Source organism: Agelaius tricolor, unplaced genomic scaffold (assembly GCF_023055355.1).
Source record: "Agelaius tricolor isolate 1412-34295 unplaced genomic scaffold, bAgeTri1.0.p SCAF_30, whole genome shotgun sequence".
Classification (NCBI taxonomy): domain Eukaryota; kingdom Metazoa; phylum Chordata; class Aves; order Passeriformes; family Icteridae; genus Agelaius; species Agelaius tricolor.
Window position 1 is genome coordinate 4,455,888 of NW_027269290.1, and position 130,115 is coordinate 4,586,002.

At 47.1% G+C, this 130,115-nt stretch overlaps 5 protein-coding genes and 1 long non-coding RNA gene across 12 annotated transcripts; 5 read left to right on the plus strand and 1 right to left on the minus strand.

The window, feature by feature from the left end:
- The first annotated feature begins 3,183 nt into the window (after nt 1–3,183).
- On the plus strand, nt 3,184–21,751 carry SLC26A9 (solute carrier family 26 member 9). Its single transcript, XM_071449941.1, has 20 exons — nt 3,184–3,464; nt 4,171–4,310; nt 4,471–4,581; nt 4,806–4,981; nt 6,566–6,730; nt 7,702–7,854; nt 8,186–8,268; nt 8,511–8,658; nt 9,319–9,432; nt 9,851–9,928; nt 10,951–11,046; nt 13,351–13,457; nt 14,908–14,977; nt 15,057–15,149; nt 15,608–15,724; nt 16,231–16,551; nt 17,135–17,189; nt 17,554–17,699; nt 18,481–18,558; nt 19,083–21,751. The coding sequence occupies exons 1-20, from the start codon at nt 3,340–3,342 to the stop codon at nt 19,128–19,130; spliced, it is 2,424 nt and encodes an 807-aa protein (XP_071306042.1). The 5' UTR covers nt 3,184–3,339; the 3' UTR covers nt 19,131–21,751.
- A 333-nt stretch (nt 21,752–22,084) lies between these two features.
- Nucleotides 22,085–38,291, plus strand: PM20D1 (peptidase M20 domain containing 1). Of its 2 annotated transcripts, XR_011682843.1 has the most exons (14): nt 22,085–22,290; nt 23,971–24,057; nt 24,617–24,849; nt 27,358–27,444; nt 28,809–28,942; nt 29,373–29,492; nt 30,251–30,326; nt 30,526–30,587; nt 30,833–30,911; nt 31,958–32,029; nt 32,478–32,646; nt 33,496–33,595; nt 35,009–36,654; nt 36,844–38,291. XR_011682843.1 is itself a non-coding variant. In XM_071450046.1 (13 exons), exons 1-13 carry the CDS (start codon nt 22,095–22,097, stop codon nt 35,136–35,138), a joined length of 1,545 nt encoding a protein of 514 aa, XP_071306147.1. In that variant the 5' UTR covers nt 22,085–22,094; the 3' UTR covers nt 35,139–38,291. The 2 variants fall into 2 exon arrangements, 1 of the variants encoding a protein (XP_071306147.1); XM_071450046.1 differs by having other exon boundaries at nt 35,009–38,291.
- Nucleotides 38,292–45,651: 7,360 nt separating this feature from the next.
- Nucleotides 45,652–64,774, plus strand: SLC41A1 (solute carrier family 41 member 1). Of its 3 annotated transcripts, none has more exons than XM_071450041.1 (11): nt 45,652–45,671; nt 47,038–48,142; nt 51,453–51,560; nt 55,737–55,808; nt 57,658–57,802; nt 57,897–58,043; nt 58,564–58,711; nt 58,784–58,863; nt 59,399–59,533; nt 60,315–60,463; nt 62,192–64,774. In XM_071450041.1, the coding sequence occupies exons 2-11, from the start codon at nt 47,807–47,809 to the stop codon at nt 62,375–62,377; spliced, it is 1,506 nt and encodes a 501-aa protein (XP_071306142.1). In that variant the 5' UTR covers nt 45,652–45,671; nt 47,038–47,806; the 3' UTR covers nt 62,378–64,774. The 3 variants fall into 3 exon arrangements, with proteins under 3 accessions (XP_071306142.1, XP_071306140.1, XP_071306141.1); XM_071450039.1 differs by lacking the exon at nt 45,652–45,671 and adding an exon at nt 46,606–46,713; XM_071450040.1 differs by lacking the exon at nt 45,652–45,671 and having other exon boundaries at nt 46,731–48,142.
- Nucleotides 64,775–66,858: 2,084 nt separating this feature from the next.
- Nucleotides 66,859–79,820, plus strand: RAB29 (RAB29, member RAS oncogene family). 2 transcript variants are annotated; one of them, XR_011682826.1, is made up of 6 exons: nt 66,859–67,096; nt 69,661–69,732; nt 71,795–71,976; nt 73,440–73,561; nt 75,082–76,863; nt 76,948–79,820. XR_011682826.1 is itself a non-coding variant. In XM_071449969.1 (5 exons), exons 1-5 carry the CDS (start codon nt 66,973–66,975, stop codon nt 75,197–75,199), a joined length of 618 nt encoding a protein of 205 aa, XP_071306070.1. In that variant the 5' UTR covers nt 66,859–66,972; the 3' UTR covers nt 75,200–79,820. The 2 variants fall into 2 exon arrangements, 1 of the variants encoding a protein (XP_071306070.1); XM_071449969.1 differs by having other exon boundaries at nt 75,082–79,820.
- Nucleotides 71,070–71,781, minus strand: LOC139601182 (uncharacterized). 2 transcript variants are annotated; one of them, XR_011682827.1, is made up of 4 exons: nt 71,486–71,781; nt 71,300–71,361; nt 71,239–71,269; nt 71,070–71,208 (listed from the first exon to the last, which is right to left on the minus strand). It is a non-coding gene; the product is annotated as an uncharacterized lncRNA (long non-coding RNA). The 2 variants fall into 2 exon arrangements; XR_011682828.1 differs by lacking the exon at nt 71,300–71,361 and having other exon boundaries at nt 71,239–71,299.
- A 4,772-nt stretch (nt 79,821–84,592) lies between the features above and the next one.
- On the plus strand, nt 84,593–116,011 carry NUCKS1 (nuclear casein kinase and cyclin dependent kinase substrate 1). 2 transcript variants are annotated; one of them, XM_071450438.1, is made up of 8 exons: nt 84,593–84,909; nt 98,386–98,435; nt 101,365–101,470; nt 103,088–103,143; nt 103,410–103,562; nt 103,792–103,944; nt 107,020–107,169; nt 108,956–116,011. In XM_071450438.1, exons 1-8 carry the CDS (start codon nt 84,893–84,895, stop codon nt 109,153–109,155), a joined length of 885 nt encoding a protein of 294 aa, XP_071306539.1. In that variant the 5' UTR covers nt 84,593–84,892; the 3' UTR covers nt 109,156–116,011. The 2 variants fall into 2 exon arrangements, with proteins under 2 accessions (XP_071306539.1, XP_071306540.1); XM_071450439.1 differs by having other exon boundaries at nt 107,023–107,169.
- The last annotated feature ends 14,104 nt before the right edge of the window (nt 116,012–130,115 follow it).

Genomic DNA, 130,115 nt, shown 5'->3' on the forward strand with positions numbered 1-130,115 from the left:
AAGCGTGGGGCAGGAGGGTGGGGGAGAGTTCAGTCAGGGGGAGCACCTGGAGCTGCAGGGCTGGCACTGGCACATCTGGCACCGCCACAGCTGGAACCGGCACATCTGGCACCAAAAGCACAGCCCCTGTGCCAGGCAGGTCTCAGGGAGGAGCTGAGGCTTCCCCTGCTGACCCTGCAGGGCCTGGGGGCCCTTTCACCCTGTTGCCCCAGGGCTCCTGTGGCACCTGAAGGCTCCAGTCCAGGGCCATGGGAGTCAAGACCTTGTCCTGGTGTTGCAACCAAACCCTTGCACCTGTGCCTGTGCTCTCCTGGTCTGGGGGACAGGGGGGAGCTGCTTTTATGGCCCTTTCTTGGGCAATGGGGCCGGGAAGGGGTGTTTTGGATGGAGATTCACACGGGGTTGGGAAGAGGCTGGACCTCTGAACCCAGTCCTGAAACAAACAGCACCGAGGGCTGGGTGTGCCTCATGCAAGGAGAAGGGGGATGAAGAGGGGGCAGGCAAAGGAGGAAGTGTTGTTTCAGAGCACTGATTTTTAATCCCTAAAGTTAAGGAGCAGCTGGCTGGATGGGACATTTGTCCATGTCCAGCACTGGGATCAGTTTGGGCCCTTGTGTCACACCTAAGGCAGGGATCAGATGGCTCTCCCACCAAATTTTGACTCATTCCTTGGACTGGAGCTGCTGTTCTGTGCCTACGTCAGTGCAGGAAAGTGGCTTTGTGCCAGGGGCTCCTATCAACACCAGCCAGGAACCTCAATGTGACTTTCCTCTTCCCAAGCACAGCTATCACCAGCACGGGGCAGCAGATAAGAGCTCAGTGAGCGTGTTTGTAGAATGAACTCTGGCAGAAAAGGTCTGTGCCTGGCATGCACAGCCTGGCCTGGGGCTGGCAGGGCTGGCATCAGCCAGGTCTGGACCGAGGGGACACCCATGTCCTGTTGGTCACCCACATCACGTTGCTGGAGCAGAGCAGCTCTGCTCCCATGTGTTGTTTGCCCTGATACCACATCCCATTTGTGTACTCAGTGAGGTCAAATCTTACATTTCTGAGCATCACTCACTGCAGGGATGGGCTGCCTGAAAACTTGTGAGCTCTTGGAGCTCTTCTCCCAGCCCTTGTCCTTTATTTCCACGCTCAAACTGGATGAGAGATCCTGAAAAACCTGGTCCCTGCAATGCAGCAGCTGTCTGGCACTCTGCTCTCCCCTCCACACTCATGGAATTGCTCCGGGGTCCTGCCCCAGCTGCAGGGTTTAAACCAGCTCTGCAGCTTGCCTCGGGCTCATCCCAGCAGCACCAGGCCCAGCTGGATTTGCCTTTTGTTCAAGGAGCAGCCACGCAGCTCCTCGTGCTCTTTACTGCCCAAATCTCTGAGGTTTCAGCTGCTGTTTGATCTGGGCAAGGCTGTGATAAGCCAAGTCAAGAACTTGACTCTGTCCGGGACGCTGACATCACGAGCCTGTTTGTTTAAGATGGAATTTAATCATGGGGATATTTTCCCCTCTATACCTGCTCTGTTGATTATTTTTTTCTGATTGCCAACACTTTCACTCAGCGGGGGAATTTCATTAAAGAGCTGGGATTTAATTGGCTGCTTGGGTCTGTCTGGTGGCAGAAGGGATGGAGATCAGAGAGACCACCAGGGATTATCAGCCCTCAGAAACTGTTGCTGAGGCTGGACATTCAAAATATTCACCAAGGAGAACTGGAAATTCCAAGCAGAGCTGTGGGGCTGGGAGGAAGGCTGGGAACAGCCACAGGATCACTGAAAACGTGGGAAAACCATGAGTGTTTATCAGACAGGCTTTTGGCATGAGGGGCTGGGAATAGCCCAGGACACGGGTTAGTGCTGTTATCCAAAGGCAAAGCTCGTCCTTGCTCTTGGAGGGGAATCTCCTGTGGAACAGGAGCAGCAGGGATGCCCTGCAGAGGGCACTGGGTCAGGCACTGGGTCGGGTTCCCCCTTTGCTCCAAAGCCATGGGCTGGGGTCCCTCCCGAGCCCCGTGGGTGCAGCTCAGGGCTGGAATCTCAAACACCCCATGGCCGGGGCAGTTTTACAGCACGGTGCTCTTGATGGCCCCTGTGATCTCTAGAGGGTTGATGACCTCCCTTTCTAGACCCATTAGCTGCTATTAGCATAATGATTCTATTGACCTAAATTCTCCCCAGAGTTTCGGCTCCCTGCATCATCCTCTCCTTCCTGCGCTGCTCTCCTCCAATCCCCTCCCGCTCCCCGCTCCGAGGCACAGCCGGGCTCTCTCCACTCCTGTGCAAGGACACTTTGCTCATCCCGCTGTGCCCCGGACTCTCAGCAGCGCCCGGAGAGGGGCGGGGAGGCTCCGGCACATCCAGATCACCCTGTAAACTCTAAACAACCTGGATGTTGCTTCTCGGTGCATTCTCCTGCCTGAATCACCAGCTTTTCCCACCCCCTCTTCTCCTCCCGTGTTGGGCAATGACCCATTTAGATATACACGCCAAAACACAAATAATTACGGAGATGCTGGGTTTATATCTGACCACTTCCTCCCTCCCTCCTCTCCCCTCCCAGGTGATTCCCTCTCTCCTGGGCACGGTAAAATCAGGGATGTCTCAAGTCCATCATCCCTTTGCTGAGACCCAGATCCCGGGCAGGACTGGTCTGCCGGGATGTTTGGGCATCTTCATCACTGCCATGAGTTAGCAACAGTTATCTCCCCGAGCATCACTTCCTAGAGGAAGCCGGGCACTCACCCACGGCCGGGAGGATCGGGAAGGTTCTGGAATGCTGGGCAGTGTGGCAGGAACAGCTCGGGAGGGATCCAGCCCTCAATCGTGCCGGTGCCAGTATCAACCAGCCTGGCAAAGCCCTGGTGGTGAAACCGAGCCATGGGAAAGGTCAAGGGCCCCGCCCGGGGCAAAAAGGCACTCCCGGAGCTGGGATTAACACCCCTAACCCTAACCCGGGATTAACCCTAACCCTAACCTGGGATTAACCCCAACCCTGCCCCTCTGCCGGGCGATCCAGGGTCCCCTGGCGCGGCACCGCTCATTAACACCGCTCATTAACACCGCTCATTAACACCGCTCATTAGCATCACCTCCGAGGAGCCGAGAAGGCTGCGGGGCTGGGGAGCAGCAGCAGCCCCTGGAGCTGGGAGAAGCCACTCCCAGGACCTGCCTCTCTGCCACGGGGAAACTATTTAGGGTGGAGGAGCTCGGGGAGGGCTCCAGAGGCTGGAGGTGTCCGCTCTGGGCCAACTCCAGCCGCATTCTTGCCTTTGCTCTTTCTTTTTTTTTTTTTAATTTTTTTTTTTCTTTTCTTTTTTTCCTTTTTAATATCCAAATGATGCAGAGATGAGCCAGGCCAGGCCTCGCTATGCCATCGAACGTGCTGCCTACTCTGTCAGCCTCTTCGACGAGGAGTTTGAGAAGAAAACCAGAGCTTACCCCGTCGGGGAGAAACTGAGAAACCTTTTCAGGTAACAGGGAGCGCTCATATTATTACACCACTCCAATTCCAGATTTAGTCAGGAATTGGAGGGGTATAATTCAGACCTGGGAATCCAGATAACATTTTTATCCTGGGGATCTGTGCTCTTCAGGGGTTTGATGGATGAAAGGTATGGGAGAAATGCAAATTGGGCTGAAGAAAATGAAATTGGTGGCTCTTTTCTCAGCAGAACAGTTTGCACTGGGTGCATTTGGGATTTGGGGTCCTATTTTCCTGTTTTTTTAATAGTGGGAAAAGCACAATTGATCAGCAGAACAGTTTGCACTGGGTGCATTGGGGATTTGGGGTCCTATTTTCCTGGTTTTTTAATAGTGGAAAAAGCACAATTGATGATGTAGGCACGTGTGCATTATTTTTTTATGCTTTCCAGCTGAGATTTCCTTTTCTCAGCTTTCTGATTAAAATCAATACCACCTTAAAGAAAGGCTAATATATATAATTATGTAAGCAAAGGTTTATAACCCTGCTGATCACTTCCTTGGAAATCTATCTCCATTCCTCAGAAGAAGGAAGATAATAGAGGAAAGAGAGAGCTCAGGATCTGGTGAGGGAGAAAAGCTGAAACATTCCTGGGAAGATCCTTCCTTACTCCCAGCTCATTCGCTCCCTCCCTTCTTTCAGTTTCAAATTCTCCACCTTTCAAATTTGCTTTCATTGTTTTATCTCCCTTTTAGATGTTCAGCTTCCAGGCTCAAGCTCACCCTCTTCCGCCTGTTCCCCATTCTGGGGTGGCTCCCCAAGTACAAAATCAAGGACTACATCCTGCCTGATGTCCTCGGGGGGCTCAGTGCAGGGACAATCCAAGTGCCACAAGGTGAGCAGCCTCCCTCTCTGGGTGTCCAGGAGGGAATGACAGCTCCAGCAAAGCCCTGCAGGCGATGCTGGTGCCCGTTTGGGAGGGATTTGTGTTTTGCTGGTGACACCAAGCTCTCCCTCCAGCCTGGAGCTCCCTGTATTTTCCTCGTGTTTTGCAGGGATGGCCTTTGCCCTCCTGGCCAATCTGCCTCCTGTCAATGGCCTCTACTCCTCCTTCTTCCCCCTGCTCCCCTACTTCTTCCTCGGGGGCATCCATCAGATGGTGCCAGGTGAGGAATTGCCTGCTCAGGACAGTGAAATGCTGCCTGGGGACGCTGGTGTGTCCCAGAGCTGGGCTGTTTGCCCTGCCAGGCATTTGTGGGGTCGCTGATTCTGTCACCCCAATGACCCCAACCCTGCCCTGGGGCTGGGGAGGGGCTGAGTGGAGCCCAGGAGCCTTCCAGGACAGGGCTCTGCCCACAGGGAGCTCCTGACCTCCCCGTGCTGCCCGCAGGGACCTTTGCTGTCATCAGCATCATTGTTGGCAACATCTGCAACGAGCTGGCTCCAGAGTCGGACTTCCAGTACTTCAACCACACCAGCAACGAGAGCAGAGTGAACAGCACAGCCCTGGAGGCAGCCAGGCTGGAGATCTCTGCCACCCTGGCCTGCCTGACAGCCATCATACAGGTGAGGGCTCTGCTGTGTCCCCGGGAGCCAAGCTTTCCGTGGAGCAGAGATGGTGGTGGCAGAGATGCTCAAAGGGGACAAACTTCTGGGTGGATGATACCTCAAAATAGAGATTTTGGGGCGTTTTTGGCCTTGGGGTGGAATTCTCCATGTGGACAATCCAAGAATGGCACTCTCAGCCCTGAATGGGGGTAGATTATGGCTCAAAATAGAGATTTTTGCATTTTTGGTCCTATGGGTAGAATTCTCTATGGGGACCATCCATTAGCCCTGAGTGGGGGTGGATGATGCCTCAAAGTAGAGATTTTTGGTCTTGGGGTGGAATTCTCCATGTGGACAACCCAAGAATGGCACTCAGTCCTGAATGGGGGTCAAAGATGCCTCAAAGTAGAGATTTTTGGTCGTGGGGTGGAATTCTCCGTGTGGACAATCCATTAGCCCTGAGTAGAGGCAGATTATGGCTCAAAATACAGATTTTTGGGGATTTTTGGCCTTGGGGTGGAATTCTCCATGGGGACAACCCAAGAATGGCATTCTTAGCCCTCAGTGGGGGCTCAAAATAGAGATTTTTTGTCTTGGGGTGGAATTCTCCATGTGGACAATCCATTGGCCCTGAGTAGGGGCAGATTATGGCTCAAAATAGAGATTTTTGGGGATTTTTGATCTTGGGGTGGAATTCTCCATGTGGACAATCCATTGGCCCTGAGTAGGGGCAGATTATGGCTCAAAATAGAGATTTTTGGGGATTTTTGATCTTGGGGTGGAATTCTCCAAGGGGACAATCCAAGAATGGCACTCTTAGTCCTGAATGCAGGGTGGATGATGCCTCCAAGTAGAGATTTTTGGCCTTGGAGTGGAATTCTCCATATGAACAATCCAAGAATGGCACTCAGCCCTGAGTAGGGGTGGGTGATGCCTAAAAATAGAGATTTTTGGGAATTTTTTGGTCTTGGGGTGGAATTCTCCATATGGACAATCCAAGACTGGCATTCTTAGCCCTGAGTGGGGGCTCAAAATAGAGATTTTTGGTCTTGGGGTGGAATTCTCCATGTGGACAATCCAAAACTGGCACTCAGTCCTGAATGGGGATCAAAGATGCCTCAAAGTAGAGATGTTTGGTCTTGGGGTGGAATTCTCCATAGGGACAATCCAAGAATGGCACTCTTAGCCCCGAGTGCAGGGTAAATGATGCCTCCAAGTAGAGATTTTTGGTCTTGGGGTGGAATTCTCCATATGAACAATCCAAGAATGGCATTCAGCCCTGAGTAGGGGTGGATGATGCCTAAAAATAGAGATTTTTGGGGATTTTTTGGTCTTGGGGTGGAATTCTCCTTGTGGACAGCCCAAGAATGGCACACTTAGCCCTGAATGTGGTTGGATGATGCCTCCAAGTAGAGATTTCTGGTCTTGGGGTGGAATTCTCTGCATGGGCAGTCCCAGAATGTCACCCTTGTCCCTGCTGTCCCCTCCCCTGCTCCGGGACACCGCTGTGTGTGTGGGAGAGCTGTGTGTGCTCCCCCAGATGATGCCCCTGCCCCACGCAGGGCTGTCCCTGCTCTGACCACAGCTCCTCTGCCTCTCTAGCTGTGCCTGGGCTTCCTGCAGTTCGGCTTCGTGGCCATCTACCTGTCAGAGTCCTTCATCAGGGGCTTCATGACGGCGGCGGGGCTGCAGATCCTCATCTCCGTGCTCAAGTACGTCTTCGGCTTGACGGTCCCGTCTTACACCGGGCCCTTAGCTATCGTCTACGTAAGTGGGGGCTCTGCACAGCCACCTTCCCCCCAACCCCGGCAGCACCACCACCCCTGCCTGGGAAACGGGGCCCAGGAGGTCAGGAAAGGGTGGGGGGAAAGGGGAATCCCTGCCCCAGCGGCGGAGGTTGGATGTTAGGAGAAAGTTTTTTACTGAAAGGGTGATAAAGTTCTGGAGTCACCGTCCCTGGGTGTGTTTAAAACAAGGCTGGGTGTCAGGGTTCAGTTGAGGTGTTGGGGATGGGTTGGACTCGATCATGAAGGTCTCCTCCAACCTGGTGATTCTGTGCTCCCCAGCCAGCATTATCCGAGCTTGGATGCGTTTAAAACAGCCTGGATGTGGCACTGGGTGTCAGGGTTCACTTGAGGTGTTGGGGATGGGTTGGACTCGATCTTGAAGGTCTTTTCCAGCCTGGTGATTCTGTGCTCCCCAGCCAGCATTATCCGAGCTTGGATGTGTTTAACAAAGCCTGGCTGTGGCACTGGGTGCCAGGGTTCACTTGAGGTGTTGGGGATGGGTTGGACTCGATGATCGTGAAGGTCTCTTCCAACCTGGTGGTTCTGTGATTCCGTGAATTCTGTGTTCCCCAGCAGCATTATCTGAGCCCTGCCTGGGGTTTTAGTGAGGAATAATGGATTGGGACTGGGATCTGGGGGTATGAGCTGTGTTGATTTGCAGCAGGAGTCTTGCAGAGTTGTCAGCAGCAGGAACGTTTTCCCTGAGCAGGTTTGGCCATTCCTGGCATTCCCTGTGTCTTCCATGGGTGCATCCTGTGCTGATGCAGCCAGAGCTGCATTAATTCACCAGCCCAGGCCCAGGGCTGGGGGCTGACCCCTCAGCAGAGGCTTTTTAGCACTGCTCACATCTCAGGGTGTTGATTGTGGTAACAAGTGCTGTCCGTTGTTCTGTCCATGTCGCCCAGAGTGTCTGGCTCACCGTGATCCCTCCTCCTGTTCTCTCCCCTTCAGACATTCATTGACATTTGTAAAGGTCTGCCCCAGACCAACCTGGCCTCCCTGGTCTATGCCTTGGTCAGCTCTGTGCTCCTGATCGTTGTCAAGGAGCTCAACCTGAAGTATATGAAGAAGATCCGGATGCCCATCCCGATGGAGATCATCATTGTAAGTGACACCTGGGCTCTCCCTGGAGCCTCCCCTGGCCTCACAGGCCCTGCTTTCAGCAGGGCCACCATGTAGAGCATCTACACAGTGGCTGTGACACGGCCCCCACATGGATTGGGCTCAGGAACTGGGCCAGCCCCATGCTCATCCCTGCACTGCATCCTGGTGATGCTGAAGGTGAAGAAAACAACTCTGCTGGGACTGTCCTCACCTTCCCCAGCCCCAGCTTGGTGCTGGTTTTATTCTGTCAGCTCTGGGAGCGTGGCAGGGTGAATGCCCTGAGCCAGCCCAGCTCTTCCTGCTCACAGCTCTTTATTCCCTGTCCCTGCAGGTGATCGTGGCCACCGCAATCTCCGGCAGCTTCAACATGCCCGACAAGTATGGGATGCCAATAGTGGGGAAAATCAGCATGGGGTAAGAGCTTGTGCTGCTCTGATTCACCTTCCAGACAGTTTTCCTTCCTCCTCCTCCTCCTCCAGCCTGGAAAACACCTCACTCTTCCCTGCAACCCCAGAGTCCCCTTCCAGGAATGTCAGCGTGCCCTGTGACACAACCACCCCCGTCCTCTGCAGTGTGGGCAGGGATTGTGCCATTCCTGAACCCTCCAGCCCCTCAGCCAGCACTGCCACAGCTTCTCCCCTGTGCTCTGAGTGCAGGTTCCCAAAGGCCACCCTGCCCCTGGTGAGCAAGTGGAAGGACATGGTGGGCACGGCTTTCTCTCTCGCCATCGTGGGCTACGTGATCAACCTGGCCATGGGGAGGACCCTGGCAGCCAAGCATGGCTACAACGTGGACCCCAACCAGGTATGGCTGGGGCTGGGGCAGCCAGGGGCTGCTGCCTTTGCTGTCAGGCGTGAAGGGAAGAGCTCACAGCGTGAAGGGAAGACGTTCAGGCGTGCTGGGCCCCGAGCAGACGTGCTGCTCCCGAGGAGGCTCCGTGGCTTTGTGCCATGCTGGGGGCAAAAGGACACGGCAGAGCCCTGTCCTGTGTACTGGAGAGAGGCTGGAAGAGGGAAAGGAGCTTTAGGCTGGGCTCTGTGCCTTGCTCTCCCTCCACACTCAGTGTTTTGGCAGCTTGAGGTGCGTGCACTGCTCAGGGAGCAGAGAAAGACCTGGATTCCTGGTGTGTCACCTAGATACTCGGAGAGGCAGGACATTAAATAATCCTCTTTTGTCATCCCTGGCACGGTGGCAGCTTTCAACAACAGCCACACATACCACATGGAGCCCTGCCCTGAGTGTGTCAACAGATGACAACGTGTTTATGTGGGATTGTGCTTCCAGGTTTCCCTGCTGCACCAGGGCCTAGCCCAGATCTTACTGGAAGGAAAGAGTCTGGGATGCACAGCAGGGAACCCAGAGCTGCCCTGGCCACATAAACCAGCCTCAGGCCCCTGCTCTCTTGCCAGTGTGTCAGCAGGAAGGGCAGCTGTCCTTTCTGATTCATTCTCCACATTTCCACAGGAAATGCTGGCCCTGGGCTGCAGCAACTTCTTCGGATCCTTCTTCAAAATCCACGTGATCTGCTGTGCCCTCTCTGTCACCCTCGCCGTGGATGGGGCAGGAGCAAAATCCCAAGTTAGTTCCTCTTCCTCCTCCTCCTCCTCCTCCTCCTCCTCTCCTCTCTCCATTCCCTGTGGATCACCAAGTGCTGTAGCAGCCACACGCTGCCAGCCTGACTGTGCAGCCCTGGAGAGGTTTAACACACAAGTGCTTCAGGCTGCTGCTGTTAAAGCAGAATTTCCTCCCTCCCCAAGCCCATTTTGGTCCCTGATTTGGGCACAGAAACAGAGCTCTCAATCTGCAGTCCCGCTCTGGACTGGGCAGCGAGGGAAGGTTGGGGTTATCTGTGAGATCTGCAAACCCCTGCCTGTTTTCAGAGGCAAACATCCTCTCCCATAAAATGCTGCAGTGCCCAGTTGTGCCCCTGACTACACCCAGGGGAGCTTTGAGAAGCCCTGATGTTTGCAGAAGTGATTTTCTTCCCTCTTTGCAGGTGGCAAGTTTCTTTGTGGCTCTGGTGGTCATGGTGACAATGCTGTCCCTGGGAATCTACCTCGAGCCTCTTCCAAAGGTAACACAAACATCTGTGCAGGCAGAGCCATTGCAACACCCGCTCTCCACACCCAAACACGGGCACAGCCTGGCTCCAAAAAAACCCTGATGCAAACAGAAGCACGGGACAGCTTGTTCCTGGCCTGGGGACCTGTCTGCAGGGCTGGCTGGAATCACACAATCACACAGCCACACAATTCCAGGCTGGTTTGGGTTGGAAGGGACCTTAAACCTCATCCCTGCCACCGGCAGTGACACCTTTTACTGTCCCAGGCTGCTCCAAGCCCTGTCCACGCTGGCCTTGGGCAGGGATGGGGCAGCCACAGCTTCTCTGAGCAAATATAAATGTAAATTATGGTGAAAGAATCATCCAAATGACCCTGCTCAGATCCAGGTGAGATCCATGTGAGCATCACCCTTGTGATAGGGCAAATATAAGTGTAAATTATGGTGAAAGAATCATCCAAATGACCCTGCTCAGATCCAGGTGAGATCCATGTGAGCATCACCCTTGTGATAGGGCAAATATAAGAGAGCAAATAAGTGTAATATATATATATATATATAATATAGATAATAAGTGTAAATTATGGTGAAAGAATCATCCAAATGACCCTGCTCTGATCCAGCTGGGAGCTTTGTCAGCATCACTCTTGTAATGGGGCAAATATAAGAGAGCAAGTAAGTGTAATATATATATATATATAATATATATATAATAAGTGTAAATTATGGTGAAAGAATCATCCAAATGACCCTGCTCTGATCCAGCTGGGAGCTTTGTCAGCATCACCCTTGTGATAGGGCAAATATAAGAGAGCAAATAAGTGTAATTTATCTATATAATATATAATATAGATAATAAGTGTAAATTATGGTGAAAGAATCATCCAAATGGCCCTGCTCAGATCCAAGTGGGAGCTTTGTGAGCATCACCCTTGTGATGGGGCTGGCCCAAGGCAGGCAGATACTGCAGAAAAGCATCCACTGCCAAACGTGGCACATCCAGGTGTGGCTGACACCATTCCCTGTCCTCCACAGTCTGTGCTGGGAGCCCTCATTGCTGTGAACCTGAAAAACTCCCTCAAGCAGCTGGCTGACCCCTTCTACCTGTGGAAGAAGAGCAAGCTGGACTGTGTGAGTGCCTGGGGCTGCTGGGAGGGATCACCTGGCCAGGCCTGGATGAGCAGGACAGACCCCAAAAAAGCCTTGAGTGGGGTTTTGGGGGTGTGAGTCCCTTGCAGGAGGTGGGTTTGGCTCTCTTGGTGAGATGGTGCTGCCTGGCCTGCCCAGCTGAGCACGCTGCAGCTCAGAGCACATATCAGAGAGGCCTGAACTCTTACCTGCTGTGTTCAAATGCCAATCAAGAGCGGAGCCTGTTTGCCCAGAACTAGCCAAACCGGCCCTGCTCAATATCTGGGAGTCATGACTTCAAAACTCACACAATGGCCCTCCAGGGTGAGGAGAGCCCTTCAGAGTGATAAGGACTCCAGGCACTGGTTGATGTATAAACCCAGGCAGGGGGTGGCGGGGGAGTGAGAACGGAATTTGGAAATGTCTGACATAAAAAGAGAGTGTTTGAACAGGGCTCCCACGGCTGAGTGCCGTGTGTGGACACGGAGCCAATATCCTGTCAGGGCCCAACAAAACCCCTTATCAGGGCAATCAGGAGGAGTCCAGAGGGGCTGGCCCGGGCCATGAAGAGCTTTCCCAAAATCCTGCTCAAACAAGTGCTGGGGAAGAGCTGGGTTATCAATTTGGGCACATCTCTGATCAGGTTTTGCTGCTGTGGGGTGAGAGGGGAGCTCTGTGGGCTCTGGCAGCTCTGTGGGCTCTGCTGCCCCTTTACCAGAGCACAGATGGACCCCAGAGGCTTCAGAGACCCTGAAACCTGGGCAGAGCCCTGAGCATGGATTGAGTGGAGATGGATGGTGCTGCCTGAGGAACATCCTGGCAGATGCCAATGGAGTGAACGGGATTCCCCTGACCTCAATCTCCTTGGAATTTGAACTAGATTCAGTGTCCTGGCCCAAAATGGGGAGCACCATTCCTGGGTGATGTCAGAGCATTGGTGTTCATCACCTTCATGCTGGTTGTGTTTCAGGGCAGCTAATTCCAACTAATTCTAATGATGGATGCATGGATGGATGCATGGATGGATGGAGGAAAGCTCTTCCTTGCCATTTATGCACAAAATGAATATAAATTAAGATATTGAAGTCATCAAAGTTACCTTTATTCATCCAAAGTCAAAGTTAGTTTTTATTCATTTTGAGGATGGGTTTAAAACAACCTGATAATGATTTTCAGAGGAGATGTTTAAATGCAGGGCAGGACTGATCTCGTATAGAGTGAGATGCTTGAGTGCTAGCACATAAAAATGAGAAATGGCAGAGCTGTGAGCTGGAGTGGGGCAGGTTTTGGTCTCCTCTGTCACATCAAATCCTCTCTGTGTTCAGAGCATTTCTAGCAGGTGCTCAGGCAGTTTTCAGAGCGACAATTTCTGATTTTTTCTGAACTGCTCTGGCTGACAGCAGGAGCTGCTCAGGGTTGGAGCAGGGAGCAGCAGATGGTGGGATCTGCAGGAGCCCCTTCCTGATCAAGCCAGGCTGATCCTTTTTGGGTGGAACGAGCAGAGCGGGCGCTCGAGCAGCCGTGGAGAAACGCCCTGGCTGCTTTTATGGCTGAAAAGGAACAGGGGCTCCTGGCAAACTGCCCAGCAAGGACGGTTCTCTCTGAAACATGCAGCAACTGCAGCATTAGAACAGCTGCAGAATTCAGGGTTTGGCCTATTCATGTTGAGCTGGGAGGGTTTGAGAGCTCAGGGTAGCAGCACAGAACCATTTTTCCCCCCCCTCCATTTTTCCCCCCCCTCCATTTTTCCCCCCCCTCCATTTTTCCCCCCCTCCATTTTTCCATCCACTTTTTCCCATCCACATTTTTCCATCAGTTTTTCCATCCATTTTCCCTCCTTTTTCCCATCCATTTTCCCCATTCATTTTCCCATGCTTTTTTTTTTTCATCCATTTTTCCCACCCAGGTTTTCCATCCGTTTTCCCTGTCCATATTTTCCCCATCCATTTTTTCCATCCACTTTTCCTATCCACTTTCCCATCCATTTTCCCCATCCATTTTCCCCATTCATTTCTTTCCATCCACGTTTCCCCTCCACGTTTCCCCTCCACGTTTCCCCTCCACGTTTCCCCTCCACGTTTCCCCTCCACGTTTCCCCTCCACGTTTCCCCTCCACGTTTCCCCTCCACGTTTCCCCTCCACGTTTCCCCTCCACGTTTCCCCTCCACGTTTCCCCTCCACGTTTCCCCTCCACGTTTCCCCTCCACTTTTCCCCTTCGTTTCCCCTCCATTTTCCCATCCCCTTTTCCCATCCATCTCCCTCCACATCCCCACGGTTCATCTCCCCTCTCCCTCCTCTCCCTGCAGCTGGTCTGGCTCGTGAGTTTCCTCTCCGCTTTCTTCCTGAGCCTCCCCTACGGCGTGGCGGTGGGCGTTGGATTCTCCGTGCTCGTGGTGGTTTTCCACACCCAGTTGTGAGTACCTCATGGCCCCCAGAGCCACGGCAGATCTGCCAGGGGCAGGAGGAGGGACAGGTGATTTTTTAGGAGCGACCTCTGGCCCGCGGAACGCGCGGCAGGAGCCCCGGGGAGTGCAGGTGTCCTGCCCGGAATGCGCAAACAGGAATGGCAGGCGCCAATTGACTGCCTGCATTCCCGCTCCCGTGCACATCCCAGGGCCAGGGGAAGCCTCAAGGGATTTGCTTCACCCCACACCGTTCCCAGCTCACACAAAGAGAGAGTCCTTGTGGGAACCCAGCACATCCCTCTGGCTGTCCAGAACAGCCAAGACCCAGCCAGGGGGCTCAGAGACCCTGGCACAGAGCCCAAAACACCTCTGGGATTGATTATGGAGCAAATCACCAACCTCAGATGAAGATCAGCAAGCCACAACAGTTTAGGTAGAATAATAGTGAAGTTATCATGGGGTGGAAAAGGAGATTTTGGGGTTTTTGGTATGGGGGTTCAGGAGGCAAGACGGAGGGAACTGGGTGTGTCCTGTCCTTCTTCTCCTTCTTCTTCTTGGCCTCCATCTTCTGCTGTGATGTTGGCACTTTTAGATTGGTTTAGAGTAGAAGCTCAGTGTCTAACACAGGTGATAGGTATTGGGAAGTAATTGTAAACATTGTACAGGTAGTTTTTAGTATAAAGAGATAACACCACCCCAAGGGCTGGAAACAATTCCCAGCTTTGTGTGAGGAGTTATAAACCACAAGAGTTTGAGTAAAATGATAGTGAATTAATCACAGGGTGAAAATGTAGAATTTTGGGGATTTAGAATGGGGGTGCATGAGGCAAGACGGAGGGAACTGGGCATGTCCTGTCCTTCTTCTCCTTCTTCTTCTTGGCCTCCATCTTCTGCTGTGATGGTGGCACTTTTGGATTGGTTCAGAGTAGAAGCTCACTGTCTAACATAGGTGATAGGTATTGGAAAGTAATTGTAAATATTGTACAGGTAGTTTTTAGTATAAAGACATAATCCTGCCCTGGGGGCAGGCAGAGTGCCTGGAACTGTCCTGCTGGATGGACCTCAGCAGGGCAGGAGAAAAATTTTTTATAGATAAGACACAATAAACAACCTTGAGACCGAGAAATGAAGAGCCCTGACTCCTTCTTTGAGCTATGGGCTGAGAAAAGAGACTTTCCAACTTTTCTTGGAGTCACTCTGACCAGTGAGAGATCCCAACAAGTCCTGTCTGTGTGCAGGGCCCTGGTGTGAGGTGTTCTCACCACTTTTAATCCATTAAAGCCCTTTCTTAATATTTCCCAGTCTGCCATCTCAAAATACTGACTCTTTTTTTTGCCCTGTAGACTCTGCAGGGGTGAAATGTAAGAGTTTTCCCCAAGCAAATGTTCAAATCCTGGGGTGGAATGTGAAGCAGAAGCAGTTTTCTTCCCCCTAATCCTGATCTCTTCTTTTCTACAGCCGCAACGGCTCTGCCCTGGGCCAGGTGACTTCCACTGACATCTACAAGAACCCCAAAACCTACAACAAGGTGAGCTGCAGATAAAACACCCTCAGAGAAAATGCTGTTCTTTGCCACTGTTTGCTCTGAGCTCCTGTCTCTGGTGCAGGTCCATGAAGTTAATGGGATTAAAATCATCACCTACTGCTCACCGCTGTATTTCGCCAACTCGGAGATATTCCGGGAGAAAATCATAGCCAAGGTGAGCAGTTCCTCAACAAATCCCTGCCTGAAGCCAATCCCAAACTGCCCCTGCTCTCTCCTGTGGTGCTGCACAGGGTTAATTCAGCTGTGGATGATCGTGGACAATGGTCATATCCACTCTCTACTCCTCAGTCCTCCTCTCCCTGATCCTCAGGGCAGTCGCAGAGCTCATTTTAAAGGTTGTGCCCAAATCATTTTAAGCTCATTTTAAAGGTTGTGCCCAAATCCTGGCAGGCTCCTCCTCCAAGCTTTGCCAAAACAGGAGCATCCTGCTATTCCAAGTCTCTCCCTGCATGTGCAGGTTCCCTGAATTCCAGGAGATGTTTGGATGTCATCAGGATCACCCCACTCCAGTGCCCAGCTGGTGCCCCAGGCTGGGAAATGCCAGGGAAGGAACAGCAGCTCCTCACTCTTGGAACTGACTTTTTAAGGAAAAGAAATATCTCTTTTCCACAGACAGGGGTGGATCCCGGCAAGGTGTACTTGACCAGGAGGAAATTTGTGAAACAGCAGGGGAAGAGCACAGCACAAGCACCAGCAAAGCTCCCAAAATTCCTGCTAAAGGAGAACAAGGTAACTCAGCTCTGAGTTCCCAAAAGGGTCCCTGTGTCCATGGGTACAGCCCCAAGTCCCCATCAGACAGCTCCTCTTGACATGGGATTTCCTGCACTGTTTTCCTGCCACATTTCCCACCTCTCACCCCCTTTCCTCTCCACCTACATCTCCATTCCTCCCCAAACCTGAAGGTGCAGGAGAAGTGGGAATGGCTGGGAGGCTGGAGAGGAGGCTGGAATGGGAACATGGGGAACAATCCGCAGAAACCAGGCAGCTTTGGCCTCTTTCTCTGGGGCTGTGTCAGTAGTTCAGCCCTTTCAAAGCCCATTGCTCAGCCACCCCAGCCCCATTTGCTTTGCAATGCTGAGAGCACTTTGGAAATAAATGAATCATGGAAATTATCCTAAGTCCAGCCCCAAGGGACAGCCAGGCTGGAGTTAGTCCAGATTCAAACCCTTCATATCATGGGTAGAGGTGCAGTCACCTGTGCCCTGCCCTGACTCTGCACCTCTGCTCTGCCTCAGACCTTGTCTTTGCAAGAGCTCCAGAAGGACTTTGAGAGCGCCTCTCCAACAGACACCAACAACAACCAGACCACTGCCAACGGTGCCAGCATCTCCTACATCACATTCCACCCTCCTGCCCCCGGGGCTGGGCCAGGGCAGAGCCCTGGGGAGCTGGGCAGCAGCAGCAGCACCCTGCAGGGCAGCACCCTCAGCGTGCTGCCCACAGCAGACACTGACCCTGTGCTGGCAGCACCGCCCTACGTCAGCTTCCACACCATCATCCTGGACATGAGTGGGGTGTGCTTTGTGGACCTGATGGGCACAAAGGCGCTGAGCAAGGTGAGTTCTGTGCAGGGACCTTCTGCTCTCTCACATGGAGGTGTTTATGTGCCTCAATTCACAGAATTCACAGAATCACCAGGTTGGAATCACCTTCAAGATCATGGAGTCCAACCCAGCCCCAACAGCTCAACTCAACCCTGGCACCCAGTGCCACATCCAGGCTTTGTTAAACACCCCCAGGGATGGGGACTCCACCACCTCCCTGGGCAGCCATTCCAGAACTTTATCACCCTTTCTGTGAAACACTTTTCCCTGCTCTCCAGCCTGTATTTCCCTTGGTGCAGCTCGAGGCTGTGTGCTCTGGTTGTGTCAGTGCCTGCAGACAGAGCCCAGCCCCAGCTGAGCACAGGCACCTTTCAGGAGCTGCAGAGCGATGGGGGCAGCCCTGAGTCTCCTTTGCTCCAGGCTGAGCACCCCCAGCTCCCTCAGGGGTCCCTCACAGGGCTTGTGTTCCAATTTTCCTTTTCTGCATCTCTGATTTTCTCCTTCAGCCCCAGCACTGATAAAAGTCTTTATGCATGAACACAAAGCTGGAGCAGCAGTGGTTTTAATCCTCTCTCTCCCATCTCATCCCTTCCAGTTGTGTTCCAGTTACCGGAAGATTGGGATCAAAGTGTTCCTGGCAAACGTGCATGGTAAGAATCCCCAAAGAACACATTTCCATGGGATCTCCCCCCATTTCTGAGCTGCTGACAAACAGCAGATCCTTTTCTGCTCTTTATTCAAACTGTGAGATATCAGAACAGATAAAAGGAGAAAACAGAAGAAAGGAAGGAGAATCACTGTTCTCTGTGTGTGAAATCAGTGCTTTCATTTGGGAAGTGACAAAGCTGGAACCCCTCCACACTCAGCATGCAGGAAAGCAGATCCCCACACTCATTTCTGCTGCAAACCTGCTTCTTCTGAGCCTTGCCTGAGCTCAGAGGACCCCAGCAGCCACACACACCTCCAGAATTCCTCCTGGGCTTTCCTCCTCGTTCAGCTGTCTCCTTTCTCCAGCCCAGGTGTACGATGACATCAGCACAGGGGGAGTCTTTGAGGAAGGAGCTCTGGACCCAAGTCACATCTTCCTGACCATCCACGATGCTGTTTTGTTTGCACTGGCCAGTATCAGAGAATTTGTCCACCCACCCATCTTGGAAGAGGTAAATGTGCTCCCCAGCCCGCAGGATTCTCCTGTTTGATTCTCCAGGGTGTGTCAGCACAATGAAAAAATAACATTTTATTGCCTAAAATAACATTTTATTACCTAAAGAAGCTTCATGTTTATCTCAAGCGGTAAAGGCCTAAATCCAGGAAATTATTTAATATTCCAGTTGTTGTGTATGGGCTGGGCACCTTGTGATGGAATGGATTTCCATGGGAAATCAATTTTTTTAGTGTCAATTTGTTTTACACAAACCCTTGGCTGAGAGATGAGTACTGTGCCAGCCTGGAGGAGCCAGAAGAGCTGTTCCAGCACTGTGCCCTCAGTTTGGTGCTGGCTGGAACAGACACAGGCAGAATTTGGCCCCCAGTGATGAAGAAATGAAGGCAAAGCTGGTGCAGCTGGAATAGTCCTGGCATCCATGAGTGCTCCACTGGTGGGAGGAGAACAGGAGGGATTCTGAGGCAGGAATGTGGCCCATGCTGGTGGCACAGCACCAGACAGGCTCTGTCCCCAAATAGAGGTTGGTTTATTGTGTTCCAGCTGGAGGTGGCACCAGTGGCACCAGTTATCTCCCCAGGAGGAGTTGAGGTATCTCCTATCAAAGCAGAGGGATTGGAAATGCAGATAAACATCTGGAGTAGGACTCCTCCTGTGCCCCTTCTCCTGGGCATTTCCCTCAGAGCATGGGTCACCTTTTAGGCCTGGCTTAATCATTGTTTTCACTCCTTTTGACCCTGCACTCTGCTAATTCGTGGACTCAACTCTTCCCTGCACAGAGGCCGACCCAGACAGAGCTCTCCATCTATGATGAGTCTGTGGATGAGGGCAGTGCAGAATACAAGAACCTGGAGGAGGTGAGTTGTAGTGCCAGGGGTCACTGCAGCCATGGGTACGAGGCAGAAATCAAAATCTCTAATTGGGATTGATTAGATGGGAAACCATCTGGAAGTACTGCAGTGCTCAGTGGAAAGTTAATTGCAAATAGAATTTTAAATCCCTGTCTTGAGGAGCTCTGGAAGGCACCAGGATGAGGAGCAGGTAGGTGACCCCACAGAGGAGTCCTTCAATCATTCTGGGCCACATGGCTCAGGTTCCGTAGGACCCGTGGGCTCCACACATTGTGGGGGAAACTCAGAGCACCAGGTTTGACTCACATCAAAGGCAGAGTCACCAGTGAAGATTTTCAGCACAGGCTTTGTAAATGCTGCAGTGATTTTCACCCACGTGTGGGCCTTGGGAGGAGCTCCCCTCCCTTCCCCGTGCTGCCCATGCCCAGCTGGAAGCTGGAGAAGGGCTGGAGCTCCTGGGGGTGTTTGTGTGACAATGACACCGAGCTGTGCCACCAACCCTGACCCTGCTCATCCTCTGTGCCCTTCAGGAGATGTTTGGGAGCATGTTCCACTCAGAGACCCAGACAGCTCTGTGAGCACAGCGAGCACCGGGCAGACCCTCCAGGGGAGACTCCTCCAGACCCTCCAGAGGAGATTCCTCTCTCCCACCCCTCCATGGAGAGCTGTGCTTCTACCTGGGGATGGAACAGGTTTGCAATGAGGCCATCACCCTCCAGAACTGCCAAATCCTCCCTGTTCTGCTTGTGCCAGACCCTCCAGAGGAGACTCCTCCAGACCCTCCAGAGGAGACTCCTCCAGACCCTCCAGAGGAGATTCCTCTCTCCCACCTCTCCATGGAGAGCTGTGCTTCTACCTGGGGTTACAACAGGTTTGCAACGAGGCCATCACCCTCCAGAACTGCCAGATCCTCCCTCCTCCATGCTCTGCTCGTGGCAAACCCTCCAGAGGAGACTCCTCCAGAGAAGAATCCTCTCTCCCCCCCCCTCTGTGGAGAGCTGTGCTACTACCTGGGGTTACAACAGGTTTGCAATGAGGCCATCACCCTCCAGAACTGCCAAATCCTCCCTGCTCTGCTGTGGCACCCAGAGCAGAGGACTCTGAGCAGGCAGAGCCAGCTGGGGCAGCAGGAGCTCAGCAGCTGCCATCTGATGGACTCTCAGCTGGAGGCAGGTGCCTGAGCTCAGGGGACGTTCAGCCACCCCTTTGTCCCTCACCATCCTTCTGCCCACCTGGAATTGCATCCCCTGGCCCTCCTGCTCCTTGCCTTTCCCTCCTCCCTGTATCCCCCCCCAGGTGAAACACAGGCAGACACTGAGAGCCTTTCAGCAGGTGTGGCAGGGCAGCTGTGCCAGCTGTGCCAGCTGCTGCTGCTCTCTGATGTGCACTGACCCCTGCAGCCCCCCGAGTTCCCCTGTGTGTCTCTGCCTCTCCTCTTCTGTGTCCCAGCAGCCCAAAAAACACTGCCTCAGACCAGTGCTGTGTTTCTGATACCCCAAAGACCTCAGGACTCTCTCATCAGGGCTAAATTCTGAAATATATATTTTTTTTTCTTACTAATCGGACACGTTTGTACTCAGAAATAAGAATTATGTGCACGTTGTCCTGCCTGCCCAGCGGGTTGAGTACGTGAAAACTATTTTAAAATGCTATTTCTATTTTAACACTCTAAAATATTACAAATATAAGCAAGCTTTAGTGTATGGTTTTGAAGTACACGGATGTTATTGAGCTGATTGCTGAAGGCTTCCTGGGGCTTTCCTGCAGCTCCCACATGTCTCATGTTTAAGGAAAATAGAGTTTCCTGAACCATCCTTGCTAGAAAGTCACTGAAGGAAACAACAGCAGCAGCCTGCCAGTTTGGTTTTATGTAACATCTCAATAACCAAGTCACCATTTCTCTACCTCAATTTCTGATTGTGTGGTGCAGGAGAGTAATAAAACCAAAGGAAGGCAGAAAACCCCACTAGCTGATCTTATTTTAATCTTAGACAACAATGGTTTCTCCAGAAATCTCCATGTATAGCTTGTTTTACAAGGTAAAAGCAAGAGATGAAGTCTCTTAAATTATCTTTGAGGGTGATTCCTCATGGCCTTTTGTACTGCCTGAGTGCTCCTTTTAAAAAGTGCTAATTTTGAACGAAAGGCAACGAAGAAATTGGTGCAGAGCAACAAGAAACTGCCCTGATCAATATTTTTGGGTCTCTGAGGCAGCATCAAATTAAAAAGTTCCAGTTCCCAGCTCTACATTCAGGATTCCTTACAGGAGGTTGATTTTTCCAGCCTGGGGTCTGACAGGAAAATGCAGGAATCCTCAGAGCAGAGGCATAAACCAGGTTGTATTTCCTGAACTTCCTACAAGAAATGGGATGGGATGTCACAAGAAATGGCTCAGAAACAGCAGAGGTGGCTCTCCTGCAAGTCATGACCCAGGCAGAAGGAAATCCCATTTCTGCAGCCAAATTCTGGGTCAGTTCTGGCAATAAATGTCACACCAGCAGGTAAATGGCACTGCTGGAGGCACAATGTGGCCAAAGTCATAATTCCCAAGTGCCTGGGCAGAGAATTAGGGGAGCTCAAAGTCATGCTGGTGAAATATTTTCAATTCCAGTAAAATATTCCTTTTATTGCTCTTAAGTAACAGTGAGGTTGATGTGGTTTGGCTCTGAAGCCTTACTTGGTAAATGCATGATGTATAACCGGCTCAGAAATGTTTGTAATTTATTTAATTTAATGTTGGTTTTGTTCTTCTTTTTTTCTTTTTTTTCTTTTTTTTTTTTTGATAATAAAGAATGTGTGAACAATCATTGTCATCTTCTGCTGACTCAGGGGCAGGATTTCCACGGCTGCTCCCATCTGGTCTTTGGCATCCCGGGACAGCTTGTGCCATGGGAAGCTGGGATAAATCTTCACATTCCATTCAGAACAGCTGTAAAGAAGGGAATAAGAAGGGTTCCATCTTGCTAGCTGGTGGTATCAAGGAAAGAAGTGAGATATTTTGAAAAGCAGGTGGATTTAAAGTTTGTCAGGAGTGGGGCTGCACAACACAGAGACTCCCTGGCATCCTTCTGCCTCCCTTGTGGCCCCAGTGAGCCTGGGGGTGGTTATTCCCCGCAGGAATTCCTTTTATCCCCATCCTTTGGGAGCAGCACCCCAAGATATTGGGAACAAATTCTTCCTTGTGAGGGTGGGCAGCCCCTGGCACAGGGTGCCCAGAGAAGCTGTGGCTGCCCCACCCCTGGAATTGTCCAAGGCCAGGTTGGAAAGGGCTTGGAGCACGCAGGGACGGTGGAAGGTGTCCCTGACAGCGCAGGGGTGGAATGAGATGGGATTTCAGAGTCTTTCCAACGCAAACCATTCCCTAAGCAGCGCTTCACTCGGCCGCCCCCACATCCGCTACAAACTACATCTCCCAGCAGCCCCCGCGAGAGCAGCGGGTTACACCCGCCCCTGCTCCACTCCTATTGGTCGCCATGCTGACGAGCCGGGTGGCGATTGGCTCCCGCTCACGCCCATCAGCCGCGGGGGCGCGGCGGTCAGTGATGGCGGGCGGGAGGCGGGCGGTGACGGTGGCGCTGCTGGCACTGGGCACGGTGGTGTTGGCGCTGGTGGCCGCCGTCCTGCTCCGCGCCTTCGTCCTGCGAGCCCCGGCCGGGGTGCCGCGGCTCTGGGCACGGAGCGCCGGCACCGTCGCCCTCAGCGCTGGCGAGCGGCAGGAGCTCAAGGAGGTGCTGCGAGGTGAGGGGGCCCGAGCGCTGTGAGCCCCCCTCGCCCCTCCTGAGGGGGGACCCAGGGCACGGGGGGCGGGTGTGGAGGCGGCCGCTCCCCGGGTGCTTTCCCTGCAAGGAACCGGGTGTTGGCTGCCAGCAGGACTAAGGAAGTGATTGAAAGTCTGTGCTGGGCACTGCTGAGGCCACGCCTCGAGCGCCCTGTCCGGTTCTGGGCGCTGCAGTTCAGGAAGGGCTGGAGCGAGTCCAGGGAGGGGAATGGAGAAACCTGAGGGAGCTGGGAAGGGTTTGGAGAATCCTGAGGGAGCTCGGAAAGGGTTTGGAGAGTCCTGAGGGAGCTGGGCAGGGGCTCAGCCTGGAGCAAAGGAGGCTCAGGGGGAATTTCTGGCTCTGCACAACTCCCTGCCAGGAGGGGACAGCCGGAGAGCTTTGGGATCTTATCCCAGGGAACAGGGACAGGAGGAGAGGGAACGGCCTCAGGCTGGGCTGGGGAGGCTCAGGTTGGACAGCAGCAGGAATTTCCTCATGGGAAGGGCTGGAAGGGGCTGCCCAGGGGGGTTTGGAGCGCCCATCCCTGGAGGTGTCACCTGGAGGTGGCACTGAGTGCTCAGGGTGGGGATCGGGCACAGCCTGGACTCGATGATCCCACAGGGATTTTCCAGCCTCGGCGATCCTGTGCTTCTCCTGAGCCAACTCTTGCCCTGTGTTGATTTTCTCCACCGTTTCCTGCTTGTACACACAGAATTTTGCCAGACAGCCGTGAAGGCGTTTCCAGACATCCCTTTGTCCACGGGATAAGTCACCGTCGGGATTTTCTCCCTCTCTTGTTCTTGCTCACCACTGCTGTCCCCAGTCCTGGGCTGTTTGTGCTGTCTGACGTAGAAGATTTGAAGGGTTTAGCTCTCAGTAGGGCTGGCACTGTGCAGGAAACCACAATCTGGCACCAAGTGATAAAACCCTGTGTGTAAACCTCATACCTTGCTGGTTTGTAGGATTTATTGCCTAGCAAATTGTGTTTGCATTCTTTTTTTAATGGGAAAACGAAGGCTCACAATAGATTTTTGTGTTAATTCATGAATCACACGACCTCAAAAGAATCCATAACCTCTGCTGGCAGCTGCTCTTTGGAAAGGCAGCTGGGGCTGAGTTACTCCCATGTTCTGCAGGACAGGGACTGGATGCTGGAGAGCCTGTTTAAATGCCAGGGCAGACCAAAAGGGCCAACAGAACCCCTGTGTGTTTATATAAATTAATTTATAAAGCAGTAGGGAGGTGTAATAACCATCACAACCTGCTTAACTCTTGAGAAAGAGCCTGGGGCTGCCAGCTCAGCTGCCAGAGGAGCCTGTGGCTCTGGGGAATCAGATCACCCAAGCAAACTGCAGCTGCTCCTGGACAGCAGCACTTCTAAGGACATCATTCAACACTTGCAGCATGAAAAGTGGAGTCAGATTGTCTGGAGAGTTGCCTTGGCTGAGCTGTTAGGAAATGCTGGTGGCTGCGTGTGCACGGCCCAGCTGAAGCACATCAGTCTCTGTTTGATCATGGCAGCTCGTGCTGTGCTGTGGAATAATGTTTAAATCCTGGAAAAACACTCAGGAACATAAAATGTGCTTCCACTTGTGAAGTGCAGTTGGGGCTGTGGTTGGTTTTGGTGCTGAGTGATTTCTGTTCTGTGTTTTCTTTGAAGGGGCCATTAAAATCCCAACTGTGTCCTGGTCTCCAGAGGATGTGAATACAACTGCCATGGCAGAATTTGGGAGTTACATCCAGAAAGGTACTGAACTTTCAGTCTTGGCAATTTCTGCTGCTCTGTTTTCATAAACAAATTGAAGGGAGCATGTATCATTCCTGAATATCAGAGATTTTTATACTTTTCCTGAAGAAATGTCCTGTCAGACATGAATGAAGGGATTTCCTGTCAGAAATGTCACATGTGTGTCCCCTCTGTAGCAGTGGTATCAATGGCCCCAAAAGGTTCAAAAGCCTTTTTGTAATGATGGTGTTTGGTCCTTGAGGTGGTTAAATGCCATTAAAAAATAAAAGAGCATTTTTCTGCTGCTGCTTCAACCTAATTTTTTGGCAGTTCCATCATTGTGCCCTGCAAAAGAGCTGCAGCACTGCTGAGCAAGAATTCTGCTTTTGTTTGGGAGGCTTTCAAATCCCAAGTGAGATGGATTGGTAGAAGTGTGAGAACTCCTGTGCCCAGTCTTATTTCCAGTTCCCCTCTGATGCTCCCTAGCTGACAACTATTCCATAATGCTAAAATTACCCCTTATTGTTAATTTTTTCCTTCACATGTCTCTTAAATTTTTTTTATTTTTTTTCTTTAACAGTCTTCCCAGCTGTATTTTCTTCCAAGTTCATCCAACATGAAATTGTTGGCAAATACAGCCACCTGTTCAGAGTGCAGGGCTCTGCCCCTGGCCTGCAGCCCTACATGCTGCTGGCACACATGGATGTGGTGCCTGCTCCCCCTGAGGGCTGGCATTTCCCTCCTTTCTCAGCTGCAGAGCACGAAGGCTTCATCTACGGACGAGGAGCGCTGGACAACAAAAACTCTGCCATGGTACTGGGCTGGGTGATGTCCTTCCACACAGACACAGCCTGCCAGAGGCACAGGGGAGTGCCCAGCCTCCTGGGATTCACTCTGGTGTCTCCTTCTCACCCCTCTTTCTGCCAGGGATAAATTCCTAGTTTGGATAAATTCCTAGTTTTTCCTAAAGATGGGGTGTTCTCACTCACTCTTCACTGTTACTGAAGAAAAGATGGCTAAAACTCACAAAGAATCAGGAGAATGATATTGCCAGATGCAGATGGATTTGGTTCAATGCCAGGTTAAAGTTTTATGGCACCAGAGAAACCATGGCTGCCCCATCCCTGGGAGTGCCCAAAGCACTTGGAATTCACTGTGGTGAATTTCTCACCCCTCTTTCTGCTAGGGATAAATTCCAAGTTTGGATAAATTCCAAGTTTTTCCTAAAGATGGGGTGTTCTCACTCACTCTTCACTGTTACTGGAGAAAAGAGGGTTAAAACTCAGAAAGAATCAGGAGAATGATATTGCCAGATATAGATGGGTTTGGTTAAATGCCAGGTTAAAGTTTTATGGCACAGGGGGCCAGAGAATCCATGGTTGCCCCATCCCTGGGAGTGCCCAAGGCACTTGGAATTCACTCTGGTGTCTCTTCCTCACCCCTCTTTCTGCTAGGGATGAATTCCAAGTTTTTCCTAAAGATGGGGTGTTCTCACTCACTCTTCACTGTTACTGATGAAAAGATGGTTAAAACTCACAAAGAATCAGGAGAGTCATATTCACAGATGCAGATGGATTTGGTTAAATGCCACTTTAAAGTTTTATGGCACAGGGGGCCAGAGAATCCATGGTTGCCCCATCCCTGGGAGTGCCCAGGGCACTTGGAATTCACTGTGGTGAATTCACTGTGGTGTCTCTTTCTCACCCCTCTTTCTGCTAGGGATAAATTCCAAGTTTTTCCTAAAGATGGGGTGTTCTCACTCACTCTTCACTGTTACTGGAGAAAAGATGGTTAAAACTCACAAAGAATCAGGAGAATGATATTGCCAGATACAGATGGATTTGGTTAAATGCCACTTTAAACTTTTGGCACAGAGGGCCAGAGAATCTGTGGCTACTTCATCCCTGGGAGTGCCCAAAGCACTTGGAATTCACTCTGGTGTCTCTTTCTCACCCCTCTTTCTGCTAGGGATAAATTCCTAGTTTGGATAAAATCCAAGTTTTTCCTAAAGATGGGGTCTTTTCACTCATTCTTCACTGTTACTGGAGAAAAGATGGTTAAAACTCACAAAGAATCAGGAGAATGATATTGCCAGATGCAGATGGATTTGGTTAAATGCCAGGTTAAAGTTTTATGGCACAGGGGGCCAGAGAGTTCATGGTTGCCCCATCCCTGGGAGTGTCCAGGGCCAGGCTGGAGCAGCCTGGGATAGTGGAAATTTCCCTTCTTGTGGCACTGGATGAGCTATAAAATCCCTTCCAACCCAAATCATTCCATAATTCTCTGTCAAATGCTGTGTTTGAAACCTTGTCCCTTTTCCCAGGTGTCACAGAGGCACTCCAAGCCAAAACTGGCCCTTTGAAAAGGCTTGAGTTTCAAATTAAACATTTTTATAGAATAAGATAGACAAACAACCCTGCATATTTTATCCAGCCTATGGCAGAACAAAGAGCTGTTGCACTGAACACATTTGGGAAGAATGGAGTCAGAAAAGATTGGGAAAGATTTCTCATGGGGAAAAATGATGGAAAAATGACTCTGGAAAATGTCCCTTTGAGACTTTGATAATGCCTTCCATGGCAGCCCGATATTTCAATTGGAACAGATGTTTAGTGTCACACAGGACACACTCCTGGAAAGTTTCAGGATGTTTAATCATCAATTTCAAAGCCTTGAAACTTGAAAGTGTAGGTTGGTGCTTCATTCTGCTGTGAACTGCACAAGTAACTGCACAAATGGCCAAAAAAAAGTCAAATAAACAATTTTAGTGAACATGGCAAAAAATGGGTGCTGACAATTTCGAGGTGATATGTGAAAAATTATTTAAATTGAAAAAGAGAGATGGAATAATAGAGCAAATGTGTGTATTTATATATACTGCCACAGCAAATGGTAGATTTGATTTTTTGATTTCTCATCCTTCAGATTAATTTTCTTGTTCTGTTTCTGTCATCTTGGCAGCTCCTTAACCCTCCTGGATTTGGTAGCTCCACAGAGAGCCATTCTGGGTGTGTGACAGGCACTGCAAGGGAGCAGTGAATTCCTGGGTAATTCTGGCTCTGGGGGCTCCTGTGCAGTTTGTCCCTGACCCAGCTGCTCTGTATTTCATGTCCCTCCCCTGGCACCTGCACAGCATTCCTGATCCAAACCACTGCAGGGTCTTTTCCAAGGAATGGGAATATCCTCGCTGGGAGCTGTAGGAATCAAAGCTCAGCAGTGAACAGCACAAACATCCCAAAATTCTCTTCACTCTGCATTCTGTTGCATTTATTCTCCTGGTCAGCAGCCAGGGATGGTTCAGCCGTTCTGCTTTTCCTGCAGGGCACTCTGCAAGCTCTGGAGCTCCTGCTCAGGAGGAATTACCGACCCCGGCGCTCCTTCTACATCGCCATTGGCCACGATGAGGAGGTATCGAATTTCCTTTCCTTGCCACACACGCTCCTCTGGGTTTTTCCTTAGAAAGCCCCAAGGACGTTTTGAGCTGAGGCTGTTTCCCACTCCCTTTGCTGTGTCTTCCTTCCCTGCTGAAGGTCCTTGACTGTAACATTTTCCCCTCTCCCTGTGATGGGAGCCCTGGGTCAGTGCAGCCTTCCCTCCTTGCAGCCCCTCATTGCATTTCATTATTGCATTTTCACTTGGGGCCTGCTGTGGGAGGGGTGCAATGGATCTCCATTTTCATTCTATTGCCAAAGCTTGCAGCCAAAGCTGACATTTCAGTGCAGGCCTAAATTGCAAACCCATTTGTGCTCTGCACAAATAATTTGGTTATTTAGAGGCATGGTTCTCTGCCCTCTCTGTTCAGTGCAGGCTGAGCTGGGTTTGCAAAGTGCAAACCCATTTGTGCTCTACACAAATAATTTGGTTATTTAGAGGCATGATCTCTGCCCTCTCTGTTCAGTGCAGGCTGAGCTGGGTTTGCAAAATGCAAACCCATTTGTGCTCTGCACAAATAATTTGGCTATTTAGGGGCATGATTCTCTGCCTTCTCTGGAATTCCAGACCCTGCCTGTCCTTCTATGTTGGCATTAACCTCAATGAGGAGGTATTTTCTTTCCTTTCCTTGCAACAACAACCTGTTTGCATTGTTCCTCTAGGTAACAGGGCTTAATTTTGAAACATTGTTTAGCTGGAAGGTCTTTCCTGTTTTTCTTGGTTCTTTGGGGAGATAATGTGTCAGGCCCCAGGTCACAGTTATGGATTGATTGTTTGGCTTGGAGTGACATTCACAAAGGGTTTGGTGTGATGAGCAAAGGGAAAAGAACATTGGAGGGTGTCACTTTTAAATTCTTTTCTGCAAGGAAGGTGCAGCAGGAATCCCCTTTTGGAGACAGGAAAAGCTGGGTTGAGATTCACATGGTTGTGCCAAATGTTCAGGAAGAAGTGGCAAATATGGTCCAGTGGTACAGAGAGACAGGGGAGGTGGGTTTGGTTAGGCACTGTCAAAATAGAAGCACAAAGAATTGTTAATAGTTGAAATAAACAGGTCTGCAGTTGCTAATCTGGGACTTTACAGCTCTGAGGTATCAAAATGAAAGCAGCAGGCAGTGACTCATCAATAAGAGCACTTCTCATCATGGCTGTAAATTCATCTGCTATCAGGCCATTAACGACCTGCAATTAATTTTCCTGGAAGAATCTTTCATGTTGCTCTGGAGCTGTTCCCCAGGGGATTTCATGCATTCTTTGTGCTGTAGCCAACAGCAAGGTGCTTTCCAGTTTTCCTCCCAGTGTTTTGGCTGGATCTGATCAGTTCCTCTGCCTGGATTGCACAGGTGTCTGGGCTGAAGGGAGCAAAGAAAATTGCAGCTCTGCTGGAAGCCAGAGGAGTGAAACTCTCCTTCCTGCTGGACGAGGGGAGCGCAGTGCTGGATGGCATCATTGCAGGGGTGGAGAAACCAGTGGCTGTGTAAGAGTGACCACCAGAATGTGACTCATTTTCAATCATTAATTAGTGATAATGACATTGGTGATATCACTACAGAACGTTTGCAGGACATTGGTGCTGCTGGAGCTGCAGCAGTGGCACAAAGTGCAAGGCAGGGACCTTCAGCCTTTGCCTGCTGTCCATCACAGTCATGCTGACAGAGGCACAATGTTCCACTGAGCATTTGAATTCTCTGCTGGAGAATTCTGCTCCCTGCACAGGCAGCCCAGCCACCAGTCCTGCAGAGATCTAAACACTGTTAATGATTTGTTGTTGCTGCTTGAGTGGTTTTTATCATACTAGAACTATGCAGAGTAGTTATTTTTATCTACAGTCTCTGTGTGTGTGTGTGTGTTTGGAATTACGTTAGTCATTTATTTGTTAATTAATTGATTAATTTATCATTGTCCAGGATTGCAGTCACAGAAAAAGGTTCAATGACACTGAACTTCACAGTGGAAAAAGAGCCAGGGCATTCATCCTTTCCCCCTAAGGAGACAAGTATTGGTATTCTGGCAGCAGCCATGTCCAGGTGAGAATTTCCCTGTCACCCAATGCCAAAAACAGTCCAAAAACCTCCTGAATCACTGATATGTGACTTTTTAAATATTTGTGTTTGGAGTCTTTTTCAAGCTGCTGTTCTATAACTGCAATTGCAGTTTGTAGCTCACTTTGAAGGGCAGAAATGAAACTCCCAGCCAAGGGACAATTGCCAGGTGTCTGCAGAGTCTTTGCACTTCAGCTGTTCCAAGTGTCAGCCAATTCTTTAAAAGCAAGACAAGTGCTGTCTGCCCTAATTTCCTCTGTAGCAACAGAGATTCCATTGTTTGGGTGCAGGATTCCTCTGGAATTTGTTCCTACCTCAGCTGGGAATTCTCCAAGCCAATGAACAGGGAGCAGAGTCATAACGTGACTGCAGGAATCTTCTCTCTACATCTCTGTGCAGATACCAAATTGGCTAAGAAATGCATATTTTAGAAAAACTGAGTATGTCCAGACCTGCTGGGATTTGTGTGCTAGTTTTCTGGATTTCCATGTATTTATAGCAGCCAGGCTTTGGGATTTTTTCTGCTGTTTCTCCAAGGAAATCTTTGCACGTGACTGGAATGCCCAGAAATCTGTGGAGCTGTGCTTGCAGTCACTTACCAGGAGAGCAGAGTGTGATTACATCTCCAATCACAGAGATACATTTCACAAATCAAATTCCTGCCATCCTTCTGGAGCAGCAACAGCCAGAGAGTTGTTTTTGAACCTTTTCAGCGTTGCAAACATGAACAATTTGTTTTGTAGGCTGGAGCAGAATCCCTTGCGCAACCTGTTTGGCCAGGGCCCAGAGCTCATGACCATGGAGCACCTGGCAGCAGAGGTGAGGACTCAGGCAGGATTTCATTCCCAAATTTCCATAAGAAATTGAAGAATTTAGTTGTGTAGAAAGGATCAAAAAAGCTGGTTTTTCACCCAGATTATTGTTGCTGCTGGGATTGTTTTGTCCATATTCAGGTGACTCCAGCACGCTCTTGACAAATGAAAAGTTTCTGATTTGTGCTTTTGTTTCTTGCCCTTAGTTCAAGTTTCCTCTCAACATCATCATGAGCAACTTGTGGCTGTTCTCACCTATTGTCAGCAGGTAAGAAAAGAGATCCTTGATAGACATCCCCAACCTCTGAGCCTTAAAAGATGAAGCCATTTCTAATCTTCCCAGGAAATCAGTTATTTTATAGTTTGGATAATTCAGTGGTTTCCTGTTAATAACCACTTTGTTAATTGAATAAGCCATCATTCAGCTTATTGCCTGTGCAATTATGGTGCTTAATTTTTAGCAATATTCAACTTATTTGAAAAATTGGGTTTGATTTGTTTCTATTTTTGTAGAGTCCTTGCCTGGAAACCTTCCACCAACGCCTTGATCCGAACAACCACTGCAGTCACCCTGTTTAATGCAGGAATCAAGGTGCTTTCATTTGGGTTTTTCTCCATGTAATTATGATGAGACAATTAGGACATTTCATTTCCACCTATTGAAATCCAGTTCTAAGATCAGTGTGGGCCCTGTGTGGTGCCACAGTCTCATTCTTACCTCAGATACAGCTTGGGTTTGAAGATCACAGTTGAAAATCTCTCTCAGAAGTATCTGATCTCTGCCCACCACTGTTAAAATTCTTAATATTTCAGCATAGAGCAGAAAATGTGGTTTCTGCATAATCCTACAGAGGCAATATTTGAAACTGTCACAGTCACCAACACTTCCCTGACCCAGACATCTGCAGCACAGGTCTGGGGTTTGCCTGAAGTGTGTTAAATGTGCACCTTGGACTGAGAGATAACAGCCAGATCCTTCCCTGATAAGGAGGTGGAGCTGTCCAAAACTCCTGGAGCCCTGGAAAACAAACAGGCTGTGTTTGGTGTGTGTCTGAAAAATCTGGGACTGAAAAGCATCCCTGGACAGGAGAAGATGCAGTGGCTGAACAGTGACACGGAGTGGCCAGGAGGGAAGTGACACCCTGGTTCCTTGGGGTTCTTTCTAAAGATTTCATGAAGATTCATAATCATAAAGATTCAACTTTTGTTTAACAAAGTTGTAAATATTCAGTCTGTAGATAAGAAGAGTTATGTGTTCAATAAAAATCAGTTGTTAAGCAACTTACATTTACCCAAATATGTAATGTGACAGTGAGGTAAAAATTACACTTAAAAAACCCCAGAGTTTCAGGATTTCTCAGTATAAATGTTCTGAAGGGAGAGAGCTTAGCTCAAGATAAAAACTTCTAGAGAAGTAACAGGTAACTTCATTTCTGTTGATTTGACAAATATTTCTTTGTGTATTTAGCTGCATTTTAGATAGGATTTACAGTGTTTTAACACAGAAAGAGACATCACACTTGGTGTTAACAGTGGAGCACCTGAGGCCTGAAGCTGTTGGAGCAGTTCTGAATTTTCAGCTGGCATTTTATTCTGATTTTCACTTCCTTTTAAACTTTGGCCTTTCCTTTTTTCCAGGTGAATGTCATCCCTTCCTCTGCCAGAGCCACAGTGAACTTCAGGATCCACTCAGCTGAGACAGCTGCTGAGGTAGCCCTGGGCAGATCCCCTCAGCCTTTGTGGCCCAGAGCACGTGGATCATCTGGGATATGGAAGGGGTTTGTGACCTGGCACAGTTGGGGACAGTTTGGGGATCTTGGACACCTCAGGATGTCTGACAGGCCTGTCCAACCCAGGGCACCTGGGAAACAAAAGCTCTTCCCTCCCCAAGCCTTTGCTGGGAGTTTCTCTCTCTGGAAGCTTTTTCTGGATTATTTGGATGCCATAATTCCCAAGAGCAGCAGGCTGAGCTCCTGCCTTCCAGGAGTGCCTTGAGACAGAGATTAAAACTGCACCTGAAGTGTCAGCCATGACTCAGAAGAGGAGCTGAACACACTTCAGCCACAACTGCCAGCTCACAGACAGAACATCTGCTGGTGTCTCTAAGGGCTGCTTTCTCATTTCTTGTGTTCCTCTTGTCTCTGTGTTTCACCCCCAGGTGCTGGAGACAGTCAGGAGCACCATTGCTGATGAGAGAGTGAAGATTGATGTGGTGGAGGCCTTTGACCCCCTGCCCATCAGCCCTTGGGATGAGCAGACATTTGCTGTCCATATTTTTCAAAAAACCATCCTGGACACTTTCCCAGCTGTTGACAGTGTGGTCCCAGGTGACAGCAGGCACATGATGATTATTGTTTCCTCTTTTTGCTTTTCCTTTCTCCAGCTCTGCCTTGTTTCCATTTGCTGTGTACTCCTCCACCCCAGCTGTTAACTGCTGGAAACAGCTGTTTTTTCCTCTTTTTATTCCCTTCCCTCTTTAGGCTTTAAAAGTTTTCATGTTGTTCTTTAGTAGTGGAAGTAAAAAAGCAAACAGGAAGCTGACAGAAACAATGAGCCTTGAATTGGGCTCTCTACACACACAAAGGAATCTCTTCAGGGAAGAAAGGAATTGTGAGGGAGAGGAGGAGTCCTCTTGCTTCAGTTCTTCTTTTATTGTTTTCATAGCTGCCAAAGCCATTCCTGCTTTTCTGTATTGTTCCTTATGATCCCAGCCCCTTCCCTTTCTTGCAGCTCTTTCCTAGCTCTGCAGTTCTTGGATTGAAGTTTGAAGTTTGCATTTTCGGATTGAAGTTTGAAGTTTGCATTTTTGGATTGAAGTTTGAAGTTTGCATTTTTTGGATTGAAGTTTGAAGTTTGCATTTTTTGGATTGAAGTTTGAAGTTTGCATTTTTTGGATTGAAGTTTGAAGTTTGCATTTTTTGGATTGAAGTTTGAAGTTTGCATTTTTGCATTGAAGTTTGAAGTTTGCATTTCTGAGTGTCAGAGCTGTTCTTGGGCTGAGTTGTGTGTTCAGCTCCATGTTCCCCAGTACCAATCACTGTTTCCAGGGATGCTTTTGCTGCAGGCAGAGCAGGACTGTTTTCCTTTGCTCTCCCTCTCTCCTGGGGAGAGGTGGGGCACTTTTTGAAGCTCAGTTGTTCCTCCCCTGCAGAACCAACCTGAGCTTTGTTTTCCAGGCACGTGCATTGGAAACACGGACAGCAGGCACTTCACCAACGTCACCAAGGCCATTTACAGGTTCAACCCCCTGCTCCTGAAACAGGATGATCTCCCCAGGTACTGAGCTCTTGGGGTGGGCCCAGGCAAAGAGGAGATCCATGAGCAGAAGGAAACCCAGCCTTGTGTACCTCCCATGCTGTCCTGCCACCATTTCCTGCAGATTTGGGGATGGAAATTGCCTTGGGACCACGTCAAGTGGCTTTTTATTCCTTCAGATTCAGCCAGAACCCATTGAGGTGTTTGATTCTGTGCTGCTTTGGGTCCTTTGTGTGCTGCAGCAGTGTGAGAGGTGCTGGTCTGGTAGTTGGCCTTGTCCTGCAGATGTATCCACATATTTGGACACTCTGAATTGATTAGAAATTTCCTGAAGTTATGTGATAACAACACCATCATGCAAGGGATTGATTGCTTATTTAAATTTCTCATTTTATTGAGGTGCAGATGATGCAGGGGTGTTCTGCTGTACAGGAAAGGCCAAGAGATGAGCCTTTAGGATTTTTTCAAGATTAGAATTTTAGATTTTTTTTCCAGACTCAGCTGTTGGGCTCTGAGCCTTTGAATCAGTACATTTGGGATGGTTACAGTGCAGGTTTTGGGCCATATTGCTGTGTTTTTCTATTGGTTACAGTGCAGGTTTTGGGCCATATTGCTGTGGTTTTCTGTTGGTTACAGTGCAGTTTTTGGGCCATATTGCTGTCTTTTTCTGTTGGTTACAATGCAGTTTTTGGGCCATATTGCTGTGTTTTTCTGCTGGTTACAGTGCAGTTTTTGGGCCATATTGCTGTGTTTTTCTGCTGTTACAGTGCAGTTTTTGGGCTATATTGCTGTGTTTTTCTGTTGGTTACAATGCAGTTTTTGGGCTATATTGCTGTGTTTTTCTGTTGGTTACAGTGCAGTATTTGGGCCATATTGCTGTGTTTTTCTGTTGGTTACAGTGCAGTTTTTGGGCTATATTGCTGTGTTTTTCTGCTGGTTACAATGCAGTATTTGGGCTGTATTGCTGTGTTTTTCTGCTGGTTACAATGCAGTTTTGGGTTATATTGCTGTGTAACCAGTGCAGGTTTTGGGCCATATTGCTGTGTTTTTCTGTTGGTTACAGTGCAGGTTTTGGGCCATATTGCTGTGTTTTTCTCTTGGTTACAGTGCAGTTTTTGGGCTATATTGCTGTGTTAACTATTGGGATATATTGCTGTGTAACCAGTGCAGTTTTTGGGCTATATTGCTGTGTTTTTCTGCTGGTTACAGTGCAGTTTTTGGGCCATATTGCTGTGTTTTTCTGTTGGTTACAATGCAGTTTTTGGGCCATATTGCTGTGTTTTTCTGCTGGTTACAGTGCAGTTTTGGGTTATATTGCTGTCTTTTTCTGTTGTGCACTGCTTTATGAAACCAACAGCCAAGCAAGGTGCTGGGTTTGATTGCAATTGGATCAGAAATTCCCCATGACCTGAAAAATGTCCTTTTTTCTTTCAGGATCCATGGGTTAAATGAGAGAATCTCTGTTGAGAATTATGAGAAGCAGGTGGAGTTCCTCTTCCAGCTGATCAAGAACTGTGACATTGAGGCACTGCCAGAGCCCCACGCCAACTCCCACGAGCTCTGAGCCACTTGTGGGAGAAGCAGCTGCAGGTGGACCCTGGGACAGGGGCTGAAGATGGAGTTTTGTCTTGAGTATTGAGCTACAGCTGGAATTTGGGTTTTTTTTATACTGTGGTTTACATACAGATGGGAGAAGTGCTGGTTGTGTGATAGGAACCTGATAGCCAAACCCAACAAATAACTCTGATTTCTGTGGTCTGATGTGCAGCCATTAATCTGGCACTAATTATTTTCAGCACTTTAAACCTCTGAAATTGATAATCACTAAAAATCTGAGCTATAACCAGCAGTCACTCACACTAGAAGCTGACTCAGCCTGTGTGCTTCTGACCAACTCCTTTTTTATGGTGAATGGATGTGTCTCAGGTGAGGACTCTGCCAGGAGCTCATGGGGAGGGTTTGTGGGGTGCTGAAAGGGTTCCTGCCACTGGTACAGCCACACTGAGAGGTTCTTGCACTGCTGCTTCCCAGGGGATGCTCCCAGGGGATGATCCATGCCAGGGGCAGTGCTCACCCCCATGGCTGCACTGATTTCTGACTCTATTTTCAGGTACTTCAAAACTTCTGTGTTGCTGTAACTGAGGAGGTGCTGAAAACTTTCCTGTCCATCGTTCTAGTGATGATTTTTGTTCCCTCCATGGCTCCTGGTGTGGCTCAGGGTGTGTTGTGCAGCTGGATGTCAGAATAAGGGACTGCAGTTTTAAATAAGGAATTAAATCCCTGTTGTCTGCTCATCTCTTTTCTCATTGAATCACTTCATGCTTCCCCTTTGCTCTTCTGAAAACTTGATTGTGAAAGATGTGAAACCTTCCAGTTTCTCCCAGTTCAGTGCTCACTCCCATGGCTGCACTGATTTCTGACTCTGTTTTCAGGTACTCCACAACTTCCACGTTGTTGTAACTGAGGAGGTGCTGAAAACTCTCCTGTCCATCATTTTAGTGATGATTTTTTCCTTCCCCAACTCAGGGTGTGTTGTGCAGCTGGGTGTCAGAATAAGGGGCTGCAGCTTTAAATAAGGAATTAAATCCCTCTTGTCTGCTCATCTCTTTTCTCATTGAATCACTTCATGCTTCCCCTTTGCTCTTCTGAAAACTTGATTGTGAAAGATGTGAAACATTCCAGTTTCTCCCAGTTCAGAGGGCTCTGAGGTTTGTTCCTTCACTCTCAGTGCAAGCAATTTCCACTTTCCTGCTGTTTTTTGGGAACCCTGGGCAAGGCAGGCATGGATGTTGATCCTGCTTCATCTTGCACTTCTTGCCTACCTATGGCAGCACTGAAGGGTCCAGCATTCCTTTGGCCTTTGCAGTTGGGGTTACCAGTATCAATTAGACAAATAATTTATTTAATTAAAATAATTCTATCAATAAATAGTTAACAAAGTGATGTTAGCCAAAGAAAAGCCTGAATCCTGAGGAAGGCAGGCCATGGATGTTGATCCTGCTTCATCTTGCACTTCTTGCCCACCTATGGCAGCACTGAAGGGTTCAGCATTCCTTTGGCCTTGGCAGTTGGGGTTACCAGTATTAATTAGACAATTTATTTAATTAAATTAATTCTATCAATAAAAGTGATGTTAGCCAAAGAAAAGCCTGGATCCTGGGGAAGGCAGGCCATGGATGTTGATCCTGCTTCATCTTGCACTTCTTGCCTACCTATGGCAGCACTGAAGGGTTCAGCATTCCTTTGGCCCTGACATTTGGGGTTACCAGTATTAATTTAGACAAATACCAGTAATTTAGACAAATAATTTATTTAATCAGTTAATTAAATTAATTCTATCAAGAAATAGTTCACCAAGTGATGTTAGCCAAAGAAAAGCCTGGATCCTGGGCAAGGCAGGCCATGGATGTTGATCCTGCTTCATCTTGCACTTCTTGCCTACCTATGGCAGAACTGAAGGGTCCTGCATTCCTTTGGCCTTTGCAGTTGGGGTTATCAGTATTAATTAGATAAATAATTTATTTAATTTAATTAATTCTATCAATAAAAGTGATGCTAGCCAAAGAAAAGCCTGGATCCTGGGGAAGGCAGGCCATGGATGTTGGCTCTGCTTCATCTTGCACTTCTTGCCTACCTATGACAGCACTGAAGGGTTCAGCATTCCTTTGGCCCTGAGAGTTGGGGTTATCAGTATTAATTAGACAAATATTTTATTTAATTAAATTAATTCTATCAAGAAATAGTTCACAAAGTGATGCTAGCCAAAGAAAAGCCTGGATCCTGGGGAAGGCAGGCCATGGATGTTGATTCTGCTTCATCTTGCACTTCTTGCCTACCTATGACAGAACTGAAGGGTCCAGCATTCCTTTGGCCTTTGCAGTTGGGGTTATCAGTATTAATTAGATAAATAATTTATTTAATTTAATTAATTCTATCAATAAAAGTGATGCTAGCCAAAGAAAAGCCTGGATCCTGGGCAAGGCAGGCCATGGATGTTGATTCTGCTTCATCTTGCACTTCTTGCCTACCTATGACAGCACTGAAGGGTTCTGCATTCCTTTGGCCCTGACAGTTGGGGTTACCAGTATTAATTTAGACAAATACCAGTAATTTAGACAAATAATTTATTTAATTAAATTAATTCTATCAATAAAAGTGATGCTAGCCAAAGAAAAGCCTGAATCCTGGGGAAGATAGGCCATGGATGTTGGCTCTGCTTCATCTTGCACTTCTTGCCTACCTATGACAGAACTGAAGGGTTCAGTATTCCTTTGGCCCTGACAGTTGGGGTTATCAGTATTAATTAGACAAATAATTTATTTAATTAAATTAATTCTATCAAGAAATAGTTCACAAAGTGATGTTAGCCAAAGAAAAGCCTGAAAGCTGCTGTGTGCCAGTGCCAGTGCCTGTGCTGCAGGGACCAGTGCAGCACCTCCTGCTGCACAGATGGGTCTGTTTATCAGAGCCTAAATCATGCACTGGAATGGGTGGATGTTCTGCTTTAAATTCACACTGTGAAATGTGCTGGAATGTACAGGAAATACCCTGAAATGCATCCTGAAAAACACTGATGGAACTGATGTGATTCCAGTTCTTTCCGTTCACTTATTTATTTGTAGTCTGATCTTATCACTGTGGCCAGAGGGCTCCAACTGTATCACTGAATAATTGAAACAAAACTGACAGTTTCATCTAATAAAATGAGGAATGTGAATTCTTTTCTGATGATTATTTCTCCTTTTTATGTAGCTGTGTAATTGCAGTGAAGTCATTTCCACACCTGAGCAATCCATGAAGTTTCCATCAAAACAAACCCACCTATTTTCCAGCCAGCTTTAATCTTGGCTGCCTTTTCTACACACAATCAGCTCACCCTGGCCAGGCATTGTTGGGCACTAAATCGTTTGCACCTTTTCTGGTTTGCTACACTTTGTGATTTGTTCAGGCACGTGGCTGTGGCTCTTTTGTGGAGGTGTCACTGCTCCTGGGAGCTCCTGTGTGCAGGCACAGCAAAAGTGATGTGTCAGGGCACAGCACTGAATGGAGCACAGCCCTGGCAGGGGGAGGTGCACAGAAGGATTTGTTGTTGTTTTTTTCTCTGGCAAATCTCTGTAAAACTGAGTTTAAAGCCTTTGCTTTGGCTGTAGAGGGGAAATATTGTTTAACAGCTGATGGTTGTGCTGCCAGTCAGAGGGAAAACAGGGAGAAAATGGGAAAAAATCCCATGAGAGAGCACAGGTTGTGAAAATGCTGACCTGGGTCATGCTGCTGAGGTGTGGAAGGAGACATTTCTTGCCTGTTGTACCAGCAAATATGTCCTAAAGACATAAAGCATCTTTATATTCTGTAATCTTCCCCCAGCCAAAACCCCCTCACTTCTGTTCTGGGGAGGATTGTTTCTTTAAAGGAAGAAAATTCATTTTGCTGCTGAAGGAGCAGTGAAGGGCAGAGGGTGCTGGGAAGGCAGGGCTGGGTTTGGCAGCTCCTGGTGAATGTGTGCCCTGAGATTTGGCTGGGGCAGCTCCTTGCAGAGCTCATGGAGTGCAGCTCCTCAGCCAGGCCTGGCATCTCGCAGGGCCTCTGCACTGGGGATGTGCTCAGCAGAGCTTTGCTGCCACCTCAGGGGCCACTAAAGTGCTTTAAACAGAGCCTGTCCTGCAGGATCCGCTGGGGAAACTGCACATTCCCATCTGTACCCATTTTCCCATCCCTTCTGATGATTATCCTTGCTTTTTCCATGGGGCAGCTTGGCCTTTGTGCTCTTTAAGCCTCTTTATTTTATCACATTTGCTGCCAGGTCGTGGTTGTGTGACACAGTCCCAGGGAGTCCCTCAGTGTTTGGTGTCTGCACAGGTCCCTTCCCACCCCATTTCCCTGTACAAGAGATGCTGCTGAAAATGCCACTTTTCCTAAGCAGAGTGTGAAATTCCCATCAATAACAACAATAATATGAACGATGCCTTTTCTGTTCATATCCCCTCCAAGCTTGCATGGTGTGAGCAGCTACTGGAGAGTGCCAAGCACATGATGAAAGCACAGAGAGTGACTCCAGGAGCTATTCTTTTTGTGCTGCAGTGAGTCACCGTGCCTGGAGCAGGGAGAGCAATTACCTCTGACTCAGAGAAGGAAGGAAGAGCCTGATTTTCTGCTCTGAACTCAGGTAACTCAGTCATGCTGACAGATGTGATTGGAGCACTGTGTTAGCCCAATTCCAGCGTGTGGTACAGCCATAACAACTCCATTTTTGCCCTGTTTTTCCCCAAATCTGCACAGCTGACATTCCTGTGCCAGCACTGACTCCAGGTGAGCTGTGTGGAGCTGTCAGGCTGCTGAGGGCCAGCTGAGCTGGGCCTGCTGCACCCTGGGGAAAAGGTCACATCCCACACCTGCATTTTCTAAAGAAAGCTTTGTTGCTGGGCTCTCTTTAACAGAACTTGCTTTATTTTCAGCCCCAAGTGGCCGTGGGGAGTTCAGGCTCAGAGCTGGAGGAACAAGGTGTTTACAGAGTTATTTCCTCCAGCTTTGCATTTGACACTTGCATCCTTGGCTCCTCTTTTGCTGTTTCATTTGCTATTTCATGGAGCTGCTGAAATCCATTTTCTCCAGCAGGTGCTGTGAAAATTTCCCTGTCTCAGTGCTGTGGGGTGAGACAGGCACTGAGAACCTGGAGGCTGCTCAGCCACACCCTGTGCTGATAGAGAGGAGCATTCCTCACCTGCAGCTCAGTCTGTCACCCTCAATTCTCGAATTTTCACTGCTCTTCCTGCTGCTGCTTGAACCCTTCACAAATTCTTGCCAATTCTCTTCACCCTTTGCTGGTGCTCTGGAACTTTCACAGAATTTTTGTCCCTTCAGTCCCTAATTCAGTCTCTTGCATCAACCCTTTGCAGATGTGCTGCTGTGAGGTGTCTGCAGCATGTGCCACCATCTCAGGGCCTGCAGTGGTGCAGAAATGCTGCCCAGGGGATGATTTTCCTGGCTGGGCAGCTCAGGGAGGGCTGTGTGACACTGGAGCAGGGGCTTGGCTCAGCTTTCCGCTCCCACAGAGATAAAGGGCTCAGCCTGCTGGGGAAGGGAGGGCCCTGCTCCCTGCAGATCCCTCTGCTGATTGCAGGGCTGAGCTCAGAGCTGTGCTGGGGGGCCCAGAGGAAGCTGCAGTCACTTCTCAGCAGGAAGGAAAATGAGCACATGGAAGGGTGGTTAGAGCAAGGGGGCAGGGGACAAAGGGAAAATGCTCTTTGGCACTCAGGGGTTGCTCACAGGGCAGGGGGTCTTACAAGTGACATTCAAACCATGCAGCTTTTCTCAGGGTGCTTCTCATGCCTCTTTTAATTGATGTTTTTAACCCAGCACAATGCTGTGGTTCATTGCAGCCCTGTACATGCTCAGATCCCTTGAACACTGTGCCTGGCCTTGCACTACACAGATGATCCCATGGAGAGGCCTGGCTCAGATATTCTGGATCTGATCTCCTCCCACTTGGATTTCTAAATGTTGGTACTGCAGGACTGCCTTGTTGTATGTAAACATGTTCATCCAAACTCCTCTTTGGGATTTTGGGAAGTGAGAGTGTCTTCATGGAGCAGGAAATAGGGGGGAATTAAGAGATTATTGTGTATTTTTTATTTTTTTTAATTTTTTTAAAATTTTTTATTATCCCATGGAGAGGCCTGGCTCAGATATTGTGGATCTGATCTCCTCCCACTTGGATTTCTAAATGTTGATTCTGCAGGACTGCCTTGTTGTATGTAAACATGTTCATCCAAAATCCTCTTTGGGATTTTGGGAAGTGAGAGTGTCTTCATGGAAATAGGGGGGAATTAAGAGATTATTGTGTATTTTTTTTTTAATTGTATTTTTTTATTATCCCATGGAGAGGCCTGGCTCAGATATTGTGGATCTGATCTCCTCCCACTTGGATTTCTAAATGTTGGTACTGCAGGACTGCCTTGTTGTATGTAAACATGTTCATCCAAACTCTTCTTTGGGATTTTGGGAAGTGAGAGTGTCTTCATGGAGCAGAAAATAGGGGGGAATTAAGAGATTATTGTGTATTTTTTTTAATTTAATTTTATTTTTTTTATTATCCCATGGAGAGGCCTGGCTCAGATATTCTGGATCTGATCTCCTCCCACTTGGATTTCTAAATGTTGATTCTGCAGGACTGCCTTGTGGTATATAAACATGTTCATCCAAAATCCTCTTTGGGATTTTGAGAAGTGAGAGTGTCTTCATGGAAATAGGGGGGAATTCAGAGATTATTGTGTATTTTTAAAATTTTTTTATTTTTTTATTATCCCATTGAGAGGCCTGGCTCAGATATTGTGGATCTGATCTCCTCCCACTTGGATTTCTAAATGTTGGTACTGCAGGACTGCCTTGTTGTATGTAAACATGTTCATCCAAACTCCTCTTTGGGATTTTGGGAAGTGAGAGTGTCTTCATGGAGCAGGAAATAGGGGGGAATTAAGAGATTATTGTGTATTTTTTATTTTTTTTAATTTTTTTAAAATTTTTTATTATCCCATGGAGAGGCCTGGCTCAGATATTGTGGATCTGATCTCCTCCCACTTGGATTTCTAAATGTTGATTCTGCAGGACTGCCTTGTTGTATGTAAACATGTTCATCCAAAATCCTCTTTGGGATTTTGGGAAGTGAGAGTGTCTTCATGGAAATAGGGGGGAATTAAGAGATTATTGTGTATTTTTTTTTTAATTGTATTTTTTTATTATCCCATGGAGAGGCCTGGCTCAGATATTGTGGATCTGATCTCCTCCCACTTGGATTTCTAAATGTTGGTACTGCAGGACTGCCTTGTGGTATATAAACATGTTCATCCAAAATCCTCTTTGGGATTTTGAGAAGTGAGAGTGTCTTCATGGAAATAGGGGGGAATTCAGAGATTATTGTGTATTTTTAAAATTTTTTTATTTTTTTATTATCCCATTGAGAGGCCTGGCTCAGATATTGTGGATCTGATCTCCTCCCACTTGGATTTCTAAATGTTGGTACTGCAGGACTGCCTTGTTGTATGTAAACATGTTCATCCAAACTCCTCTTTGGGATTTTGGGAAGTGAGAGTGTCTTCATGGAGCAGAAAATAGGGGGGAATTAAGAGATTATTGTGTATTTTTTTTAATTTAATTTTATTTTTTTTATTATCCCATGGAGAGGCCTGGCTCAGATATTCTGGATCTGATCTCCTCCCACTTGGATTTCTAAATGTTGGTACTGCAGGACTGCCTTGTGGTATATAAACATGTTCATCCAAACTCCTCTTTGGGATTTTGGGAAGTGAGAGTGTCTTCATGGAGCAGAAAATAGGGGGGAATTAAGAGATTATTGTGTATTTTTTTATTATCAGTCTCTGGCCTGGCCAGTTTGTGGTATCAGTGTTTTCTTCAGCCTAATTCTGGCTATAAAAGCATTTCCTCCCAGCCCATTAGTGGAACACAGCTGCCATGTGAGGCACATCCCCAGTGGCCCCTGGCAGGTGTCCCTGTCCCTGCTGCCCCACCGGATCCGCCGACCTTGTGGAGCACAGGAAAGCCAGGCCCAGGTGCTCTCACGTGGCCACCAGGGAGGGACCTGCCAGGGGCTGCCCCGTGTTTGTCACAGCAGCCCCAGCACGTGGGGGACCCAGGAGCACAGCTGGGACCTTGGAAAAAAGGATGGAGATGGGGTTGTTTGCTTCCAGGCTGGCAAAACAGGAATCCTGGAGCTGCATTGCTGCCCCAGCTCAGGGCCAGCTGCTGACGTGGTTCCCTGCCCTTGTGAGCTGCTTGTGCCCTGCAGTGACATCTGAAGGGGCAGGTCCTGCTCCATAACCTGCTCAGGTTTGTTTTCCTGCTGAGGTTCTTGTTTGGAAGGAATTAAGAACCCAGTTCCTGTCACACTGATTTTCTAAGATTTTCTAAGCCTTCTGATGTTGACGTTCTTGTAACAAACTTTCTCACACCCCTTCTGTAAATAACTCATTGTTTTGTGTTCTTTTATAGAAGAAGAAAAATGTAATAAACTGTTGGTTTGCCCAGTGTCATTGGAGAGGTGGCACTGTCACCCTCCAATCCACTGTCACTTTTAGAAAACTATAAATGTTGGAGTCAGAAAATAAACTTCCCTTTCCTTCACCTTGAGAGCAGCAGTGTGTGCTCTCGTGTTGTCTCGTGTCCTGCAGGGACAAGTTCCCTCAGGATCCTTGCTGAGGAGCAGCTGGGGCTCCATTGAGGCTGTGGTGAAGCCAGGACAGGGAGCAAAGGCACCTCCCAAGGCACTGACACTTCTCCATCAGGATTTTTAAAGTGATTTTGGCCAAACCCTTTTATCCTGCTGGATTCTCCTGTGAATCCCTGAGGCCATTCCTGAGTGCTGGCCCAGAGCTGGGCAGTTCAGCAGGGCCAGAATCACGTGGCTGCTGTAAAACACACGGGCACCACATTCCAGGAGACATTCCAGGATCCAGCTCAGCTCAGTGCTCAACTCCTTCCTTTCCAAACGTTTTTTGTTGCCTTTGCTACCTGCTCCCTGCAATTGGAAACCCAATTTCCTGCCCTTTCATCCTCTGCTTTTTTTGATCTCAGCCTCGCTGGGGGAGGTTTTATCTATTTCTGTTTTCTTGTCTCAGGCAGCTTTTGTCCCCACACTTCCACTTCCTGAGCCTGCAGCTGGGGAGCAGTGAGGTCACATTTGGGTGCACGTTGTTTTTGGGGAGGTGAGGGAAGAATTGAGGCTCCATCCCGGGGGAGGGATGGATTTTCTGAGTCAGGAAGGAAAGATGAAGGTGGAAGCAGAGCCTTGCAGCCAGGTTTGTTTGGACAAAGGAGGATGGAGGAAGGGTTTGGAGCTGCAGTCCCAGCTGGGCATGGCAGTTGGCTGTGGCTGGAGTTGTGTCTTGAAATGTCTCAAGTTTTCCATGAGGTTTCTTTGCTGCTGAGAATGAGTGAAATGACCCCAAAGGCTCCTCATCCCTGAAATCCCAGAATCCCTGGATGGTTTGGGTCAGAAGGGACTTCACACTCCTTCCTTTCTAGGGAAGGAGTTTTTCTAGACCCCTTTCCATTCTACCCCTGCCATGGGCAGGGACATCTTCCTCCATCCCAGGCTGCTCCAAGCCCTGCCCAGCCTGGCCTTGGGCACTTCCAGGGATCCGGGTGCAGCCCCAGCTGCTCTGGGCACCTCCCAGGGAGGAATTCCTTCCCAAATCCCATCTATCCTGCCCTCTGCCAGTGGGAATCCATTCCCCTTCTCCTGCCACTCTCTGCCATATAAAAAGTCCCTTTTCAGTGCTGCTTTCTCAGTGCTTTCTGCTCCACAGGGTCCTCTCATCCTCTTCTCCAAAAGCACCAAATCCTCCAGGAGAACACCTCACTGTGCCCAGTTTTTGATGGAAGCAGACAGAACTGGAGCAGCAGAGCTTTGGGTCACAATAAATCCCTGCCCAGCACTGCTGCTGTTTCCTTGAGGAATGAGTGAAGTCAGCAGCTCCAGGCAGGCTGAGTCCCTGGATCCATGTGGGAATGTGCCCTCCCCTTCCCCCCCACATTTCCAGTGTCCCAGGCACCCTCATTGGCCCAGATTGTGTCTCCAAGGCCTGGAGCTGGGCTCACATCATCACCCTGAGCAATAACTCGCTGCTGCCTGTTTCCTGGGAGGAAAGGAAAGGCAGGAAGGAAAAACAACGGCTCAAAATTTCCACTCATGACAAGAAAAAAAAAAAAAAAAGGGGAAATAAAAGGAAAGCATGAATCAGAGCTGGTTCATTCAGGAACACAGAACTCTACAGAGCAACAAGGACCTGACCTCTGTAGCAGGAGTTTTTATGCTCTTTATTTATTTGTTGTGGGACAGTTTGGCAGAATAGAGGCAGAGTACGTGACAATATTGCTGAGCTTCTGTTCAGAGCTGCCTCAGCCTGGCAGAGGCCTGGAACCCAGGGGATTGAGCACCTTGGTGCTCCTTGGCCTGGACCCAGCTGTGTTTCCCTGGAAGCAGCCCTGGGGGTGGCACCGCCGGGCACCTCTGGCACCTGTGAGCTCCCTGTCCCCAGAGGGGCACAACGAGGCTTCCCCAAAGAGGGATCCACAGAGGGCCCAGGTGAGAGCAGGGAAACCATGGGGGGATGGATCCATGGATGGATGGATGATGGATGGATGGATCCATGGATGATGGATGGATGGATGGAGGGATGGACAGATAGATGGATGGACAGACAGCAGGATGGATGGATGGATGGATGGATGGATGATGGATGGATGGATGGATGGATGGATGATGGATGGATGGATGGATGATGGATGGAGGGATGGATCGATCCATGGATCCATGGATGGATGGATGATGGATGGATGGATCCATGGATGGATGGATGGATGGATGGACAGACAGCGGGATGGATGGATGATGGATGAACGGATGGATGGATGGATGGACGGATGGATGGATGGATGATGGATGGATGAATGGATGATGGATGGAGGGATGGATCGATCCATGGATCCATGGATGGATGGAGGGATGGACAGATGGATGGACAGACAGCAGGATGGATGATGGATGGATGGAGGGATGGATCCATGGATGGATGGATGATGGATGGATGGATCCGTGGATCCGTGGATGGATGGAGGGATGGACAGATGGATGGACAGACAGCAGGATGGATGAATGGATGGATGAATGGATGGATGGATGGATGGATGGATGGATGGATGGATGGATGGATGGATGGACAGACGGACAGACAGAAGGATGGATGGAAGAATGGACGGCAGAGCGGATGGAAGGACGGCAGGACCGACAGACGGAGGGATGGACAGACAGATTGACCGCTCCCGCCCGGTGCGGGCTCAGCCAGACGTGACCCACAGGCCCCGCCCCCGCGCCGCCAAAGGGGCGTGGCCTACCGCACAGGGGACGCGGTTTTCAGCGGGGGCGGGGCCAGACGTGACGCCACGCGGGTCGGACCAATGGGAGCGCGGCGCGGCGGGGCGGGCGCGGCCGCCATTGGCCGGCGGTGATGTCAGGGCGGCGCGGGGCGGGGCCCGGCGGGGCAGAGCGCGGGGCGGCGGAGGAGCCGCGGGTGCGCAGCGGGAGCGGAGCGAGCGGCACCGGGCGGTACCGGCACCGCGGGGACACGGTACCGGCACCGCGGGGACACGGGCGGCGGTACCGTGGGGACCGGCCGGGCGGCAGCCCCGTTCCGCATCCCCGCGGGGATCCGCTCCGGAGCTGGCGGCTCGCGGGGCGCTGCGGGAGGCGGGAGGAGCCCCGGCCGCCCCGGGGGATCGCCCTGCGGGTCCCTCCTGGGGTCCCGGTGCCCCCGGTTCAGCCGCTGAGGGTGCCCGGGGAAGCGGGAGCGCAGCCGGGGGAGAGGTGGGGGTACGGCGAAGGTTGGAGGAAACGGATGGAGCGGCTGCCACGGGACCCCCCGGAATATCGGCTTTCCTCCCGTGTGTTTCAGGTGACGGGCGAGCTCTCGGAAAAGCGCGTTGTGTGCCAGGCTGCCCCAATGCCGGCCCCCACCCTGCAGCCGGGCCAGCTCCGTGAGTAACCCTCGCTGGGAGCTGCTGTTGGTGCGAGTAACAGGAACTGTGCTGGCCTCGTGCTGCTGGGGGAGGAATCCTGCTGCGGGAGGAGGAGGAGGAGGAGGAGGGCGGCAGTGACACTCGGAGCCTGCTGGAATCGCTGGCTGTTGTGGCAGAAACCCGCAGGAGCCTTCAAAGGGGAATCGTGCAGAGCGACGGTGCCGCTGGCAAAGCCCTGGCAGCAAGAAGAGCCTGAGTGGGATCATGTCTAAAAGCCAATCCTCTCCTTCGGTGTTCCTTTAAGCTTCTACATCCTTTACTTCGTCTGTTTTTCCCTCTGCCCCGTCACATCTGCTGGAGAAAAGCTGGGAGGAGATGCACTAAGGCATCGCACATCTCGGGAGGAGAGCTCGGATCGTGCCTCGGCGGCTGCAGCAGCACAGAGCGCTGGGGAGGAGCAGAGCCAGGGGGAACTGAACCATTCCCAGCTCCTGCCGTGTCCCCTGTGCTCCGTGTCCCTGCTTGATGGGGATCTCTGCCGCAGGAGCAGGCTCCGCACTCCCGGGCGGGCGAGCAGGGCTGGCACAGCTCCCTCCTGGATGCTGGCAAGGCCGTGTGGATAAGCTGCTGGCAGAAGATCCCTCCTGGAGCAGCTGCTGGCTGTAGGCCCAGCGAGCCAAGGGTCAGGAGAGCGTGTCCTGCAGCATGACATCCACGCTGGAGCACAAGGATCCCCCCCAGGCCAACGGGGACTGCGGGCAGCCCGCGGGGCCCGAGCATTTCCTGCGGCCCGAGGGCACCGCCGTGGACCTGGTGGTGCTGGAGTCCCGTGCCAACGCCAAAGGGGTGAGGGAGGAGGATGCTCTGCTGGAAAACGGCAGCCAGAGCAACGAGAGCGATGACACCAGCACGGAGCGGGGGCCTGAGCCCCCCTCGCCCCTGAAGGAGACCTCGTTTTCCATCGGGCTGCAGGTGCTGTTCCCCTTCCTGCTGGCTGGATTTGGCACGGTGGCTGCTGGGATGGTGCTGGACATCGTGCAGGTAGGGCTGGGATGGTGCAGGTGGGGCTGGGATGGTGCAGGTGGGGCTGGGATGGTGCAGGTAGGGCTGGGATGGTGCAGGTAGGGCTGGGGTGGGGCTGGACATGGTGCAGGTAGGGCTGGGATGGGGCTGGGATGGTGCAGGTAGGGCTGGGATGGTGCAGGTAGGGCTGGGGTGGGGCTGGACATGGTGCAGGTAGGGCTGGGATGGTGCAGGTAGGGCTGGGGTGGGGCTGGACATGGTGCAGGTAGGGCTGGGATGGGGCTGGGATGGTGCAGGTAGGGCTGGACATGGTGCAGGTAGGGCTGGGATGGTGCAGGTAGGGCTGGGGTGGGGCTGGATGTGGTGCAGGTAGGGCTGGTGCTTCCCCGGCACTCTGCAGGGCTGGGTGGGATAAACGAATAATAAAGGAATAATAAAGGAATAGCCAAGGAATGCCAAGGCTGCAATAAAGGAATGCCAGGGCTGCTTCAGCAACAGGGAGGGGGGAAAACAGTTTATCCCTGGTGTGCTGGGTGGGGAGGGGGAGATGGGGGAGCCCTCCAGCTCCTTGTGCCAACCCTGGCTTTGTAAATTCAGCTCAGGTAATTTAAGGAGGTGGAAGAGAAGTGAGGAATGAAGGAGGGAGAGGGCACTCAGAGGAGAAGGTGCAGCCTGTGCATCACAGCTGGAGACAAATCCCTTCCCTGCTGCTGCCTGGGGACACCCCAGCCCTGGGACTGGCTCCTCTCGTCCTTTTCCCACTCAGGTGCTGGCCCAGGCTGTGCCAGCCAGGGAAATGTTTCCCTCCGTGTGTGCCAGGCTCATTCCAGAGCTTCCTGCACCATTCCTTGTGCCCTGGAGGCACCCAGGGATGACAGGAGAGTTCCCCCTGGAAAGGCTGCGCTGGTGACTTTTAGGAAAGGCCAGCAGGGAGCTGGCAGCTCCCCCTGGATGCAAACTGAGGTGTTCCCTGTGGGAATGTGCCAGCCTGGCCGTGTTTCCATGTGGGAACGCTGCCTTTGCAGACGGAGCTGCTCCCAGCGCGTCCCCCAGGCGTGCCTGGCATCAGATCAGCTTCTCCTGGGCAGAGCCTCCCCTCCCTGGGGCACAGCCCTGGGCTCTGGGGTGGGGACGCGGCCATTTGGGAGCTGTGGGCAGCCAAAATCTGCTCAGCCTGGAGCTGCTGGGCCGGGTAAACAAGGCCTGGCGGTGTGGGCAGCGAGAGGCTCCGGTGTCAGCCCCCGTGCCAGGAAGTCAGAGGGGTTTTTTTGGGATCTGTGGGCGCTCAGGCAGCCGCTCCTCAGGGCTGCCCTGCCCACAGCAGCAGCTTCCCTGCGTGCCTTTGAGCTCTGCTCATCCCCTCCTGGTGGGACCTGCTGGGACGGCTGGGAAGTGACTGCAAACAGGAAAGGCTGGACAGGGGAAATTAATCCAGGACAGCTTTACTGGAATCGTTTTCTGAAAAAAAATAAGTTTCAAGCGTGTTTTCCCTTCACAAGGTCCTTGCCTGGCTCTTCTGGAAGTTCCCCAAAGTGATTTGAGCCCAAGCTAAAGTTTTTCCTGGAGCAGGCACTGCCCTTGTGGTCAGTGTTGACACATGGTGTTCATAATGTCACTTCTCATCTTTCATGCTCTAAACTACACTGAAGCCTTCAGCACTTTCACAGTGTTCTGGACAATTTTTGTCAGCAGTTATTTGCAATTCAATCAATTACACAACTAAATTATTCCTTTATGAAGTTCACCTTCAGGATGCCCTTTTAGAAAATCAGGATTTGAAGGAAAAACAGAAATTTGAGAGCTACAATAGAAGGGGCTGGGAGACTCCGGCTCAGCCCTGTGTTCTGATTCCTGTGGCCTTTAGGAGTAAAACTTTGTAATTCCTGTGGAATTCCCACAGCAGCTCAGCCTGTGCTGCCAGCAGCTCCAACTCCCTTTAGCCTTGGGATTAAATTCCCATGGCTGGGAAGGAGGATGGATGATTTTTCCAGAACCACCCAGGTCCAGCTCACCCCTCCAGAGCTGCATGGGATCCTGGGCAGATCCTGAAGGACTATTATTATTATTATTATTGTTGTTGTTGTTGTTGTTATATTTCATTATTTCATTATTATATAATAAAGGCTATGAGTCTTTGCTGTGTCTTGTAAATATATATATTATATTATTTGACTATATAGTTATTATATTATATAATTATATATAATATATAATTATATAATGTCTATTATTATATTATAAATATAATATATATAAAATATATATTTTATATATAAAATTTTATATATTTATAAAATTTTATTTTACTGTATAATTATTATATTATTATGTTATTAATATAAGATATATAATTCTTTATGTATATAGTTATATGATATATATCAAATTTTACATGCAAATTTTTATATTTATAAAATTATATTATACTATATAATTATTATATTAATACATTATTTTATTATTATAATAGATGTCATTATTTTATTATTATAATATATATAATTCTATAATGTATATCATTTTGTATATATATATATATATATACATATATATTTATATATAAAGTTTATAGATATATATTTGCAAGACACAGCAAAGGCTTTCAGCTGAGACTGACCAAACTCCAGCACTCAAATCTGCCAAAAACTGCAAGTATTGGGCAAAGCCTGTCCATGTTTCCCTGTTTTGGCCTCTGGGTGTGTAAACATTTTGTCCCTGGGGACTCTCTGGGGGATTTTCACTGGAAGTTGCTGGCTCAGGGCTGTTTTGTCAGCCCAGCAGGGCTGGGCTCACTGCTGCAAATGTCACAGTGGGAAATCCCCAGTGTGGCAGCAGGAGGGGCACTGGGGGTGCTCAGTGACAGAGGGGACAGGGAGGGGTGGCACTGAGCACAGAGCCAAGGCTGGCACCAGCCACAGGGAGATGGGCTGGATTTATTGATGTGTTTGCTGAGATGGGCTGGATTTATTGAGTGTGCTTGGGTGAGATTGGCTGATTTTATTGAGTGTGTTTGGGTGAGATTGGCTGATTTTATTGAGTGTGCTTTGGTGAGATTTCCTGGTTTGATTGAGTGTGCTTTGGTGACATTTCCTGGTTTTGGTGAGATTGGCTGGTTTTATTGAGTGTGCTTTGGTGAGATTGGCTGGATTTATTGGATGTGCTGGTTTTGGTGAGATGTGCTGGTTTTGGTGAGATATGCTGGTTTTATTGAATTGCTTTGGTGGCATTTCCTGGTTTTATTGAATGTGCTTTGGTGACATTTCCTGGTTTTATTGAATGTGCTTTGGTGACATTTCCTGGTTTTACTGAATGTGCTTTAACCTTGCAGCACTGGGACGTCTTCAAACAGGTCACTGAGGTGTTCATCTTGGTTCCTGCTCTGCTGGGGCTGAAGGGGAACCTGGAGATGACCCTGGCATCCCGCCTGTCCACAGCTGTGAGTGCCCAGGAGCTGGGGAGGCACAGGGACACCTGCTCTGTGTGTGTGTGGGAGGATAAAATTCCCAAATTTCCCCCAGAGCCCGGGGTCCAGCTGTGCTGGGAAGGTGTTTACACCCTGCTGGCTGATGGGATGTGAAGGGTTAATGGTGCTGGAGCTTTGCTGCCAGCTCAGGTGCTGTGCTGGGGCTGGGATCCAGCTGTCCCAGCAGGAACTGGGCACAGCAATGTCCCCAGGGCAGGAGGGGACAGCTGGGGACAGCTGGGGGGCAGAGGGGAGCTGGCAGGGAGAGTGGCCAGGGATGGAGGTCACAGCTGGGTTTTTGTCCTGCTGGAACTGGCTCTGGCCATGGAGATGAATCAAAAATTGGGTTGAATCAAAGATGGAATTGAATCAAAGATGGAATTGAATCAAAGATGGAATTGAATCAAACATGGAATTGAATCAAACATGGAATTGAATCAAGTACAGGGTTTAACCAAATGTAGGGGTGAATCCAGTGATCTGTTAGCACTTGTTAGTTTTATTTGCTTCCTTCTGCCATGCAGATGTGCCTGTTGATCAACCAAAAATGAATGTTTAGGTTGCCATAGCCAAATCAACAGGCTCCAACGTCATGTTTTTAACCAATTGTAGCCCAGACAAAGCCTTTGTGACCTGTTTGGTCAATGTGCCAGTGCCAGCCAAGGAGTGGCCAATACCCAGTTGTGACAGTTATTGGTGTGAGGCAAAGGAGACAAATCCCATAACCCAAATTCTGCTGGGCTCATCCCCTTCCTCTGAGCCTGCCCTTGCTGCAGGAGAAGGCACAGCAGAGCTGCACAGGGCTCTCTCTGGGTCTCCTCTCCTCCAGGGACAGAGGCTGAGCTTTGTTCAACCCTTCCCTCTGAAACAATCAAACCAACAATTCCCTTTGTTTGTCTCCCTCTGCACTGTTGGCATCCTTGCCTCTTTGCTGTCCTGGCTCCAGGGACGCTCTCCCTGCTGCTCAGGGGGTGCTTGGCCCTTGTGTGTCCCCTCCTGGAGCAGCTTTGGCCCAGGACCCAGCCTGTGGCCAGTCAGGAGTGCAGAACTTGGCCCCACCAGCCCTGGGGACACCAGCACAGGCTCCTGCCCTGTCCTGCTGCTTCCTCCTGTCCCCAGAGGCTTTGGCCTCTGCCTTCCCTCCTGTGCTCCCCAAATCATGGAATTGAAGCTGCAGGAGCATCCAGGAGCCTCCCCATGCCTGCTGGCACAGGAGCACCTCTGCTCCCAAGTGGGTGTAGGGAGCTCCTCCCTGCCCACAGCTCCCTGCCGTGGGTCCCAACAAATTTTCCAAAAAAATCTCCTTGTTTAGGATTTTTCTTCTAAGGAGCTGAGAAGCTTCAGAGAAAAAGGAAAACAATTATTTCATTGTCTTTTCTGTGTTTTGCTGCTTTAGAATGTGTTTGGAGATTGTTTATCCAACAGGTGATTGTTTAATGGGGTTTATGTGAATTGTTTTGACTCTTTGGCCAAGCTGTGTCGGACTCTGGAAAGAGTCACAAGTTTTTATTTTTATATTTTTAACCTTCTGTAAATATCTTTTTTGTGTTCTTTAGGATAGTTTAGTATAGTGTTCTTTAATATAATATAATATATTAAAATAATAAATTAGCCTTCTGAAAACACAGAGTCAGATTTATCTTTCCTTTCTTCATCTGGGCACCCCACAAATACAAGTGTCCAAAAAATCTCTTTAAGATTTTTCTTCTAAGAAGCTGAGAAGCTTCAGAGAAAAAGGAAAGCAATAATTCTTTCATCATTTTTTCTGTATTTTGCTGCTTTAGAATGTGTTTGGAGATTGGCCAAAGAGTCAAAATAATTCACATTAAACTAATTAAACAATCAGGGCCAAGCTGTGTCAGATTCTGGAAAGAGAGTCACAAGTTTTTTATTTTTATATTTTTAACCTTCTGTAAATATCCTTTTTGTATTCTTTAGTATAGTTTTATAATATAATATAATATAATATAATATACAATATAATATAGTATATTATAATATATTAATTTAATATAATATAGTATATTAAAATAATATAATATAGTATAATAATATAATTTCTTTAATATAATATAGTATAGTATATTAAATATACTTTAATATAATATAGTATATTAAAATAATAAATTCGCCTTCTGAGAGCATACAGTCGGATTTACCATTCCTTCCTTTGTCTGGGCACTAACACAATCCCAAGCCCTCTCCACAGCCTGGAGTCCTTTCTCAGGCTTTGGGTTCCTAATTAGTGCTGCCTTAAGGCACCTCAGAAATTCCTTTCACAATTAAGAGGCAAAACTCCCCCATTAGTTAAAGGATTAAGGGAGGTTATGCTAATCCCATTCTAATTGCCATGGGGCTGGAATTTTAAGGTCAGGCTTCTTATGGAGCTCAAATTCCTGTGCTGGCTGTGCTGCTCCACTCAGCTTTTTGTTGGTTTTCCCCCATTCCTTCCTCCTCCCTGCCCAGAATTTGCCCCAGAGATGGGAGCATCTCAGTAAAGCACATCCAGCAAGGAGAGCAGGGGATTAATTAATCAATTAATTAATCAAATTAATCAGTTTCCGGATTTCTTGTTTTATTTTCCACCTGAGAGGAGGAAATTGCTGCTGTTGTGCACAAGTTTGAAGAAGTTTGGGATGCAGTGCTGTAGGTTTTTGTGTCATAGCATGATTGGCTAAGAAAGCTCACACTGCAGCACGAGTCCATAAGATGAAATATGTAAAGATTGGGTCAAAACCATAAATACCCTTGTTGGCAGTGTTTTATTGGTCAATAAACCCTTAAAAAGTCTTGTAACTAAGGGTCCTGAGACCTTCTGAGCCATGCAGTGGAGATGTGAGCTGAACTCACCCTTCCTGTCTGTGTAAAAAATAAGAAAAATAAATCCCATCATCGAAAAAACTCAGAGGTCCCTTCTCTAACTCCTTCAAAATTCAAAATGCATTTCCCACTCCAGTGTTTGAGCCTCTCCTTGTTTCCTGAGTTCATCAGCTTCTAATGATGCAAATTTGGTGTAAATTTACCCAATTGGGTATAAATTTACCCATTGTTCCCATAAAGCCCCTGGAGGTGGCAGGGAGGAGCAGATCTCACACCCTGCAGCGATTCCTCTGCCTTATTTTGGATCCTACAGCAGGAATTGAAGCATTTCCACCTCCTGCTCCTGCTCGGTGTCCCCCCCAGTGACATTTACTGGGTTATTCTTTAATCCTGGTCATCCTGCTCAGCCTCTCCCTGTGCCAGGGCTGCCCTGCTCCTCTCTGTGTCCCCATGTGTCCCCAGCCTTGTTTGCTCAGCTCTTCCCAGCAGCTTTCCCTGGCTTTGCTGCTGACCTGGGGCAGCCTGACCCAGCCAGGCCCAGCAGAGTGAGAGCCCTGGGCAATGCAGTTTGTGGCTGCAGGGGTGTCATGGATATATTTTATGGAAAATCCTTTCCTTAGGGTCTTTTCTCTTGAGAGGCCTCAGAGAGGAAATGCAAACAATAATTATCTGCTGCTGTGGGATGCAACAGGGGCAGCTGGGATTGGGCTCATGGGGTTGTTTTTAATTAATGGCCATTCACAGCCCAGCTGGCTCGGACTCTCTGGTCAGTCACAAGATTTTATTATCATTCTTTTCCTCTTTCCCCTTCCCCTTTTCCCTTTTCCTTTCCCTTCCTCTCATTTTCTTTTAATAGAATATATATATCATAATTGAATATATATTATCATAAAATAGTAAATCAGCCTTCTGAAACATGGAGTCAAGATTCTCCTCCCTCATCCTGGGACCCTCCCTCATAATTGAATATATATTATCATAAAATAATAAATCAGCCTTCTGAAACATGGAGTCAAGATTCTCATCTCCTCCCTCATCCTGGGACCCCAGTGAACACCACCACACAAGGGGCACAGAGAGATCTTGTTGATTTTGCAGCATTCCCATCAGATTTTTGGTTGGTGACACCAAAAATTTTGGACTTTTGGTTGGTGACACCAAAATTTTAGGATTTTTGGTTGGTGTTGATTCCCCTTTGCACTCCCTTTTCTGCTGAATTGTTCTCCTGAGGGTTTGAGTTTCCCCTCCTGCTCCTGGCAGGCAGGATTTGGCTGTTGGCAGGTGTGAAGGGCTGCCAGGCTGCAATGGTGTCTGATTTTCCTCTTACAGGCTAACATTGGCCAAATGGATTCACACAAAGAGCTCTGGAAGATGATCACAGGGAACATGGCTCTGATACAGGTAAGCAGAGGGAAGGGGAATATTCCCAGCTGGGACAAGCCCAGTTTGGCAGGTGTGGGAGGTCTCAGTGCCTGGGATTTGCTGTTGGTGTCTGATGGTGGCCCTGCAGGCTGGGCTGGGTGTTGCCATGCTGGATTCTGATCCCCCTGGGTGGGGTTTCCCTCCTGGAATCATGGAATAAAATCATGGAGTGGTTTGGGTTGGAAGGGACCTTAAAGTTCATGCCAGTTTTCAGCTTCCTTTGCTGCCTCTGTTGGGGTCAGGATTGAAGGCATTTGAGCTGATAGTTCATGTTCACACTCAGGTGTTTGTGGTTTCTTAGCAGTGTTACAGTCTCACAGCCTGAGTCCTGCAGTCTCATTAACAAGGCACAAAATGGCCAACTGTCTCTTGTTCCAAGGTCTTTTAAGGCTAAACTATCCAATTAAGAAATAACACCTAAATTATTTTCACTTTTAACCAATAACTGATCCCTCAAAGCCCTCAGTGTGGACTTTTCTGTCCAATTACAAAATACCACCCAAACCCATGAAGAAGGAAGAAAAAGGTAAAGAAGAACAACCTAAAACCTCCATCTTGCTTCATATTTGTTCCTGTATTCTAAAACCCCAAACTCTTAAGTTTTCCACCCTGTAACATTACACACTTTTAACCAAGAACACACCCATAATCCCAGTGCTGTTAATCAATTTTGGAAGCCTTCTCCACAGCCTCAGGGGGTCAGAGTCTGTTAGCACAGAAAGTTTAAAATTCTCAGCATCCAGAACTCCAACAAGCTCATCCATTTCCCATGGGCAGTGACACCTCCCACTCTCCCAGGCTGCTCTACCCTGGCCATGGGCACTTCCAGGGATGAGGCAGCTACAGCTGGGCAAGGTTTCCTACAATCACAGAATCACTGGGCTGGGAGAGACCTCAAAGATCATGGAGTCCAACCCAGCCCCAACCCCTCAGCTGAGCCCTGGCCCCCAGTGCCACATCCAGGCTTGGTTAAGGGACTCCACCACCTCCCCGGGCAGAACATTCCAGAACTTTATTGTCAGATTATGCTCTTTTCTGACCCAGAGATGGGGCAACTCAGAGGCATCTTAAAAACTTTTATTCCCTTTTCAGTCCCATGTGAAGGGTGAGACAACACAGATGTTATAATTCTCACCATCACAATCAGAAGTTAACTATTTCCTAATTACAACACATCACAAGTGTTTCTTGGCCTATCAGCTTTTGCCACACCATGCTGTAAATGCCTAATTCTCTACAAATTCATTTCCCACACTTTATCACTCTTTCAGGAAAACACTTTTCCCTGCTGTCCAGCCTGTATTTCCCTTGGTGCAGCTCGAGGCTGTGTGCTCTGGTTGTGTCAGTGCCTGCAGACAGAGCCCAGCCCCAGCTGAGCACAGGCACCTTTCAGGAGCTGCAGAGTGATGGGGGCAGCCCTGAGTCTCCTTTGCTCCAGGCTGAGCACCCCCAGCTCCCTCAGGGGTCCCTCACAGGGTTTGTGTGTTCCCAGCCCCTCTCCAGCCTCGTTGCCTCTTCTAGACATGCTCAAGTTCTCCCCACTCCCTGGGACTGTCCTGGTGTCTTGGTGACCCTGTGCTTTCCATTTCCAGCTCCAGGCCATGGTGGGACTGTCCTGGTGTCTTGGTGTCCCTGTGCTTTCCATTTCCAGCTCCAGTCCATGGTGGGACTGTCCTGGTGCCTTGGTGTCCCTGTGCTTTCCATTTCCAGCTCCAGGCCATGGTGGGACTGTCCTGGTGTCCTGGTGACCCTGTGCTTTCCATTTCCAGGTCCAGGCCATGGTGGGACTGTCCTGGTGTCTTGGTGACCCTGTGCTTTCCATTTCCAGGTCCAGGCCACCGTGGTTGGTTTCCTGGCCTCGATTGCAGCCGTGGTGTTTGGGTGGATCCCAGATGGGCACTTCAGCATGGACCACGCTGTGCTGCTGTGTGCCAGCAGTGTGGCCACTGCCTTCATTGCTTCCCTAGTCCTGGGTGAGAGTCCCCCCTCTGCTGTGCCCCCTCCTCCTGAAATATTAACCTCCCCTTGGCTTTATCTTGGGTTTTTTTTGCATCTTTCTGGTTGCAGGCATGATTATGATTGGGGTGATCATTGGCTCCAAGAAGATGGGGATCAATCCTGACAATGTGGCCACGCCGATCGCTGCCAGCCTGGGGGACCTCATCACCCTGGCCCTGCTCTCAGGGATCAGCTGGGGCCTGTACAAGGAGCTGGGTGAGGAGCAGCAAAAGGCTCAGGCTCTGCCTGCTCCTTGCTGTGTCCCCCTCTCGTTTCTTCACCCTCTTCCTCTGGGATCTTCCTCGGGGTGTGTGGGGTTCCTGCTCTGGAGCTCCCTCAGTTGGGCTTAGTCCAGGTTAGAGGAGGGGATGGAGCCTCTCACTGCCTTGAACTCCTCCTCCTCTCCAGGTGAGGTGCTCAGGGAGAGCTCCTTCCTCCTTCCTCCCTCTTTCCTCCTCCTCCTCCCTTCCCTGGGACACGGGGCTGGGACTCAGCCAGGTTCATCCAGGGCTGAAGGAAGCAGCTGCCCAGGAGTGGGAAGCAGGGATAAGAGCTGGAATTGCAGAGATCTCCCTCAGATCTGCTGGTGAACACATCCAGGTGTTTTAGAGGCGACAGCTGTGACAAGGAACCACCACATCCTGCAGACTCCAGGCTGCCCTGGACTGTCCCTGGAGCTCCTGAGGGACGTGGCCTTGACTTTTCTGCTTCTTTTTCTCCTTCTCCCCCTGCCCAGAGGGCAGAGCCTACGTGAACCCCTTGGTGTGCGCCTTCTTCCTGTCCCTGCTGCCCATCTGGATCATCATTGCCAGGAGGAATTCTGCCACCAGGGAGGTGCTCTACTCGGGCTGGGAGCCTGTCATCATTGCCATGGCCATCAGCAGGTGAGCCTGGCCCTGGCCTGTGCCCAGAGCCCCCCAGGTGAGCCCAGCACTGACCTCCCCTCTCCCCTGCAGCGTCGGGGGGCTCATTTTGGACAGGACGGTGTCGGACCCCAACTTTGCTGGCATGGCAGTGTTCACCCCAGTCATCAATGGTGAGTCCTGCCCGCCCTGGGCTGCAGCTCATGGCAAACTGGGCTGGTCTGGGGCTTCAGGACACTCATTCTCTCTTGGGGCACACCCTGTGCCACCCTGTCACCCTTTGTTCTTGGCAAACTGGGGTGGTCTGGGATTTCAGGACACTCATTCTCCTCTAGGACACACAGGTTTGGCTCCCCTGTCACCCTCTGCTCTTGGCAAACTGGGGTGGTCTGGAACTTCAGGACACTCATTCTCCTCTGGGGCGCCTCCTTTTCCCCCTTCTTTCCTTTCCTTTTCCCCCTTCTTTCCTTTCCTTTTCCCCCTTCTTTCCTTTCCTTTTCCCCCTTCTTTCCTTTCCTTTTCCCCCTTCTTTCCTTTCCTTTTCCCCCTTCTTTCCTTTTCTTTTCCCCCTTCCTTTTTTCCCCCTATTCTTTCTTTCTTGCTTTCCATGCCAACAACCTTGGTGGGTAATTCTTCCAGGGCTAAACACTGGAACAATTCCTCTTCTCAGACTTCTCTCTGGCTCACAGAAATCCACCTCTCCCACAGGTGTGGGTGGCAACCTGGTGGCAGTGCAGGCCAGCCGAATCTCCACCTACCTGCACATGAGTGGGGAGCCTGGAGAAGGCCCTGGCACGGCCCCTCGGAAGTGCCCCAGCCCCTGCAGCACCTTCTGCAGCTCAGGTACAGCCCTGGAGGGCAGGGCTTGGTGCCAGCTGGGCTCCCTGGGCACAGCCAAGGGGGCACAGCCCTGCTCAGGTCAGGCTGGGGCTGCCCTGCCTGACTGGGGAGGGGAAATGGGAGTGTGGGGTGTCCTGAGCTGGAAGGGGATTTGGGGATGTCTTGGTTTGAGCAGACAGGTTCTGCTAAGGAAGGCAAGAAATGGGAAATTTTAAACTCCCCTCCCTCCAAATTGTTATAAATTTGAAATTAAGGGGCTCTCAGGCAAAGATGTGGGAATAGGAATAACAGTTCTTTATTATCCTGAGCTGGAAGGGGATTTGTGGATGTCTTGGTTTGAAAAGCCAGGTTCTGTTGGGGAAGGCAAGAGGCCCCCCCTGAAATAGGAGATGCAAGCCCCCTCCCCCCAAATTATTATAATTCTGAAATTATGAGGCTCTCAGGCAAAGATGTGGGAATAGGAATAACAGTTCTTTATTGTCCTGAGCTGGAAGGGGATTTGTGGATGTCTTGGTTTGAAAAGCCAGGTTCTGCTCAGGAAGGCAGGAGGCCCCCCTGAAATAGGAAATGTAAACCTATATATTTATATTTTATAAAATACATTAAATATATATTTTATATTAAAAATAGATTTTATATTTTACAATAATTTACAATTATTTACAATGAGTTATTTTCGCTACAAGAACATAAACATCAGAAGGCTTAGAAAACCTTAAAAAAATCAGGGTGTGACACTTGGGCACTTGCAGGGTCTGAATGTGTCCCTCTGTGCCCTTTGCAGATGTGAACTCCCGCTCTGCCCGTGTGCTCTTCCTGCTGGTGGTGCCCGGGCACCTGGTGTTCCTCTACACCATCCACTCCATGCAGGGGGGACACACCACGCTCACCCTCATCTTCATTGTCTTTTACATGACAGCAGCGCTGCTCCAGGTGAGCTGGGAGCCCTGAGGGGCTGGGCTGCCTCAGGGGACACGGCTGGCACCTGCTCAGGTGTCCCTGTCCCTGCCCAGAGATCCTGTGCTGGGCAGAGGGATCCCTTCCAGGGCACCTGAGCACACAATTCTTCCATCCTGCCATTCCTGGGGAGTTTCAAAATCTGCCTTTTGTCTCTTTTTATAGTCTTTTTGGTAGCCAGAGTGTGCTAATCTGTCCTGGGGGGTGATCTGGCAATTTGGAAAGGCCTGGTGATGAAAAGAGGATGTGGAATTTGGCAGGGAATGTGTGCCCCGTGCTGCCCTTTGCCCTGGCATTCCCTGGGGCTGTGAGGGACACACAGACCCAAAGGCCTGGGAGGACCCACTGCAGATTTTGTTGTGGCCATGGGGTTAATTGTTCCCTTGGGGTTGTTGTGGGGTTGTTGTGGCATGTGGGGTTGTTGTGCCCACAGGGTTAATTGTTCCCATAGGGTTAATTGTGCCCATGGGGTGGTTGTGGGGTTGTTGTGGCCTGTGGGGTTAATTGTGCCCATGGGGTGGTTGTGCCCATGGTGCTGTTGTTCCCATGGAGTTGTTGTGGCCACGGGGCTGTTGTGGCCCATGGGGTTAATTGTGCCTGTGGGGTTGTTGTGGCTTATGGGGTTAATTGTGCCCATGGTGTTGTTGTTCCCATGGAGTTATTGTGGCCATGGGGTTGTTGTGGCCCATGGGGTTAATTGTGCCTGTGGGGTTGTTGTGGCCCATGGGGTTAATTGTTCCCATGGGGTTGTTGTGGGGTTGTTGTGCCCACAGGGTTAATTGTTCCCATAGGGTTAATTGTGGCCATGGGGTTGTTGTGGCTTATGGGGTTAATTGTGCCCATAGGGTGGTTGTTGTAGCCCATGGGGTTAATTGTGCCTGTGGGGTTGTTGTGGCCCATGGGGTTAATTGTGCCTGTGGGATTAATTGTTCCCATGGAATTATTGTGGCCTATGGGGTTAATTGTGGTTGTTGTGGGATTAATTGTGGCCCACGGGGTTGTTGTTCCCATGGGGTGGTTGTGCCCATGGGGTTGTGCTCCCCGGGGCCAGGCAGGGCCGCAGTGGGGTTTGTAGGGCCGCAGTGGGGTTTGTAGGGCCGCAGTGGGGTTTGTAGGGCCGCAGTGGGGTTTGTAGGGCCGCAGTGGGGTTTGTAGGGCCGCAGTGGGGTTTGTAGGGCCGCAGTGGGGTTTGTAGGGCCGCAGTGGGGTTTGCAGAGCTGCAGTGGGGTTGCAGGGCCTCAGTGGGGTCTGCAGGGCCTCAGTGGGGTCTGCAGGGCCTCAGTGGGGTCTGCAGGGCCGCAGTGGGGTCTGCAGGGCCGCAGTGGGGTCTGCAGGGCCGCAGTGGGGTCTGTAGGGCCGCAGTGGGGTTTGTAGGGCCGCAGTGGGGTTTGTAGGGCCGCAGTGGGGTTTGTAGGGCCGCAGTGGGGTTTGTAGGGCCGCAGTGGGATTTTTAGGGCCGCAGTGGGATTTTTAGGGCCGCAGTGCGGTCACAGGGCCGCAGTGGGGTCACAGGGCCGCAGTGGGATTTGCAGGGCTGCCGTGGGATTTTTAGGGCCGCTGTGGAGTTTGCAGAGCTGCAGTGGGGTTGCAGGGCCGCAGTGGGATTTGCAGGGCCGCAGTGGGGTCACAGGGCTGCCGTGGGGCTGCAGAGTTGCTGTGGGCTCACACAGAGGCTCAGGGCTGTGCCTGCCGTGGCTCTTGCAGGTGCTGATCCTGCTCTACATCGCAGACTGGATGGTGCACTGGATGTGGGGCAGGCACCTGGACCCCGACAACTTCTCCATCCCGTACCTGACAGCCCTGGGGGACCTGATTGGGACAGGGCTGCTGGCCCTCAGCTTCCACGTGCTCTGGCTCATCGGGGACAGGGACTCCGACGTTGGGGATTAAACCTCCCTGCTCCTCCCTTCCCACAGCTCTCCTCCTTCCATTTGTTGTTTCTTTGCTTCTCCCCCTCCTGCCACCCCTCACCCTGGAAGATTTCACCTTTGATACTGGATTCTCATTATTTTCAATGGGAATTTTACCTGGTTTATATTTCAAGCCGAGTTTGTAAAAAAGAAAAATCTTACCTAGTTTTGGGAAGGACAAACAAACAAACAAACAAAAAGTGTAACGAGACAATCACTAAGTGCAATTTTCGTAGCAGTTGTGTCTGAACCAAGGTTCCAGAGAAGTTCCTGCTCAGTCAGGTCATGCAGGGAGCCCCCCTGCCCCATCCCTCGAGGTGCAGGGCTGCTTTTTTCGCTTCATAAGCGTTTTTTAAACCCTGCAGGTGGAGCTCAGGTCTGTTCAGCTGAGCTGGCACCTTCCAGCCAAGCACAACCTCACAGCCCAGGGCATGGGCTACACCTGCCTTGGCTCCCTGAAGCTCCAGCCTGGGCCCACACCCAGAAATGGGGAGTGTCTGTGAAGGGGGATGAGGAGGATGGTGAGGAAGGCTCCTGTGTTCACCCCAGGAATGTGAGTGAGCTCATTTGGGACCCCCAGCTCCTGGCTGGGCTCTGCTGGCAGCTTCAGGCTCCCTTTTGCCACCCACCCCAGAGTGCAGCACGCTGCTCCTGCCTTGGTGAGCTGAGCTCAGCTGCCCTGAGCCTGGCCCAGAGGGGCTGGGGCTCTCCCCACCCATCACCATCCCCCTGCCAGGGATCCCTGCTGGAGCCCTCCTGGTGCTGCTCCATTCCCCTGGCTGACCTTCCCAGAGGGGTGGATGGACAAACAGCTCCTGGGTTTTGTGCCCAGGTTTCCTTTTGGGCTGCTGAGGGGCCCCTTGCAGGCAGGAAAAGCCACCCAGCAGCTGCCCCAGCTGAGCCTGGGGTGCTCCCAGCTGGGCAGGAGCGTTTTGCTCCTGGTGTCTGTAAGGGAAGGACCTCCATGGGATTGTTCTGCAGCTGGAAATGCAGTGTCACACACAGGGGCCTGGCTGGTGGAGCAGGAACAGGAACCAACCCCCTGCCCTGGTGTCAAATCTGGGGTTCCTGGGGCTCAGCCCAGCTGGGAGGCCCTGGCTGAGCCCTGGCAGGGCAGGGTTCCCTCCTCTGCTGCTTCCCCTCCTGCTTTTTGTGGAATTCCTGCTCTTCCCCTTAGGCCGTGCTGGGAGGGCAGGAAAAACCCACAGCAAGTGCACCCAGAGGGGTAAACCAAGACCAAAGTTAGGCCAGGCTCAATGTCCCAGGCCAGAGCTGGGCCTGGCTCCAGATGATGCTGTTGGAAAGGAGGGTCAGGATGGAGGAGTTCTGGATTGTTGGAAAACAGGGCCAGGATGGAATTCTGGAAATCCACAGAGCAGATAGAGCCAAACCAGAGCTCCTGGCTGCTGCAGGCCCTCCCTGGAGCTCTGCAAACCCTTCCCTGCTGCAGGAGGCAGGGCTGGGCTCCAGGCTGCTCCTCCTGAGCAGGTCTTGTATTTTTGAGGTGATTCCCCCTTTTTTTCCCTTGCTAATCCAGCATCAGGCTCAGTTTCCCTCCTCCTGTGCTCCATGTCCCGTGTGGGAGCAGCTCTGATCCTCCTCTCTCCCCTCTGGTGACATTTCTGAGCTTTCCTTTGGCCAAAGCTGTGCTCAAAGGGAAAAAACCCAACCACAAAACAAACCCTGTCCCTGCTGTGCTGAGCTCTCAGCCCAGGGAATCCTGGAATATTATTTTTCCTGGAATATTATTTTTCCTGGAATATTATTTTTCCTGGAGTATTATTTTCTGGAATATTATTTTCCTGGAATATTATTTTCTGGAATATTTTTTTTGGAATATTATTTTCTGGAATATTATAATTTTCTGGAATAATATTTTCTGGAATATTCTCAGCTGCTCACCTGATTTCTCTGCCTGATGTTGAGGAATTAAATGCAAGATTTCCTTCCATTAACATTTCAGCTTTTATGGATATAAAGAGAAGCTCTGCTGGCCTTTCTGGTGTCACATCACCACTTAATCCCCCAGGAAAAAATTCCCTAGAGGAGGAATCTGCCTCTCATGGTGGGGCTGGGGGGGGAGTCTGTACATTAAATATGGTCCAAGGTGTGCTTGGGGAATGGTCAGGGAAGAATTTAATTTAAAACTGAGGAATATTGATGGGAAAACAAACAAAAACAAAAGAAACCTCTTCCCACTGGTTGCACTCCAATGCATGCCTACTCTACAGCTGCCTGCAGATGAAAATCCTGGTTTACTCTTTTATTAAAGGAAAAAAAGACTGTCTTAATTATTTATAGTTCCTATAACTGACAGATGTCGACCTAATGGATAAATTATATTTGGTTAAATAAAGATGACATTTATTTATCTGGACTCTGGTGGGGTTTTTTGGTTTTTTTTTTTTTCCATCAGGTTGAAGGCCCCACTCAGGTTTTGAGGCTTATTTGAGCTCTCTTTTGATTAGGAGAGTTACAAAAATCAAATAAACTGCTGGGCATGAGGCAAACTGGGCTTAGTGTGAGTGCCAGGTGACCTTGGGCAGGTCCTGGCAGCTCCTGGGGGCTCCCAGCAGGAATTCAGGTGTTTGTTCAGCATCCAGGCCCTGCTGCCACGTGGCCTCTCCCTTTTCCTGCTGATTTGGTGGAAGAAAAGGGAATAGAAAAGGGTAAATAAGGGTTCTGCCCCTTCTGGGCTGCAGAAAAACCCCTGGAGTTGCAGGAATTGGTGTTTCCCTGCAGGGCTGTCCAGAGCAGGGTCTTGGTGCAGAATCCTGTAGTGTTGTGAGGTTTTTAGGACAAGGTGAGAGAATTTGATTTTAAGTTTTCAGAAGGCTGATTTATTTTATATTTGATGATATATTTTTATTTTATGATATATTTATTTTATATTTTATGATATTATATTAAAAGAAGTTATCTACTAAAACTATACTAAAGAAAGGATACATCAGAAGGCTAGAAAAGAATGGATAATAAAAACCTGTGACAGACTCAGCCCAATCAGGCTGTGATTGGTCATTAAATTAAAACAATTCACATGCTGGGTAAACAATTTTCTAAACTGGGGGTGTGTGGGGCCAAATCTGGGGGTGCACAGAGCAGGGGGTGCAGGGGGCTGGGGACACAGGGGATGTGCAGGATCTGGGGGTGCACAGAGCAGGGTTTGGGTTGCACAGAGCAGATCTGGGGGTGCACATAGCAGGGTTTGGGGGTGCACAGAGCAGATCTGGGGGTGCACATAGCAGGGTTTGGGGGTGCACAGAGCAGATCTGGGGGTGCACAGAGCAGATCTGGGGGTGCACAGAGCAGGGTTTGGGGGTGCACAGAGCAGATCTGGGGGCGCACAGAGCAGGGTTTGGGGTGCACAGAGCAGGGTTTGGGGTGCACAGAGCAGATCTGGGGGCGCACAGAGCAGATCTGGGGGTGCACAGAGCAGGGTTTGGGGTGCACAGAGCAGGGTTTGGGTTGCACAGAGCAGATCTGGGGGCACACAGAGCAGATCTGGGGGCACACAGAGCAGATCTGGGGGTGCACACAGCAGGGTTTGGGGTGCACAGAGCAGGGTTTGGGGGTGCACAGAGCAGATCTGGGGGTGCACAGAGCAGGGTTTGGGGGCGCACAGAGCAGGGTTTGGGTTGCACAGAGCAGGGTTTGGGGTGCACAGAGCAGATCTGGGGGTGCACAGAGCAGGGTTTGGGGGTGCACAGAGCAGATCTGGGGGTGCACAGAGCAGGGTTTGGGGGTGCACAGAGCAGGGTTTGGGTTGCACAGAGCAGGGTTTGGGGTGCACAGAGCAGATCTGGGGGTGCACAGAGCAGGGTTTGGGGGTGCACAGAGCAGATCTGGGGGTGCACAGAGCAGGGTTTGGGGTGCACAGAGCAGGGTTTGGGGGTGCACAGAGCAGATCTGGGGGCGCACAGAGCAGGGTTTGGGGTGCACAGAGCAGGGTTTGGGGGTGCACAGAGCAGATCTGGGGGTGCACAGAGCAGGGTTTGGGGGCGCACAGAGCAGGGTTTGGGTTGCACAGAGCAGATCTGGGGGTGCACAGAGCAGATCTGGGGGCGCACAGAGCAGGGTTTGGGGGTGCACAGAGCAGGGTTTGGGGGTGCACAGAGCAGATCTGGGGGCGCACAGAGCAGGGTTTGGGGGTGCACAGAGCAGATCTGGGGGTGCACACAGCAGGGTTTGGGGTGCACAGAGCAGGGTTTGGGTTGCACAGAGCAGGGTTTGGGGTGCACAGAGCAGGGTTTGGGGTGCACAGAGCAGGGTTTGGGGGTGCACAGAGCAGATCTGGGGGTGCACAGAGCAGGGTTTGGGGTTGCACAGAGCAGGGTTTGGGGTGCACAGAGCAGGGTTTGGGGTTGCACAGAGCAGGGTTTGGGGTGCACAGAGCAGATCTGGGGGCGCACACAGACCAGGGTCCGCTGCCACGGGGGATGTTCCGCGCTGCATCCGGCGCTGGCCCCGGCGGAAGACACCGAACTACAGATCCCGGCAGCCCCGGGCGCGGCCGCGGCGCTGCCCCGGCTGAGCCTCACATGAGCGAGTGGGGCCGGGCCGGGCCGGGCCGGGATGGGGCAGCGCGATCGGATGTTCAAGGTGCTGGTGGTGGGGGACGCCACGGTGGGCAAGACCTCGCTGGTGCAGCGCTACGCCAACGACAGCTTCAACCGGCACTACAAATCCACCGTGGGCGGTGAGCCCGGCCGGAATGCCGGCTTAACGGGGCTACCGGGGGGCTCGCTGGTTACCGAGCGCTTACTGGGGGGCTGCCGGGTGGTTCTCGGGGGGTCCTTGGGGTTACCGGGTGCTTATCTGGGGTTACCATGGGGTTACCGGGGGTTACCGAGCGGTTACCGGGGGGTTCCCTGGCGATTCTCGGGGGTATCCGGGGGGTTTTCGGGTGGTTATCGGGGGTTACCGAGGGGTCCCTGGGGTTACCGAGGGGTTACCGGGGGTTCTCGGGAGGTTTACGGGTGGTTCTCGGGGGTGCCCTGGGGGGTGCTCCGGGGTTCTCGGGGGTTTCCAGGGGTTCTCGGGGGGTTACCGGCGGGTTATCGGGGATTCCTGGGGTTATCGGGAGTTACCGGAGATTACCGGGGGGTTCTCTGGGGTTACCGGGTGTTTTCGGGGGCTACCGGGGGTTACTGGGGGGTTCTCGGGGGTTACCGGGGGGTCAGGGGAGTTACCAGGGGGTCACTGGGGATTCCCTGGGGGTTATCGGGTGTTCTTGGGAGGTTTCCGGGGTTGTTATCGGGGGTGCCCTGGGGTTACCGGGTCGCTACCGGGGGGTCCTTGGGGGTCACCGGGCAGTCCTTGGGGATTCTCGTGGGTTCCCGGGGGTTTCCCGAGGTCCAGCACCGCACCCATCCCGCTGCACATCCCCGCCCCTCATCCCGTGGAGCTCCCCCCTCTCCCCCCGTCCTCCCCGGGCCGCGGGGTTGGGAGTTCGGGCTGGGAACAGCCGGGTATCGTCGGTGGTTTATGCGGTGTTAACTCCCAGACCCTCTTCCCTGAGCCCCTGGGGAGTCTGTCCCTCTGCCCGCCTCATTTGGGGTGCCCCTGCCTCTGGGAATAATCACCCCAGGAGCTGTAAACTGGATAGGCCTAGGTTATAGGCTCAGCTCATCCCAGTAAAACCAGCAGCTGTGCTGGTTTGGCGTTAATTGAACAGCCCTGAGCCCCAGGAGCTTCTGCCAGGCTCATTTGGGGTGCCCCTACCCCTTGGAATCACCACCCCAGGAGCTGTAAACTGGATAGGCCTGGGTTATAGGCTCAGCTTATCCCAGTAAAACCAGCAGCAGTGCTGGTTTGGTGTTAATTGAACAGCCCTGAATCCCTCAGGACCTTTTGTTCCTCTGCCTGACTCATTTGGGGCGCCCCATCCTTCTCCCAGCCCTTGGAATCAACACCCCAGGAGCTGTAAGCTGGATAGGCTGAGTTTACAGGCTCAGCTCATCCCAGTAAAAACATCAGCAGTGCTGGTTTGGTGTTAACTGAACAGCCCTGAGCCCCCAGGTGCTTTTGTCCCTCTGCCAGGCTGCTCATTTGGGGTGCCCCCATCCTTCTCCCAGCCCCAGGAATCACCACCCCAGGAGCTGTAAGATGGGTGGTCTAAGGTTCCAGGCTCAGCTCATCCCAGTAAAACCAGCAGCAGCACTGGTTTGGCTTTAGTTAAGCAGCCTGGCCTGGCTGCTGAGGGGTCAGCAGCTCTTGGGAAGCTCTGGGAGGGGGGAATGGGAGGGCTGAGCAGGATTTGGGTTCTTTATGTGAATGAATAACCTGGAAGAAGCAGGAGCTGCCAAGGGTTTACCCAGGAAATCTCCCCAAGGACCCAAAATCGGGGCTTTTGAGCACAGCTGTTTAAATCTTCTTATTCCTGAGCTGGGATGGATTAGAGGTGCAAACTCTGGAGAGGCACAGAGCTGGGCTGGGCCCTGCTCTGTCCCAGCAGGAAATGCTGCAGGCTCCTTCCTGGGACTTTTCTTTTTGTGCTTTCTTCCTGCTTTTGGTCAGTTCCAGCCCAGCTAGGTCTGGCTGCCAGGTTGAAACCCTGACACATCAGGATCTGAGAACAGCACAGAGCTTCCTCTTTTGACTCACTTTGGTGACAGCAAAGATGGGGTGATTCAGCTTGGAAGGGACCTCACATCTCTGACCCCATAAACAGGGACACCTTTCCCTGTCCCAGGCTAAAATGGGGTGATTCAGCTTGGAAGGGACCTCACATCTCTGACCCCATCACCAGGGACACCTTTCCATATCCCAGGCTAAAATGGGGTGATTCAGCTTGGAAAGGACCTCACATCTCTGACCCCATCACCAGGGACACCTTTCTCTATCCCAGGCTAATATGGGGTGATTCAGCTTGGAAAGGACCTCACATCTCTGACCCCATCACCAGGGACACCTTTCCCTATCCCAGGCTAATATGGGGTGATTCAGCTTGGAAAGGACCTCACATCTCTGACCCCATAAACAGGGACACCTTTCCCTGTCCCAGGCTAAAATGGGGTGATTCAGCTTGGAAGGGACCTCACATCTCTGACCCCATCACCAGGGACACCTTTCCCTGTCCCGGGTTGCTCCAAGCCCCATCCAGCCTGGAACTGTGCTTGGGCTGGTGCCCCTGGTGCAGGATTTGGGAGGGCTCTGGCAGATGGGGAGAGGCTGTGCAGGAGCAGCCCCGTGGTGCAGAATGGCCCTGAGCAGCTTTTCTTTCCTTTCCTTTCCTTCCTGCTTTTTTTGGGAATTCTCCAGTGGATTTTGCTCTCAAGGTGGTTCAGTGGTCGGAGTCGGAGACGGTTCGGCTGCAGCTCTGGGACATTGCAGGTATTTGCAAGGTTTTTTGATTTACCCAATGTTTTGGCCTTTTTTGCCTTCCTTTTCCCTTTTCCCTTTTCCCTTTTCCCTTTTCCCTTTCCCTTTTCCCTTTCCTTTCCCCCTTTGTCTTCCTTTTCCTTCTCTCCAAAAATAAATCCCAGCTGCCTGTGGATTCCAGGGCCAGGACTGCTCTGCTTTGCTGCCTCCAGCCTGCTGTAGTAATTGAAATATTTAATTAAAAATCCACCTGCAAGGAATACCCATAGTAATCCCTGCTTTTCAGAGCCTTTCCCCTCTGTTCCAGAGCAGAGGAAAATGTGGAACTGGCTGGACATGAGGCTGCTCAGCTCCAAATTTTGGGCTAAAATCCAAATTTCTGGCATGAGACACACACTGAGGGACAGAATTACAAAAGCTGGAGTGGACAAGGAGCTGGAGAGGGGCAGAGGAACGAATTTCCCAAATTCCCTGGCACCAGGAGAGCTCTGGGCAGCAGCATCTCTAAAATGGCCCCTGTGGATGTGGAGCAGGGAGGAAAACAGGGCTGTGGTTTCCTCTGGCATCCTTAAAATGGCATCAGGAAGGAGAAGTTGGCAGAATCAGCAATGCAGCAAGAAACTTTCGGTTTTGGCCCCAAAAAGGAGCTGGAGGTGGGGGAAGCAGAGCTGGCACCGTGCCCTTGGGGTGCCCAGGGACACCCAGGTGGCCTCAGGGCCTTGGGTTCCAGGGGAATAATGCAAATATTGGGGTGTCCTAACACTGGGGCACTGGGTTATAGGGGAATAATGCAAATATTGGGGTGTCCTAACACTGGGGCACTGGGTTACATGGGAATAATGCAAATATTTGGGGTGTCCCAGCCCCCCCTGCCCATTGGGTGATCTTTGGTCCCTGATAACCCAGACAAATCCTGTGTGTGTTTTGTGTTTTTCTCTGTGGGATTGTGTGGTTTTTGTGTGTTTCTCTGTGTGTTTGTGTGTTTCTCTGTTTGTATGGGTTTTGTGTGTTTTCTCTGTGTTTCTCCATGGGTTTGTATGGGTTTTGTGTGTTTGTGTGTTTCTCCATGGGTTTGTATGTTTTTTGTGTGTTTCTCTGTGGGCTTTTATGTGTTTCTATGTGTGGTTTTGTGTGTTTCTGTGTGGGTTTTTCTGTGTTTCTCTGTTTGTGTGGGGTGTTTGTGTGTTTTTCTATGGTTTTTGTGTGTTCCTCTGTGTTTCTCTATAGGTTTGTGTGTTTCTCTGTGGGGTTTTGTGTGTTTCTCTGTGTGTTTGTATGTTTTTCGTGTGTTTCTCTGTATTTCCCTGTGGGTTTGTACAGGTTTTGTGTGTTTCTCTGTGGGTTTCTGTGTTTCTCTGTGGGGTTTCCACCATTCTGTGCCCTGACCCCTGCCCAGCCCAGAGATTCCCATCCAGCCCACACCCCAAATGCCCCCACAAACCAGAAATCCTCACTGCCAGCTGCAAATCCACCCCACAAACACACAACCTACCTGGGTAACACCCCAAAACACACAACCTGCCTGGATAACAGCCCTCAAACACACAACCTACCTGGATAACACCCCAAAACACACAACCTACCTGGATAACACCCTTCAAACACACAATCTACATGGATAACACCCCTCAAGCACACAATCTACCTGCACAACACCCCACAAACACACAGCCTACATGGATAACACCCCTCAAACACACGACCTACCTGCACAACACCCCACAAACACACAGCCTACATGGATAACACCCCTCAAACACACGACCTACCTGCACAACACCCCACAAACACACAATCTACATGCACAACACCCCACAAACACACAACCTACCTGCACAACACCCCACAAACACACAATCTACATGCACAACACCCCACAAACACACAACCTACCTGAATAACACCCCAAAACACACAACCTACATGGATAACACCCCTCAAACACACAACCTACCTGCACAACACCCCACAAACACACAACCTACCTGGATAACAGCCCTCAAACACACAACCTACCTGCACAACCCCCCAAAATACCAACTCTGGCTGGCTTTTTCTCTGGTTCTGACCCAAGGGCAGGAACGTTTCACCTCCATGACCCGCCTGTACTACAGGGAGGCCTCAGCCTGTGTCATCATGTTCGATGTCACCAACAGCAGCACCTTCAGCAACAGCCAGAAGTGGAAGCAGGACCTGGACAGCAAACTGGTGCTGCCAGATGGGAGCCCCGTGCCCTGCCTGCTGCTGGCCAACAAGGTGGGCAGCCTGCCCGGGCTGGGCTTCTGGGGCTTTTTTGGGGGGGTTTTGTGTGTTTCCCTGTGGGTTTGTATGATTTTTGTGTGTTTCCCCATGGGTTTGTATGAGTTTTGTGTGTTTCTCTGTGGGTTTGTGTGGTTTTTGTGTGTTTCCCTGTGGGTTTGTATGATTTTTGTGTGTTTCTCTGTGGGTTTCTGTGTCTTTCGTGTGTCTCTCTGTGGGTTTCTATGGTTTGTCTTCCTCTGTTGGTTTGTATGGGTTTTGTGTATTTCTCTGTGGGCTTCTGTGTGTGTGTGTTTCTCTGTGTTTCCCTGTGTGTTTGTGTGTCTCTCTGTGGGTTTGTATGAGTTTTGTATGTTTCCCTGTGGGTTTGTATGATTTTTGTGTGTTTCCCCGTGGGTTTCTATGATTTCTGTGTGTTTCCCTGTGGGTTTGTATGATTTTTGTGTGTTTCCCTATGGGTTTGTATGATTTTTGTGTGTTTCCCTGTGGGTTTGTATGGGTTTTGTGTGTTTATATGGGTTTTGTGTGTTTCCCTGTGGGTTTCTATGATTTTTGTGTGTTTCTCTGTGGGTTTCTATGATTTTTGTGTGTTTCCCTGTGGGTTTCTATGATTTTTGTGTGTTTCTCTGTGGGTTTCTATGATTTTTGTGTGTTTCTCTGTGGGTTTCTATGATTTTTGTGTGTTTCTCTGTGGGTTTCTGTGTCTTTCGTGTGTCTCTGTGTGGGTTTCTATGGTTTTTGTGTCTTCCTCTGTTGGTTTGTATGGGTTTTGTGTGTTTGTATGGGTTTTGTGTGTTTCCCTGTGTGTTTGTGTGTTTCTCTGTGGGTTTGCGTGTTCCTGTGCCCGGGCAGATTTGGGATGGGAGATGAGGCTGTGGAGGCAGATTTGGGATGGGATAAAGTCGGGGAGGCAGATTTGGGATGGGATGAGGTCAGGGAGGCAGATTTGGGATGGGATAAAGTCGGGGAGGCAGATTTGGGATGGGATGAGGTCAGGGAGGCAGATTTGGGATGGGATGAGGTCAGGGAGGCAGATTTGGGATGGGATGAGGTCAGGGAGGCAGATTTGGGATGAGGACGGGGTTGGAAGCTCCGTTCCAGGCGTGCCTGACTGAGGTGTGTCAGTACCTGAGATCTCAGATAAAGAAATCTCTGCTTGCAACACCCCAGGGAGAGCCTTGCCCTGGGAGCTGGCAGGGCTGAGCCGCCTCCCAGGGCTCTCCCAGCTGCAAAACTGGGGAGAAATCCCCCCTGAGAGGCCCTGGCACTGATGATCAAAAAAATCCATCCCTGGGGATGTCCCAGGCCAGGCTGGAGAAGGCACAGTGGAAATGGCCCTGCCCATGGATGGTTTGAATGAGGAATTAATTTTATTGAATTGATAAATGAAATTAAAATTGCTCCAACCCAAGCCATTGTGGGACTGAGTGCCCCTGAAATGCCCCATTTCTGCCTTGCAGTGTGACCTTGCCCCGTGGGCAGTGAGCAGGGAGGAGATCGACCGGTTCAGCAAAGAAAATGGATTTTCAGGGTGGGTGGAGACGTCTGTGAAGGAAAACAAAAACATCAACGAGTCCATGAGGTAGGAGCAGTGCTGGTGCTGTGTCCTGTGCTGGTGTTTGAGGGTCCCCAGGATGAGGGCAGGGATGAGAAGCTTCACTCCATGTGTCAGAAGGCTGATTTATTATTGAATTATATTATATATTACATTACAGTATTATAATATAATTATATTATAATTATATTATAATATAATTATATTATATTATAATAATGCAATATTATTATATCATAATGTAATGTTATAATAGTATATTATTATATTATAGTATAGTATTATAATATTATATTATAATATAATAATATTATAGTATGTTATATTATAATATTATTATATTATTATATCATATTATGATTTATTCTATTATTATATACTATTTTAACAATATAATATATAATATAATATTTTATCATATTATACATATATTATATATTATCTATATAAGATATATATAATATATTTAATATAGTATTATATTATATTGTATTGTAATGTATTGTAATATATTATATTATGTTATATCATATCACATTATATTATATTATATTATATTATATTATATTATATTATATTATATTATATTATATTATAATGATATACTAAAACTACACTAAAAGAATAGAGAGAAAAGGATTTCACCAGAAGGCTTGAAAGGAATAGAAAGGAATGATAATAAAATCTTGTGACTGCTCACAGCTTTGACAGGGGTGGCTGTCATTGGTCACCAAGTAAAACCAATTTCACGTGCTGGGTAAACAATTCTCTAAATCACATTTCAAGGCAGCAAAACATGGAGAAGCTGAAGTTTCTCAGGAGAAAAGATCCTGGCAAAAGGATTTTTCATAGAACGTGTGTGTGGCAGTGTCCCAGAGCTCACTGCCTGCCCAGAGCAGCCCTGGCAGTGCCCATGGATCCTGGGCAAAGAGGAGTTTTCAGAAAATGTGATGGTGACAGGGAAGGGAGGGGCAAAACGCTGCTTTGCTTTTTTATTTTTTAGTTATTTCTTTTCTGCACTGCCCAACTCTCTGCAAATCCATTTCCAACCCTTCTGAGCTTTGCTTTTTATTTTTTATTTTTTTTCTTCACTGCCCAACTCTACAAATCCATTCCCTGCACTTCTGAGCTTTGCTTTTGAATTCTTATTTCTTTTCTGCACTGCCCAACTTTACAAATCCATCCCCCACATTTCTGAGCTTTGTTTTTCATTTTTTTTTTGTTTCTTTTCTGCACTTCCCAACTCTACAAATCCATTCCCTGCACTTCTGAGCTTTGCTTTTTTGAATTTTTATTTCTTTTCTGCACTGCCCAACTCTCTGCAAATCTATCTCTAACCCTTCTGAGCTTTGCTTTTTAAGTTTTATTTCTTTTCTGCACTGCCCAACTCTCTATAAATCCATTTCCAACACTTCTGACCTTCGCTTTTTTATTTCTTTTCTGCACTGCCCAACGCTGCTGATTCAAAAAAAACCCCAAAAACCAACAAATAAACAAAAAACAAAAAGTCCCCAATCCAGCTGAGGGCTGTTCCACTGTTTCCCCAGGGTTCTGATTGAGAAGATGATGTCCTCACCCCCAGGAGATGGCAGCTCCTGCTCTGCTGGCACTGGGGATTACATCAGCATCAAGGAGCCCTCCCCTCCAGGCTGGGCCTGCTGCTGAGGCCTCTGGCACCGCTGGGCTCCAGCTCTTCCTCCCCTCCTCATCCTCATCATCGTCATCGTCACGGGCACCTTTCCCTGGGCCGTCCCTGCTTTGGGGTTTTTTCCTGTGATTCTGAACTTTTCAGTGGCTGTTTCCTCAGCACAGCCCTGCTGCAGTGCCTTGGAGGGAGGGTGGAGGAAGGGGAGGGGGAATGTTCCTGATTTTGGGAATATTCCTCACTTGGGAATATCCTCATTGGGAATATTCCTCATATTGGGAATATTCTCCAGTGGGAATGTTCCTGATTTTGGGAATATTCCTCACTTTGGGAATATTCCTCATTTTGGGAATATCCTCATTGGGAATATCCTCATTGGGAATGTTCCTGATTTGGGAATATTCCTCATTTTGGGAATAACCTCATTGGGAATATTCCTCACTTGGGAATATCCTCACTTGGGAATATCCTCATTGGGAATATTCCTGATTTGGGAATATCCCTCATTTTAGGAATATCCTCATTGGGAATATTCCTCACTTGGGAATATCCTCATTGGGAATGTTCCTGATTTTGGGAATATTCCTCATTTGGGAATATCCCTCATTGGGAATATTCCTGATTTGGGAATATTCTCCAGTGGAAATGTTCCTGATTTTGGGAATATCCTCATTGGGAATATTCCTCATTTTGGGAATATCCTCATTGGGAATATCCCTCATTGGGAATATTCCTGATTTGGGAATATTCCTCATTTATGAATATTCCTCATTTATGAATATTCCTCATTGGGAATATCCCTCATTTTGAATATTCCTCATTTTTGAATATTCCTCATTTTGAATATTCCTCATTTATGAATATCCCTCATTTGGGAATATTCCTCCTTTGGGAATATCCCTCATTTTGGGAATATTCCCCATTTTCTCTGCTGCTCTGATGGAGCACAATCCATGTCCAGGCAGTGCCTTGGATTATATTGAATTATTTTTTTTTAAATTTTAAGCACTTCCCCTCTGGCAGTGCTGGCCTGGGCTGTCAGAGGGATTTTCTTAATTTTCTGCACCTTCATCCCCTCCCTTTTGGGGACATTCCAGCAATTTCCTCCCTCCCTGCTCTGTGCTGGAGGGACCAGCACATCCCAGCAGAGCCCCAGGCCTGCTCAGGATGAGGATGAGGATGAGGAGCTGGGTGTGCTTCATCCCTGGGCAATTCTGGGGGTGACCTGGAGCAGCACAGCCCTGAGAGCAGAAACCCCAGCATTTGGTCAGGAGCTGCTCCTGCCCTCCCTGGACCAGGACAGCCCTCACTATTTGGGTTCTTTCTGTGGAACAGAGACCCCAAAATTTGGTTAAGAGTTGCTGGCTTCTCCCTGGTGGAGCAGAGACCCCAAAATTTGATCAGGAATTGCTCTGGCCTTCCTGGACCAGCACAAACCTCAGTCCCCTGTGGAGCAGAGACCCCAAAATTTGGTCAGGAATTGCTCCTGCCCTCCCTGGACCAGCACAAACCTCACTCCCCTGTGGAACAGCGACCCCAAAATTTGGTCAGGAGCTGCTCCTGCCCTTCCTGGACCAGAACCATCCCCACTCCCCTGGGTTCTCCATTCGGAGCAAGACCCCAAAATTTGGTCAGGAATTGCTGGGTCCTCCCTGGGGAGCAGAGACCCCAAAATTTGGTCAGGGTTTTCTCCTGCCCTTCCTGGAGCAGAACAACCCTCACTATTTGGATTCTCCCTGTGGAGCAGAAACCCCAAAATTTGGTCAAGAATTGCTCTGGCCTTCCTGGACCAGAATAATCCTCAGTCCCCTGTGGAGCAGAGACCCCAAAATTTGGTCAGGAGCTGCTCCTGGCCCAGCTGGGTTCTCTCTGTGGAGCAGAGACCCCAAAATTTGGTCAGGAATTGCTCTGGCCTTCTGGACCAGCACAACCCTCAGTCCCCTGTGGAACAGAAACCCCAAAATTTGGTCAGGATTTTCTCCTGCCCTTCCTGGAGCAGCAGAATCCTCACTATTTGGGTTCTCCCTGTGGAGCAGAGATCTCAAAATTTGGTCAGGAGCTGCTCCTGCCCTTCCTGGCCCAGCTGGGTTCTCCCTGTGGAACAGAAACCCCAAAATTTGGTCAAGAATTGCTCTGGCCCTTCCTGGACCAGAACAACCCTCACTATTTGGGTTCTTTCTGTGGAACAGCGACCCCAAAATTTGATCAGGAACTACTCTGGCCTTCCTGAATCAGCACAATCCTCATTCCCCTGTGGAACAGAAACCCCAAAATTTGGTCAGGAGCTGCTCCTGCCCTTCCTGGACCAGAACAACCCTCACTATTTGGGTTCTCCCTGTGGAACAGCGACCCCAAAATTTGGTCAGGAGCTGCTCCTGCCCTTCCTGGCCCAGCTGGGTTCTCCCTGTGGAACAGAAACCCCAAAATTTGGTCAAGAATTGCTCTGGCCCTTCCTGGACCAGCACAACCCTCAGTCCCCTGTGGAGCAGAAACCCCAAAATCTGGTGAGGAATTGTCCCTGGCCTTCCTGGAGCAGCAGAATCCTCACTATTTGGCTTCTCCTTGTGGAGCAGAAACCCCAAAATTTGGTCAAGAAACTGCTCTGGCCTTCCTGAATCAGCACAATCCTCAGTCCCCTGTGGAACAGAGACCCCAAAATTTGGTCAGGAATTGCTGGGTCCTCCAGCAGAGACCCCAAAATTTGGTCAGGGTTTTCTCCTGCCCTTCCTGGAGCAGCACAACCCTCACTATTTGGGTTCTCCATGTGGAGCAGAAACCCCAAAATTCGGTCAGGGTTTTCTCTCTGGGCTGTAATCAATCCCCTTTTGTGGCCCCACAAGGGCCCTTTTTGGGACATCCCAAAGTGCTTTTGGCAAGTGCTGCTCAATTGCCTCCCCAGCATCCTGCTGCAGCCAGGAGGGAATTTGGGGAGGAAACAGCTCCCTAAAAACCCCCCTGCTGTTTAATGGGGCTGAGGAAGAGGAGGAAAAAAAAGATTTTATGGGATAAAAGGAAATTCCCATTTCCCTCTGGTGCCACATTCCCCGTTAGTGCTGGTGGAGAGCAGTGCTGGCCAAAAAATTGATATTAATTGAGGAGAATTTATAGGAAATTCCCACTTGAGAGCTGAAGTTTTGTGTGTTTAATTCAGGATTTGCTGTTCCATGATTTTCTGAGGGAACACAATCACCCTGCTGATGTTTTGGGTTTGGATTTTAGCACAAGGCCTTCAATAATTGGAATTTTTTACCTCCTTAACTGTTGGTTAACATCTGAAAAAATAAAAATAAAACTCCCCACAAGCTGCCCAAAAGGAAAAGTTGTTGCTTGAGCTGGGTGTGAACCCCAAGCAGACAGGAAAACGATTTTCCTGGGCACCTGGGGGTGTTTGCAGAGTTCTCCTGTGCTTAAAAAAATCCAAATAAACCCAAAAAATGCCCCTGGATTAAAGCAGATTCCAGGGGCAGAGCGGGAGGAGCAGGGGAGGTGCCCAGCTGAAATAATTCTGGTTTTTAAACCCCAGAATTAGTATTAAAAAATTATTATTAAAGATTATTTTTTAAAAAAATTACCATTATATTAAAAAATGTTAAAACTCAGAATTATTTTTAAAATTATTTTTAAAATTATCATTATATTAAAAAATGTAAAAACCCAGAATTATTAAAAATATTATTGAAATTATTATATTTTTAAAAATTAAACCCCAGAATTATTTAAAGGTTATTATTAAAAATACTATTATATTTAAAAATTTTAAACCCAGAATTATTTTAAAAATTATTAAGGATTTATTATTATATTAAAAATCTTAAAACCCAGAATTATTTTAAAAATTATTATTTCAAGAATTATATTTAAAAAATTTTAAACCCAGAATGATTGTAAAAATATTATTTAAAAATTATTCAAAATTCTAATAATATTTTAAAATTTTAAAACACCAAAATGATTTTAAAATTATTATTTCCCCTGGAAGGGAAAAGCCAAAAAATTGCTTAATTTAACTTTTGTTGATGTAGGTGGGTAAAAACCTGAATCTTTCAAATAGGAATCAGAAATTATCTTTATTCTGCTTCAGAATTTCCACTCCTGGCCTCATCAGGAATGAGGATTTTGGGAAATTTTTTGGGAAATGAAGAAATTTCCTTTCCCTTTTCACTCTGGGCCAACTGTTCCCATTTCCTTCTCCTTTCTCCTTCCTGGAATTTCAATTTTTTGGCCCAAAACCACACAAATTTCCAGGTGGATTTTGTGCCTTGGTTTCTTCACACAGCTGGAGAATTTTACTGCAGCCTCAATAAGTCAAAAATATCAAAATTCAGGTGTTTTTTTTTTTTTAATTTTTAAATTTTTAATTGCTTATTTTTAAGCTTAAAAAGCTTAAAAGCTTTTATTTTATTTTTTTTTAATTTCTTGTTGTTTCACTGAAGTGTTTTAAAGGCAGGGTCCTGAGCATTGTAAAATTCAGTATTATGGTTGTGGAAAGAGGAAAAAAGTGGATTTTAATCCACATCAGTCACTGGTGCAGCATTGCAAGGGTTGGAAATAAAAATTGGGCATTGCTGGCTGGTGATCAGTGCTGAGGAATGAGTTTACACGTTGAAATTAGGAATAAAAATAATAAAAATGTATAAAATATGTGGTGTGGATTGCCTTGCATTGCCAGGAAAACAAATCCCTATGAAATATCCCGAAAAACAAACAAATAAAAAACCCAACAAAAACCACCAAACAAGCAAACAGCAACAACGAAAAACAGAAAAAAACACCCCAAAACAAAGCAAAAAGGAAAAAAAAAATAGCAAAAAAAAAATTTCCCAAATATACACCCAAAAATCACAAATACGCACCCAAAAACCCAAATAAAAACTCCAAATACACACCTAAAAAAAATCCCAAATACATACCTAAAAAAATCCCAAATACACACCCAAAAAACCCAATTACACACCCAAAAAATCCCAAATACACACCCAAAAAAATCCCAAATACACACCCAAAAAACCCAATTACACACCCAAAAAAAACCCCAAAAAATCCCCCAGACAAGCAAAAAAAACCCAAAAACCACTAAAAACCAAATTAACTCAGCTTATTATTATCCTCAATTATTTATATATAATTATTTACATATAATTATCCCCAGTTATTGCATTTTTATTGGGCTACAAAAAAACCTGCAAAACTTTAAAATTAAAATTAAATTAAATGATAAAAATAAAAGTTCACTGCCCCCAGGGCTGATAAAACTTCACAGTGAGAAGTGGTGAGAATAGGAAATTATTTTTATTTATTATAAATAAATATTTATTATAAATAAATAAAAATAATAAATCCAACCATAAAATCCAGCCCGGTTTGGGGTGCAGGAGGAGGAAATAATTGGGGAAGAGGTGCTGGTGAAACCAGAAAAATCTGCTGGTGAAATGATAAAATTAACGATAAAAATTAAAATAAAATAAATAAAATAAAATTATAAAAATGAAATAAAAATAAATTATAAAAATAAAAAGGAATGGTAAAAATAGAATTAAAATAAAATAAATTATATTTTTAAAATAAAAATTCAGTGCCCCCAGGGCTGATAAACCCCCACAGTGAGAAGTGGTGAGAATAGGAAATTATGGAGATTTATTATAAATAAATAAAAATAATAAATCCAACCATGAAATCCAGGCAGGTTTGGGGTGTAGGAGGAGGAAATAATTGGGCAAGTGGTGCTGGTGAAACCAGAAAAATCTGCTGGTGAAATGATAAAATTAAAGATAAAAATAAAATAAAAAACTAAATTATAAAAATAAAAATGAATGATAAAAATAGGATAAAAATAAAATAAAGATAAAATTATAAAAAGGAAAGGGAATTATAAAAATAAAATAAAATTAAATTTTAAAAATAAAAATTCAGTGCCCCCAGGGCTGATAAAGCCCCACAGTGAGAAGTAGTGAAATAGGAAATTGTGGAGATTTATTAGAAATTGAATTTAACCATGAAATCCAGGCAGGTTTGGGGTGCAGGAGGAGGAAATAATTGGGGAAGTGGTGCTGGTGAAACCAGAAAAATCTGCTGGTGAAATGATAAAATTAATGATAAAAATAAAATAAAATAAAATAATACATTATAAAAATAAAAAGGAATGATAAAAATAGAATAAAAATAAAATAAAATTATAAAAAGAAAAGGGAATGATAAAAATAAAATTAAATTAAATTTTAAAAATAAAAATTCACTGCCCCCAGGGCTGATAAAACCCCACAGTGAGAAGTGGTGAGAATAGGAAATTGTGGAGATTTATTAGAAATTGAATTTAACCATGAAATCCAGGCAGGTTTGGGGTGCAGGAGGAGGAAATAATTGGGGAAGTGGTGCTGGTGAAACCAGAAAAATCTGCTGGTGAAATGATAAAATTAATGATAAAAATAAAATAAAATAAAATAATACATTATAAAAATAAAAAGGAATGATAAAAATAGAATAAAAATAAAATAAAATTATAAAAAGAAAAGGGAATGATAAAAATAAAATTAAATTAAATTTTAAAAATAAAAATTCACTGTCCCCAGGGCTGATAAAACCCCACAGTGAGAAGTGGTGAGAATAGGAAATTGTGGAGTTTTATTAGAAATTGAATTTAACCATGAAATCCAGGCAGGTTTGGGGTGCAGGAGGAGGAAATAATTGGGAAAATCCGTGAAATTCAGTGTTCGGGGCGTTGGGTGTGGATCGGGGCCTTGGGGACGCTTCCATGACAAAGGGACGGGAACGGCCCCGGGCTGGCGCTGCCCTAACCGGGACCGCCTAAGTCGCGATAGGCCCGCGACAGGGAGGGACAAAACAAAAGAAAAACAAACAAAGCAAAGGGAGGAAAAAAGAGAAGAAATTCCAAAAGAAACAGACAAAAAATTCACAAAAAACCCAATTAAAAAAACGCCGAAAATCAAAAATAACCGCCAAAACAACTCAAAAAAAAAACCAAAACAAAAAGGAAAAAAAATCCCAAATAACAGGCAAAAAAATCCAAAATAACAGCCAAAAAATATCAAATAAAAAACCCAAATATACACCCAAAAGCCCAAATAAAAAACCCAAATACACGCCCAAATAAATCCCAAATACACAGCCAAAAAAATCCCAAATACACAGCCAAAAAAAATCAAATAAAAACCCCAAATATACACCCAAAAGCCCAAATAAAAAACCCAAATACACGCCCAAATAAATCCCAAATACACACCCAAAAATATCCCAAATACACACCCAAAAAATCCCAAATACACACCCAAAAAAACAAATAAAAAACCCAAATACACACCCAAAAAACCTCAAATTCACACCCAAAAAAACCCCAACAAATCCCCCAAACAAACCAAATGAAAAAAACCAAACTAAAACAAAAACCAACCCCAAAGACAACCCACAAAAACCAAACAAAAAAAACCAAAACAAAACAAAAAAGAAAAAAAAAATCCCAAATACACATCCAAAAAAATCTGAAATACACACTCAAAAAACCCAAATAAAAAACCCAAATACACACCCAAAACCCCAAATACACAACCAAAAAAAAAACCAAATAAAAACCCCCAACAAAACCCCAAAACCCAAATTAATTCCTCTGAAATATCCTCAATTATTTTTATTGGGCTGCACGTGGGACATAAAAATGCAAAATTTGTGCACCTGAGTCAGCCCCAGTGGGGTTTAATTCAATATTAATTCATTAATTCCATATTTCCAGCAAGGAATTCCTTGATGTGGTTTCTGCTCCTTCCTCCTTGGGGCTCCTTAATTCAGTGCCTCTTTATTTTTATTTTAATTTTAAATTATCTTAATTTTGGGCCTCTTTATTCCGCATTCAGCCAGAATTCCAAAGGAATTCCAATAAAACTCAAGCAGGGCACGAAATGAAGTGAAATTATCCAAAAATTGTAATTTTTCCTATAAATCTGACCATGTTTGTATCATCAAATGCAGAACAAAATGCATAAAAATAGGATTTAAATGTTATTTTTACTAAAATGGAGGCATGAACCTCCAAAGACCAAAATGCAAAGCAAAAGTGAGAAGGTGCCATTTTAATGGCTGTGGAATATTTTTAATTTTTTCATGGTTAAATCCTCCCCTTTTCTAACAAAATGAGTAATTTGGGGGGTTTGGAGGGAATTTAAAGTGTAAAAATTAAATCTTTTCAGTGGGGTTTGCATGAATGGTGCTGGTTAGCACAGGAAAAATGGTGAAAAAAACCCCAAATTATAATTTCTCCTATAAATCTGATCATATTTGTATCATCGAACCAGTCTCCTTAGTGAACCCAATGCATAAAAATAGGATTTAAATGATTTTTTTATTAAAATGGAGGCATGAACCACCAAAGACAAAATGCGAGAAGCTGCATTTTAATGACTGTGGAATATTTTTAATTTTTTCATAGTTAAAGCATCCCCTTTTCTGACTAAAATGAGTGGGTTTGGGGCTTTAAATGGAATTTAAAGTGTAAAAATTAAATATATTCAGTGGGAATTGCATGAATGGTGATGGTTAGCACAGGGAAAATGGTGCTGGTGAAAAACCCCCCAAAAAAACCCCAAATTGTAAAAATTTCTCCTATAATTCTGACCATGTTTGCATCATCAAACCATTTTCGCACTGTATAAAAATGGGATTTAAATGATATTTTCACTAAAATGGACGCATGAACCTCCAAGGACCAAAATGCAAAGCAAAAGTGAGAAGGTGCCATTTTAATGACTGTGGAATATTTTTAATTTTTCCATGGTTAAAGCATCCCCTTTTCTTACCAAAATGAAGAATTTTGGGATTTCTGGCGAGTTTAAAGTGCAAAAAAAATCCAAAATCTTCATTGGACTTTGCATGAACTGTGCATGCATTAACTGCTGACATGCACAGGGAGAAGTGGCGGTGGTGACATCAGTGCTGGCGTCAGAATTTGCCGATGTCACCGATTTTTTGCATTTTTTTATAATAAAAATTAACGACACCGAACCCGCGCCCGGGGCCGCCTTTTCCCTCCAAAACCGCGCCGGGCCCGCGCGGCGAATCTGCGGCTCGGGCCTTGAGGCGCCGCAGCTCCCCGGAAAATTCCCGGAGAAACGGGAAAAAATTTCTGCGTGGCGCCGGTGCCGGAGTGACGCGGCGGGCGCGGCGGGAGGGGCGGGACGGGGCGCGGAGGAGCCGCGGCGGCACCGGTAGCCCGTGGCGAATCTGCCGCCGGGGCTCCGCCGCGTGCGGGCCGCGCTGCCCGCCCTCCCCGCGGGGACAGTGGGCGGGCCCTGAGCGCCGTGATGGTTCGAACGAGCCAATGGGGGGCGAGCTCTCGCGGCCTCCGACCAATCGGTGATCGAGGGGGGCGTGGCCGGCGGGGTCGGCGGTACCGCCCCCCCGCTCGCATCCTCTCGGCGGGGCGAGCGCGACCATTTTGCGGGGGGGAGCGGCGGGAGCGGGACCGGCACCGACACCGGGACCGCCAGCGGGATCGGGGAGCGACACCGCGATCGGCGCCGGGGCCGGCATCGGGGAGCGGCACCGGGGGCGGCGGCGGCGCCTGACGGGGGAGCGGCGGCTCCGCAGGCGCGGCCTGAGGCGCTGGGCCCAGCGCTCCCGCTCGCTCCGGGCGGCCTCAGCGGCCCCGGCGGCCTCAGCGTCCCCGTTAGCTCCGCGCCCAGCCCCGCGCGGCCCGCAGCGCCGGGAGGATGTCGCGGCCCGTCAGGTGAGTGCCGGCGGGCCGGCCCCGCGCAGGGCAGGGCGGGCAGGCCTTGCTCGGGGCAGGCCGTGCGGGTTTCTCCTCTATTTCCCCTTGTTTCCCCCCCGCTAACTTGGCACGGCCACCGCCATCCCCGCCGCATTTCGCCCCGCGCCGCTCGCCCGCACTCGGGGGGCCGCGCCGGGGCGGCCCCGCGGCCGCTGTCCCACATTTTGTAACGGGGGAAAAGCGAATTTTTTTATCGCCGCCGCCGCCGTGACCCACTTGGCGCGGGGCGGGCGCCGCTCTGGCCGCCATCCGCGGCCCCCTCCGGGCGGCGGGGCCGGGCCGAGCACGCTGCCGGGGGAGGGGACGCGGTGCCATCCGGCGAGGGTCCGGGGCACGGGGGCTGTGCATGGGGAACCACGCGTAGGGGAGGAGCCGCCAGGAGCCGCCCCCTCGGAGCGAGCGCCGCTGCCTCATGCCCTGCTCCGGCCGGCCGCGGGCTGCGCGCTCCGCGATCGCCTTCCCGCCCTTGTTTTCCCTCTTTTTATTTTCGTTTCCGAGCTTTTGGCAGCCGGGCTGTGCTGGGCGAGGTGGGTCTGGGCTTGGTGGCCGCGGTTGAGCGGTGTTGGTGGGCTCGGAGGGAGCGTGGTGGTTTTGGGGATGTGTGCACGGAGAAGGGAAGGGCTGGAGTGTCAGGGTGGGTATTTGGGGAATATTTGGAAGAAATATTCCCTCTGTGTATTCCCTCAGTATTTGGGGTATTTCTTCTCTCAGAGGGTGCTGGGCACTGCCCAGGGAGTGGGCACAGCCACAGAGCTCCAGGAGAGTTTGCGTGAGCTCGGTGGGGCGGGATGGAGCGAGGTGGGTTTGGGGAGGGGGTGCCCGAGGGAAGGGGCTGGAGCTGTGTCAGGGGAAATATTTGGGATATTTCTTCTCCCAGAGGGTGCTGGGCACTGCCCAGGGAGTGGGCACGGCCACAGAGCTCCAGGAGAGTTTGGACAGGGCTGGGATGGAGCGTGGTGGATGTGGGGATGTGCGGCATGGGGAAGGGAAGGGCTGGAGCTGTGTCAGGGTGGGGTTTTGGGGAATATTTCTTCCCTCAGAGGGATGAAATATTCCCTCTGTATATTCCCTCAGTATTTGGGGTATTTCTTCCTTCAGAGGGTGCTGGGCACTGCCCAGGGAGTGGGCACAGCCACAGAGCTCCAGGAGAGTTTGGACATTGCTGGGTGTGGGCTGGGATGGAGCGAGGTGGATTTGGGGAGGGGATGCCCGAGGGAAGGGAAGGGCTGGAGCTGTGTCAGGATGGGGTTTTGGGGAATATTTCTTCCCTCACAGGGAAGAAATATTACCTCCATATATTCCCTCAGTATTCGGGGTATTTCTTCCCTCAGAGGGTGCTGGGCACTGCCCAGGCTGCCCCGGGAATGGGCGCAGCCACAGAGCTCAAGCAGAGTTTGGACAGGGCTGGGATGGAGCGTGGTGGATGTGGGGATGTGTGCACAGGGAAGGGAAGGGCTGGAGCTGTGTCAGGGTGGGGTTTTGGGGAATATTTCTTCCCTCAGAGGGTGCTGGGCACTGCCCAGGCTCCTCAGGGAATGGCACAACCACAGAGCTCCAGGAGAGTTTGGACATTGCTGGGTGTGGGCTGGGATGGAGCGAGGTGGATTTGGGGAGGGGATGCCCAAGGGCAGGGAAGGGCTGGAGCTGTGTCAGGGTGGGGTTTTGGGATTTTTCTTCCCTCAGAGGGTGCTGGGCACTGCCAGGGTTCCCCAGGGAATGGGCACAGCCGCGGAGCTCAAGCAGAGTTTGGACATTGCTGCCGGGGATGGCCAGGATGGGATTTTGGGGTGTGTGTGCAGAGCCAGGAGCTGCTCTGGATGATCCTTGGGAGTCCATTCCAGCTCAGGACATTCTGTGATTCCCTGGTGTCTCAAATCTTTAGCAAGGAGGTGGCAAAAGGGTGAGCTCGTGATTTCAGCTGTCCTTAGAGCAGAGCTGTGAGGTTTCCCACGGTGTTCTCCTCATGCTTTGGAATTTCCTCATTCTCAAGTGATTGGCTGGAGTTTTATTCCCAGCTGGAGTTTTATTCCCAGCTGGAGTTGTTTTATTCCCAATTGGAGTTTTATTCCCAGTGAGCCTGGGCTGGGCTGTGGATGTTTGGTGTCTTGGCTGATTGAACTATAAAGTACAAATTACTAATTTAACTATAAAGTACAAATTAACAACGATGCATCGATACATTTGGAGATGACAGCATTTCTATTTAAGTAATATGTCCCAAAATGCAGAATTGAAAATATAAATGGGACCCAGGAGTGCTTTGCTGAGTGGGGCAGTGGCTCAGGGATGGGTGAGCTCCCAAATTAGTGCTGATGTGACTCTGCTGCCTGAGGGGACACTTCAGTGCTGGGCATTTCCTCCACCCAAGGAAAAGCTGCTGTCTTTAAAAGCAGAGCCTCTGAACTTGCTGGAATTAATATTTTTGAGAGAGTTAAAAAAAAAATTAAAATAAAACACCTCTGTCCAATCCTGGTTTTGTTGCTTTATAGAAAGGAGTGAAATTTCCCATGGTGTTCTCCTCATGCTTTGGAATTTCCTCATTCTCAAGTGATTGGTTGGAGTTTTATTCCCAATTGGAGTTGTTTTATTCCCAATTGGAGTTGTTTTATTCCCAGTTGGAGTTTTATTCCCAGTTGGAGTTGTTTTATTCCCAATTGGAGTTGTTTTATCCCCAATTGGAGTTGTTTTATCCCCAATTGGAGTTGTTTTATCCCCAATTGGAGTTGTTTTATCCCCAATTGGAGTAGTTTTATTCCCAATTGGAGTTGTTTTATCCCCAATTGGAGTTGTTTTATCCCCAATTGGAGTTGTTTTATTCCCAATTGGAGTTGTTTTATTCCCAATTGGAGTAGTTTTATTCCCAATTGGAGTTGTTTTATTCCCAATTGGAGTTGTTTTATCCCCAATTGGAGTAGTTTTATTCCCAATTGGAGTAGTTTTATTCCCAATTGGAGTTGTTTTATTCCCAGTGAGCCTGGGCTGGGCTGTGGATGTCTTGGGTGTCTTGGCTGATTGAACTATAAAGTACAAATTAATTGTGATAATGATACATCTATACATTTGGAGATGACAGCGTTTGTATTGAAATCCATTCATAAATTAATGCTGCAATGAAGTTTTTTCTGCCTGGCTTTGCTGATTTTTGGGGAAATGGAGGCCTGGTGAAAAGTTCCTCAATGTAGAGTTTTCCTCTTGTCAGTGCTCTTTGAATTTATTGCTGTTTTCTGCTGGTTTGGGGTGGAATTTGTGCTCACCTAAAGCAGTGAACTTCACAAAATCCACCCTAAATCCCAGGTTTTTACTCCACTTGTTGAGAAAATTGCCCTGATAGATGGAGCAGTGCCTTATCTCTGGATTTAATAACCCTTCAGGGGAAAAAATGTAAATATTCAGTGCCTGCTGCATTGTATTGCTCTGCTAGCTAGAAAACCCTGCCTGTGGATTGAAACCCATTCATAAATTAATGCTGCAATGAAGTTTTTTCTGCCTGGCTTTGCTGATTTTTGGGGAAATGGAGGCCTGGTGAAAAGTTCTTCAATGTAGAGTTTTCCTCTAGTCAGTGCTCTTTGAATTTATTGCTGTTTTCTGCTGGTTTGGGGTGGAATTTGTGCTCACCTAAAGCAGTGAAATTCATAAAATCCACCCTAAATCCCAAGTTTTTATTCCACTTGTTGAGAAAATTGACCTGAGGCTGAGTGTGGCTGTTAATGTCAATTATTTCAAATTAAGTAGGAATAAAGTCCTGGCTATTTCCAGGCTTCTTGTGGCTGGCACTGAGAGCCAGGTGCTCCTGGCTGGAATTATGGGGTTTTCAGTGCTGGTAGAAAAAGGCAAGGAGTAAAAAGGAAAGAAACCTGAAATTATTGAATTTCTGCATCTCTTGTGTAACTCTGCTGAAGTTCTGCAAAGAGAGCTGGGGCTGCTTATAGAGAAAAAAAGAAAATTAAATTTAATACTTGGAGCCACTATTTTTATATATTTATATGTATTTATATATTTTTAATATATTTTTATTTATCTATATCATATATATATATGATATATATTTATATATATATTATTTTTATATATCATATATCATATTACATATATATATATATATATATATATATATAGCATCAATTAATGTATTTAAAATCAGAATTTTGATTTCTGCTGCAAATTTCTTCTGCTTTTTCCCACTGGTCACTTTTATTTGCTGGTTTTCTCCTGCAGGCTTTGCAGATTGAGGTGTTGTGGGAAGGGGTGGAAATCCCAGGGTTTTTTTTTTGGTCATTCATTTTAAACTTCAAGCCAGTTATGAATTTATCTCAGTGCTTCAAGGCTTTACACCTTTCATTTTTCTGGATTTGAATCCTTCCTTCCGTTGTTGGCATTGCAGTGAAAGGGTGAAATTTTACTTGCAGGAAAAAAATAGATTTATTCAATGTAAAATATAAAGTAGAAATAATTGTGATTGTGGAAGAGTTTCTGTGGGATTGCAGGCAAGCAAGAGTTCCTTGGGGATTGGCACTTAATAACATGGAATGATGAGGAAAAAGCTGATTTTTGGTCTCTTCCAGTCTGGGGAGAAGCAGAGAGAAGGTGGAGGTGCAAGAAAATCCAAAATAGAGGGAGGGGGGGTGAGCTGAGTGTTTGGCTTTGGTTCCCCTCCTGCTCTGCATCATTAAAATCAAATACAGAATGAGCAAAAACTGCTTTAATTATGGAATCATTTAATTATGAAATCATTCCATTGTTCTGGGGAGTTCAAAATCCTGAAATCCCTGCAGAGCCTCAAGTGGGGAATCAGCCCAGCCCCAAATCTCAGTGCTGGGTCCTGAGTCCCAATTTGTGCCCAGACAGGGGTGATTTTAATTTCACCCAGTTGGGAATTTTGAACCAGTTGGGATCTGATGCTTTATCAGTGAAAAGAGTTGGGATTTTTGTACCTTGTCAATAAAAGAGCTGGGATTGGATGGTTTATCAATAAAAGAGCTGGGGTTGGATGGTTTATCAATAAAAGAGCTGGGGTTGGATGGTTTATCAATAAAAGAGCTGGGGTTTGATGGTTTATCAATAAAACAGCTGAGATTTTATAGTTTATCAATAAAACAGCTGGGGTTTGATGGTTTGTCAATAAAACCACTGGGGTTTGGGAGTTTATCAATAAAAGATCTGGGATTTGATGGTTTATCAATAAAACCACTGGGGTTTGGGAGTTTATCAATAAAAGAGCTGGGGTTTGATGGTTTGTCCATAAACCAGCTGGGATTTGGGAGTTTATCAATAAATCAGCTGGGGTTTGATGGTTTATCAATAAAACAGCTGGGGTTTGATGGTTTGTCAATAAAAGAGCTGGAGTTGGATGGTTTATCAATAAAAGAGCTGGGATTTGATGGTTTATCAATAAAACAGCTGGGATTTGATGGTTTATCAATAAAACAGCTGGGATTGGATGATTTATCAATAAAACAGCTGGGGTTTGACAGTTTATCAATAAAAGAGCTGAGATTTTATAGTTTATCAATAAAACCACTGGGATTGATGGTTTATCAATAAAAGAGCTGGGGTTTGATGGTTTGTCCATAAACCAGCTGGGATTTGGGAGTTTATCAATAAAAGAGCTGGGGTTTGGGAGTTTATCAATAAAAACACTGGGGTTTGATGGTTTATCAATAAAACAGCTGGGGTTTGACAGTTTATCAATAAAAGAGCTGGGATTGGATGGTTTATCAATAAAACCACTGGGATTTGGGAGTTTATCAATAAAAGAGCTGGGGTTTGATGGTTTATCAATAACAGCTGGGATTTGATGGTTTATCAATAAAACCACTGGGGTTTGATGGTTTGTCCATAAACCAGCTGGGATTTGGGAGTTTATCCATAAAACAGCTGGGATTTGATGGTTTATCAATAAAACCACTGGGATTTTATAGTTTATCAATAAAAGAGCTGGGATTTGATGGTTTATCAATAAAACCACTGGGATTTGATGGTTTATCAATAAAAGAGCTGAGATTTTATAGTTTATCAATAAAAGAGCTGGGGTTTGATGGTTTATCCATAAAACCACTGGGATTTAGGAGTTTATCAATAAAACAGCTGGGGTTTGGGGTTTGATGGTTTATCAATAAAAGATTTAACCCCCGAGTGCCCAGGGCGGGTCCCTGGCTGTCCCCAGGTGCCCTGGGCCACCTCCTGCTGGTGCCTTCCCCTCCCTGCCCATGGAAATCCCAAATCCAGCCCTGCTTGCATTATGGCTGCAGGAATCATTCATTGTTCTGTGGGGTTCCAGTCCTGAAATCCTGAAATCCTTGCAGAGCCTGAAGTGGGGAATGAGCCCAGAGCCAAAGCTCAGCTCTGTCCTGGGACCCTCTCAGTGCTGGGTCCTGAGTCCCAATTTGTGCCCAGACAGGGGTGATTTTAATTTCACCCAGCTGGGATTTTTAAACCAGTTGGGATCTGATGCTTTATCAGTGAAAAGAGTTGGGATTTTTGTACCTTGTCAATAAAAGAGCTGGGGTTGGATGGTTTATCAATAAAAGAGCTGGGGTTGGATGGTTTATCAATAAAAGAGCTGAGATTTTATAGTTTATCAATAAAACCACTGGGATTGATGCTTTATCAATAAAAGAGCTGGGGTTTGATAGTTTGTCCATAAACCAGCTGGGATTTGGGAGTTTATCAATAAAAGAGCTGGGATTTGGGAGTTTATCAAGAAAACAGCTGGGGTTTGATGGTTTATCAATAAAAGAGTTGGGATTGGATGGTTTATCAATAAAACCACTGGGATTTGGGAGTTTATCAATAAATCAGCTGGGGTTTGATGGTTTATCAATAAAACCACTGGGGTTTGATGGTTTATCAATAAAAGAGCTGGATTATGGTGGTTTATCAATAAGAGCTGGGGTTTGATTATTTATCAATAAAAGAGCTGGGATTTGGTGGTTTATCAGTAAAAGAGCTGGGATTTGATGGTTTATCAATAAAACCACTGGGGTTTGACAGTTTATCAATAAAAGAGCTGAGATTTTATAGTTTATCAATAAAACCACTGGGATTGATGGTTTATCAATAAAAGAGCTGGGGTTTGATGGTTTGTCCATAAACCAGCTGGGATTTTATAGTTTATCAATAAAACAGCTGGGATTTTATAGTTTATCAATAAAAGAGCTGGGATTTGATGGTTTATCAATAAAAGAGCTGGGATTGGATGGTTTATCAATAAATCAGCTGGGGTTTGATGGTTTATCAATAAAACCACTGGGATTTGACAGTTTATCAATAAAACAGCTGGGATTTGACAGTTTATCAATAGAAGAGCTGGGGTTTGATGGTTTATCAATAAAAGAGCTGGGATTTGACAGTTTATCAATAGAAGAGCTGGGATTGGATGGTTTATCAATAAAACAGCTGGGATTTGACAGTTTATCAATAAAAGATTTAACCCCCAAATGCCCAGGGCGGGTCCCTGGCTGTCCCCAGGTGCCCTGGGCCTCCTCCTGCTGGTGCCTTCCCCTCCCTGCCCATGGAAATCCCAAATCCAGCCCTGCAGATTTGCCTTGCCCAGCTCTGGAAATCCCTGCAGGGAGCACTGGTGGCTGCAATTTCTGATCTCTGTGCATTCAAAAATGCACCCAAAATGCTTTTAGTGGCAATATTTGGTGGTGATTTTGGCCTCACCTTTACCTGAGAGTGAAACCTGAGGCTCAGAAGGGGCTGGAGCTTTGCTCACAAACCCTGAGGAGTTTTGGTTCCATTGGGTGAATCAAGGCTGTGCTGAAAATAAATATTAAATAAAACCTCAATAACCATTTCATGTCCTTGCCCTTGCTCTGTTGGATTGAGCCTGGGAGGTTTGATTTGATCTAAATTTTTCTCTTCAATGCCTGCATTTTTGAAGGCTCCTTTCAGCATTGCTTTGCAGCATTTTATTGTTGTGGGATTTTTTTAAAATGTGGCTTTTAATGCCTGTACAAACATCTGGGAATCTCTGCATTCCCTTAAAATACAAAAAAACCCCAAACTTTTCTATCTGATTGTGGGGCTGTGCTGATGTGGATTTAAAAACTGAAGGTTTAGGCACTAAATTGAAGTTGTGGTATTAAAATGACATTTTTTTCTCAGTGTTATAGGAATTTAGTGATGTTTTAATGTTTTGATTTTGCATTTCATCTTTGCATTCTCTTTAAAAAAAAACCCCAAACTTTTCAGATTGTGGGGCTGTGCTGATGTGGATTTAAAAACTGAGAGTTTTGGGGACTAAACTGAAGATGAGGATGACATTTTTTTCTCAATTTTTATAGGAATTTAGGGATCCTTTGCCATGCTGATTTTGCTTTTTATCTGTGCATTCTCCTTAAAAACCCCAAACTTTTCAGATTGTGGGGCTGTGCTGATATTGTTGATTTAAAAACTGAAGGTTTAGGCGCTAAACTGAAGTTGAGGTTATGAAAATGCCATTTTATTCTCAGTTTATAGGAATTTGCCATGCTGATATTACTTTTCATCTGGGCATTCTCTTTAAAAACCCCAAACTTTTCAGATTGTGGGGCTGTGCTGATGTGGATTTAAAAACTGAAGGTTTAGGCACTAAACTGAAGATGAGGATGAAATTTTTTTTCTCAGTTTTAAAGGAATTTAGTGATCCTTTGGTGATTTGATTTTGCATTTCATCTTTGCATTCTCTTTAAAAAACCCCAAACTTTTCTGATTGTGGGGCTGTGCTGATGTGGATTTAAAACTGAGAGTTTGGGCACTAAACTGAAGATGAGGTTATGAAAATGCCATTTTATTCTCAGTTTTAGAGGAATTTGACATTTTGATTTTGCTTATTATCTTTGCATTCTCTTAAAAAACCCCCAAACTTTTCAGATTGTGGGGCTGTGCTGATGTGGATTTAAAACTGAGAGTTTAGGGACTAAACTGAAGATGGGGTTATGAAAATGCCATTTTATTCTCAGTTTTATGGGCATTTAGTGATCATTTGACATTTTGATTTTGCATTTCATCTGTGCATTCTCTTTAAAAAAAACCCCAAACTTTTCTGATGGTGGGGCTGTGCTGATGTTGATTTAAAAACTGAGAATTTAGGGACTAAATGGAAGTTGTGGTATGAAAATGCCATTTTATTCTCAGTTTATAGGAATTTGCCAGGCTGATTTTGCATTTCATCTTTGCATTCTCTTTAAAACCCCCAAACTTTTCAGATTGTGGGGCTGTGCTGATGTAGATTTAAAAACTGAGACTTCAGGCACTAAATTGAATTTGAGGTTATGAAAATGCCATTTTTTTAAAAAATAAAACCAATTTTAAGCCATGAGTTCAAGGTGCTCAAGAGGACAAACTTCATTTCCCTGTACAAATTTTCTCTTCCTTTCATTTGTATTTTTGGGATGTTTTTTAGGGATTGGTTTCATTTTTTTGGTTTTTCAATTTCTTTAAGAGGTTTGGCTTAAAAAAACAATTAAAATTAAAAATAAACCCACTTTTGCTCCTGCATCCTTCTGCAAGCCATAACTTAGAGATGCTCAGCAGGGCAACTTAAACTTGATTTACCTGCACAAATCTTCCCTTTTTTTCCCTTTTTGGTATTTTTGGGGTGTTTTTTAATGAATTGGTTCCATTTTTTGATTTTTCAATTTCTTTAAGAGCTTTGGGTTGAAATAAAACCAATTTTGCATCCTTCTGAAGGGCAGCTTAAATTCGATTTTTAGCTGGATCAGCACTGCTGGCCTTGGTGTGTGTTTGAAGTGAGTGGGTTTAGCAGCAATTAATTAATGCTAATTAATTAATGGACAATGAATGCAGCTCAGTGTGAACTGTGCTGAGAGCAGGAGGAGGATGAGGAGGATGAGGAAGGATCCTTGTGCTGGGTGGAGTTTCCAGCTGAAGAACTGAGCAAAATCCCATTTTTCCTTGGTTTTTTGGCCTAAAGTGCAGGAAAAGGAGCTCTGGGAATTTCTGCATGCAAAATCCCATTTTTCCTTGGGTTTTGGGCCCCAAGGGCAGGAAAAGGAGCTCTGGGAATTCCTGTATGCAAAATCCAATTTTTCCTTGGTTTGGGCCCAAAGGACAGGAAAAGGAGCTCTTGGAATTTCTGTGTGCAAAATCCCATTTTTCCTTGGTTTTTTGGCCCAAAGTGCAGGAAAAGGAGCTCTGGGAATTTCTGCATGCAAAATCCCATTTTTCCTTGGTTTTTGGCCTAAATGGCAGGAGAAAGCAGCTCTGGGAATTTCTGTATGCAAAATCCCATTTTTCCTTGGGTTTGGGCCCCAAGGGACAGGAAAAGGAGCTCTGGGAATTCCTGCATGCAAAATCCCATTTTTCCTTGGTTTTGGGCCCAAAGGACAGGAAAAGCAGCTCTGGGAATTCCTGTATGCAAAATCCCATTTTTCCTTGGTTTTGGCCCAAAGTGCAGGAAAAGGAGCTCTGGGAATTTAATTTTGTATGCAAAATCCCATTTTTCCTTGGGTTTTGGCCTAAATGGCAGGAGAAAGGAGCTCTGGGAATTCCTGTGTGCAAAATCCCATTTTTCCTTGAAATTGGGCCTAAAGGACAGGAAAAGGAGCTCTGGGAATTCCTGTATGCAAAATCCCATTTTTCCTTGGTTTTGGTCCAAAGGACAGGAAAAGGAGCTCTGGGAATTCCTGTATGCAAAATCCCATTTTTCCTTGGTTTGGGCCTCAAGGACAGGAAAAGCAGCTCTCGGAATTTCTGCATACAAAATCCCATTTTTCCTTGGTTTTGGTCCCAAAGGGCAGGAAAAGCAGCTCTGGGAATTTAATTTTGTATGCAAAATCCCATTTTTCCTTGGTTTTGGTCCCAAAGTGCAGGAAAAAGCAGCTCTGGGAATTTAATTTTGTATGCAAAATCCCATTTTTCCTTGGTTTTGGGCCTCAAGGACAGGAAAAGGAGCTCTGGGAATTTCTGTAGCTGCAGCCCCTGCCAGGCCTCCAGGGCTGAGTTATCAACTGAAATTCATGGAATTCTCAAATTCAACAAGGCTGCCGTGGTTTCCTTGGATTGCTGTTTTATGGGGTAGTTGTGTTGTGAATAAAACAGGTGGATTTGATAGTTTATTGATAAATCAGCTGGGGTTTGATACTTTATCAATTAAACAGTTGGGGTTTGATAGTTTATTGATAAATCAGCTGGGGTTTGATACTTTATCAATAAAAAGAGCTGGGATTTTTATACTTTGTCAGTAAAACAGTTGGGGTTTGATAGTTTATTGATAAAACAGCTGGGGTTTGATACTTTATCAATAAAAAGAGTTGGGATTTTTATATCTTGTCAATAAAAGAGGTGGGGTTTGATAGTTTATTGATAAATCAGCTGGGATTTGATAGTTTATCAATAAAAAGAGCTGGGATTTTTATACTTTGTCAATGAAAGACCTGGGATTTGATACCTTGGCCATTAAACAGCTGGGGTTTGATATCTTGTGAATTAAACAGCTGGGGTTTGATAGTTTATCAATAAAAAGATTGGGGATTTTTATACTTTGTCCATTAAACAGCTGGGGTTTGATATCTTGTCAATAAGTTGGGATTTGATACTTTATCAATAAAAAGAGCTGGGATTTTTATACTTTGTCAATGAAAGACCTGGGATTTGATATCTTGGCCATTAAACAGCTGGGGTTTGATACTTTATCAATAAAAGAGCTGGGATTTTATAGTTTATCAATAAATCAGCTGGGATTTGATACTTTATCAATAAAAGAGTTGGAATTTTTATATCTTGTCAGTGAAACAGCTGGGGTTTGATTTCTTGTCAATAAGAGTTGGGATTTGATACTTTATCAGTAAAAAGAGTAGAAATTTTTATACTTTGTCAATTAAAAGAGCTGGGATTTTTATACCTTGTCAATAAAACAGCTGGGATTTGATGTCTTGTCCATTAAAGAGCTGGGATTTGATACTTTATCAATAAAAGAGCTGGGGTTTGATAGTTTATTGATAAATCAGCTGAGATTTGATACTTTATCAATAAAAAGAGCTGGGATTTTTATACCTTGTCAGTGAAACAGCTGGGATTTGATTTCTTGTCAATAAGAGTTGGGATCTGATACTTTATCAGTAAAAAGAGTTGGGATTTTTGTACCTTGTCAATAAAAGAGCTGGGATTTGATGGTTTATCAATAAAACAGCTGGGATTTGATATTTTGTCAATAAGAGTTGGGATTTGATACTTTATCAGTAAAAAGAGTAGAAATTTTTAGACTTTGTCAATTAAAAGAGTTGGGATTTTTGTACCTTGTCAATAAAACAGCTGGGATTTGATGTCTTGTCCATTAAAGAGCTGGGATTTGATACTTTATCAATAAAAGAGCTGGGGTTTGATAGTTTATTGATAAATCAGCTGAGATTTGATACTTTATCAATAAAAAGAGCTAGGATTTTTATACCTTGTCAGTGAAACAGCTGGGATTTGATTTCTTGTCAATAAGAGTTGGGATCTGATACTTTATCAGTAAAAAGAGTTGGGATTTTTGTACCTTGTCAATAAAAGAGCTGGGGTTTGGTGGTTTATCAATAAAAAGAGCTGGGGTTTGATATCTTGTCAATAAAATAGTTGGTATTTAATACCTTGTCAATAAAAGAGCTGGGATTTGATATCTTGTCAATAAGAGTTGGGATTTGATACTTTACCAGTAAAAAGAGTAGACATTTTTATACTTTGTCAATAAATAGAGTTGGGATTTTTGTACCTTGTCAATTAAACAGCTGGGATTTGATGGTTTATCAATAAAACAGCTGCGGTTTGATGGTTTATCAATAACAGAGCTGGGATTGGATGGTTTATCAATAAAAGAACTGGGATTGGATGGTTTATCAATAACAGAGCTGGGGTTTGATGGTTTATCAATAAAACCACTGGGGTTTGGTGGTTTATCAATAAATCAGCTGGGGTTTGGTGGTTTATCAATAAAACCACTGGGATTTGATGGACAAGGAGCTGATAAATTCCCAGCAATTCCATTCTGGGGGTCTCTGGGAGTTCAAGGGGCAGATTTGGTTTTGTTGATTTTCAGATGGGTGTCACTCATTCAGGAAGCTCCAGTGGAAACTTGGAATGCTTTAAAACCAGGGATCAAATGGGAAAATAAAAATTGGAGGAGAAGGTGGGAGAGCAGGTGAGCTGTGAGAAACAGGAATTCCAAAAAGAGCAGCTCAGGAAGGTTTGGTTTATAACCTTTGTGTATTTATCAACATTCACACTCACATTCTGAGCCTATTATTGTTCAGTCTCCTCAGGAAAATGCTATTTATTCATTAATATCCTTTGCTGGCTGCACAGGTGGAGGTGGCTGAATTCCCCAAGTTTTCTTGGTGTTTTTGGGCTACAAATGCAGCTCTGAAGAAAAGGATGTGACATTTCTTATTCCTTAAAGCTTTAGTAGCCCTGAAGTCAGAAATTCCTAATTTATTTTCCTGCTTTTTCCAGGAACAGGAAGGTGGTGGATTACTCCCAGTTTCAGGAATCAGATGATGCTGGTAAATGAATTTTTTTGGCCTTAATTTCCTCATTATTCCATGCATATTAATTGTTCTGCTTCAGCTCCAAATTCCAAGGAGTTTCTGTTCTCTACAGCCTGAACTGTTAATAAGTATTTGGAAATTCAATGATCCTCAGATGTTTTGTGTTAAAGCAACAATGGGGATGGAAATCTCCTGCTTTGGTGCTGGAATTGCTGTGGTGCCTGCAGGGCCTCCCCTCTCTGTGCTCTGGGCCAGGGGCTCCCTGGTGCTGCTTTTCTGCACTGGAAAAGATTTGGGGATTTCTGGAATGGCTCCAGGGAGCCCACAGCATCAGGGACTGGGGATTGTGGTAAAAATATCAATTGTGGGGATTAATGAAATAGTGCTGGGTCACACTGGGAAAAATATAAACTCTGAAGGAAAATTGTGAAACCCTTTTCTAAAATAATATAATCTGTGAATTAATGAAATAGTGCTGGGTCACACTGGGAAAAATATAAACTCTGAGTGAAAATTGTGAAACCCTTTTCTGAAATAATATAATCTGTGAATTAATGAAATAGTGCTGGGTCACACTGGGAAAATGGATCTCTGAATGAAAATTGTGAAACCCATTTCTAAAATAATATAATCTGTGGATTAATAAAATAGTGCTGGATCACACTGGGAAAATGGAAACTCTGAAGGAAAATTGTGAAACCCTTTTCTAAAATAATACAATCTGTGTGAATTAATAAAATAGTGCTGGATCATGTTGGGAAAATGGAATCTCTGAATGAAAATTCTGAAACCCTTTTCTAAAATAATATCATTTGTGTGGATCAGCAAAATAGTGCTGGATCACATCTGGAAAAAGTGTAAACTCTGAATTAAAATTCTGGATCCCATTTCTAAAATAATACAATTTGTGTGAATTAACAAAATAGTGCTAAATCACATTTGGAAAAAATTAATCTCTGAACTAAAATTCTGGATCCCATTTCTAAAAAAGATAATGTGTGTGAATTAATAAAATAGTGCTGGATTACATTGGGAAAAATGTAAACTCTGAATTAAAATTCTGGATCCCATTTCTAAAATAATACAATCTGTGAATTAATAAAATAGTGCTGGATCACATTTGGTAGAAATGTGATCTCTGTGGTTTAACATTTCTGGATCCCATTTCTAAAATAATAGAATATGTGTGAATGAACAAGATATTGCTGGATGATATTTGGAAAAATGGAATCTCTGAATGAAAATTCTGGATCCCATTTGTCAAAACATCTGATCTGTGTGAATCAACAGAAATTCTGGAATGTTTTGAGTTCTTGGGAGATGAACTCAATCTGAGTTTGCCCTGATAATTCAAACCAGACAAACCTGCATGGTTGTAATTGCAGTGGTTCATTCGTTCATTCATTCATTCATTCATTCATTCATTCATTCATTCATCCATCCATCCATCCATCATCCATCCATCATCCATCATCCATCATCCATCCATCCATCATCCATCCATCCATCCATCCATCCATCCATCATCCATCCATCCATCCATCCATCCATCATCCATCCATCATCCATCCATCATCCATCCATCATCCATCCATCATCCATCCATCCATCATCCATCCATCATCCATCCATCCATCCATCATCCATCCATCCATCCATCATCCATCCATCATCCATCCATCCATCCATCCATCCATCCATCCATCCATCATCCATCCATCATCCACCCATCCATCCATCCATCCATCCATCCATCCATCATCCATCCATCATCCATCCATCCACCCACCCATCCATCCATCCATCATCCATCCATCATCCATCCATCCATCATCCATCCATCATCCATCCATCATCCATCCATCATCCATCCATCATCCATCCATCATCCATCCATCATCCATCCATCCATCATCCATCCATCATCCATCCATCATCCATCATCCATCCATCCATCCATCCATCCATCCATCATCCATCCATCATCCATCCATCATCCATCCATCATCCATCCATCATCCATCCATCATCCATCATCCATCCATCATCCATCCATCCATCATCCATCCATCATCCATCCATCATCCATCCATCATCCATCATCCATCATCCATCCATCCATCATCCATCATCCATCCATCATCCATCCATCCATCATCCATCCATCATCCATCCATCATCCATCCATCCATCATCCATCCATCCATCCATCATCCATCCATCATCCATCCATCCATCATCCATCCATCCATCCATCCATCATCCATCCATCCATCCATCATCCATCCATCCATCCATCATCCATCCATCATCCATCCATCCATCATCCATCCATCATCCATCCATCCATCATCCATCCATCCATCATCCATCCATCCATCCATCATCCATCCATCATCCATCCATCCATCATCCATCCATCCATCATCCATCCATCATCCATCCATCCATCATCCATCCATCCATCATCCATCCATCCATCATCCATCCATCCATCATCCATCCATCCATCCATCCATCCATCCCCCATCCATCCATCCATCCATCCATCCATCCATCCATCCAGTGCTGTGGGAGGTTCTGCTGTAAACTCCTGTGCCATGGCACCTTCACCCCTCACAGCCTGTGCTGGTGGAGCCCTGCAGAAATGCCCAGGGATGTTCATTTTTAATACCTTTAGAGGAGACCTAAATGCAGAATGAATCCTGTGGCCTCTTGTGAGGTTTGTTTGTGACTCCTGAACGTTTTCCTGGTGCTGTGGCAGAGGCAAAGCTCAGATCAGGGATTCCAGCAGGGCTTTGCTTCCACCAAGGTTTTTTTGCAGCTTTGGGATTTTTTCTTTTTGCTGTGCACGAAATGCTCAGTTGGAGCTGTATCTGAGGAGAGCTGAGTTTGCTGGGCATGAGTTTGAGCCAAAGCCATGTTGTGCTGTCTGTCTGTCCAGATGATGATTATGGAAGAGATTCAGGTCCCCCATCCAAGAAAATCCGCTCATCTCCCCGAGAGGCAAAAAACAAGAGGAGATCTGGGAAGAATTCTCAGGAGGACAGGTAAAAAATCAGCTTTGATCTCATGGCAACATTTCCTGTGTGTGGGGAGTGGAACTGCAGTGAGACTGGGGGTTGAGGCAGCTTGGAAATGGGATTTAGGCACAAAGGTGGGTCAGGGCAAGGGGCAGCTCCTGCAGCCTCTCAGGGCATCCCTGTGGTGCCAGGGGTTGGGGACAGCTGGAAGTTTTGTGGCTCTTTGTTCTCCATTTTGGGTAATCCGTAGACCTTAGAGATGCTCAGGAGGGCAACTCAAACTTTAAGATGGATCAGCCCTGCTCCAGAGGCAGCTGGAGGGGCAGGGAAAGGGATTTAGGCACCAGGGTTGACATCCTCAGGTGGGTCAGGGCAAGGGGCAGCTCCTGCAGCCTCTCAGGGCACCCCTGTGGTGCTGATCTCCCTGAGAGGCTACAAACAAGAGGAGATCTGGGAAGAATTCTCAAGAGGACAGGTAAAAAATCAGCTTTGATCTCATGGCAACATTTCCTGTGTGTGGGGAGTGGAATTGCAGTGAGACTGGGGGCTGAGACACTGAGGTGAGGCAGGAATCACCTGGGGAGCTCCTGGCTGCAGGGCTCCATCACTGCAGAGGCAGCTTGGAAAGGGATTTAGGCACAAAGGTGGGTCAGGGCAAGGGGCAGCTCCTGCAGCCTCCCAGGGCCTCCCTGTGGTGCCAGGGGTTGGGGACAGCTGGAAGTTTTGTCTCTCTTTGTTCCCCATTTTGGGTAATCTATAAACCTTAGAGATGCTCAGGAGGGCAACTTAAACTTGATTTTAGGTGGGTCAGCCCTGCTGGAGGGGCAGGGAAAGGGATTTAGGCACCAGGGTTGGCACCCTCAGGTGAGTCAGGGCAAGGGGCAGCTCCTGCAGCCTCCCAGGGCCTCCCTGTGGTGCCAGGGGTTGCGGACACCTGGGAGTTCTGTGTCTCTTTGTTCCCCATTTTGGGTAATCCATAAACACAGAACTTGCTTTGGGAGCTGAAAGTGAATTTTTCCTGTAGAATTTCCATTTTGCAGTGCCCCCAATGATTGCCTCAAGACCTTTGAAATGATTTTTTTTTGTTGTTATGACAGATGTCAGCTTCGGGGATGCTGGTTCTGAAGGTCCACAGGTTCTGCTAGCTGGTTCTTGTTCTGTCACCCCAAGATGTCTTTTATTTTCCAGATCAACCAAATGATCAAATAAAGTGAGGAAGCTTAGGTCAGACTTATGTCAATGAAGAGCAAGATGCACAGAATGGAATTTAAACAATGGCATAAAGACAAATGCTGCCTTCAAATCTATTTAGGATAAACCTTTATTGCATTTCTAAACTGCATATAAACCATCAGAATTGGAACTGGGAAGCCCCTTGTGGGCTGGTTTAAGAGTGAATTTTTCACCTCAATCCGATTATTTCCTGCCTGGTTGAAGTTTTTTTTTGTGATTCAGAGTCTGAAATTTTTCTTCCCAACCCTGATAACTCCACAGACAGCTGAGTAATCCTGAGTATGTCCAGGACAAGTGAAAATTCTCAGCTTGGACATCATTTGCTCTTTACAAGTTGTTGTTTTCCACACAAAAGTGACTGAAATCCAAGCTGAGACAAACACTCAGACTTTCCCCTTCTGTCGTTTGCAGTGAGGATTCAGAAGACAAAGATGTGAAGACTAAGAAAGATGATTCACACTCAGCAGGTAACTATTGTGTAGCTTTAAATCATGTCTGTGAGAGTTGCAGGAGCAGAATTTGAGGCAGAAATTAAATTATTCTGATTTATTTGAAGTCATATGTTGCCTCTGCTGCTGTTTCTTCCCACCCTGCTTTGGGGTAATGGGGTTTTTTTTGTGTTATGTGATGATCCTATAAAATTTATCTTCAGGAGTGCATAGATTGATCCCTTCCCTGCAGCTTTTAGCCAGAATGATCCCAGAGATTCCACCTTGCTGCCTTTTCTTTGCAGATGAAGATTTTGGCAGTGAAGACGATGACGTAGGGGCCGACGACGGCAAAGCCGACAGCGACTACGAGAGCTCCCAAAAAAGCAAAAAAGGAAAGAAAGCTAAACCAGACAAGAACAAGAGAGCAGCCTCCAAATCCAGGAAAAGGCCTGCAGGTAAAAAGGGAAAAAAGAGAAAAAAAAAGAGGGGAAAAAAGGGAAAAAATTAATTCTTTTGCAGAGGATCTTTGTTGGGTGGGTATTGACGAGGTTGAATTGTCCCCACAGTAACTCAGTGAGGGTTTTAACCCCCTGATAAATGCCCTAAAAAGATTTTGCTGCCTCATGGCAGGAGCTGTGTGCTCTGTGCTCTGTACTCAGCCCAGTTTGGGGCCTTTTCCTGCAGAGGACAGCGAGGATGAGAAGGAAGATCACAAAAATGTTCGTCAGCAGCGGCAGGCGGCGTCCAAAGCGGCCTCCAAACAGAGGGAGATGCTCATGGATGATGTGGGCAGTGAGGAGGAAGAGCAGGAGGATGATGAGGCACAGTTCCAGGAGAGTGAGTAAATGGGATGGGAGACAGGAGCACACACAGTTTGCTTCTTGCTGGGACACAAATGGAAATTGTGCTCCAAGTTTGCAGCAAAGGTTTGTGTGTGTGTCCCACAACATTTATCCTCACAAATGGGTAAATCTGTTAATCCCTTTCCTGCTTTTCTTATCTAGAATGAGATTTAAATCATCAAATACTTAAATTATAAATCATCAAATACACAAATTACAGAAATGTGGCTGTGGCAACTTTGTGTGATTTGAAAGCTGCAATCTGTCATGAATTTGCACCACTTACTGTCCTGCAAGCTTGGTTGGTGATGTTCAGTGGGAAATAAACCAGAGCTTCAAATTCCAACTGCTTTGGAATTTTTGCAGTCCAGAGTTTTTAAAGTTCAGTGACAGATTTTAAGATCTAAACTGAAAATGTAAATGACTGAAGAGTTCACTCAATGAATCTGGAAGAATCTGTGAGACACAGCAGCCTCCAAACAGAGGGAGATGCTCATGGGTGGTGTGGGCAGTGAGGAGGAAGAGCAGGAGGATGATGAGGCACAGTTCCAGGAGAGTGAGTAAATGGGATGGGAGACAGGAGCACACACAGTTGGGTTCTTGCTGGGACACAAATGGAAATTGTGCTCCAAGTTTGCAGCAAAGGTTGGTGTGTGTGTCCCACAACATTTATCCTCACAAATGGGTAAATCTGTTAATCCCCTCCCTGCTTTTTTTATCCAGAATGAGATTTAAATCATCAAATACTTAAATTATAAATCATCAAATACTTAAATTATAGAAATGTGGCTGTAGCAACTTTCTATGATTTGAAAGCTGCAATCTGTCATGAATTTGCACCATTTCTTGTTCCTGCAAGCTTGGTTGGTGATGTTCAGTGGGAGATAAACCAGTGCTTCAAAACTGCTTTGGAATTTTGGCAGTCCAAAGTTTTTAAAGTTCAGTGACAGATTTTAAGATCTAAACTGAAAATTTAAATGACTGAAGAGTTCACTCAATGAATCTGGAAGAATCAGTGAGACAAAGCAGCCTCCAAACAGAGGGAGATGCTCATGGATGATGTGGGCAGTGAGGAGGAAGAGCAGGAGGATGATGAGGCACAGTTCCAGGAGAGTGAGTAAATGGGATGGGAAAAAGGAGCACACACAGTTGGGTTTTAGCTGGGACACAAATGGAAATTGTGCTCCTCATTTTTATTGTTTGTCTGTCCCAGCTGGGTTTGCACAGCTCAATTTGTGCTCCAAGTTTGCAGCAAAGGTTGGTGTGTGTGTCCCACAACATTTATCCTCACAAATGGGTAAATCTGTTAATCCCTTTCCTGCTTTTCTTATCCAGAATGAGATTTAAATCATCAAATACTTAAATTATAAATCATCAAATACTTAAATTATAGAAATATGGCTGTGGCAACTTTGTGTACCTTGAAAGTTGGAATCTGTCATGAATTTGCACCATTTCTTGTTCCTGCAAGCTTGGTTGGTCATGTTCAGTGGGAGATAAACCAGAGCTTCAAAACTGCTTTGGAATTTTTGCAGTCCAAAGTTTTTAAAGTTCAGTGACAGATTTTAAGATCTAAACTGAAAATGTAAATGACTGAAGAGTTCACTCAATGAATCTGGAAGAATCTGTGAGACACAGCAGCCTCCAAACAGAGGGAGATGCTCATGGATGATGTGGGCAGTGAGGAGGAAGAGCAGGAGGATGATGAGGCACAGTTCCAGGAGAGTGAGTAAATGGGATGGGAGACAGGAGCACACACAGTTTGGTTCTTGCTGGGACACAAATGGAAATTGTGCTCCTCATTTTTATTGTCTGTCTGTCCCAGCTGGGTTTGCACAGCTCAATTTGTGCTCCAAGTTTGCAGCAAAGGTTTGTGTGTGTGTCCCACAACATTTATCCTCACAAATGGGTAAATCTGTTAATCCCCTCCCTGCTTTTTTTATCCAGAATGAGATTTAAATCATCAAATACTTAAATTATAAATCATCAAATACTTAAATTATAGAAATGTGGCTGTGGCAACTTTCTATGATTTGAAAGCTGCAATCTGTCATGAATTTGCACCATTTCTTGTTCCTGCAAGCTTGGTTGGTGATGTTCAGTGGGAGATAAACCAGTGCTTCAAAACTGCTTTGGAATTTTGGCAGACAAAAGTTTTTAAAGTTCAGTGACAGATTTTAAGATCTAAACTGAAAATGTAAATGACTGAAGAGTTCACTCAATGAATCTGGAAGAATCTGTGAGACACAGCAGCCTCCAAACAGAGGGAGATGCTCATGGATGATGTGGGCAGTGAGGAGGAAGAGCAGGAGGATGATGAGGCACAGTTCCAGGAGAGTGAGTAAATGGGATGGGAGACAGGAGCACACACAGTTGGGTTTTTGCTGGGACACAAATGGAAATTGTGCTCCAAGTTTGCAGCAAAGGTTTGTGTGTGTGTCCCACAACATTTATCCTCACAAATGGGTAAATCTGTTAATCCCCTCCCTGCTTTTCTTATCCAGAATGAGATTTAAATCATCAAATACATAAATTATAGAAATGTGGCTGTGGCAACTTTGTGTAACTTGATGAATTTGCACCATTTCTTGTTCCTGCAAGCTTGGTTGGTCATGTTCAGTGGGAGATAAACCAGAGCTTCAAAACTGCTTTGGAATTTTTGCAGTCCAAAGTTTTTAAGTAGGAAATCCTTAAATAACTGAAGAGTTTATTCAGTGAATCTGGAATTATCTGAGACAAGAGACTTCACCTTGGTGCCTTTTCCTTGCAGATAATTTGAGGGTGTGTTTAAAATGAGTGTGTGTTTTCCAGAGATCTCTTTCTTTGTAGCAGCCCTAAAGTTTAATTGTAAACTTCTCAATGCTTTTTTTCTGCTTTTTCCTGTCTCTGTGGCATTGCTGATGTAAAAACCCCCTCAGATTTTAGCACAGCAGATAAATGGAAGCCCACAAAGTCTCAGAGTCTGTGTCCACAATTTCACTGGCAGATTTCAGCTGTATCTTTTATCTTTTTCTTCCTTTTTTGGGTTTTTTTTTCCCCCAAAAAACCTGAAATTTCCTTATGCTTCCAGCAGATTCAGGAAGTGATGAAGACTTCCTCATGGAAGATGATGATGACAGTGACTATGGCAGTTCAAAAAAGAAAAACAAGAAGGTCTCCAAGAAATCCAAGCCAGAGAGGAAAGAAAAGAAAATGCCCAAGCCCAGGCTAAAGGCTACAGGTGAGTCTGTGCAAGGAAAGGTTCTCAGTTGAAAATCCAGATTTTTCTTTTTGCTGCAGAGCTTGGTTGAAATCTTGGGGTCCTGGACAGCCACAGAAATGTTGGAAAGGCCAAAATCCACGATTGGAAGCAGCAGGAGGGAGTGATGAGCTTGGCTTTAGTTCTTCCTTTAGGGGCTGATTTGGTGGCTCTGTTTTGGTGGTAAAAACCCATGGTAGGAAAAGCTGAGGGGCTGCATTCTGCCTTGGTGCCTCCCAGGCAAATAATAAATAATGACAATTTGTGGCTTTGCTTGGGACTTTGTGAAATGTCAACCAGAGCAGAGCTGGGTGCATTTCTGCAGGAAATTCAAATTATAACAGCAATGTGTGCTCTGCTGGGACAGAGCTGGGTGCATTTCTACAGGAAATTCAAATAACAGCAGCAATGTGTGCTCTGCTTGGACAGAGCTGGGTGCATTTCTGCAGGAAATTCAAATTATAACAGCAATGTGTGCTCTGCTTGGACAGAGCTGGGTGCATTTCTGCAGGAAATTCAAATTATAACAGCAATGTGTGCTCTGCTGGGACAGAGCTGGGTGCATTTCTACAGGAAATTCAAATAACAGCAGCAATGTGTGCTCTGCTTGGACAGAGCTGGGTGCATTTCTGCAGGAAATTCAAATAACAGCAGCAATGTGTGCTCTGCCTGGACAGAGCTGGATGCATTTCTGCAGGAAATTCAAATAACAGCAATGTGTGCTCTGCCTGGACAGAGCTGGGTGCATTTCTGCAGGAAATTCAAATTATAACAGCAATGTGTGCTCTGCTTGGACAGAGCTGGATGCATTTCTGCAGGAAATTCAAATAACAGCAATGTGTGCTCTGCTTGGACAGAGCTGGATGCATTTCTGCAGGAAATTCAAATTATAACAGCAGTGTGTGCTCTGCCTGGACAGAGCTGGATGCATTTCTGCAGGAAATTCAAATTATAACAGCAGTGTGTGCTCTGCTTGGACAGAGCTGGATGCATTTCTGCAGGAAATTCAAATTATAACAGGAGTGTGTGCTCTGCTTGGACAGAGCTGGATGCATTTCTGCAGGAAATTCAAATTATAACAGCAATGTGTGCTCTGCTTGGACAGAGCTGGATGCATTTCTGCAGGAAATTCAAATTATAACAGCAATGTGTGCTCTGCTTGGACAGAGCTGGGTGCATTTCTGCAGGAAATTCAAATAACAGCAGTGTGTGCTCTGCTTGGACAGAGCTGGGTGCATTTCTGCAGGAAATTCAAATTATAACAGCAATGTGTGCTCTGCCTGGACAGAGCTGGGTGCATTTCTGTAGGAAATTCAAATTATAACAGCAGTGTGTGCTCTGCTTGGACAGAGCTGGGTGCATTTCTGCAGGAAATTCAAATTATAACAGCAATGTGTGCTCTGCTTGGACAGAGCTGGGTGCATTTCTGCAGGAAATTCAAATTATAACAGCAATGTGTGCTCTGCTTGGACAGAGCTGGGTGCATTTCTGTAGGAAATTCAAATTATAACAGCAATGTGTGCTCTGCTTGGACAGAGCTGGGTGCATTTATGAAGTCACATCCAACAATTAACCAGGACCTGCAATCAAACACCTTTTAAATCTCATTCAATTGCTCTTCACTTCAGCTTTGCTAATTGGGAATGCTAAAACCACTGTGGGTATGGTCAAACTGCTGCTGAATGACTGGAAAATCCCATTTATTGGGAATTTTTCTGCCTTTTTCTTTCTGCTGCTGCTGAGTTTTACAAAGTTTTTCTTTTTCCAGTGACCCCCAGCCCAGTGAAAGGCAAAGGGAAGGCAGGTCGCCCCACAGCTTCCAAGGCAACAAAAGAAAAAACCCCATCCCCAAAAGAAGAGGATGAAGAGCCTGAAAGTCCCCCAGAAAAGAAAAAATCAGCCAGCCCTCCACCAGAAAAGTCAGGGGATGAGGGATCTGAAGATGAAGCACCCTCTGGTGAAGATTAAAATGGCAGTTGAGGAAAAAAAATCTTTGTTTAAAAAAAAAAAAGAGGAAAAAAAAAAAAAAGAAAAAGGAAAAGAAAACAATACTTAGGGGTAGAACACGGTTTTGGCTGTGGCTTGACTCATGGGCTTTGAATGCTGTCTTTACTTTCAGCTGTTTAATACAGTGTAATTCTTTTTTAATAAGAGGAAACCCTTCTACAGTGAGATTTTGAAGTCAATGTTCTCTGTTGGCCATTCCGTTCTCCCTCCCCTGCCAAATCTGAGAAGCCATTTGAGACAAATTAACAGACCAATATTTGATTTTTTTTACCAATATTTGATATTTTTTTTTCCAATATTTGATTTTTTTTCCAATATTTGATTATTTTTTTCCAATATTTGATTTTTTCCCCAATATTTGATTTGTTTTTTCCAATATTTGATTTTTTTCCCAATATTTGATTTTTTTTTTCCCAATATTTGATTTTTTTTTTTCCAATATTTCATATTTTTTTTTCCCAAGGGTACTGCAGTTGTGAAGCAATAAGGTTTGAGACTGATCTGTGGAAACCATACTTACAAATCCTTAAATAGAATAGATTTTTTTTTTCCCAGTGCTGGTAAGAGCTGTTTAAAACTATTATTCTGTATTTGGAATATATGGGGGAAAAAAAAAATAATGAAGCTTTGCTTTAACAGACTTTGAGATGAGTTTAGTCTCAGCAAAAATGTAGTTGAGCTGATTGCAGTGGAGGAGGATGGAGCACAGGGAGGAATCCTGTGTTTCTTGGATTCAGGCACGTTTTTCATGGAAAGCAATCAAGAAACTCTGAGATGCTCCAGTGTCTTTGATTTTAAAAAGCCCCTCTAGTCAGGATGGGAGATCTTTTGTCTCTGCTGGATAGAAAACTCTTCTTGCTGTAGGCAAATTGCAGCCCATTCCAGAGAAATTCAGATTTTCAACCTCCAGCCTTGCCATGTCCACTCACCCTTCTTTTATTCCTTCTGTAGAGGGGCAGAACAGGGGAGAGAAATGACAAAATCATTTTTAAACCTGCTTTCCATTGGGTATGGTGGGAAATGTTTTTATTATCGATTTTTCCAAGGGAAAAAAAAAAAAAAAAAAAAACAAACCAAAAAAACCAAGCAAACAAATTCCCAGATAGTGTAAAATGAAATTCTTCAGCTTTTGGGGTGAGGGATTTCCTTTTGTGGCTGTGAGCAGAGCATGGCCCTGAGCCAGCCCTGGCTGTTCCTTGGCCGCCCTCACAGAGCCCCAGGGATCCCTGGCACGGGGGGGGGCACTGGGCACTTCCTGTGCCCCCCTAAACCTGTGGGCTCTGTGGGGTCAGCTCCCCCTAAACCTGTGGGGTCAGCTCCTCACCCCTGCCTGTGGGATCTGTGGGGTCAGCCAGCTCCCCCTAAACCTGTGGGCTCAGCCAGCTCCCCCTAAACCTGTGGGGTCAGCTCCCCCTAAACCTGTGGGGTCAGCTTCTCACCCCTGCCTGTAGGGTCAGCTCCTTACCACTTCTGTGGGCTCTGTGGGGTCAGCTCCCCTTCTGTCTGTAGGATCAGCTCCTCACCCCTTCTGTGGGCTCTGTGGGGTCAATCAGCTCCCCCTAAACTTGTAGGATCAGCTCCTCACCCTTCCTGTAGGGTCTGTGGGGTCAGCTCCCCTTCTGCCCATAGGATTAGCTCCTCCTCCTGTGGGATCAGCTCCCTCTATACCTGCAGATTCAGCTCCTCACCCCTCCTGTGGGATGTGTAGGATCAGCTCCCTACCCTTCCCTGTGGGATCAGCTCCCCTGCTGCCTGTGGGCTCAGCTCCTCACTTTTCCTGTGGGATCTGTGGGCTCAGCTCCTCACTTTTCCTGTGGGATCTGTGGGGTCAGCTCCTCACTTTTCCTGTGGGATCTGTGGGCTCAGCTCCTCACTTCTCCTGTGGGATCTGTGGGGTCAGCTCCTCACTTCTCCTGTGGGATCTGTGGGATCAGCTCCCCACCCCTCCTGTGGGATCTACTCCCCTGCTGCAGTGTGTGCTGTAGGATCAGCTCCTCACCCTTCCTGTGGGGCCTGAGGGATTTGCTCCTCTCCCCTCCCTGTGGGGTTTTCTCCTTACCCCATCTGTGGGATCAGCTCCCCTCACCCCTGTGGGACGTGTGGGATCAGCTTCCCACCCTTCCTGTGGGATCTGCTCCCCTTCTGCCTGTAGGATCAGCTCCTCATCCTTCTTGTGGGGCCTGAGGGATCTGTGGGATAAGTTCCCCACATTTCCTGTGGGATCTGTGGGATCAGTTCCCCACATTTCCTGTGGGATCTGTGGGATCAGTTCCCCACATTTCCTGTGGGTTCAGCTCCCCAGGTTCTGTAGGATCTGTAGGATCAGCTGCCCCTGCCTGTGGGATCTGAGGCCCGAGCTCCATGGATGTTTTGCAGGGATCTTTTGCAGGGATCTTTTTGCAGGGATCTTTTTGCAGGGATTTTTTTGCAGGGATGTTTTTTTGCAGGGATGTTTTGCAGTGGGGCCATCCCTGGCAGAGCAGGACTTTGTTGCTGCCATTTTAATCTGCTTTTATCCAAGCAGCCAAATCCTTTCCTTCATTTTTATTTTTATTTTCTGCACTTCATGAACCTCCACAAACCTCAATTTTCACACCCTCAGACAGTTTCCTGCCACGTTTATTGGTGGAAACATTGAAAACTGGACCTGCCATTTTTATTTGGATTTTTTTCCTTAATCCCTCTGTGCTTCTGTCTGTTGCTCACCTTCCCTTCCAGCTTTGCATCCTTCTTGGTTTTTTTGCTTTTTAACTTTTTTGTCCCAGAAGTCCCCATTATTAACCAGCCTCTGGAACGTGACATAAGGCAGCTAATTCATGAATTTGGGATTTCTGGTGGCAGCAGGTTCTGAATCCTCTTTGGGATTTTGGAGATTTCCTCGAGTTAGACACTAAAAATGATCAGAAAGGACCCTGAATGCAGTTCAGGTGGATGGAATGAATATTCCTGCAGCAGCTCAGTGATTGTCCTGTGGGATTCCCTGGCTTTTATTGAGGCTGGTAAATTCCTTTTTCTTAGCAAAATTAAATTTCTCTAACATTCTTGACTCTCATGGAACTCCTGTTGCAGTTACAATAAAGATGATGTTGTTTCATTGTAAATCTATTTTTATTTTTTTACAATGCTTTGATTTTTTTTTATTATTATTATTTTTATTTTTTTTCCAGAACAGATCAGGCTGCAGGGAAATCTCAGTCTTGAAAAAGAAAAAGAAAATGTAATTCCCTCTCCTCTCCCACAGCTCTGCTGGATTGCTGGGAGAGCAGAAATTCCCTCAACTTTTTGAGGGAAATTTTGGGTAATTCTGGGAAATTCTGACCACATCTGAAAAATAAAAATTTGGGGAGTAGCAAACATTTGTGCTACTTCAACTTTTTGGGTAATTCTGGGAAATTCTGGCCACATTTAAAAAATAAAAATTTGGGGAGTAGCAAACATTTGTGCAAATCTCAGATTCCCAGAGCTGGTCCCCAAAATATTTCAAGCTGCTCTTCTGCATTGGATTTTTAGGATTTTCTTTAAATTCGGGTGTGCAGGGAGAGTTCCAGGGGATTTGGTTCTTCACCTGCCACACCTGATGTTTTCTGAAGTGAATTTTGAATTTCTCAAGTTTATTTTATGACTCTCACCTCAAATTTATTTTTGGTTGCTTCATTTCTTTTTTCCTAACACGGTTAAGAGAAGTTAAGGCTGTGAAAATCCAATTTTCTGTTATTTCACTGCAGTTTTTGGGTTGTTTTATCCTTTCCCCTGTATTTCACAGAACTCTTCTGCTTCTCCCACATTCATTTCTGCTGGGTTGGAGGCTGCCTGATGCTTTTTTCTGTCTCACAACCCAAACCCCATAAAAATCCCAATTTTTCAAGATTTTGCAACTTTTCCAAACCTGTTTTGCTGATTGGTTCAAACACTTTGGTCTCTGTTAGAAATTTCACATTTTTACAGACAGGAGCAAATTATCCAGGTGAATATTTCTATTATTTTCAATATTTTTCTTTTAAAGTACATTTTTTTTAATACATAATTTTTCAGCAGCAGCAAAATTTAAATCACCTTTTAAAATGCCAATTTAATTGGAATTAATTAGTATTAAACATTCTGGAAGGAAAGCTGGGATAAAATGCATTTCTTTAGGAGCACCAAGAGATTTTTATGGAGCAGAAAGTTTCATTTACCAAAGGAGGAGCCTTTGAAAGGATTTTGTCACTTTTCCAAACCTGTTTTGCTGATTGGTACAAACACTTTGGTCTCTGTTGGAAATTTCACATTTTTACAGACTGGAGCAAATTAATCAAGCTGAATATTTTTATTATTTTGAATATTTTTATTATTTTGAATATTTTTATTTAAAATACATCATTTTGCAGCAGCAGCAGGCTTCACCCTTTTTTAAAAATATTTTATTTTTAAATACCCGTTAGAATTAATTTGTATTAAACATTCTGGAAGGAAAGATGGGATAAAATGCTTTTCTTTAGGAGCACCAAGAGGTTCTTATGGAGCAGAAAGTTTCATTTACAGGAGGAGGAGGAGCCTTTGAAAAGATTCTCTGTACTTCTGGAGCCTTTGCAGAGAGGTAAAACGGATTTATTCCAAAATTCCCTCCAGCCCTGCCCTGCCCTGCTCTTGCTTTTAAAATCCCCCAATTTCCATCCTGTCCCTGAATCCACAGCAGCACCTCCAGCTCTGCTCTCTGCCTTGGATTGATGAAAATCAGGCAAAATCTGCAATTTTGGAGCTGCTTTGGTTCAGTTCCATGGGGTCAGCAGGACCAGGACAGCTGAGTTATGGGGCTCAGGAGGGGCTTCAAAATGGGGCAGCTGAGGAGCTTGGAATTCAATTACAATTTTTCAAGGCAAAAATCTGAAATTCCTGGGGTTTTTTTTTCCTTTTTTTTCCCCCTTTTTTCCCCTTTTTTTGTTAAATATTCCCTCCACTGATGCTCACAAAGGTACAGGAGCCCCTGAGGGCAGGCAGGTGAGGGAGGGAAGGAATCTGTACCGTGCTGGAAGCTTCTGGAACTGTAGAAAAAAACAACAAAAAAATAACAAAATAACACAAAAAAACAACCCAACGAAAACCTGGTGCTTTGCTTTCCTGTCCTTTTGTTCGTGAAGTGTTTATTTTTCTAACAGATCTAGCGTTGAACACGCGGCTCCCGCCAGCTCCAGGGCGGGCCGGGAGTTTAAAATGGGGCCCGGAGTTCGTTCATCTCCTGAGGGGGAGGAGCGGGAGCGGCTTTGCAGGGACGGCCCCGAGTGCCCCTGAGGGCATTTGGGATGTGTGGCTGTGGGGAGGCCTTGCTGTCACATCTGTCACCAAAAAACGAGAAATTCTCGGGTTTTCTGACCAAAATAGAGCCGGGAGCTGCAGGCTGAGGAGGCAAATCCCAGCGCTGCTGGAACAGGAGCTGTGCTGGAGGAGTTTGGGGCTTTTTTGGGCCTTTCAGAGAGCTCCCCAAGGCCAGCCTGGCTCTGGATTAACCCCACCTTCCCCCTGAATGGTTTCTCATGGAACTCTTGTGTCAAACCATGGAATTTCGGGGGGCCCAGCCCCAGCATGCTCAGTGTGACTGCAAAGCACCCGTGTGCAAACGCGCTGTACAGAGGGGCCAGGGTTTTTTATATATATATTTTGGGATTGAGGGGAGGGAGGAGGGAGGGTGGAGATCCTAAAATCAGCTTAAGCCAGACTTAAATGTGTGTAAAAAACAAAAAAAACAAAACAAAAAAAAAAAAAACCCCAAAATCTTCAATGTGTGAGTGTGCGAGCGGGAGCGTTGCCATCCCATTCCCTTTGTGTTCTCAGCTTTTGGGAGGTTTTTATTTTCTTTTTTCTTCTTTTTTTTTTTTTCTCCCCCCACCTCCTCTCCCCTTCCTGCAGAAGCAATTGTTACAAAAAAAAAAAAAGAAAAAAAGAAAAAAAAAGAATTGTAAATAAGAGCTACGTAAATTTTCGTTGTTGTTGTTTTTGCCATCGTGTCACAGCAAACCCTTGGGTGAAGGTGGAGGAGGAGACTGGCAGCATTTTCTGGTATGCAAAGGAATATTTTTGTCTTGAGTATCCCCTGGTGAGCTTTTAGAAAAAGAAAATATTAAAAAAAAAATCATCAGGCTCTTTGCAGTCCCCTCTCCCTGTCCTTTTTTTTTATTTTTAATTTTTTTTGTTTCATTTTAAAAGCAGGAAAAAGGGGCAGCTGCAAACAAGTCTGTGGGGTTGGGAACTCTTGACAACACTGAGATCTAGCATGGTACTAGGAGTTAAGTCTGAATGTAACATTAATGCTTTATTTAAAATTTAAAAAACGAAACAAAACCACCTTTTTATTTTTATTTTTGTTGTTTTTTTTATTTTTAAGGGGTTGAAGTGAACATGAGTGCTGCCCATGTTCGTGAATTTCTAGATGCAAACCATTCATTGGTAGAATTGTGTGATGGTCTTTTTGTGCTGATTAATTTGACATATTCCCAGTCTCTGTATGTACCTGCAAAGAAAGAAAAACAAAAAAAAAAAAATATAAATAACAAAAAACCCTGCTTTGCTTTGATTGAAAAAGGGTTCCTGGGACTGCATACCTGCTCCTGAGCTCTGTTTTAAGTATGTGTATCCTTCGCTTGTATTTTGTATTAAAAAAAAGAACCACGAGGAAAAAAAACGAACCCTTTATTGTTCAGCATGTTGGAATTGTGTCCCCTCTTTTATTTTTCTCCTTTTTTGGAATATATTAAGCAACTCATTCTTCTGTATCTTTTATTTTCTTTTGTAAACTTTTTGGTTTTGTTTAAAAATGGCTTTATAAAAGGGCTTTTATAACCCATCAACAGCACTGGTGTCATTTTTCTGCTGCTGCAAAGGGGGGGAATCATCCCTGTCAGAGGTAAAAATTGTTCATTTTCCAGGATTTCTGAGAGTTTTGGGGTGAAATCCTTGGAATTCTCCGAGGAGGTGAAGCTGCTTTGGGCCAGGTGTGACTTTTGAGAAATAATCCAGAAAATTCTGCTTTCCCCAGGTTCATGTTTGGGTTATAAATGGAGATTTTAAGGTCCAAAACTGAGATGAGAGGAGGGACAAAACCCTTGGGATGTCATTTTCCAGGATTTCTGAGAGTTTTGGGGTGAATTCCTTGGAAGCCAGCTTTGAGAACTACAAGGGGAGGGAGAATTAAATAATCCAGAAAATTGTGCTTTTTGAAAATAACTCTTCCTGGAATTATAAACTGAGATTTTAAGGTCCAAAACCAATTTGAGAGAGAGATGGGAGGAGGTCCCAAGCCCTTGGGATGTCATTTTCCAGGATTTCTGGGAGTTTTGGGGTGAAATCCTTGCAAGCCAGCTTTGAGAACTACAAGGGGAGAATTAAATAATCCAGAATATTGTGTTTTCTCCAGGCTCTTCTGCAGTTATAAATGGAGATTTTAAGGTCCAAAACTGAGATGAGAGGAGGGACAAAACCCTTGGGATGTCATTTTCCAGGATTTCTGAGAGTTTTGGGGTGAATTCCTTGGAATTCCCTGAGGAGGTGAAGCTGCTTTGGGCCAGGTGTGACTTTTGAGAACTAAAATGGGAGAATTAAATAATCCAGGATTAAATAATTAATGAAATAAAAGGGGAACATTAAATAATCCCTGCTTTCCCCAGGCTCTTCCTGGAGTGCTAAATGGAGATTTTAAGGTCCAAAGCCAATTTGAGAGAGATGAGAGGAGGGACAAAGCCCTTGGGATGTCATTTTCCAGGATTTCTGAGAGTTTTGGGGTGAATTCCTTGGAATTCTCTGAGGAAGTGAAGCTGCTTTGGGCCAGGTGTGATTTTTGAGAGCTGAAAGGGGAGAATTAAATAATTAAATAATTCATAATTAATTAAATAAAAGGCAGAATTAAATAATCCCTGCTTTCCCCAGGCTCTTCCTGGACTTATAAATGGAGATTTTAAGGTCCAAAACCAAATGGAGGAATGAGAGGAGGAACAAAGCCAATGTCACCTTCCCCTCCAGGAGCTTCCCTGGTCTCATGGGAAACTTTTAATGGGAAACTTCATCGAGAATTTGGGATAAATCATTTAAATCTGTTGAAATAGCAACCACGGGCAGGGCTGGGCCCGGCCCCGGCTGCTTGGGGAATTTCTCCTTTTACCAAATCCCTTGGAGCAAATCCCAGCGCGATTCCTGCGGCTCCCGGGGCGGATTTTTGGATTTTCCCGGTTTTGGATTTCCCCGATTTTGGATTTTCCCGGTTTTGGATTTTCCCGATTTTTGGATTTTCCCGATTTTGGCTCATTTTGATGCGCGGTCGTGCCCGGTCTGTGCCAGCAGGGGGCGCTGGCAGGGCGGGGTGGAACCCCTGGAATGGGATAAAAAAACCCTGGAATGGGATAAAAACCCCTGGAATGGGATAAAAACCTCTGGAATGGGATTAAAACCCCCTGGAATGGGATAACAACATCCCTGGAATGGGATGAAAACCTCTGGAACGGGATAAAGACCTCAGGAATGGGATTTAAAAATCTCTGGAATGGGATAAAACCTCCTGGAATGTGTTTAAAACCTCTGGAATGGAATTAAAAAATCTCTGGAATGGGGTGAAAACCTCTGGAATGGAATTAAAAAATGTCTGGAATGGGATAAAACCACCTGGAATGGGGTAAAAACCTCACTGGAATGGGATAAAAAAATCTCAGGACTGGGATGAAAATCTCTGGAATGGGATAAAAAATCTCTGGAATGGGGTGAAAATGTCTGGAATGGGATTAAAAAATCTCTGGAATGGGATAAAAAATATCTGCAATGGGATAAAAGCATCTGGAATGGGGTAAGAACCTCACTGGAATGGGATAAAAAAATCTCTGGAATGGGACAAAAACCTCTGGAATGGGGTGAAAACCTCTGGAATGGGGTGAAAATCTCTAGAATGGGGTGAAAATCTCTGGAATGGGATTAAAAAATCTCTGTAATGGGATAAAAGCATCTGGAATGGGGTAAAAACCTCACTGGAATGGGATAAAAAAATCTCTGGAATGGGACAAAAACCTCTGGGATGGGGTGAAAATCCCTGGAATTTCCCCCAAAGCAGCACTGGGCCCCTCCTGTGCCGCAGCTGCAGCACCAAGGGCCCATCCTGGGGCTCTTTTCTGCTCTGTGCTCCCGCAGCCATCGGGGCTGTGCCCCTGCGTGGGCTCCTGGAGTCGCTGCTTGCTCTGGGCTGGGGCTGGAGCTGCTCCTGGGGACGATCCCAAAGGAAAACCCGGAAAACCCTGCTGGGAACCCTCTGCCATGAGGGATTTCACTCCATTTTCAGCTCATTTTCAGCTCATTTTTAGCTCATTTTTTAGCTCCATCACCCCCTGGCCCCGGAATATTCTTTGCAGTTCTCCCTCCTGTGTGGAGGGAGCAAACCCTGCCCAGAGCCTCCTCAGGAACATTTAATTCACCCTCCAAAACCCGAATTCTGCTTTCCAAGAGTTCCCTTCCCGTTCACTGGGGGCCGGTGAGCCTTGCTGAGGAGCTGGGATTTCATTTGAACGATCTCAATTCTTATTTATTTCAATTCTCTCTCCTTTTTCAGCTTTCTGGTGGGGGCAGATAACAGCTCCAGCAGCCTCACATTTCCTGTCTCACCCTCTCTTCTTTCCTGCACCATTTCCAGCTCAGATTTGGGCCCTGGGAGAAGATTTTGGGGTTTTATTATCAACATCTGCCTGCCCTGCCCACAGGGCTCCTTGGTTTTGCTCGTTGCAGCCCTCAGATATTTCTGATTAATTGCAGTGGTTTAGGTTTAAACTTCTCTTTTCCTCCTCTCAACATCGAGCCAATACTGAATTTTTATTTTCTTTTGAATTCTGGTGGGGTTTTTTCTAAGCTAAATGATTTTCTGAGTGTTTTCTGAAGGTGAGATTATTGTGGTGTTTCTGCTTCACTTCCTGAGGAGTGAAGGAATAATTTGTCCATAATCCAATTTGTCATTTCTTTTTTCCCCAAACTGGCCCTATTTTATTATTTATTTTCCTTAATTTCACTTCACTGCTGATTATGACACTGGGTTTGAAGCAGCTTCTGTTCCCCCAAATAGTTCAGCCCATTAATTTTAAATTAATAAATTAATTAAAGCCTCAGAGGCAGAGCAGGCCTCACATTTGGAAGGGCCTCTGTTCTTCCATTCCCATTAAACTGATTTTACACCTTTAAATAAAACCATTTAAGGGACTTTAAAACATTTCCCCCATTTTGGACAGCAAGGTGCCAGAAGGAAAAATAAAATTTCCTTGGGTGCAAATCCTTGTTCTCACTCCTAAATCTCCTTTTCCTCACACCAAGGAATGTGACAAAAAGGAAAATCGATTTTAGGGAGAGAAGGGAACACACAGAAACCTGGGATGAGCAAATGACATAAAATCCTAAAATCAGTTTTGCCCTTTTCTGTCACTGTGAGATTTAATGGGAAACTCTTTTATTATTCTTTTGCTGAGCCTTTATTTTAATGAATGAACCAGAATTAAGGATCTAAAGGGTCCCTCTCAGGGCAGACACGTGGATGGCCTCAATATCCTCCACCTCCAGCACTTCAGCCTCTCCAAGGCTGGATTCATCCTCAAAAAAATGGATTTTATCCAATTGATGATGGATTTTATCCAATTAATGGGATTTTATCCAATTGATAGATTTTATCCACCTGATGGATTTTATTCCATAGTAATTATTTTATTTTATTTTTTATTTAATTTCATTTTATATTTTATTATATTTTATATTTTATTTTATATTTTATTTTATTTTCCTTTATTTTATTTTACATTTTATTTTATTTTACTTTATTTTATTTTTTATTTTATTTCTTTTATATTTTATTTTATTTTATTATTTTATTTTATATTTTATTTCATTTCATTTCATTTCATTTTTTATTTAATTTAATTTCATTTCATTTTATATTTTATTTTATTTCATTTCATTTCATTTTATATTTTATTTTAATTTCTTTTATTCTTTTACTTTATTTTATTTTATTTTCATTTCCCAAGCCTCTGGAAGGAGCAGGGCTGGGCTGTCCCTGTTCTGCAATCACTTCCTGCCTGCAGAATAAACAGCAGGGAAATATTTGCACTGTGGCCCATAAACAGGGCAGTGCTGTTTACCTGCAGCAAACATCAGAATAAAAGAGCCCAGAAAAAGCAACATTTTAATCCTCTGAAGTTTCACAGAGAATCGTTCCTGATCGACTGGTTTGACCAGAAATGCCTTTTCCTGCAGGTGGGACTGGGCTGCTTTCTGTAAATATTTTATTTGTTCTTTTCTGCCTTGCCCAGGAGGGGGGGATTTGGGGCTGTTTGATCAAATTGGCCCCAAATTCTGCACAGGAGGGGTTGGGAAAGGGAGAGGGGGTCAGGGTGGAGACTGGAGGGGATGTGGGGAGGGAAAAGGGAAAGGGGAAAGGGGAAAAAGGGGGAAAGGGAAAAGGGGAAAGAGGGAAAGGAAGGAGAAGGGAAGGAGAAGGGAAGGAGAAGGGAAGGGAAGGGAAAGTAAAAATAAATATTTATATATAAATAAATATGTATTATTTTCATATATTTATATATAAAGATTTATATATAAATAAATATCTATAGATAAATATCTGAACTATAACATATATTTCTATATTTAATGGCCCGATGGCTCCTGGGGAGCAATCATTGGTGATGCTGGCACCTGGGCCAAAATAACCACAACAACCCCATGGGCACAACAACCCCACAGCCACAACCCCATGGGCACAACAACCCCACGGGCACAACAGCCCCATGGCCACAACCCCATGGGCACAACAACCCTGTGGGCACAATAACCCCGTGGCCACAATAACCCCATGTCCAAAATAACCCCATGGGCACAACAACCCCAATGGGCACAACAACCCCAATGGGCACAACAATCCCACAGCCACAACAACCCCATAGCCACAACCCCATGGGCACAACAACCCCATGGCCACAACAACCCCATGGGCACAACAATCCCACAGCCACAACAACCCCATAGCCACAACCCTGTGGGCACAACAATCCCATGGGCACAACCCCATGGGCACAACAACCCTGTGGGCACAGCAATCCCACAGCCACAACCCCATGGGCACAACCCCCCGTGCAGTGCTGTGTGCTGGGCACAGAGTGGCTGCACCGTGCCCAGGCACAAAGGGGCTGCAGGACAGATGGACAGCAGCTGGACAGGAGCCAGCAGAGTGCCCTGGTGGCCAGGGAGGCCGATGGCTCCTGCCCGTGTCAGGAATGGCGTGGCCAGAGGAGCAGGGGGGTCACTGTGCCCCTGCCCTGGCACTGCTGAGGGCACACCCTGGGTGCTGTGCCCAGCTCTGGGCCCTCAGCTGGGGAAGGACCTGGGGACACTGAGCACATCCAGAGGGGCTGGGGACACAAACCCTGTGAGGGACCCCTGAGGGAGCTGGGGGTGCTCAGCCTGGAGCAAAGGAGACTCAGGGCTGCCCCCATCACTCTGCAGCTCCTGAAAGGTGCCTGTGCTCAGCTGGGGCTGGGCTCTGTCTGCAGGCACTGACACAACCAGAGCACACAGCCTCGAGCTGCACCAAGGGAAATACAGGCTGGACAGCAGGGAAAAGTGTTTTCCTGAAAGAGTGATAAAGTGTGGGAAATGAATTTGTAGAGAATTAGGCATTTACAGCATGGTGTGGCAAAAGCTGATAGGCCAAGAAACACTTGTGATGTGTTGTAATTAGGAAATCGTTAACTTCTGATTGTGATGGTGAGAATTATAACATCTGTGTTGTCTCACCCTTCACATGAGACTGAAAAAGGAATAAAAGTTTTTAAGATGCCTCTGAGTTGCCCCATCTCTGGGTCAGAAAAGAGCATAATCTGACAATAAAGTTCTGGAATGTTCTGCCCGGGGAGGTGGTGGAGTCCCCATCCCTGGGGGTGTTTAACAAAGCCTGGATGTGGCTCTGGGTGCCAGGGCTCAGTTGAGGCGTTGGGGCTGGGTTGGACTCCATGATCTTTGAGTCTCTCCCAACCCAGTGATTCTGTGAATTCAGGGAATTCTGTGGATGGTGCCAGTGTCCCCTTTGTGTCGCCAGGCTGTCCTTGGGGTGCAGAGGCTTCAGGAGCTCCCCAGCTCGGGGGCACAGCAGAGGTGACAGTGACAAAAACAGCAAAGGAGGGGAGGGGACAGGGCTGAGTTCTGAACCTCCCCTGGCTGGGGCCCTGTGGGTTCCTGCTGTTTGTGGTTGCCAGTTCCGGCTTGTGCAGACGTGGCAAGGCCACCCCTCCCTGAGGGGCTCAGGCACAGCTCTGGGGACACCTGCCAAAACCCTGGGACAGACACGGCTTTGGGGACATCCCTCAGAGCTCTGGGGACATCCCAGAACCCTGGGACAGACACAGCTTTGGGGACATCCCTCAGAGCTCTGGGGACACCTCCCAAAACCCTGGGACAGCCACAGCTTTGGGGACACCTCCCTAAACCCTGGGACAGCCACAGCTCTGGGGACACCTCCCTAAACCCTGTGACAGCCATAGCTCTGGGGACACCTGCCAGAACCCTGGGTTAGTCACAGCTCTGGGGACAACTCTCAGAGCTCTGGGGACACTTTTCAGAGCTCTGGGACAGCCACAGCTTTGGGGACAATTCTCAGAGCTCTGGGACAGCCACAGCTTTGGGGGCACCTCCCCAGGTGAGGAGCTGGCTCTGGGGACAGGGGACAGGCAGGGAGGTGGCTCTGGGGACAGGCAGGGTCAGGAATGCAGCCCAGGAGCAGAGGGGGACGCTGCAATGTTTGTGCTGCTCTCTGTCAACAGGGCAGAAATGCAGATTTCAGGATTTCCAGGATTTCAGGATTTCCTGGATCCAGCTCCAGGAGCTCCCTGCTCCGTGCAGGTGCTGGCAGCACCCAGAGCCAGGCCAGGATCAATGGGGATTTGGGATTTTGGAGTTTTGTTTGCTTGGCAAAGGCCTTGGAGCCCAGGGAGTGACCCCAGCAAAGCAGAAAATCTCTCAGAACCAGACCCTGCTCCAGACAAACTTTGCAAAACCTCAGAATCCTGGAGTTGTTGAAGTCTTGAGACTCCTGGTTGATAAGAAATAAATAAATGAATAAATTGCTCCCTGGCTTTGGCAGTTTATGGCCAGTTGTGTTTCCAAAGCTTTCTTCCACAACCAAAACATGGATATTTTTAAAAAGAAAAACAATTTTTTTTTTAAAAAATGAGAAAACCCTCGTTGAACCCATGACTCCAAGGGCTTGGAACTCAAATATTATGAAACTTTGGGGCAGTTAAAAATTATGCAACGGAGAATGAGCCCAGTGCTGATGCAGTGTCCTCCCTGCAGCCTCACCCAGGGAACACCAATCACCTGGGGAGGATGATGAGGAAGGAGATGAAGCTGTGGTTTTGGTGCTGCAGCTTTGGAGTGGCACCAAAACCACCCTTGGAGCCTTCAGGAGCAGAACCTTCCACGGGGAATGCAGAGCCCAGGGACCTGAGAGCTGCCCCAGCTCTACCCTGAGCTCATCCTGCCATGGAAATTGCAGCTCCTGCAGCTGCCCAGGTCCTCGGGCTGTGCACAGGAGCTGCTCCTGTCACCCTTTGCCAGGCCCTGATTGTCACTGGGGTGTGCTGGAGGGTCCCTTCAGCTGATCCATGGGTGCCCTGCTGCTCCCTGCAGTTTGGAGCCCAGGTACCCCAGCACTTCAGGGCGGATCTTTGCTCTTTCTCTCTAAACAGGAAATGTGTTTTTGTCTCAGCAGCGCAGGAGAAGCCACCAGGCTCCTCTTCTCAGAGCTGGGGTGCCAAAAAGCAGCAGCTCAGGAGCCTGGGAGGGCTGGGGGAGAGGGGCTCCATGGATCAGCTGGCAGGGACCCTCCAGTGTGGGAGCCCAGGGCATCCTCTGGGTGTCCAGAACAGCCCAGACCCTGCCAGGGGGCTCAGAGACCCTGGCACAGAGCCCAAAACACCTCTGGGATTGATTATGGAGCAAATCACCAACCTTAGGTGAAGATCAGCAAGCCACAACAGTTTAGGTAGAATAATAGTGAAGTTATCACGGGGTGGAAAAGGAGATTTTGGGGTTTTTGGTATGGGAGTTCAGGAGGTAAAATGGAGGGAACAGGGCGTGTCCAGCCTTTCTCCTTCTTCTTCTTGGCCTCCATCTCCTGCTGTGATGGTGGCACTTTTGGATTGGTTTAGAGTAGAAGCTCAGTGTCTAACACAGGTGATAGGTATTGGAAAGTAATTGTAAACATTGTACAGGTAGTTTTTAGTATAAAGACATAACACCACCCCAAGGGCTGGAAACAATTGCCAGCTTTGTGTGAGGAGCTACAAGCCACAAGAGTTTGAGTAAAATGATAGTGAATTAATCACAGGGTGAAAATGTAGAATTTTGGGGATTTAGAATGGGAGTTCATGAGGCAAGACGGAGGGACCTGGGCATGTCCTGTCCTTCTTCTCCTTCTTCTTCTTGGCCTCCATCTTCTGGGTGATGTTGGCACTTTTGGATTGGTTTAGAGTAGAAGCTCAGTGTCTAACACAGGTGATAGGTATTTGGATGTAATTGTAAATAATGTATTTTTAGTATACAGACATAACCCTGCCCTGGGGGCAGGCAGAGTGCCTGGAACTGTCCTGCTGGATGGACCTCGGCAGGGCAGGAGAAAATTTTTATAGATAAGACACAATAAACAACCTTGAGACAGAGAAATGAAGAGCCCTGACTCCTTCTTTGAGCTCTGGGCTGGGAAAAGAGACTTTGAACATTTCTCGGGGTCACTGTGACCAGCAAAAGCTCCTGAGACTCCAGGACATCTCAGGGACAGCCAGGGCATGGCAGGAGCAGCTCCTGTGCACCAGGAACTGCCACAGCCCGAGGATCTGGGGCAGGGGAGCTGCAGGAGCTGCAATTTCCATGGCAGGATGAGCTCAGGGTGGAACTGGGGCACCTTTCAGGTCTCTGGGTTCTGCATTCCCCATGGAAAGCTCCTTCCAGTGGCTTTTCCCTCTTTTTAAAAGGTGCTTTACACACAATTAAACAAAGCCCAGCATCACTCCTGACTGGCACAGAAATATTTTAATCATCAGCTCATCAAGGGAGATCTTTCTAATGTGAATCTGCTCCTTTGGACCCGAGGCAGCAGCACTGGGCACCCCCAAAATGTGGTTTTTAGGCATTTCAGCACTGGGCACCCCCAAAGTGTGGTTTTATTGGCATTCCAGCACTGGGCACCCCCAAAGTGTGGTTTTATTGGCATTCCAGCACTGGGCACCCCCAAAGTGTGGGTTTTTTGGCATTTCAGCACTGGGCACCCCCAAAGTGTGGGTTTTTTGGCATTTCTCTATCACTTTTCCACCTTGGGATCTGAAAGTTTGGTAAATATTCACTCCAGCCTCCCTGGGTGGGGTGCTGAGGTTGGGTTTGTGCTCTCTGCCTCCAGAGAGGTTTGGGCTGTGAGTCAGCAGCCAAGTTCAGGGCTTGCACTTTCTGGAACGTGGCACAAAATGGGTTTGAAGACACCTCAGGCCCAGCTGGGGCTTCCAGAGCAAATCAGAGCAGCCACAAAATCCACAAAAAAGGTGGAGGGGGATTCTCCCCATGGAGAGAGCTCACTCTGGGTGCAGCTGCTCCCTAAACCCTCATTTTCTGTGCCATGTGTGGTGCTGCCTGAGCCCTGACAATATTCTGGCCATGCCAAGCCCAGCCTGGCTGGATCCATCAGATCCAGATTGGGATCTCTGATCTCTGCTGGGATCTAATCAGGCACCAACAGCTGAGGCAGCCGTTGGCTCCTCATTTCCCCTGCCTGATAAACACTTGCACTCTGCACATCCCCATGATGGCTCAATCCTGACTTATTCTGGCCCTGCTTCAGGAAAAAAATCATCCATTTTTAAGCCCAGGACTGGGTCTAGTTGAACCATCAGTGGAAATAAAGCCAGGCTCTTGTTTGGGTGCCCAGGTTTAGGCTCCCTGCACTCTGAGCTCCCCCTGGAGCAGCAGGAGATGAGGAAATAAAAGTCTGAGAGTGAAAATTCCTCTCTGGAGAGGGAGGACAGAGCTGCAGCTCCAACCCACAGCTGCTTTCCATGGAGGAACAGAGTGCCTGGCTGGGATTGCAAGGGATTTTTGCCATAAAATTCCTTTATCACCAGCAGAGTGGGGGTCAGCAGCTGGATGAAATCTGGGGTGGGGAGGATCTGCTCCCAGGAAAAAGGGACAGGACAAGGGGAAACAGCCCCAGAGGGTGGACATGAGCAGGGATTTCCTCATGGAAAGGGCGGTCAGGCCTGGGAACAGCGCAGGGAGGTTTGGAGTGCCCATCCCTGGGTGTCCCAGCAATTCCTGGACTGAGTGCTCGGGGCTGGGGATTGGGCACAGCTTGGATTTGGTGACCCTGGAGGGAAACCCTATTTGGTTTCCCACCTAAATAATTCTGATTTTCCCACCTGAATAATTCTGATTTCCCCACCTAAATAATTCTGATTTCCCCACCTGAATAATTCTGATTTTCCCACCTAAATAATTCTGATTTCCCCACCTAAATAATTCTGATTTTCTCACCTAAATAATCCTGATTTCCCCACCTAAATAATTCTGATTTTCCCACCTAAATAATTCTGATTTCCCACCTAAATAATTCTGATTTCCCCACCTAAATAATTCTAATTTTCCCACCTGAATAATTCTGATTTCCCCACCTAAATAATTCTGATTTTCCCACCTAAATAATCCTGATTTTCCCACCTAAATAATCCTGATTTTCCCACCTAAATAATTCTGATTTCCCCACCTAAATAATTCTAATTTTCCCACCTGAATAATTCTGATTTCCCCACCTAAATAATTCTGATTTCCCCACCTAAATAATTCTGATTTTCTCACCTAAATAATCCTGATTTCCCCACCTAAATAATTCTGATTTTCCCACCTAAATAATTCTGATTTCCCACCTAAATAATTCTGATTTTCCCACCTAAATAATTCTGATTTCCCCACCTAAATAATTCTAATTTTCCCACCTGAATAATTCTGATTTTCCCACCTAAATAATCCTGATTTTCCCACCTAAATAATCCTGATTTTCCCACCTAAATAATTCTGATTTCCCCACCTAAATAATTCTAATTTTCCCACCTGAATAATTCTGATTTCCCCACCTAAATAATTCTGATTTCCCCACCTAAATAATTCTGATTTTCCCACCTGAATAATTCTGATTTTCTCACCTAAATAATTCTGATTTTCCCACCTGAATAATTCTAATTTCCCCACCTAAATAATTCTGATTTTCCCACCTAAATAATCCTGATTTTCCCACCTAAATAATTCTGATTTTCCCACCTAAATAATCCTGATTTTCCCACCTAAATAATTCTGATTTCCCCACCTAAATAATTCTAATTTTCCCACCTGAATAATTCTGATTTTCCCACCTGAATAATTCTGATTTCCCCACCTAAATAATTCTGATTTTCCCACCTAAATAATCCTGATTTTCCCACCTAAATAATTCTGATTTTCCCACCCAAATAATCCTGATTTTCCCACCTAAATAATTCTGATTTTCCCACCTGAATAATTCTGATTTTCCCACCTGAATAATTCTGATTTCCCCACCTAAATAATCCTGATTTTCCCACTTAAATAATTCTATGATCCACAGCAAACCCTGTGTAAGAGATTTCAGCCTTCTCTACTGGCATGAACTAATAAATATCAATTTATAATTTTTGAGGGAAACGAGGCTTTCTGTGGCCTCCCTCCCCATGTCCCGGTGCTGCTGCAGATGACCCTGGAGCTGTCACTCCCTCTTGGCCTGTGCCACCCTCTCAGGGACATCCAGGAGAGCCCAGGCTGTAATTTCTGCTTCCAAACTGCCTCAACCAACATCACCCAGTGACTCAGAGCCCGGAATAGAAGAGTGGAAATTGAAATTCACTCTGCTCCTCTGACCACTGAGCCCTGCAGCGCCCAGCTCTGTGTGGGCACAACGTTTGGGAGACTCATTTGCTCCAGTGCTAAAGAGAAAAAAATAGGAAAAAAAATTGAAAAAAAAAACCAAAACAAACCAAAAAACCAGCACTAATAGCTATTTAATTGCTTGTGAAGTTCTCTGACTAAAAAACAGGGGCAGCTCTCCCCACCCAAATTTGGATTCTGGCCCTTTCCCAGCTGAAGTCACAGCCCAGCTCCCCAGCGTTTTTTTGTTGGGTTTGGGGTTTTTTATTATCCAGTTCCTATCAGCATCTGGACTGCCAAAAATGCCTTTTTTCCCCCCAGGAAACAGCAGTGTGGTTTCTCCTCATCAGCCACCCCAGTGAGCGAGTTCTCATCAGCTCAAGTGACAACAAATGCAGGTGCTCCTCTGCTTTCCCCTGTGCAGGGCGAGTCCTTCCAGCAAACTTGGGGAGGGAACAGCTGTTTCCAGTGAAAAAACCCAAAAAAAACCCCACCATCCTGCTGACCCAAGCTGAAATGTGACGTGGAAATGGGATTTTTGACCTTGAGAGCTACAAAGTTGCTCCAAAGGAGGGACCCTGTGAAGATTAAAAATAACGGATCTTTGTAATGCTTCGGCAGCTCATGGAGCTGAGTGAATTCATCACAAAGCAAAGGGCCAAGGCTTTAAATAGAACGAGGGTTTTGATGACTTTTTGAAGTCCTCAGCTGAAGAACTCGCCTCAGCATTTGCAAACATTCATTTAGGAGCAGCTGGTTTTCTCCACTGCATTCTTGTCTCATTTTTCCTCTCGTTTTGTTCACGCACACACACACACACACACACACACAAAATAAGATATTTGTTGCTGCAGATGTTCAGGGGAGGCTGCTCTGTTCTCATCTCCAAGGCTGTGTGGATGAATGGAACGTTGATTTTTCTTCAATTTAGGGCTCTGTTTAGCCCCTGGTTTTTGAGTTAGGTGCTGATACAATGCTTAGATCTCTCTCTGTATAAATGTATATATTTTGTGTCCCTCTCCCTCGCATGCCATGTGGGTTTGAGCACTCATTCACCATGAATAATGTCCAGGGCCAGGTCACAAACTTCCCATAGCAGGGGCCCTGTTTGCATCCACTCCAGGCCATTGCAGGGAACCAGCAGCTCAGAAAACCCAAACAAACCCAGAAACTGCTCCTGCTGTGGGTAACGCTCCGGCAGGAAGGGGGAAAGAGAAAAAGGGGATTTTTTGAAAGAAAGGTGGGATATTTGGGGTGGATGGTGCTGTGGGATGAGGCTGGTGGCAGCAGGGAGGGCTCGGGAATGGGGCTGAGGGAATGGGGCTGAGGGGATGGGGCTGAGGGAATGGGGCTGAGGGAATGGGGCTGAGGGGACGGGGCTGAGGGAACGGGGCTGAGGGGATGGGGCTGAGGGAATGGGGCTGAGGGGACGGGGCTGAGGGGATGGGGCTGAGGGAATGGGGCTGAGGGGACGGAGCTGAGGGAATGGGGCTGAGGGAACGGGGCTGAGGGAAGGGGGCTGAGGGAACGGGGCTGAGGGAATGGGGCTGAGGGAACGGGGCTGAGGGGACGGGGCTGAGGGGACGGGGCTGAGGGAATGGGGCTGAGGGGACGGAGCTGAGGGAACGGAGCTGAGGGAACGGGGCTGAGGGAATGGGGCTGAGGGGATGGGGCTGAGGGGACGGGGCTGAGGGAATGGGGCGGAGGGAATGGAGCTGAGGGAATGGGGCTGAGGGAATGGGGCTGAGGGAACGGGGCTGAGGGGACGGGGCTGAGGGGACGGGGCTGAGGGGACGGAGCTGAGGGAACGGGGCTGAGGGAACGGGGCTGAGGGAAGGGGGCTGAGGGAACGGGGCTGAGGGAATGGGGCTGAGGGAACGGGGCTGAGGGGACGGAGCTGAGGGAACGGAGCTGAGGGAACGGAGCTGAGGGAATGGGGCTGAGGGGACGGAGCTGAGGGAACGGAGCTG

What these genes read in the sequence shown, in the direction of transcription:
- SLC26A9 (XM_071449941.1), top strand. Translation starts at nt 3,340, where the DNA reads ATGAGCCAGGCCAGGCCTCGCTATGCCATCGAACGTGCTGCCTACTCT. An exon ending in GTGGTTTTCCACACCCAGTT is followed by an intron (nt 13,458 to 14,907) that starts GTGAGTACCTCA and finishes TCTTTTCTACAG; the next exon opens with CCGCAACGGCTCTGCCCTGG. An exon ending in AATACAAGAACCTGGAGGAG is followed by an intron (nt 18,559 to 19,082) that starts GTGAGTTGTAGT and finishes TGTGCCCTTCAG; the next exon opens with GAGATGTTTGGGAGCATGTT.
- PM20D1 (XM_071450046.1), top strand. Translation starts at nt 22,095, where the DNA reads ATGGCGGGCGGGAGGCGGGCGGTGACGGTGGCGCTGCTGGCACTGGGC. An exon ending in ACAACAAAAACTCTGCCATG is followed by an intron (nt 24,850 to 27,357) that starts GTACTGGGCTGG and finishes CTTTTCCTGCAG; the next exon opens with GGCACTCTGCAAGCTCTGGA. An exon ending in AAACAGGATGATCTCCCCAG is followed by an intron (nt 33,596 to 35,008) that starts GTACTGAGCTCT and finishes TTTTTCTTTCAG; the next exon opens with GATCCATGGGTTAAATGAGA.
- SLC41A1 (XM_071450041.1), top strand. Translation starts at nt 47,807, where the DNA reads ATGACATCCACGCTGGAGCACAAGGATCCCCCCCAGGCCAACGGGGAC. An exon ending in GGGCCTGTACAAGGAGCTGG is followed by an intron (nt 58,044 to 58,563) that starts GTGAGGAGCAGC and finishes CCCCCTGCCCAG; the next exon opens with AGGGCAGAGCCTACGTGAAC. An exon ending in TGACAGCAGCGCTGCTCCAG is followed by an intron (nt 60,464 to 62,191) that starts GTGAGCTGGGAG and finishes TGGCTCTTGCAG; the next exon opens with GTGCTGATCCTGCTCTACAT.
- RAB29 (XM_071449969.1), top strand. Translation starts at nt 66,973, where the DNA reads ATGGGGCAGCGCGATCGGATGTTCAAGGTGCTGGTGGTGGGGGACGCC. An exon ending in CTACAAATCCACCGTGGGCG is followed by an intron (nt 67,097 to 69,660) that starts GTGAGCCCGGCC and finishes GGAATTCTCCAG; the next exon opens with TGGATTTTGCTCTCAAGGTG. An exon ending in GCAGCTCTGGGACATTGCAG is followed by an intron (nt 69,733 to 71,794) that starts GTATTTGCAAGG and finishes TTCTGACCCAAG; the next exon opens with GGCAGGAACGTTTCACCTCC.
- NUCKS1 (XM_071450438.1), top strand. An exon ending in TCAGGAATCAGATGATGCTG is followed by an intron (nt 98,436 to 101,364) that starts GTAAATGAATTT and finishes CTGTCTGTCCAG; the next exon opens with ATGATGATTATGGAAGAGAT. An exon ending in GCCCAGGCTAAAGGCTACAG is followed by an intron (nt 107,170 to 108,955) that starts GTGAGTCTGTGC and finishes TTCTTTTTCCAG; the next exon opens with TGACCCCCAGCCCAGTGAAA.